Raw genomic sequence first — 144,179 nt, forward strand, 5'->3', positions numbered from 1 at the left:
TCCCCTCACCGACCTCCTTAGGAAAGATAATAACCATTTTGCCTGGAGCCCTGCCCACGAGGAGGCCATTTCTTAGCTGATTCACTTGCTCACCGCCCCACTATTTTGGTTCATTTCGACCCGTCGGCTACGATTGAAGTTTGTACAGCCGCATGCGGATATGGCATTGTCACTGTGCTCGCCCAGCGTCCCGAAGGTGAACGCCGTGTCATTGCATATGCCAGCCGCCTTCTTGCTACCGCCGAGCGCAATTGCTCAATTACAGAGCGGGAATCTCTAGCCCTTGTTTGGATCGTAGCTAAATTCCGACCCTACCTGTTTAGCCGCCGCTATTTCTCAGTTGTGACAGCCCACAACGCCGCGGTGGCTCAGTGGTTATGGCGCTCGGCTGCTGACCCGAAAGACGTGGGCTCGATCCCGGCCGCGGCGGTCGATTTTAGATGGAGGCGAAATTCTAGAGGACCGTGTACTGTGCGATGTCAGTGCACGCTAAAGATAACCCCAGGTGGTCGAAATTTCCGGAGCCCTTCACTACGGCGTCCTTCTTAGCCTGAGTCGCTTTGGGACGTTAAACCCTCAAACTAAACCAGCGTTTACGACAAAAGTCTGTTTACGACCGCCGACATCGGCCAGTACACTACCCACCCGGATCACTCGTCTTCGTTTGGTCTGCGCCCAGGAAGCGGTGGGTGATTCAACTCGGACCGCGACTTGTCCAGGTGCATTTCCCGTTACCGCTCCCGGTCAATACCACCTAGATAACTAGTCTAGGTGGTATTGTCCCGGTACAGAGCGGCCTCCAGGGACACGCCTCGGCCATACCACCCCGCCGACATCAAAGCCACGGAAGAAGCCAGACAGGTCTATGGCCCCGCCCTAAATTCACCTCCCAGGCGAGCTGGTCGCGGGTTGTATCCACCCCTTCTCAGTCACCAAGAACACCTGTAGCGCGCTTGGAAACTGAAAATAAACATCATAGAGCTCAGGTACACGCCCTCAACCAACGCCTCGTTGGCCTTGAGGCCCACATTACAAACACCCAAGTGCAAAAAAAAAAACACCCCTCCCAACACTACAACAAGCGCCTCCTTCCATATAGAACAGATGCTCCAACAAATTCAGCACAACAGCAGCAACAGCTCAATCACGCCTTGGAAGAACCCCAAGGAGCCCATACACGCCTCAAATATGGCACTTGCAAACGCCAAGTTGAAATCTTCAATTCCCGGAGCCCGGGACTTTCGCCCCATTCGCTTTGTAGGGGCAGGCGGAAATAGGAACCGAACCAGTCGTCTACCCCTCGCGCTCCCGTCGTCCAGAGATGGCTCTGCTACAAGCCTCAACCCCAAGTGAGGAGCATGGCGACGAGTGAGAGCAAGGTCCGGGTTCCAAATGCCGTGATGGCTGAGGAGAGACGAGCAGGGATTGAAGGAGAGGCGGCGTCGTTGAGAATGTAGGTGGGCTTCAGCCGCTCCAAGGATATAGCGTATCGGCATAACCGTGGATATCAACGGTGTATTATGCTGGGACGGCGGTCCAGGACACGAAACGACTAGAGGTAATGCAGCTGATAGGGGGTGCGGTGGGAGTCTTGCCGGACAAAAACGTGGGTAGAAGTCCTGAGGTCCGGGGAGATGTAAACTCGACGAGGTGGCCCAGGGCGCGGTGATTTAGGTCGATGGTTGCGGAAACATCGCGAAGGCGGTGTATATACTCGTTGGGGCTGGGAGGTAAGCTTGAAACCTCGAAGAAGGAAGGCGAAGTGAGGTGCTATAAATAAGCTCAGCCGTTGAAACGGAGATGTCTTATTTGCAGGCGCAGCTTATGCCTAATAAGGTCGGTAAGAGGCAGACGCTGAACCCACTCCGTTGGTATGACATGGGCGTTGAATGCGGTGCTGAGGTGGCGGTGGAAGCGTTCCACTAGGCCATTCGTCTGGGGGTGGTACGCGGCGGTGCGCAGGCGAGTCGTGCCGAGAAGGCGAAGAAGCCCAGCAAACAGAGCAGACTCTCACTGTCTGCCGCGGTCCGTGATGATTGTAGCCAAACATCTAAAACGGTCTACCCAGAAAGGAAGGGAAGTAGACGCGACAGTGGAGGCAGTAATATCGGGGAGTGGTGCTGCTTCTGGCCAACGGGTGTACCTGTCCACACAGGTCAGTAGGAACCGATGACCTTGGCAATGTAAAAGTGGTCCGACTAGGTCGAAGTGGACCGTATCAAAGCGGGTGTCAGGTGGAAGTAAAGAATTGGATGGCGGAATGGGGTGGCGGCGGAATTTCGCTCGTTAGCAAGAGACATATGCGCGCACCTAACCCCGTCCATTAGCATTCATGCGCGGCCACACATAGCGAGACGCCACGCGCTTTTGCGTCGCGCGGATTCCAGGATTGGCCAAGTGGTGCAGGGTGTCGTAGGTCCGCTTGCGAAAAAGTCAGGCACAAACGGTCTGGGAAAACGAGTGGAGCAATCGCATATGAAAGTGGTGCCGTGCATGTGGATTTCCTTGAGTTACAACAATGTGGTAGACGCTGTAGTGATTGGGCTTCTGTCCCACCGCTGCCAGCGAGTTGTGCGGTGGGTATTCCGGGTCGCTGCTGCTTGACGGAACCGCACACAAGTCGACACCCGTTCCCACCACCAGGACAGGAGTGCCGCCGAGTGAAAGAGTTGGGTGATGGGAGAAAGATTACGAGTGGGTTTATTTACATTAGTTTACATCGTCAAGAGCAAGCGGGAATAGTCTCTAGGCCACAATCACCGCCGAGATATATAGGCCTCTCATTCCCTAAAGTCCATAGGTTGAATACGGCCTCGCCCAGGAGGGAGTGGCCTGAACGTTCATTTTCGCGCACAATCTCACACCTTCTCTCACTAGTGGACACGCCCCTATCACATGTTTCACCTTGAGAGTGAGGAGGATGTCGACGAGGTTGCGCAGGCTGCGATAGGTCATCATGCGCTGTTCCATGGCCAGGCGGTGGTCGACACATGTTGTCGAGACCTGGGCTACATAACACCTGACCCGTGAGGCAGGCACGCAGGAGGGGAAACACCGGACTTTGTCTCCAGACATGGTCGCGACCATTGGAGAAGATAACGCCCGCTTGCTTACTGCGGTGGCTCTCGGCACGTAAGGCGACACCGGAAATTGGGTGTTTTTGTGTCCAAACTTCATCCCGTTGTTCCTTTGAGTCGAAGACGGCCGGACTCCGACGCAGCGAAGCACGTTGATTGGAGCTAGATGAGAACCGGACCCTCTCCTGATGGTCCATTACGCCAGGCCTGGGAGCCATCGTCGTCGAGTAGACAGGAGGTACCCGGAGCCATCAAGGAGAAACATGTGTGCCGGCTGCTTGCAATTGCGAGTCTTGCTGACGCCAATCTAAACAACGTGCGCAAACGCGTCAACTTGGAAGCTGGGAGGCAGCAAAGTCATGAAGGGGAATTGAGGGATGCACTGTGACGGCGCCCGCACGGCTGAGAGCGCCAGCAGGGGTGTTGGTGGTGTCGCTGACGTGTCGAATGTCGTGGTATATTCCGACACAAAGGCAAGCTGACGAACATCCCGCGGTGTGTAAGCGTTGTCGAGCGCATGCGCAAGAGGCTTGTGGTCGGTAAAGATGGCGAAGGGACGACCTTCAGCAAGACACATGGTGAGTAACTGCCCGCCAAACACGTTCTAACGCTTCTGAGTAGGAGTCATACACTAGGAGAATAATGCGAGAGCTGCCTGGCACCATCAGTGTTCTGTTTGAGGACAGCGCCGCCAGCAGTACTGGAAGCGTCCGTCATGAGTGCAAGAGGACTGTCCAGCATAGGGTGCCCGAGCAGGTTTACGTTGGCCAAGGCCTGCCAGCAGGACACAGCCCTTTCCCCAACCCCCGCCCCCCCCCCCTACCCGTGAGGACTGGGAGGCGGCCCTGCTCGACTGCTCTGACCTCCAGGCCCAGCGGATCTTGGTCCAGAGGGCCCGGACTAAGGACTCCACCTAGTATTAAGGAGGCTTCCAACTAGAGGAAGAGATATATGCGAGATACTGCGTCATTTACTTTCCTCAAAACCACTTTTCGTTTTTTACGATTTGGACCAAAATCAATGTCTAACCATAACTGACCGTGCCCGACACGATGGCACCTTCAAATTTGACCCGTCTTTTCCGAAAATTTGATCCGGGCTACACTCGAAAAGTTGCTCACAGCTTTGAGATTTGCGCCATCTAGTTGCTATGGTGTCGCAATTATGGCGTTAATCTTTACGTCACCGCGCTTTCACACGTCACACATTGGTTTAAGCGGAGTTAAACTCCGGCTTAAGTTTGGAGTGCACATGGTGCGCTTGACGGTGCCCAGAGGCCGCTGGTTTCACAGTGCCAAGCGGCGGAAAACGAAGTGAGTGAGTAATGACTTTATTGAGTGTCTGGCAGGGTTTAGCGCGAGCGGGCCTAGGTCTCCCACGCGGGGGCGTCGAGATCTTGTCTCGTCGCCGCCTCGAGGGCCTGCTGTTTGGCTGACTTGGTCGTTGAGGCTGGAGCCGCGCAGGGTGACGGACAGCCCCAACGAGAGGGTTTCGGGATTAAAGGCGCACAAAAGAGGAATCTCAACTCGTCTTTTTACCGCAGGAACCCTATCTACATGTTCCGGGCATTATTAGGAACTTCGAATTATTTTCCTGTGAGGCCGATTACCCAAATTAAATCGGATAAAACGTCCCGGCTCCCGTATTTTTTTTTAACTCAACGCGGTAGGTAGGCGGAGTCAGCCAACGTGTGAAGTGCCTTTCAGCCAGTCCAGTGGCGGCTTCGCTTTCGCTTTAATGTTGTTTTTTAGGTTTCTGTGAATAAACAGTTTCAGTCACAGTCAATACAGTCGTAAGTTAGGCCCACGGGAAAAAAAATACACATGGACTCTTTCATTTACGTGTCACTCCGCCGATAGCAGAGCGGCAAGCTGACGCGTTGGTTGACTCCTCCTACCTACCGCGTTGAGTTTAAAAAAATAAGGCGGGAGCCGGGACGTTTAATCCGATTTAAATTAAGGAAATCGGCCACACAGGACAATAATTCGAAGTTTCTAAGAATGCCCGGAACGTGTAGATAGAGTTCCCGCGATAAAAAGACGAGTTCAAAATCCTCTTTAGTGCACCTTTAACACCGGTTAGTTGTGCCTCACACTCCCAGAGTATATGTTTAAGTGTGGCTGTCTTGCAGACCTTGCACGTGTTATAAATTTCGGCGAAGGGCCTGTTGTACTGCAGCGAGTTCGGGTACCTGTTTGTAATTGCCTCGAGGCGACTGTCTGAGCTCTGTATAGTTCGTTGCTATAGGCAGAGGGAAGGTAGAAGGCTTTGGTTAAGTCACTGAAGCTCGTCACCCTGTCTCTCCCCCATGTCTTTCCCATGGCTCTCTCCGGCACAGTTTGCGAGACCTCGTGCGACGGAGTGAGCGACCTGGTTGAGATTCGTGAAAACGAAAACGTAAAACAATTTCCGTTGACCAGGAGGCAGCCATCAGTGCCTTCGGTCTGGCGTGCGCATTTTCCACACTCCTCCGCAATCATGCGAAGTGTGGCCCACGTGCTCGTGAGCTGTGCGGCAAAGCGGTCAGGTACTCGCGATTAGAGAGAAAGAGAGAGAGAGAGAGAGAAACTTTGTCAGGAAGAGGTGATCTTCTTGGGTTGCTTCAGCCGCTGCAGGTGGCCGGCAGTTTAAGCCTGTCGGCGACTTCCTGCGCTGTTGCCGTGGCCCGGGAGTGAATGTCCAGGTCCGGGCTGGCGAGAACAGCTTCCCATTTTTCAAGCGTGGGAGATGCGACTAGATCTGCCAGAGGCGGATCCTCCGTGTAGTCTCAGATTATGTGGTCTAAGGTGGCAGGCTCGCCGCACAGCTGACAATACGTATTTACCAGATCGGGAAAGATACTGGAATACGTTCACGGGTTTGGCTGCGACCGCGTTCGCAGCCGCCTCCACGTGATAGCCTGTTCGCGGCTGAGCGAAACGTGCGGAGGCAGGCTCGCTCTAAGCTCCCTGTAATAGTTAGTTATGGCCTGATATGTAATTAGCGTCTCGCCTCTGGGTACATCCGGATCCGAAACCCTCTCACCGTCTCGGCTGACAAAACCTCGAGCATACTGGTGAGCGGCCTCGTTCCCTGGAATAACACACGCGTAGGCCGGGACCCACACAAGATACACTTCCTATCTTTTAGCATCGTACGAATTTTGTATGCGGTGGCGGAGATACGTCCGCTCGCGAAGTTGCGAAGGACCGTTTTGGAATCACTGAGAATTGTGCTGGTGCCTTCCTGAACGATACCAAGTGCTATTGCAGCGTCTTCGGCCTCTTCCACTCAGTCCGTGACCACTGTAGCCGCTAACCTGCGGGAGATGCTTACAGCGAAAGCGTCTTTCCCTCTAATGTTGTAATGTGCCGCATCAACATACACGGCACTATCGTCCCCTTGATACTTTTTTGCTTAAAGTCTTCGCCCTGGCCCGCCTCCGGTTTTCGTGACGGTCTAGTTGCGATCGTGTCGACTGAGCCAGTTGAGATCCTGTGTCGACTGCGCCAGTTGAGTTTCCCCTTCCGGTGGCGATGAGAGGAAACTACTTGATGAAATCGGGGTTTCTTGATGACCCGGTGGTTCTACTCGCAAACATTCACATTACTCAAGGAAAGGAGAAGCTTAACTATTTATTTACAACATAGGTAAAAAAGCGAGAAGAAACAAAGCAAGGAGAAAACTATTTACATGACTAAATCGTGGATCAGACGAATTCAGCCCCCGCTCAACCCAGAGCGCTTGGTTTTAAACCCTCTGTCTCCGCCCTTAGCGGGCACAGCAACCAATAAGATAACAAACGACCCATCTCGCCAATCAGTGGTTAGGGAAAGGAAAACAAGGTCCGCCCACTGATCAGAGATTGGGGAAAAAGTACTGATTAAACATTTGGGAAAGGAGAGGTTGCAATCAAATAGACAAACAACACAAATGCGACTTCCGTTCCCCACGCCACCGACGGCACCACAGACGCTAGAAACATGTGCCGACGAGGCGATGACTCAGGTTGTTGACAGCAACAAAGAGAACACAGTCGTTATGGGAAGTAGACAGTCGTTACAGGAATAGTGGGTTTCCGGTCACTCGGCTAATACTCAGCCGTATCTCGTGCGCCCCCGAAACCTCGTCCACCCCTTAACAACAACATGTCGTCAGCTGTACTTGGTTCGCATTTTTCCCGGCGGGTCATCCCCGTGACGGCGCGGCGTAAACGAGGTCGTCCGCTGCACAAAGGGGAGGCAGGGACGGGACGGGCCCCTTTGTTGGGGACTTCCGACCCCGCTGGAGCGGCCTTCCTTGCGAACACAAGACCAACGAGTTCGCGGAACGGTCAGCGAACTCCACAGGTCTGCTTGCATATTCTTGGGGATAGGTTTGACCCGAATGCGTTCGCGCATCTCTGTAGGTATAATCACCTGGCCTGACGAGTCCTCGCCCTTTATGCCTAAGCTACGCGAAATGTAGAGTCCCGTATCTGTCTGCCTGAGCCGCTACTCTTGCGATGCAAGTTGTGCCTCAATGAGCTCGTAGACGCCCACGCCCATTGGGCAGGACTGGAATGCTCCCTACAAAAGTCGGAACTGCTGGTCATCCGTAATAACGGATTGTCCTGCAAAACGAAGCCGAAAAGGATGCAACTGAAAATCCAAGGCAACGAAATTCCGGAAGCAGACACGATAGGGGTGCTTGGAATGCTTATACAATCCAACAAATGCAACAAAGTAACGCTGGACATGCTGACCTCGGTCCAGCAGACTATACGGCTCATTAAGCGCAGGCGGCTCGACGACAGGGCATGAGAGAATGCGACACATGTCGGCTCGTTCAGGCTTTCGTCCTCAGTCGGCTCGTGTACGCCACCCCTTACCTGGATCTCAAGAGAGCAGAGAGTGAAAAGCTGAACTGCCTGATAAGGCAGGCGTACAAGGCGGCTCTCAGCCTCCCCAGAAACACGTCCACTGCGAGACTTCTGTCTCTTGTGGTCCACAACACCCTTGAAGAGCTCATTCAGGCACAACTTACTAGCCGCGATGAAATGGCCGCCGCAGCACTCTTTAATGGCGGTACCTATCGGCTTCAGCACTAAGTATTTCGAACATGTCTCTTCCTGTCCTCTACACTATTCCTCCAACACCCTAGAAATGAGAAAAAATAATAACTTTACAGTTTAACATGTTTCTCGACAGCAAATATTTGCACAACCCTAATCCTCTTGGGTGCGTCGTGACAATTTGCACAGGGAGCCACGGCAAAGCCTTCTTGAACCTGGCAAGAAATGGCAGCAACTGGCATATATGTGCTTTTCGCGAGCTCTGAAAAATATTAGCTGTGCCGCACTGCTAAAAAAAACGCCCAAATAGGAGTAAATGGCTTGTCCTATAGCGCGCACCCAAAATGTGGATTTATTTACTCCATATAAATGGAGTATTCTGTTTACTCCCTTATGCAAGGGAGGTATCTAGGAGTACAGGGGAGTTAATTTTATACTACCCACAGAAATGGAGACAGAAAATGGAGTCATGTTCATTTAACCTCATTGAGGTTCATTCTTACAGCAGTGCCAGCGGCGGAAACGGGCAGCAGCTGCGGAGGCCGCCAGCAACCAAACTTGTTAAACTGTGCTGCCCTAATGTGACCCCGCATTCTTTTCGCCGTCTGGAAACCCAGCGGTGGCGTAGGCGGCAGGAGTCGTCTGCTTTTGCTGTACGAGCTTATTTGGTTGGCTATGACCGTAGATAAAGCGATGTAACATAATAATAGTTGAAAACTGAGGAGTCTCAGAGTAGATTTCATTGTCATGCGCCACGCTACATTTGACTAAACACCAGAGCAGAATAAGCTGAAAATGAGAACACCACTGGAGGTGTTTTGGTATGGCTGTGCTTCCTTTCATTTTCACTTCTTTAAGGCTTGGCTTTTCAGAAAAATATGACTAAGGAAGTAGTCTCATCAGTTCAACCAAGAGCTCGGCATTGAAACTACGTTCTATCAGAGTTCCATGTTCATGCAACGCACCGCAAGAACCACGCTGGAAAAAAGCTGCGAGAATTAGCCATAATCGGTGGCTCTAACGGGGTAGCGACACTAACAAAGGAAGGTCAGGTATGGTTAGAGTGCTGGTGGCTTCACAAGAGCAGTTCAATTATGTAGCTTAGTATAGCAGAAAACGGTGACAAGCCGATATCTTGTACCGCGAGAAGCGGCCGTGAAGGAGCAGAAGTGAGCAGAGATGCAGCGACGAAGGTGACCAAGGGGTCGTCACTCACCGCCATTATCAGACTGACCAGAAGACGAGACGCTAGGTGGCGGGGCGGATGGCGCAAAATGGCGTTTTTTTACTCCATTGGGAACTTGGAGGCACTGAGACCAAGAAACTCCATTAAAAAATGTGAGCTGAGGAGGAGAATCCTTCTTTATGCCCAATTATTGAGTGCAGGGTGTAAAATAGGTAATTTACCACATTTTTAATCCATTTTGATGGAGTAAATGTTTCCACATATGTAGTTTAAAGGGCGACGCCAACCATTTAAACTCCTAATTTGGTCGATTTTTGTTTACAGTGCACGGTTTCATCGCGCTGCTGATTATTCGTTGCAGCACAGTATGAATGCGTGGCGTGACCCACTGGTGACCGATGCCGCAGTGAACGTGTTAACCACCAGACCATCGCATTAGCTAAGTGGAATTGACCGCGCTGAACTGAACTTGACCTTTTCCAGTGACGTCACATAACATCAATGGTGTTTTTGGGGCAAGAAATAAAGGAAACTGTTGAAAGTGCTATGCCCATAAAGCACCTTAAAACGCTCTGTTCTGCTTTTTGACATGGTCTGGAGGAACTTTCCTTTCTGGACACTAAAATAGACAACACCCGAACTAACTTTTCCCTTCAAGCTAATGCAGCTAGGCAAATGACCTTTCCAAAAACTGCTGAGGGCATTTAAGTGCTTACGCGCAGGAATACGAAAGCATGGAACTTTCTAGTATGTGGGTTTTTTCCACGACAACAGTAGCGTTTTTAAGTTTGTTTTTATTTTCAATTTTTATTTCCTATTTTTATTGTTTTATTTTTATTAACTTTATTATTTTTATGGTTTTGTCATTACTTTTATTCTAATTTATATTTAACGTTTTTAGCTTTTTATTCCATTTTTATGAGATCAGTTTAAATGACAGCTACAGTGTGATGCTTTTCTGTGAACATCCCCGCTGGTGAGTCATGAGCCTTTATTACGCCTTAAAATCGTAGCTAAGCCTGTCAAGTGACCGGCACTGATGTGCACGTGAACACTGTTTCGGGCGTATGAAGACTAGTTCGGCCAATTTAATAACACTTCCGGGCAACAGTAAGGGCTTGCCGGCGCAGATGCAAAGGATTGTCATTCAGCCTACTTGCCAATGTAGTAGTGAAGCAATTGCATCAAAAAACTAAGCTGTCTTATAATGTCCGTAGATACCAACAGCTCGGAACCAGATTTTTACTATGATGTGAATTAAGCTGTGTTCTAATTAATGCAAACAGGCAAAGCACTATATCTTTCGTGAATTTAATTTTAATCCGTACAACTACCTGCAATGTACTGACTAGTTCCATGCTGACGGAGCCCATGAGGGTGTGGCAACGCTCTTTCGTGCGACTGGTCCGACAGGATGCTCAAGTTTGCAGTGAAGCTCCGCCCACATTCAGGACCACCGAACAGAATTTGTCCACGACAGAAAGTAGACAATCATTAAAGCTTTCCTAGTTATCTAAACTAGAAGCTAATCATAAAACAAACTTATAAGCTCAAAATTTTGATGCCTCTGGCTTCTTTGCTACAGTCAAACATTAAAAACCTGATTTTTTCAGTTGCAACTGTCCAGCAGTCTAATATAGGATGCCACAGACGTGACCCACTGTTAGCAACTGCCAGTTTTTTTCCTTTAAATTGTATCCTACTATAGCTAGGGTACTTAGCTGGGAGCTGTGCTTCGCTTCCTCTGCCTCAATGCCTGCCAGCGTGACTATGAATTAAATGCAACTAGGCAGTACTAGTCTGTCATGACGGCTCTTTATGCCTAAATATCAATTATAAGTATATTCTGAACACTTAGCACATTATGAATGCCCACATTACGCTTTTGCCCTATTTTCAGGAACCTTGACACCAGAAAACAACAAAAAAGCAAAGCAGATGTGTGGTTATAATGAATTTGTTTCAGAATAGACTTTCTGTAACACCCCCGCACTCTAATGGAAAGGACCAATCAAGTGGAATGCGAAAAACTACAAAGTACCAAATAGAAGCTAAAGGCAAAAATTATGCACATTCAGAACTGTTTGTTAACGATCAAAGTAGACGGTCTGCTACCAGTCCGAGACTACAGAAGAAGAAATGGCGTGGTTAACATCACATCCACGGAAACCCGGAGACCACCATTCTAGTGCTTACAAAGTTCTTTGTTGATAAATTTTTTTTCTTTTAAACATATGCATTCAGCTTACACGTCTTCACAGAATGCACCACTCTATGCAGGATCGGCTAAAAAGACACCTTGGCTGAGTGGTGTGTCATAGGTGGGTAATCCAGCAATTTGCCCCTACAGCTTGGTGCCATCACCTGTAGAGTTGCAGCTGGAATACAAAGCATGCTTTGCTGTTCTCCAATCATGATAGAGGAAACAGGGTTTCAAGTACAAGCAAACCAACCGCACTTGCCAGCTTATGTATTAAGAGCCATTTAGTTTTTGCTAGGCAAGAGAAGGTTTGTATTGCCGCAGCATACTCCCTGCTATTATGGCTGCGACCTTCTCTTCAATGGCATGGTTATACAAAATTTTTATCATGAGCTTTTACTTTCTACACTCACCAATTCCAGCTTCTTTGTGGTCTTTTGCCATTCACAAAGTTTTGTTGTCTTAGATGCACTGTTTCTGTCTTCAACAGTGCACTTCATCACTAGCAACTTGAAATTTCAAGCATGAATGTTGAACTTCCCAGGTGGTTGAGCATAGATGTCAATGTCAAGCTGAATTTGCTACTCTAGATATAACAGGCAACCGGAAATCAGCTCCGCAAGGAAAGTGCTTTTGTATTTCACCATCACTAATATTACCAAGTGGTCTGAAAAAGGTGTAGAGTAGTTGATAAACCAGTACTTGTCCATGGCTGCCACCATTTAACACTAAGAACATTTAGCACATTTAGAACACTACAGTGTAATCCAATTATAACGATACCAGATACGACAATCAAGTTCTTTAGATTTATCAACTTTGCCATTGCCCCTACGTAAAAATAAACCATATATAACGATACAATTATCAGCAAAATAACAGATACGACAACCGGATTTTGGCTGCCCGGATTGTGTTTACCACCAAAATTTGTCTGAAAGTTTGATAAAAAAAAATACTTTGAAGCTAACGATGTAAAAACTCCGCGCACGGACCGGTGCAGTGAAATCCGTGAGGGAGTGTTGCCTACAGCCTTGGGAGCGAAGCGCCATCATTGTCACAGTCGCTGGAGGGAGGAGCAGCTTGGTCACTGCCGCGCAGCGCTGTCTCACACAAACGTAGTTTCTGCCCGAGATGATTGCGAATTTTACTTTAAGCATTCATTATTCTTGCACATCCCCCTTTTCACGCTGACCGCAGCGCAGTCCTTGACAGCGTGCCAAGATGCTGTGCACCAGTAACATCGCAGTTATTTATTTTTTGAAGGGAGCTCCGGAAGGGGTGGGGGTGGCTCGCTTGGCATACCTGGCAGAGAGCCAAGACGCTGTGCGCCTTTGACAGGAGCGTCGGTGGCAGTGACTACATGCATGAGGTAATACCTACATGCATGAAGGTTCTTTTTCTTTGTTGGTTCAAACACAACAATAATAGGTTATAACGATCGAATTTTTCGGTTTTCTCAATATTGTTAAAAGTGGACTGTACTGCATATACTTATTACCACAGTAAACTGTTATTATTACGGCCTAAAGTGCCATAAAACTACCAGGACTTTTATAGCACTGAAATGCTAGTGACACACTCCAGTAACGTCCCCTCTAAGTCATGCCATTGTATAAAATGCACTCCTAATAGTATAGGAAAAAAAAATGCAATTTATGCATGAAAGACATGGTATTGTGTCAAGCCAAAAGCCACGTAAGCAGCACATCTACTGATGCTCCTCTGCAATGCCAGCCACTTCTGCAAAGGGGTATAAATATTGATACACTGAATAAACTTATATTCATTCCTGTCTCCCACTCCCCTGCGTGCTGTGTTACTTTAGTGGTGACAAGGCTTTGAACCATTGGCCAGCCGTAGCCATGTCTTCTTGCAGTGGGCCTTCAGTCTTAGGCAAAGATAAAGAAAACTGGCCTGCTAATTAGGTACGCCAGAAATTGCCGTCGGATGCCCACTATGTTGTCGATTTAAAGAAATGCAATGTGCATTTAACTAGGGCACTGAATGTGAGGATCGCTGATCTGCTCGTAAAGCACTGCAACCTACAGAGGTTCACTGTCTAGCACACAGACGCGTTTGCAAGGCTTGCTGCACATTTTTTTTTCCAAAATAGAACGAAATGATGAAATCTTACAAATTCCTTACTAGAAACCCGCACGCTGTAGAGACAGCCAAAGATTTCATCCTGGAAATATGAAAGAGTGCCAGCAGATGCTACTTTGGCAATGCCCTTGAGAGAATCCTACTTGAAAAGGTTGAATACGGGCTTTGTGATGTGGATGTCCACAGAAATCTCACAATGCCATCATTCATGCTGGCAAAGGCTGAGGACATGAATAAATCGCAGCTGCCAATGTCGAAGAAATGAAAATAATGCAGTACATCTGAAGTAACATCACATACTGCAGGGGAAGCAGCAATAATGGGTATCCAGCTACAAGTATTGGCCGCACAGAGGAGTTGAGTAGGGAGTCTGCGCATGTTGCAGTAGCCAACGGCACCAGTCCACTAAATGCACATTTCGTGATGCAGAATGTTACTGTTGCCATCAGAAAGGACATTAGGAGAAAGAGATGTGTCAAAGGAGGCATCAAGAGATGGTGGCCCACTGCGAAGAGCATTTGTCGGACAGCGATATTAATGAACTCTGCCTCTCGCACCATGAACTTTGTTCAGCAGTATTTCATTCACTACACTGAAACGGTGTTCCAGTCAAGATGCAAATGGATGCAGGATCACTGCTGTCGATTATAACCTGGCCAACATACTGCAGGCAACATGAATGGCCTGCTGATCTAAACACAATGCTCCACACGGTGTGAACTATCCTCATGTAGAGACATGAGATGAATGCAGACAGCAGTACCGTACCAGACAACAGACTTTCTAAAGGCTTGATTACAAACTATGAAGCAAGCCTGCTTTATTAAGCATATCACAGAACTGCAACTGTGTCCTGCGCAGAACACTCTTTACAAAAGCAAAGTCTAAATGGGTGGTCCTGGCAAACTTTTTGCAGGCCTTATTTTTCTGACAACTGTCTCAACCACAAGAGTTTCCTGATGGTCAAGGTGTTTTTTCATTTCCCTGTAGGTTTTGGCACTATGTAGAAGACACACTGCCAGGTTTGTGGCACACACAGACACAGAGGAAAATGCTTAAACAATAATGTGAGCATCAGAACAGGGACGCATTACTTCAGGTTTGAAATACTTGTCTAGGAGCGCAAGCTATGTTTGTGAGGAAAATATGCCATCAAATTTTATTCATCACAAAAGGGCAGTTGCTGAATGTGCACCCATAGATATACAGATAATAACTTAATTCACCTATGCAGCGTATATCAAAACTAAAATGTAACATTATATTGTGCCATAGCATAATGCAAATTAGTCTCAATTTATATACGTACGGGCAAAAATAAAATGGATAAATATTAACTGCCCAGTGCTAGCATAAAGTATTCAATATCAAATTTTTTATATATATATATATGTATATTGCATACTAAGAAAACTTGCGCCGAAGACAAACAATGCTGCCTAACGAATTTGGTTTCTCCTCTTCCAAAAGTCAGCAGTGCCATGTGGCGCTTAAGCATTCTATTCAAAACAATAAATGAAAACTAAAATAATTTACCACGTCAGTACTGATCTCCCTGTCACGGCATTAATGCTTAAGGTTCACATGAGCAAGGCTTTATGCAAACGTGTAAGCTTCAGCAACAGCTGCAATGCTACTAACCACTGCCATGTTGTAAACATGTAGCACTTGAACAATGGAGACCAACAGCTCAATACAAACTGAGATGCATGAAGTGAAGGGAAAAAAAAACAGAGGGGTGCCAACCACTCTGAACACAGCACAACACCCACATACACTGTGTGGGAAACATCTGCTCTATAAGGCACACTTTCCAGCAGTGTCGACTTGACATGCCAGTGAGAGAGAGAAAAAAAAAAAACAGCCACACATAAAACAGACTTCTGTAGTAAGAGAAACGTTACATGAGGCACTGAGTACCTCAACAAGCCCCTGAGTGTACAGTGAATGCACACCAGCACAAACATGAGGCATCACAGATCAAAAACGAAAATAAAAAATTAAAGCAGCACATTGCAAGTCCTGTCGGCAGCTGCTCCAGCAATAGCTGCACCTGTACAGCTTTGTACACAGCAGGGTCGCTGCTGGTGCTAGGAATACATGCCGCGGCTGCGTTTGTAGTCAGCCTGCGACCTCTGGTTGTGATTGAAAGATGACTTGTGCCTCTCCTTGTATTGCCTGTCCCGAACCACGTCTTGAGACTGGCCCTGGCCCTTCGGTCCACCTGTGCAATCCAATGCAATGAGGAGGACACATGAAATTCAACTCTGCCTGTGAGAAAACAATGAATGCATTTCCAATCATTGTAGCAACCTTGAGGCAAAAGGCAGCTTTCTGCTTGATTGCAACTGAGTTGCTCAAGCTCACTGCAGACTGGTGTCACTTGTAACATTCTTCTGGTGCAGACCACTGCCAGCAGGGTGAAATGGTACCACACATGGAGCTACGCTATAATGAGCATGAGCATGAGCCCCTCAAATGGCTACAAACCATTGAAAAACCATAATTTCCAATAGCTTCCAAACATGTAAAAACATGTTAATGCATGTTACATGGTGCTGCATCTGCTGTGGTCACCCTCCAACCAGATTCAAGATGAACACCACTGTCAACAAGGGGAGATGTAAGAGAATGACATGGAGCGCTGATGCAACAGAAGCAAAGCATGCGGCACACACTCCCGCACCTCTGACATCCCTTCTGCGGGGCGCATGACCAGAGCGTTCCATCTTCTCCTGGTACCGCCTCTCCCTCTGTGCCCGCACCTCGGCTGGGTTTGCAACAAACTGGTCCCGTTGTGGAGCCTCATCTTTATCCTGCAGGCAATGCCGAAGAAAAGTGAGAAAAAAAAAAATAAGAGAATCTAGAGAGAGTGTAGTGAAGTCTTCACTTCAATTTACTTCACTTTATTACCTTAAAGACCCCCGGGATTGGGGCCACACCACACAGTGCACCTGTCTACAGGGACACACGAAGCCAAGCACCAGTTCAAGGAATTAGTTCATTATATTAAGTTCATTTGCTCATTATATCCCAAAATTCATAGTAAATGGAGCTAGGCATTACACATTAGTCTCTGGCTGCCTGGGCTGAAAGTCTACTGTTATGCCAAACGATCAAAGGCTACTCTTACATGTGACACAGGAGCCAGCTAAATGGTAATGCTTTAACAAACAAAATCACTTATTTTTGTGCCACTGGCACATTATGTTTGTCGGAATGACATGTGCTTAGTGGTGATCAGCAGCTGCCTTAGTGGCAAGCATGCTAATGAAACTTATGTATAGGGGCTGCACAATATCAAGGCGAGTCTTCAAGTGCAGAAAGCATTGTGTGCCAGGCCCAACTCAAGCCAAATTTTGAAAAAAAAAAAAGGGAAGAGGATACTTGGCAAGTTTCACACAAATGAAAATGCTTGTGAACCCACATGTTTGCCAACCTTCTAGGCTGCTCTTGTGGAGGGCAAACTCGCTGTAAAGCACATGGGGAAGCCATCCTTGTGCAATTGGCCGAAAGGCATGGTCAGATTTGGCAAACTAGGTGCCCCAATCTAGTTCAGCTGGGTAGCAGTTTCATATCGCTTCAGAGTTTTGAAGAAACTGTAAAGTGACTGGGTGTTCACCACAGGTAACTAGTGTGACTGACGAATGCACTCCACGCAGGATTCATGACCCACAATTAACCCTTTGAAGATTTTTTCCGTATATGTACGGCGGTGGTTTTCTGTCCCGCAAGGTCTTTGCCGTACAGGTACGGTTTCGATCCTCCGTTTTAAATTTTGCGCCAAAAGAACGATGCGTGCTCACTGGGAGGTGCTGCCACCTCTTAGGACTTACAAGAAGCATTTAAATTTTGTGCTGCCTTCTTACGGAGAAAAGCAGAACTGATTTCTAGCTTTAGCGCGTCGCGCCGCGGCGACTGCGGCAACACCCCTTAATAATAATAATAATTGGTTTTTTGGGGGAAAGGAAATGGCGCAGTATCTGTCTCATATATCCTTGGACACCTGAACGGCGCCGTAAGGGAAGGGATAAAGGAGGGAGTGAAAGAAAGGAAGAATGAGGTGCTGTAGTGGAGGGCTCCGGAATAATTTCGATCACCTGGGGATCTTTAACGTGCACTGACATCGCACAGCACATGGGCGCCTTAGCGTCTTTCCTCCATAAAAACGCAGCCGCCGCGGTCGGGTTCGAACTCGGGAACTCAGGATCAGTAGTCGTGCGCCCTAATCACTGAGCCACCGCGGCGGGGTAACACCTGTTTTGCAGTTCTGGTTTCGCCGCGTGAACGCAACGGAGTCGCGCGAAATTTGAGTTTTCTCTTTGTCCGCATTATCATGCAGGCGCGGCGGAAGTTGATTTCGATCTTTGTTGGCGCTGCTCTTAACTTGCTTATCACCGTATCTGGCGAAGTAATCTCGCTCTCTGCGGCAATGCTCTTACGCGGTTTCGGTTCCGCCGCGTGATCGCAACGGAGTCGCGCGAAACATAAGTTTTGAGGCGGCAGAGGTTGATTTCTAATTTTATTGGCGCTGCTCTTAGCTTGTTTATCATCGTCGCTCGCGCTCGCGAGGTATTCTCGCTCTCCGTGTTTACTGAGTTTCTGTCGAGTTCTTCAGATGCACGGCAAAGCGACGCTATGGCCGGACACCGACAGTAATGACTCTTCCGATTTTGCTCCATTCACCGAGTCTGAATCGGAAGACAGTTTTTCTTCAGAAGGGGACAGCTCATCTTCGGACAATGAACTGCATTCAGCCAGTTTGACCTCCGAACTCAGCGCAGCCGCAACATCTTGAAAGCGGGCAAGACGCGACGACACCCAGTGGGACACAGGTGAATTTTCGCCATCTCTTTTCGCCTTTGACGACTCGCACTCAGGGCAGGTCCGCTCCCGCCAGAAGCAAGTGAATTGGATTATTTCCAATTGTTTTTCGATGAAGAACTTGTGTCGGTCATCGTAACCGAAACAAACAAGTATGGAAGTGAAAAAGCAGGCACATGTCACTCCGGCGCATCGTGGCTCAAAGCCTGGGCTACCGTGGCCCTCCCGGAGCTTTACTGCTTTTTGGCAATAGTGCTCCTTATGGGCCTGGTGCGGAAGAACACCCTGCGGGACTATTGGTCAACAGACCCGATGCTGGTGACCCCTTTCTTTCGAGAGATTTTTTCTGTGAACCCCTTTGCTCTTCTGCTGTGCGTCCTGCACTTCAGTTCAATAACGAAGCAATCCGATTACCTAAAGGCCACCAGACCGGTTATGGAGGCCATTAAGGAAAAATTTTCCCGACTTTTTTTTTCCATACCAAGATTTATGCATAGATAAATCTCTGATGCCTTGGAGAGGCATCAGAGTGAAGATGTTCATGATGTGTGACGTGAAAACTGGGTATGTACTGAGGTTTCTAGTTTATACAGGAGCTACAGTTAGCCTTGCCAAAAGAAAGGAGCTTGGTTATGCGGGCGCTGCTGTTGCTGACCTTCTGGCGGACTTTCTTGAAAAAGGACACTCTTTTTGTGGCCAATTGGAACACAAGCCCAGTGCTCTTTGAATTTCTGCAGAGCAACAGAACAAATGCATGCGGAACTGTGCGTATCAACAGGAAGGGCCTACCCTCTTTCAAAAAGAAGTTGAAGAAGAGTGAAATACAAAGCTTCCACACAAACACTCTGCTTGCCTTGAAATGGTGCGACAAGCGCGAAGTCACTATGTTGACAACAATGCATGGACCGGAGATGCAAGATTCCGACAAGGTGGACAGAGCAACCGGAGAAAAAAAGAATAAACCTGCATGTGTACTTGAATACACGAAGCAAATGGGACTCGTCGACAGAGTAGACATGCAGCTGAGCTTCAGTGGAAGCATAAGGAAAACTCTGAAGTGGAACAAAAAGTTCTTTTTTCACCTGCTCAACTTGACACTGCTGAACGCATTTATTCTCTACCGCGAGAGAACTGGCACCCCGGTAAAGCTTGCTGTGTTACCCAAATGTTACCCAAAGTCGTTACCCAAATGTTGGAACTGTACCAAACCCAAATCCAACGACCAAGGCGCGGAAGACGAACCACAGACAACTCGCTGCGACTGAAAGCGCGCCATGCACTTCCCAGAGAGGGTGCCTCAGACCTCTGCCCAAGGCAGCCGCATGCAGAGAAGATTTCATGTGTGTGCCAACACAACTCTTCGCTCCAAGAGGAGAACAGACACTCGTTTTATGTGTGCAGTCTGTGATAAGGCGCTGTGCGTGGACCCGTGTTTCAAGGAGTACCACACTCTGAAATTCTATTGAACATTTTCCAGTTGTGAGTGATGCTGACACCTAAGTACTGTTCCTAATTTTTTGTTACTATTTATTCCTGACTTTACACATTTTGTACATTCAAGATCCGCAATAAAGTAATTTGACCACCTGGGAAAGTTTTTTTCAAGATAATTCGACCCTCAAAGGGTTAAAAAAATATGCAGAGCCCTTGGTCTCAAAGAAGAAGGGCCATGGAGGTATAGATGACCACCCAATTTAGATCAATTCCACTGCCTCCTTTCCTAGGTGTAGACTGTTTCTTCCAGGCAGGCAGGTTCAATAAAATTAAAGCATGAACAAGCAAAAGTGATGCCAGTCACAAGGCAGGCTTTTTCATTTTTGTCATTTCTTCCACACACTTGTGTAACTTTCTCTCCTTTACACTGACTTACATCCTGTTCAGGTGAAGGATGACAGCCCTCTGGATTTTGATGCCTCACACTTAAAATGCCCCGTAGCGTGACTCCACGCAAAAATTTGTCACGTAAGCACTCTCTTTGGAGCTGAGTGCTGCGCTCACAGGCCTTTGTCCTCTGCAATTAGACGTGCCCGCGCACTGCAACAGTTACTATGTTGGTGTCTTCGGCATTAAGCGTGTCCCTTTTCACTAAGGCTGTTTGTTACATGTGTGCTCAACTGCAGATCCACGACAAAAGGAGCCCAAATTTCCACCACTGTCAACCGCAGATGTCAGAACACTCAACACAGATTGCTAGGCACAATGCATTATCAGTGAGCAGTTTCAGAAGATGAGTACCAGTGTTTTCATTTACTCCATATGATACGTTGCTATCACAGTTCTCTCCTTTTCTTTTTTCTGGGGGGCTAGGAGTTCGGAAACTGCATTCCGCGAAACCCCTGGGGTCTTTGGAGTGCTTTTTAGGTTTCCCCAAGAGCCTAAATCTGTGCATTCCTAAACCCTCTACCTTTCCCTTACCCACTTCATTCTGGGACTAATCACAATGTATTTGCTCACAGAAGACTGTTTCACTACCAAGCTAGTCGTTATTATTGAATTTGGATATGTTCTGAAGGGCCGTCTATCTGCATGCTCTTTTTTTTACATGCATGTTAGGCAGAAAGGAACACAAGCCATGACACCTGGGGTTTCTCAGGGCCTTTTGAAAGCCGCTGGCCTTTTCCGAGGCTAAAAAGAGAAGAGAAGATCTGTCCTAAGTACCGTGAACTATGGCCGGATATGGTGGCTGCGACGAATGTGCTCCGCTGCCAATTACCAACCTTCGAGGCACAACAAAAGCTAATAATTTCGGCCCCTCCAGGTGAAAACAAAATGTCCAAAGTGTAGGAAAATAATAAACAACATTGCAATTAATTCCCACTGCATATCTTTTCTGCTAAATACGCTGCACTTGTTGCAAACTTTTTCTCCTTGTCTTGGCAACTGTGAAAATTTTTCGTACTTGAGATAAATGTCTAAAAGCATATGCTTGGTGGCAGCAATTAAGCAGAAGCCCGGCCACAGTGCATTGTTTCACAGTTTCCTCTTTCTTTGCACAGGATTTCCCGCTCCCAGATGCTTGAATGATCTGCACCTTATTTCTCAAATAAGTAGCCAATCAAGTATCACTGTAATTCTACTGTTCCACACACTGCACAACGGCTACTGAATTCACGCTAGACAGCTTGACATGTGCAAGTCTCTGCTAGCCTGGCCATGAGTCAATAGAGAAAAAGATAAGGTGACATGTGAAAAAAAAAAAAAAACATTTTGAGCATTTAAAAACACTGCTTTCATACACCAACTGGTGGTCATGGTGTTAGTGGTGGAATAAATTAGTGCTGGCTGCCAATGCATGCGCTTGCAGGGGCCATGCAGGCAATCCAAAATGACCAACTTCAAATTAGTGTGCTTTCGCTGTGTACAGGCTTGTTTCAATATTGTGCTCATTGAAAGCATCTATCAGAGCAGGACGAAGCGAAGCCATCAGCTCTGCTGGTATGTTTTGATTATTAATGAAAGATATAAAGTGACACAGGCAGGGATAGTAGCATTCACACAGATAGTACACAGCATCGTGTACTTTATCTGTTGGCACTCGGTTTCCTGATCTATTTCTCGTGCGCTAAAATCTACAGCCTTATTTCTTTAGCTGAACGTCTTCCAAAGCACTATCGATAATTCTACTACAGTCTAACCCCTCTACAACGAATTCACGGGGTGCGTGAAAAATTTCATTGAAGCGGAAATTTCGTTGAGGCAAAAACAGCCCAAAAACAGTCAGGTTGGACAGCATAGTCTCAAAACATCAGGATCGTTGACAGCGTGCTCTGTGAGATGCCGAAGTCCGCTGCAACATCTCCCGTTTTCCTGCCGCTAGATGCTGCGCTGATAATTCGTGCCTTCTCTTCAAGAGAAAGGAACTTCCGTTTCCTAGACAAATTCGCCATGCTCGTGTCGATTGCAGCGCACAAGCACGAGTGAAAAAAAGTAGGGCAAACGCGCTGCTGCTGTTGCCAGGCTGCTGCATCCTTTGGCGGCGGATTGGTTGCGGCTCTGGCTTGGAAGAAAACGGGAGCTTGCACCCGCACCTTCTCGCAAGGCAGCCAGCCCGACTGTCATCACCACCAAGCAATGGCGGTCTTCACGTGCATTTCAATGAGTGGATGAATTGGTTCCAGCGAAAGTTTAGTGCAACAAAGCAGCGTGGACCTACGGAAGTACACAGATGGGCGGCGATATGCTTGTTTTATTGTAAGAGTTTTAAAAACCCAGCTTCGCATAGCAAAAATTTCTTTGAGGCGGAAACGCGCCCCAAATATGGTTCGTTGTGATCAGAAATTTGTTCCATTCCTTCCTATGGCGCGCTGATGGGGAATTGGAAATATTTCGTTGAAGCGACGTTCGTTGTAGCGGGGTTCGACTGTATGTAGTAATCGAACGACAGTCAATGATGCCTGCATTGCCACAAAACCTAGCACTAAATTCTTCAGAACTTCACATGCAAAAACCAAGCAGTGCTGTAAAATCTGTCAACAGAAAAAAGATTGCTGGCAGGAGAAATTAAACATTCTTGAATCCATGTTTAGTTCTACTGCCGACTGCATTTCCTTGTTTGCACAACACAAATAAAGGAATGAAAAATAAAACTTCGCAAAGAAACAGGGCAGACCACAAAGACTATCCACAGGAAACACTCACGCTATCTGCGTCCTCTTCATATCTATTTTCGTGTTTTCGGCTCGACTTTGGTTCCAAGACTCTGGGAACGGTGAAAGGTCTGAGAAGAAAAAAAAAGTCACATAAATCCCACACTACACCCATATGCTGGCCTTTGTAGTTACACTGCCGCAGAGAAAGTACAACGAAACCTCGTTGTAGCAAACTGGGAAAAAATAGTATAATAGTTCGATATAGCCAAATTTCATAATATAAAATGTCGCCAAAAAACTCGCGACGGAGAAGCTAAATTTATTCAGCGAAAGAACGGCAACTTCCATAGTTTTAGCACCATTTCGAAGAGACTTGCGGTGATTGCGGAGGCCGCAAAAAACCTTGCGGCAAGCGCTAGTTAAGTTGGCTTTGCCGCACAGTACCGCAGCACGCGGTGGCATGTCGAACGTCAGCTAGGGTGTCTTCCTCACGTAACAGCGGCGTCGCGTAAAAAAGTGAACGCCAGGACGAAAGGTATCGCCATTTTCACCACCTCCGCCCCGGCTGCTGGAAAGCTACGACACCCGAGCATGTCGCTGGTTCCGGGGCACCATCGTTGGGTGCGAGATGCGCGAACGGGTGTCGAGTGCCAGTTTTTCTCGCCGCTATGCCGGCAAAGCGAGGTAAAGCGTGAACTGTGGCGCAAATGCTTGCCGCTCCACCCACCACCAGTCATCCGAGTAGTGAGGCAAAGCCTGTTGCCTGCCATCTAACCGGTCACAGATTGGCGCTTGGCAGTTCGATATATCCGCTTTATGGAAAATTGCATTCAATATATAGAGTAAGAAATGCATGTGTTTGTTGAAAATATTTAGGAACAGCTCGATATGGCCAATAATTCGTAATATCCGTGTTCGTTGTAACGATGTTTGACTGTACTGCATAGAGAGAAAGCAACCCATTCCATGAAAAAATTCATTTTCCTCCAACGGAAATTTATAATCTTCCATTAAGTATAAAAACTCACAAACCGGCCACAGGAACTTGTGGACGTTACAACTCAGTTTATGATTTATCAACAATATTCAGTGGGTTTCAGGTAACAGTGCTATGAACCCTATGATAGCCGTAAGCGCAGGTTTATAACCTAGTGTAATAATCTCTCCTAAGAAACTGTGCATTACTTTTAGGCGAGATGGGGGTTCTGGGCTTTGGCACTGCAAATGATTGCATGAACATGAAAAATTAACCAGATAATAATCAGGCAGGACCAATTTTGTCACTCCCATCTCAAAGATCAGTTTTTTTTTTTAAACATTGAAAAGCCAGATTTCATTTCCCATTCATTTAAAGCCATCTTCATTCCCTAAGACAGCTGTTGATGTGAGGAATATGAAACACTTCAACAATACCAGCTATTGGCAGCATTCAAGTTATGTCCACTGGAAGGCGAAGGCTCCAACCACCCTAACCCAGCTAGTAATTTGCTAACCGTGTTGCACCAGCTAACCCAATATCTCCTATGACAGCACTCTGTTTCTCTTGGTGCCCACTTTAACCTTTTCACTTCATCTTTACTGCTCAAACTAACATCTACATTCGTTTTCGCCCACTCAACAATGATACTCAGCTCTCTTGTAATGCTTGCAACACACTGTGGCAACCTACACAGCATTTCTTATTTCCAGATACGCAGAAGCTGTCCACTGTGCACTCACTAACGTGCCAGAGATTTGGCACCCATATTCATTCAGCGGTCTCGGACCACATGTGTACCATGAGTGCTGAGATGTTTATGCCATCTAGGCCTGGCAGCCCAGATGAGGCTGCCTAAGATGTGCTTGAGCTGCAGATGAGTAATGAACTCATACGGCTGGGATGTTTTAGCAATATGCTTTAGCAATAAGCTCCAATCTCCATCAGCAATATGCTACATCTCAGTTATGAGGTGCCGTCCTGGGTATCAGTAGCAGCCATAAGAAAGCATGGTTTTGTCATCTGAGCCATGTAAGTTGTATTTTATACTAAAATATGCCCTTCGAATTCTTTCTATTCACCTTTGCAGAATCTTCACCTTGTTCCCCACTCCTCTGGGTATGACACAAAAAAAACCTTGGCACAGTGTTTCATAACCAAGGTCATAATTCAGTCAGTGATAAATAGATCAAATTTGAACACTTATATGGTGATTATGCCCCTCTTGGTGCTGCAGTTACACTTTCGGGCAGCACACTTTAAAAAAAAAGAGCAGTCTGTAATAATTTGTTACTGAAAACAGAACAGAAGTCTCTTTGCAAACTAAGAATGCTTCTACATTTGGACCTGTTAATGAGACACAGAATCCTGCCTATGCAACTGCATGTGCAGAGCGCATTTTGTTCTCAAATGCACCAGAAGAAGCGTAGTCAGTTTCACAGATGCCCTATGCAGCAATAAGGCACTGCATCGGATCTTATACAACGCAAGAGTAGAAGTGTACCAAAAGTGAGTATTTCAGAATGCAGACCCTGGTCTAGCCGTTTGAAGACACGCAGACACAAAAGAGTGTAAGGAAGAGAGAGAGACAGAAGTGATTGCACTTCATCACCTGCGTTCAGACAACTCGCTTTCAGGAGCTGGCTCCTCGAGGCCGACGTCGTTGCTGTCATAAGTGTCATCATACTCATCCTCGTACAACCCCTCGCCGTCCACCACATCTTGCACTATGCTGTACTTCTCGTACATCACTTTGAGAACCTTGTCATGGCCTTTGTCATCCAACGAAGCAGGTGTCTTCTTCCTGCAGACAAAAGCGACATGAGATGTATCAGCAGCAGTGCAGTCACCTCCTGTTTGCTTCTGACACCAGGTAGCACCAATAGTACCCACACGAGAGGGCAGAAATAAGACAAGAACAAAAATTTTACAGAAGCAAGTCTGGGGACATTTTAAGCAGCACGGTTGAAAAAACAGGGGTGTCACACTCACTTCTTCCCAATGTGAATTCTCGACAAGTCCACATCGTTCCTCCTCAGGATGTCAAACTCATCATTGTCATAAATGCTTCTTGGTTCAAATTCGAGAGGCCTAGATGAAAACAAATGCAAACAAACATCTCTATTAGACAATGCTGAATCGTTCAAGGCTGTGTGAACAAGAAACCTTCAGAAATTAAGGCACAGAATGATCTTGATAACACCACTGATAATGAAAAGTGTGGCTACTTGGGCCAGCAGGTATGTGATTTCCCAAACAAGGAATGAATAAGGAACACATGCATGCATGCACAGGTGTGTCTCTTCTACTGTCCTGCTTTCTCGCACCATTCCTCATTTGTGAAAATAATAATGAATATACATAAATAACATGAATACCCAACAGAAGGGAAGCTGGCATTGTTTACAGTGCGTCAATTCAGTGATTACGTTGACTCATGTATAACCCAAGTACGGTAAAACGAAGTAAAGATTAGAAAAAATCTATAACATGCCCTGAGATCCAGGAATTCAACTACAGCTGTTTAAACTAAAAAAAAAAATTGAAGAGATGCTGCGTTGAGTTGAAAAGTAGTTTCTTTACTTAAGTACATGAGCACTATTTGTCAAAAAAAAGTGAGAGCGGTTTTACCACGGTTACACCCAAAGGTTGAGTGATGATAATTCTGGCCTGGCTAGACGCAGTTTTGCACGGTTAAACTCTTTACTGTACAAGATTACTAACGATGTAGTCACTGACTGCAAGCATACAATCAAAGTCAAAGCTCAAGGTCAAAGGTCATGCCACCAAGGTGAATCGTGGTGGCCACGGTATACTCCCCTGTTATGTGTAGTTTGACATAAAGCGATTGTGTTGCTGTGCTAGCTTATCAAGGTCAGTCAAAGTCAAGTATCTCAACACAGAAACGACTTTTGTATCTAGGAGAGATATCACTCCATAAGTTGTCACGCTGTATCACTACTGAGCAGCTCGAGTGTGGGGTGCAAAGGAATGCTGTGGTTGGTGCCACTGGCAGGTTTTGAGACTGGTCAAGAAGGAGTCTTAGCATTGCCCTTAAAGGGGCTCTGAAACATCTTACAAGGAGTGCACATGAATTTGCTCAATCCCTACATTTTGTTGTCATGAAAATCTGAGCCTAATAATACACTTCTACACGCAGCAGAGGACCCACAATCACGCGCGAAAGTTGGCGAGCCCTTCCCAGCGACTTTTTCACGCTCGCACCCTCCTCCGTCACTCGCACCTGCGTATACAAGTAGAGAGGCGGCTATTGGTTAGATTCTTTCAGACTTCAGGCAGCTACCATGGCCGCGGCCAGTAAGCCGCGTAGCTCCGATGGGTCAGGAAGCTCCGCTGCCGGAGGTGGGGTCGGCGAAGGAGCGCCGACCTTCCAGCGTGCAAAAAGTGACGTGAGGAGAGGGAAAGGCGCAAAGACGCTGAAATTCAAATTTTGACTACAGACAACTCAGCTTGTACAAAGCGCATTAAACAATCCTTGCTGGACAATATTCGTGAAGCGGCGCGCTTTAACATCCCACACATACCGTATCTTTATTAGAGCCCCTTTCAGAGCCCCTTAAGCTAGCAGCGCAAAAAGGTTAATGCAGCTGTTTTCTGAAGACATGCATGCACTCCTGCCATGGCTTGGCCGCACTGGTGTGAATTTTGCAGCACACAGTACATACAGAATGTGCACAGACCTGCTCACCAATATGGATGACATCTGCTGTGTCATCCACATTGATGTCATCCACTAAAGACAAAATGCATTTTTTTTCATGCCTCATGTGACCTATACGCTCCCAACACATCACAGCCATTGTTCTGTAGATGAAACCGAAACAGCACCAAGAAAAAGTTCAGTCATGAATTAGTTGGAGGCCATAGGCAAATACCACATGGTGAAACATGTACAGCAAAAGCTCGCTAATTTGAACCCTGCTAATTCGAAAATTCCGATACTAATTCAAACTGCCGGCGCGGCCCCGGGCAACGCCCATGTCTCAAGTCTATGCGGACGATATTTGTATCTGGGCATCAGGAGTTGCGCGACCACAAGTTCGAGCAAGGCTTCAAAAGGCGGCAAGCAATCTTACGGCCTACCTCTGCCTGCAAGGCCTGGAGATTTCTACTGAAAAATGTTCCCTTGTTGCCTTCACACGCAAGAGCATGTCCCATTACCCCGTACGCATAAATGGCTCAACAATACCCTACGAAAGAAGTCATCGCTTCCTTGGAGTAATCATCGATCGCGATCCAACATCCAGCCCACATGTCTCGTACATGAAAAGGCGAATTACATCGATCGTTCATGTTCTCTCCTTTCTCGGAGGGAAGTCGTGGGGAGCATCAGCGCAGTCGATGCTCCAGCTGTACACCGCACTATTCATGGGATTCCTTCGGTACAGTATCCCCACATTAGGAAACTTGAAAAAAAAGAACATTGGGTGTCTAAAAGGCGTTCAAGCTCAAGCTCTCTGGACATGCCTAGGACTGCCAAAATGCATGTCTACAGCCGCAACAGTACTCATCCCTCAGGAGAATCTAGTGACTGCCTATGTAACAATCGAAGCCTTGAGAGCGCATATTCGTCACCTCTCTTGGATTCCCGCACATCATCTTGCCAGACTTCCTGCTAACTGGCCGAGTACATTGTTTGCGAAAATTATTGATGCCCATGGTGACTTTCTACCAGCCCCATTTACACCAGCCTCTAGACCGTCTTCTCCATTATGGAGCCTGCACCAACCTCGTGTGTTTCTTTCCATACCGGGCCTCAAAAAGAAGGCTGATTTATCATCGACAGCTTTAGAACAGACCACTCTGGAATATTTGCATGAGAAACACGGACACCGACTGCACGTATTCACCGATGGCTCAGTGACCCCATCCAGTTCTTCGGCCTCCGTGGTCATCCCCGTAAGGACCATAGTTAAGAGAGTGAAAACATCACACCGGACTTCATCGACTGGTGCAGAACTTACTGCTATTCGTGTCACCATTGAACATATACGTGAAGAAACACCCCAGCAATGGTCTGTTTTCACGGATTCAAAGGCAGCCCTCCAAGCCTTACAATCTGCTCTTTGTCATGGGTCCCATGAACAAATGGTCGCGGAAATCTGAGAGCTCCACCACACTGCCATCAAAAAAAAAAAAGCACGATACTGTTTACCAATGGCTGCGAGGACACAGTGGCATCACAGGCAACCACCGTGCGGACGAGGCCGCGCGAACTGCTCGCCATGAGGACAACTGTGGGTCCATCCTCATATCCCCATCTCGAGAGCCGACGCAGCGGGTAGGCTTCGATCACTGGCGCGAGACATCACGCTTGCCGCGTGAAATTCAGGCCAATTTTCGAACTCACATTTGAAAACCTTGTACCCAGATCTGAACCCCCGGCTTCCATCCAGCCTACCCCAACATCAAGCAACTTTGCTGTGTCGCCTGTGGCTTGGTGTAGCTTTCATCAAGCATTACTCTTTTTTAATCGGCATGGCTGATAGCCCTGCAAGTGCCATCTGCGGACATGATGAAACTATAGCCCACATTCTTTGTGAATGCCCTGCCTACAGCGCCGAAAGGCCGTGCACTGAAGCGTCTAGATTCGCGCCCACTAACGGAAGTGAAGATTCTCGGCCATTGGCTGCGGCGATCGTTGGCGGTGAAGGCCTCCAAGGCACTGCTTCTTGAAGACTTCTGGCCTGCACGATAGGCTGTGCGTGCACAGAACGCTGTGACTTCACATAGTGACTTCCATTTTCGACTACTCTCTTTTCTCCTTAATCTTTTAATCCCCTCATCCCTTCCACCACCGTGCAGGGTAGCAAATCGGTTATTCTTCCGGTTAACCCCCCTGTCTTTCCTCCTCCTCGTCTTGCAAAGTTCAAAACCTCGCCAGTCACTGGCTTTGGAACCAATGACAGAGCAAGGCCCACTCATTTCGCACGAATGCAAACAACATGGTGAATGACTGCGGAACTACCAAAGAAAAGTGTGGCAGCAGCAAACTGGACCAAAGAAAAGTGTGGCAGCAGCAAATTGAAACACGTTACAGGTATTCGCACAGCTACATGAGCAGGCGACTTTCATGGTTACAGTAAGTGTGCCGCCATCATGTCGTGGCTGCAGCTAATGCCAGTGTCTGGTAGCCTGTCGTTCAACATGACATCACCAGTGCTGGTCAGATATGCACTCTAGAAAATATAGTTCCAAAAACCAACACTATGTGGTGATCAGTCGGCTCGCAAATTTTAAAATTAACTTTTTTTTAAAGTTAATAATAAACCACCACATCAGTTCCAAGGACTCATCCTTTGTGTGAATGCTCAAAAGCATTTGTTCTGTACATTGAACACATTTACAGGCAATCATCAAAACAGTTTCACAATCCCTTTAACTTTTTCTGTTATGAAACACACCACACTGTACAGACTGCCCGATGAAAGCTGTGGTGCATTTCCGCGCATTTAGATAAGAGATATAGGGGCAAAGCTATCCATTAAGAATAATGTCACATCTAGACGATAAGAAAAAAAAAAGCTGATTGCAACTTCCATGTGCACACCATCTGACTTACGAGGATTCTGATGTAGATGCAGCAGGTATGCTGAGGCTGGGTGGCAGGTTTTGATCAAGCAAGGCCACCACCGCTTCATTGTAGTTGTTGTTGTAGTACTTCACGCATTCCTTCAGAATGGGGGGAGGAGGAAGAAAGTAGAAACAGGTAAAAAATAAAAAGGAAAAATAAAGACCAGAAACAGTACAGGACTAAAGAGAACTGCTCTGTCCATAGATACTACAGTATCTAGCAATGCGACAGGTAAACACACTCGAGCATACCAGAACTGCCTATCAAAAAAACCAGACAAACCTCCCACATAATTATATTGCCCACGTTTCGAATTTTAAAAACTGAGGCGCTGGAGATCACAAAGAAAATAAAAGTCATGCAAATTTCCCCAAAAATGTAAGTCTCATGAAGTCATATAATATGACACAGTACACAAAATACAGCATGTGTCAACATACAAGACCTAACCGCAGAAGAAATACAGATTTCCTATGCAAAGATGAAAACAGTGGCTTCGTCTTGTGCCAGCAAGAGGATTGTACTTTTTATTTTGCAAGAAATTACTTCTCAATTGAATAGTAACATGGAAACTATCAGGTCAAGAAGCAGTATGGGACAAAAAAGGTTCAATTCCCTGAAGTCACCACGATATTTCCCTTCATACTCTAAAGCAAGTACAGTCTGCGTAACCCTCGCTAGAGCAGTCTGCACCATGCAGACAAAAGTGAAATTAGAAACCAGGGGCCAGTTACGCAACTGCCATTTAGGAAAATTGTCAAAAACTTATCAAAAAGGTGTCAATAAGCCTCGCTCCTATTGGTCGGTCGTGGCCGGCGGCCATTTTGCTTTTTTGCGTCATGGGTGGCTGCAGATTACGTCACAGAGGTGGCAGAAGTGGTGACGTTGCACATCTAATTATGCAGGCGCTAATTGACACTTTTTTGTGACAGTTTCGAGGCTGTCAATTTGACCGTTGCATTTTTGACAGAAAATGGCGGCGGTGACAGAAAAAATACGCGGTCATACATCTGAGGCGGCTGCGCTGGCGCGAGCAACGGTGAAGGACGGTGCACGAAGACGCGCTTGACTTGCCGGATGAGCTGTTTCGACGCCTTTTTCGACTGGAGAGGCAGACTGTGGAGTGGCTGTGCGACAAAGTCGCCGATGAACTGGGAGGTTCGCGTGCGAGCGTGCTGCCAGTGCAGCAGCAGGCGCTATGTGCACTGCGGTTCTTTGCTACCGGCGGCTTTCAAGCTGCCGTTGGTAATGAGGCGTATGTCTGCATCACACAACCGACGGTGAGCAAATGCGTACAGCAGGTGTTGGAGGCAATTTGTAAGCAGAAGGGGTGGGTTCCGTCGTCATCTCTGTGACACACAGCTACATATAAATAAGACACGCTTATGCTGGCAAAGCACTTTATTTTCCCAGCAAATGGTACTTCGTGGTCGTCTTCCGTTTCCCAAGGGGAAAGAAACAAAGAACCACTCGTCACATACTGCAACACCTCACCTTTTGGCATTTTTGTCATCGATTGAAAGAGCCGAACACCACAGACTTCAACAAGTTGTCTTTGTAGATTTCATACCAAGTGCTTCTTGCAAGTTCGCTCGGCAGGCACGTAGCCTTCACTGCATTCGTTCACATTTTTCTGTGCACTTAGGTCAATCGCACAAAAGCTTGATTTCTGGCGCCGTGTAAAAAAACTATAGCACAGCGTGGAATCGGCTGCTTTCGTGCAAAGCGGCTTGACGTTTTACCGCTGTCAGCACTTCCCCGTGGCAGTAAAAGTTACCCACTAGCAAATTTAATAGCACATTATCAAACTCTTCGTTTTGCTTGAAATTTCTGAACTTTAAACGCAATGTTTTGGCAAAATAAAATATTAGTTATTTTGATCGCTGCGTATTTCTTAAGCCTTTATACAAAAATTTAGCAGACGGCCCTTCGCCGTGCAAATAAATGCTCTCAAGGCGCCGCCCTACTGTAATTGGCTGATATTCCTCGTTGCGTCAAACGGTGACGTCTCTTCGTTTCGTCATTTTGAAGTCACTGTCAATAACTTTTGACAGAATTTGTGACAGTTGCGTAATCCAGCCCCAGACCATGGTTTGCGGACAAATTGCCTGTGCTCACATTGCTTGCAGGTTCATGTGGCTCTACTTCCATGCAAGTGTATCCTTTAAAAGCTAGAGGCTACGTTGAGGTGTCAAGTTCGAGACAGCATTGCTCGAGCGCTCCACACAAAGGTGACGCAGACTGTACACCACTGCATACCTGCCAGGTTCACAAAGAAGGCACTAGGGAGATCTGACTGGGGGAAGGGGGAAGCACAGAGAAAATTCCCGGATGAGCGTACGGAAGCGGCCTAGTCCTGCTAGAAGAAAAACCAGCACAAGTGCAGAACCAGACCCTAGCGCCACGCTTGAGCCGCGCGAGACAGCGGCGGCGCTGCATTTTCATAAACTGGAAAATCAAAGTGGTACTGCGCTCAGCCGACTATGCTCTTTAGACTTTTCACTGCTCACGATGTCAATTGGTGTCATGCAGTAGGGGCCTTCGAACCATGTGGCCAGACCTGAAAAAGGATTTGGCCAAAATTGGCCAAATATGGGTGCGTTTCCGGGAGATTTTTGTTTTTGTCGTACAGCCGTACAAAAGCACAGAAAATAAAAGTCTCCCGGATAATTCAGGAGACCTGGCAGGTATGCAACTGGTCGCTGACATGTGCTGTACCCAACAATATCTTTCCATTATAGTACCTGCACCATGGAGCTTCCTGTGTTCACCAGCCTTTTAAATAAAGCCTTGTGTATGTGATGATGCCTTGGAGAATACAGAAGGTTCTGTATTATCGAACTCAAAGGGGATGGTGAAATCGTTCAATACATAAAACATGGCAGTGGACAAGCTAATATGTAGAACAGAAGCAAGAATACAGTTCGCTAAATGCCAGTAGGCCTAGTATGCCTCACATGGATGCTGCAGCGGACCGTGGTTTGGAACCAGACACCACCTGTCATAAAACACCTAATTCTGTTACCAGAACGCTATAAGTAGAATAAACGCTCATTAATATTGAGGTACAGTTGGTTTCCATAAAGCCATTGGTCAGTTAGATTGGCTTCGCAGCATCAAAAGCGGTGTGCCGAATGCTGGCTTCCTTGTATGACAATGGTGTTGCGCAGAAAAATGGGTAGACACCCCACAATCTCATCATCATGTGATTTTAAAATGCAGGTGCTGCAGCATATGTCCAAAGCCGCGCAGCCTATAACTTGCACAAACATTGTAGGCAGCTGCAAGGTTGTCTTCAAATAGCAAGAAGAAATTCGCACTGCACAGACCCTAAAAGATGTTTAAGACAACTTTAGCATTCTGTATACTTTCTGAAAACGCCAATGTTCCAAAAATGGAACGTGGAAAAAAAAAAAACATGTTTAGTTAATGCAAATTTGGCTACATTTTTTTTTCACTGTTATTTTAGAAACCATATGTGAATTTTAAACAGGAACTTTTGCCCTTCAAACCTTATTTCATAGTGCAGCATTCAAAAGGTTAATCAGACACTGTGAGTTTGATTACTGTGCAACATCAGATTCACAGCATAAGGTTGATAACTCGGGTCAGAAAGTGCCCCTACATATTTAGGTATAACACCAACAACTATGTGACTCAAAATATATACACTGATCTTAACAAATACGGCAACCACAATGCCTACAATGTACTCTGACGGCGACGTATGAATTTATAGAAAGGAGAACACATTTCATTGGTCTAATCGGTGCCTGGACACCACCGACTGGTGGTGAATACATAAAAGAACACGTTAGCGAGAACACAAGTGTTGCGATGGCATGAAGAGAAAGGATTAGCAATAAGGAAAAAGAAGGCGTGCCCTTCGAACCTGCAAATAGCCTGGAGAGAGGTCTGGAAAGAGCTCTTTCAGGTTCTCGAACTCGGCCGAAACTGCTGCCGCTGAGGGCTCCGCACCACCGCAGGCTCCTTGCTCTGCTCCATCTGCACTGGCCCTGCTGCTGCTAGCCTCAGTATTAGCGATGCCATTCGTCAACTGGAAAGCAGGAACCTTGGGCGTACGCTTCGGGGCAGCAGCTGCATCCTAAGAGGAAAAAGCAGTCAACACTTGATGGTTACTGGCAGAGCAGACAACTCGGCACATCTGTGGCCCTGCTCAAGGAAATTGGTTTATGGTTTATGGAGGTTTAACGTCCCAAAGTGACTCAGGCTATGAGGGACGCCATAGTGAAGGGCTCCGGAAATTTCGACCACCTGGGGTTCTTCACCGTGCACTGACATCGTACAGTACATGGGCCTCTAGAATTTCGCCTCCATCAAAATTCGACAGCCTTGGCCAGAATTGAACCCGCGCCTTTCGGGTCAGCAGCCGAGCGCCATAACCACTGAGCCACTGCGGCGGGTTTGCTCAAGGAAATTAAACAAGCAACAGTATCCATATGAAATGTACAGCCTACATCAGCCTTGTGTAAAACCTTCCAAGCAATGCATTGCCCTCCAAACTGAGCGACACCTTGCCACAGCTGGTAGGTTCTGTAGGCAATGCTTGCACAGAAGTTGAGCAACATAGACTCACAAACCAGGTGAGAAACAGTACCTTATCTGAAAAACGTCGCTTACTGTCTAAATTCAATTTTTATTGAATGGCGCACATTACATGACCGCTCTATGCAATGCTGATGCAGACTGTACACATGCAGACTCTAAGTTCAGACCTGGTTACATAGGATGTTTCATTCTGTTCAAGACACTGTGACTGATTAGTTAGGTCACTAATTACAGCATGTTCGGTAACTATTCACTTCATATTCTCAAATACGCTTGAATGAGGTACTATTCGCTAGCCGGATAACCCAACCTCTAGCACCCAACCGCTGCATCTATTATGGAATTTAAAAAACAATCCGTGTCAAACACAATGAGACACCTTGCATACAATTAGGCATAATTTTCTGTCCCCCAAAGCCTGCAATGACTGTATAAATGTGACAAAAAAAGAACACGAAAAGTTATGCACAAGGTTAGCAAAAGAAGCAGACCTGCACAAATGGCCCGCTCCTCACTACAACCAAGCCATGCATCAACAGCTAAATTCACTGGTGAGCCTACTGACTAACAACTTCTATAAACACAAGCTTTCGTAACAATATTATCTAAACCAAAGTGAGTTCGACTAAAGTCAACAAATGATGTCAGTGTGGTATTTTTAAGTCGGGGCACATGCACCTAAAGCTTACTAATCACACACTACACCAGGCTCGTTTGGACTCGGGTTTCTTTGTACCCACTCACATGCACACAGATAAGACACATCAAGCCACATTTGAATTCAACCTCTCAGGTGTGTGGGTCAGCTGAGTGAGCAAAATTCAACGAAGGCCGAAGCAAGCCCAATTAAATCGCCGAGTAAGCGGGTTTCATCAAGGATGAGTCCAAACTAGAAAATTTCTCATATATGCGGGCACAAGTGAGTTTTGCTCATTTGTTCAAGCCATGGACGACTTACCTGAGCTTGAAGCAGGTTACTAGGAGGTGCACTGCCAAGCTCAATGTAGACAGTGCTGATGCTTTGAAGGATGTACAGGACACGTGTGTTATCTCTGAAGACCGAGTAATAGTCAAGGAAAAAGGATGTTTACATAAAAATCAACAGCAGAGTATGCACATAAACCCTCGAAACACCCAAGAGACTGAACAAACATGAGTAAGAGCGCTTCTCATACCACCAAGTAGCAATGCTGTAGCATATTTCGTAAATGTGCAAACTTTTGCAAAAGCACTTTCACCATTTCCGGCAATGACAATTTGCGCAGCAATAATAATAAAAAAAAACTAATGGCTTCTAAACATAGGTTTACACAAACTGCTACAACAAGGTCTTAATGTTTATGTTTGTTTACGTGTGTTTAGGTGGCACCAACACTTCTTCGCTTTTCATTACATTTGTATGACTTACACTGCCCTATTTTCAAATCCAACAATGCTGCTCACCAAAGCAACATCGTTAGGCATTCAGGCAAGGACTAGGTTGCACCAACCAGCACAAAGCACTAATCGTTAATATATGACACAATCAGCCAAGAAGGAATAGCTCCACTCAAAATGAAGGGCACGCAAAAGGATACACAAAGAAGTTGTACTGTTCAAACATGCCAATATCTTCTTCAACAGGGTATCGTTGCTGGTAGGAAAACACGAAACTGCATAGAAGCAAGAGGAAACTCAGCATGAGCACATCGAGTACAGCAGCAGTATTTTATTAACATCGAAGAAGTTTTTACTCTTTGATTTTATTTCAACTGTCAAATGTTTATCTCATTGTCTGTTAACCTACTAATGTATCTACAAAGACCAAGTTCAATTTTGACGGGACATGTAAGGAAAATGCCATAACTGGGCATAGAGTAGAACTGTTCAAGCAGAGCCAATTTGTATGCAATGATGGGGGTCTGACATGCAATATTACCTTTTGCAGAAGGAAGGTTGAAGTAGTAGCAGGTTACTGCTACTTTGTGTTCTGTAGGCCACCTGATTTCACCTACATAATTGCTTTTCTCAATAATGGTACTCCTCAGAGACAAAGAAAGCTTTAAAGGGACCCAGAAAGGGGCTCTCAATAAAGTTGCAATATGTCTGGGGTGTTAAACGAAGCCGCTTCATAATTATCCTCCCGCAAGATGTATTTTAATGCGTTTTGTGGAAGCTGAGTTATATGCAGACAAAATTTGAACTACCGCGTCTTCGCGCCGTTCCCTGTCCTCTCGCACGGCAAAACGGCGGCGCTCCTCCGTCGGCCCAATCTACTCAGCCCCTCCCCTACCTCTGCCGGCTGCGGCGCGCGCAGAGTGGCCACGGCCGCGGTAACGCGCGACGTCTGAAAGAATTTGGAGCTGTGGACCAATGATAACCCCCGGCTGCTGACGTCACTTGCACGACGTGACGTCGAATGCCAGGTTTTTGCGCGAAAGCCCGGCACCGCGCGTCACCGCGAGGTGCAAGAGCGGGAATTTTTAAAAATGTATTGTAAATTTCCCGCTCGCTTTTGTGGTATCGTACGCGGCATGGACACTCGGTGGCCTGTGCTCTACATAGTGCAAGCATTTTAAAGACAAGCTCAAACATTCCTTTCAGGGGCTCTTTAATGTGAGGAAGAGTGAATGTCAGAAATACGAGGACAGTATTCCCACCATCACTGCCCAGTGTCTTACCTGCTATTAAAATATGACAAAAAAAGAAATTCAGCATAACAAATTGTTTGAATTAATGAAGTACTTCACGCTTGATCGCTTTTTCCTCCACTGAACACACTTCATATTTCGCCTTGATATAAGAAGTGCAGCAACCGTGAAATATCAATGCATAAGCCACCCTTTGTTAAATAGTCCAAAGGGTATGCTTCTAGGCCATGCTGAATGGTTTGTTAATTTTTTATGCATCGCCAGCATTTGGTATTCATTGAAACAGGAGAATATCTTCCTTCAAGGAGTTAGGACTGCCATGGATACTAAGTGAGCACCACTCACTGCAATGGCAGTGTAATGAGTACGGGTTGGACTGTTAGGATTTTATTTCATGAAAATTTGGCACACTTTTTTCGGTTTTTATTTCAGGACACTGCTACTTTGCTATTTTTCAGCGAATATTATTTTCGATGTATAAAATAGTGACTTTATTGGTGACAATGTAGCAATTCTGTGTGGTTAAAAGTCTATCTCAGTATTTTTTTAGCCTGAACAATTTATTTACCAGTAATTAACATGCGAATTGTATGCCTTGAAGGAAAAAATTTCTACCCTCATTAAAAGAGCATTTCAAGTTAAATGAAGACAAAATGGAAGTGGAAGTTTACTTCTAAGAATTAGGTTGACATGTTATAGTTGGGTTGTCACGCTTCGTTGCGCGTGAAGGCGAGGCATCACGTGGTCTGTGTGATGATGGCAGTGATGAAACTGCTGCTCAATCGTCGTGACAGCCACATACTTTTTCGTGACGCCCATTGGCGTTTTTGTATGAATGTCCTATATTAATTTTATTAATCTAATTAACCAACTAACTGCTCTAATCAGGTGATGACAGTGAAGAAACAGCTTAGCTAGAAGACAGCTAAGAGATGATGCTCCCCGGTCTGCAGAGGCATCTAAGGTAGTGAAGTAATACCTCAAATCGCACAACTGTGCAATCGCAAAAGAAACGTTGCATCATGCCCCTGGCTTCCATACTTAGTTAATATTCAACTTAAACCGAGTGTAACTCGCATTCAGCTGCCAGCTAGCTATGCCTTGGAATCCAACAATACTGACCTTTTTTTCGGCAGCTTAAATTGAAAAGTCCAACCCCTAGTTATGAAAGGGTAATCTATCAGCATAGCGTAGTTTTCAGTCCATATAAATATGAAGAAAAAGCCCTAGCAATAAATGTCTTACTATCCTGATGCGCGTACATATAATAAAAATTCGCCATGTCTTACTATCCTGAAGCACATACAAGTAATAAAAATTCCCCTAGTGCATTCCAAAAAAACATTAAAATTCTGCACTACTTACAGAACTGGTCTTTCTAAACAACCAAGGCGATTTTTATGTATGTACACAGCTTAGCTTAGTATCACAAAGGGTGTGCATTACAAATCTGATATAAGAGCAATATAAAAAGCAAGCGATCGAAGAGAAACGGGTTTGCCCCAAAAATCACTCACTGCTTTTCTGTCAAGCAATTGCAGATAACTTCAAAGAAGGATTCAAGGTAAGGAATTTCTTGCCCAACTTGCTTCGCTTGCCTAACATGCAGGAAAAAAAAAACGACAAGAGTATAAGTGACATCACTGGCTGGTTCTACAACAACTCTGCTATTATTTGTCGCACAACATGGTTCCCCGGCCAATGACAAAAGACAAAAACAAATGGAATGGAACACAATCACAGTAGTAATACACACAGGCCCACTGGTTAAAGAGCATACTTTAACTGAGTTGATCAGGTCACTCTGGTTGGCTTAAAAGCCAACAGAAAATAAACTTCTGCGCACAATACACTGAAAGCTTTTTGGAAAACCTTAACCACAGATCATGATAAAGAAGGAGAATATCACCAGGACATGACATTTAGTACTTCATTTTCAATTTCCCTAATACATTTTCCTTGTATTTCTTGTAATTATGAAGCCCCAGACTTTGCTCATAGCAACAACAAAAATGTATACCTGTGCCAGTTACACGACGCATCATGACTTCAGTAGAAAGAGTCCCCCTGAAAACAAGCACTTACAATGCTTCTACAATCCGGAAAGTCATCCTGAAATTCGGGACCATGGCTGAAAGGGTGTTCAGCTGAATTCTAGAACATTTCGTTTCCTTATAGGAGTACAGACATGGAATTTTCTGTTGCATGTTTTCTCCTTTAAAATGTCACATCAGACATAACATGAATCACTTAGTGGAATTTGATCCAAGTAGTAAAAAATTTATAACTGAATTTCTTTTCTCGTCCTGTTTCGATTTTAGTTTCCATAGCTGAATGCTGGCTGTGATGCTAAAGTTGATTTCAGGTCACATGAGGTGTGAAGAACTTGCAATATAATCACGTTTCACTGTTTTATTTCGCTATACGCCTGCCCTAAGAGCTAGGTGACAATGAATAAACAAGCAGCTATAAGTTTTTTGTTATGCCTCATATGACCTATAACAGTAGAATCTCGGCTGATACAAATTCGCCAAATGCCCCGGCCAGAGTGCACTGTGTGCAATAGGCAGAAATTCGGATGTTACAAACTACCTTCTGCCCCACTGCAGTTGATATGAGCGCGCGAGCCACGACTGCCCTATTGAGCACTAAGCACTTGCTGCCCGTACATCGGTGACGTCGGGATCACCGGTCACTTGGTGCGCACCGCAAGCAGTGAGTGGTAGCAAGTGGCCCGTACATCACCGAAGCCCCACGGTGCACACCGTGAGCAGTGAGAGGTGGCACGCAGCTTGTGCATCGCTGATGCCACGATCGCCAGTCGTGCGGTACGCGCTGTGAGCTGCAGCACGTGACCAGCACAGCGCCAACATCGCGAGTCAGCAGCGGGGCACGGTAATAAGCAAAACTCATCAGCCGAAAACAGATGTGCGTCAATTCTGCATATGAATGGTGTTCGTTTTGGGTTCGTTTGGGGAATATTTTTCATGACCTTGTGAGGTTCGTATGGTTGAGATTCTACTGTACTAAACTTCGACATTATAGCCAAAATGCGGCTACTAAAAAAGAAATTGAAGAATAAATTATTTACCAGGCGTAAGTGAATTCCACGTGGCAACTGACATTTACTAAAGTCTTGCCCGTCGTTACGAACACAACTAAAATTTGACGTCTCTACCCTTTTATAGAATTCAGCCCCATGTCGAAAAAGAGCATCACGTCCCCGTTTATCTAGTGTGAAAAGCTGTTTCTTAGCAGAGGAACTCAATTAACAGTTTTGTATTTAAAGCTAGAGTGTAGGACGTCATGGGTGATGTCCCAAAGCCATGCACCATGATTGGCCTGGAGGTATGTGGAGACATCCATGCCAAATTTGCCTGCCGGTGGGAGCTGAACCCACAACCGGCACACGATGCATGCAGTGCTCATCAATTTAGCTGCTACCTCAGCTGTTCTCCCATCCGCCATGTTCAGTAAAGTGTAGCTTAACCTTAAAAGCTTTCATCAGTGCCATGCCCAACCAAATGGCTAATGTGGTACGTCCTATTTCATGCTGCAAGTGTCACATACCTTGTAGAAATGGTGCAGTAAATTTACTTGCTCCTCAAAAAGCCGGCATGACTTGTAGAACACAAAAAGTATCTTTTTTTTTTTTGCTCTCAACAGTACTCCTTTCAACAAAATTTCCGCATCTGACATCCTTGAAAGGTTATCTATTGAACTAGACTGCCTTAAAATCGCGGTCTGTAGTTTGTTAACAGCTTTGCTAAGCTAGAACTGGGAGTGAAGGTGCTGAGAAATATGCCATCAACTCTGCAGGGCCACTCACCCAAGCTCGATAAGCGGCTGCAAGCACGACTGCTGCAGCAAAGAACGGAAGACCTTCAGCACACAAGTCTTTGCATAGGAAAGCCGCTTCTTGACCATCGAAAAGACCCTGAAAGCATACCAAAAACATAGCGCAGCTTGTAATAGAAAGAGAGAGAGAGACAGAAAGGCAGGGAGGTCAACTAGGCAGCGCCCGGTATGCTACCCAACACGTGGGAAGGGGAACAGAGGGAGAGATAAAAAAGGGGAGAGAACAAAGGGATATGATCACTTTTCCACATGTCCGTTGGCCGTTACTTGCAGGGTACACAGGGCGCACACTGATAGTTCACAATCTCGCACTCAGTCCTGAATCCTCCAAGAACTTGAAAAGTGCCTTCAAAGCTGTCCTCTGCGATGAAGGCGTACCCCAAGGACCCAGAATCTTGGCTTCAGTAAAAGGCCGAGGATCTAAACGGCGGAGTGTTGCAGCCAGGAGTGCACGCTCACGCTAAAACCGAGGGCAGTTACAAAGAAGGTGTTCTATAGTCTCGTCGCGCCCACTGATCTCACACGCAGGAGAGTCTGCCATTGCGATTAAGAGGGAGTAGGCAAATTCCAATAAAACAAATGAGCAAAGCAGCTGCCATACCTGCCTGTTTACCTGGAGTAGATATACAGAGTGATTAAGTGCTCAGGCATGTCCCTGTTTCAAACGTACTGAAATTATCAATGTCTGTAATAAGGCCAAAACAATGCAGCAATCGCTTGCTTATTAAAACTTCCAATTTTAAGTTGGAAATTTCATAATGTTCTTAAAGGTCCCTTTTAAATAAAACGGGCCAACATGTACCACGAGTAGCTCTGTTCAATGCATTATTGAATTTGGCCATTTTTTTTTTTTAGGGGCTGGGTGTTGGCATGTCCTGCTTTGGTGAAGGGATGGAACCCAAGGCACGTAGCACCTCTTGAAAAGCAGTTGAAGTCCCGTATGCTAAAAAGATTGAGTACCCCTTGTTTTGCAATGATGTGTTCGACTCAGTTGATGCATGCATGATGTTCAATGGACTGTAACGCATGTTGTTTTTGAATGAGAAGTGCTTTCTGGCCAACAACAGTGGTGATGTTCAAAGCCTTCAGGATGAAACTGCAAAAATCTCAAAGCTACACTTAAAGCCCCCACTTAACAAATCACTGATGAAGCGATAAATGATGCAAATAACCTTTTTTTATTTTAATGAGCTAAAAACACCGCTCCTGAGTGATGGTGATGATTACTGTATAAACGCGTGTAAGGGCCGCACCCGTGTATGGGCCGCACCCCGTTTTCATTAAGGAAATATTACTGAAAAATAATACCCCTGTAAGGGCCACACCCAAACTTTCCACGACTCGCATGGGAATAGCCTTCGAAATGCACGTGCCGTGGCCTCCGCGATCAGCTCCGCTGCGAACAACAGCGCATTTGATCACGGAGGCAACGCATGTGCACAGGAGCTTTCAGGTGCCGCCCACGGATGGTGCCTGAGGCGGCGGCTTATCATCATCATCAACTTTTTTCTCTGTTGCGAGCTCCCACTATCCATATCGGCATCAGTATCACCAGCTCCACCCTTCTGCGGCTGTCAAAGGCACGGAAGTTAAGGCAGCGTGGTAGTTCGTCGTCGTTGTGGCTTTCATGCGCTGTTGCCGAGCGTTGCAGTTTTAGCACGATAAAGCAAGCACCTTAATAGCTACACAGCTGAGACTTTGCTGTCGAACACGGCAAGTGTGCGTGGCAAATTTGACATGGCCGAGAAGTGCGTCCGACGATGGTGCAACCAAAAGGATGCACTGAGGAACACAAGCTGTAAGAAGCGTGCCTTCCGAGGCAAGCCGTGCAAGTTTCCTGAACAGGAAGAAGAGCTGCTCTGCTAAGTGATGGAAGCACGGAACGGCTACGCGTTGACAGCGGAATTGCTGCGCCACTTGTTGTGGGATGAGTGTGCACCAGAGCACAGCACCAGCTCGGAGTCGGAATACTCCGCGAGTGACGACTGTACACAGAATAAATGCCGCTCATTTCCAGATTGTTGTGTTTTCACTTTTGATTTTTTTTTTCATACATCACGTGGATGGGCCGCACCCCGAAAATTGGCCCTCAAATTTGGAAAAAAAAAAGTGCGGCCCTTACACGTGTTTATACAGTATTACCAACATAACCATGTCCTCCGCAGGACAAAGGCTTCTCTCACTGATTTCCCATTGCCCCTGTCACTGGAAACTTCCTATTCTCATGTGCCCACCAGACTCTGCTAACTCCTACATTGTTTCCCTTCTGTTGGAATGCACTCCATAACCCTAAGGAAACATTGCTTATTTGTTCTCCACCTATGCGGCCACCTTGTTGCACTACGACTTCCCAAGCTCCGAAGTCAGAGAAATGAACAATCAGAGAGCTGGACAACGACACATTCTTGTCTATGAGAGTGCCTATATGCATACCCACAAACACAAAATCTGATTTCGCAGCCAAAATGCCACACACACACTAGCTGCAAACATGATGTTAACACAGTACTAGAAAAAAAAACAATTGCTTACGGCTCAAAAGACTTCACTGCATTGCGACGGACAAGCTCTTCCTTCAGGGCAGGAAAAGTAGCATCGAAAAACCTTGATAATCTGCACAAAAAACAACAAGAGGAAAGGAGTCAGCACCATGATGCCTATTTTACAAAGGCTAAGGCAAGACAGCAGGCAACAAGTGTATTCGCGAGTGTGCTCTTTGTTGGTTAATGAACATACTCTAGATTTTCAAAACAGAGACAAATATCAGCTAAAATAATAAAACAAGACACATACAAGCAATCACATTCTCATGTTTATTATTAGAGAAAATTATTGGGACACACTAACTGCCGCCTATGCAGTCACAGACTGTACTTAATAACAGGCACCATATTAACATGGCACGATCAACCAACATACAGCATAACAAGATGCAGTGTTCTCTAGTGAGGCTAGAAGTTCAGATGCGTTGGTTATTCATGTTCTATCAAAAAACCAGTGCAAACAAATACGCAGAACACCCGCCGCGGTGGCTCAGTGGTTATGGCGCTCGGCTGCTGACCTGAAAGACGCGGGTTCGACCCCGGCCGTGGCAGTTGAATTTCGATGGAGGCGAAATTCTAGAGGCCCGTGTACTGTGCGATGTCAGTGCATGTTAAAGAACCCCAGGTGGTCCAAATTATCCGCAAATTATCCGCAGCCCTTCACTACTGCGTCCCTCATAGCCTGAGAGGCTTTGGGACGTTAAACCCCATAAAACCAAACCAAAGACGCAGGACAAGAAAAAGGCGTGCACGCACGCGCATGCATGGACGCGTGCGCACGCACACACACACACACACCGTCGCCGGACTTACAACTGGATTTCTTGCTCATCCACATACTTATAGCCATTTTCCTGCGCAAGCGCATATGTAAGTGAAAAAAATGAAAAAAAAAAAAAATCAAGTCTGGTCATCATTCCATCTCCGATAAAACGCGCCACTCTTTCTGTGTGATAATGACAGATGAATCACTTATGCAAGACCGCTCATTCTTTCTTATTAAAAATGCTTCAAGTAGTTCCCACTCAAACTTGGATTTCCCCCGGCCAATAATGCTCATGCGCTGAAACACGGGTGAGCATTTGCTGCACTCCTTCACATGCAAAGCCAGGTTGCTCCCTGTGCCCGGTCGCTATGTGTTGCCGTGTTCTCTGAGGCGTTCATTCAGGCACTAACCCGTCTGCCCAATGTATACTTTCACACAGGACATGGGGATCAAACCCACAACTCTCAACACACACTTTCTGAACTTCTGTCTGGTGGTTGGGCTTGCAGGCTTGTTCTCTTTCACTGCTAAAGATGTGGGCGCAAAGAACAGAAAGATTACAGGGGGCTGAAAACGCCAAGTTGACACCAAATTTTTTAGACACTTTTTAAGCCCACGAGAAATTTTATGAAAGTATGCTCTGTCTTGCAGAGCGTACTTCCAGCTTAAAGTTACGTCCAGCTAAAAGGTTCCGATTTCCCATGCTCTTTGTTGTTGGCCATTGGTAAAACTGTGGAAAGAAATGTTGCAGCCAATTCCACCAGCCCAAGAGAAAGGCAAAAAACATTGAGATGACCCAATACTTCCATAAAATTTCCCACGAGCTGAAAAAAAGTGTCCTATAAATTTGGTGTTAACTTGGTGTTTTCAGCCCCCGGTAGGCTTTCTGGTCTTTGCAACTGCATCTCCAGTGGTGAAAGAGAACAAGCCTGCAAGACCAACCACCTAACGAAGTTCACAAAGTGTGAGATAGGGCTCAAGTATTCGATCCCCATGTCCTGTAGGAAAGTATACATCAGGCAGATGAGGCAATGCTTGAATGAATGCCTCAGGGAACACGCTGCAACCGGGCACAGGGAGCAACCTGGCTTTGCATGTGAAGCAGTGGTGCAAATCTTTGGCCCCATTTCAACGCATGAGCAGGGGGAAATCCAAGCATGAGCGAGAACTGCTTGAAGCATTTTTAATCAAAAAGAATGTGCGATCCAGCATAAGCGACCTGTTTGCCATTATCACAGAGAAAGAGTGGCGCTTTTTATCGGAGATGGAATGACGACCGGACGCAATTTTATTTTTCCTCATTATTAACGCGACAGCGTTAAGGAGCTCGTGTCGCAGAAAAGCCGGTGTCGTCGGCGTCAGCCGTAAGCGAAAAATCCCTCCTCCTCCTCGCAATGTACGCCACTGCCCCAACAGATGGCACACGACGGCAGCGCTTCCCGCTCGTCTCGTTCGGGTGCAGTGGGGCCGTGCGGGCACACAGGAATCACGCGGTGAGCGGGGAACAACGCAGCGCACATCCCAAGCGCGTTCACCACGAAGCTTGCGGCTTGCTGCCCGTTCGTTCGGTGCGGAAGCTATGCTGGCGTTCGTGGCATCGGGTCTGTCGAGAACGATGTGCCAACGAACTATGACTGCAATTTGAGTCCCGCGCGTTTCGGCAAGGCGCCTGGCAGCGCTTCTACGTGGTTTGCCGCTCCGCGCGTCCGTTTCATCGTACGAAGCAAAGCGATTTGTCTAACGGGCAAGGCTTCGCGTCGCGCCAAACGGGTGATGGCATTCCGTGGACTCCCTGGCAGTGCTGCAACACGCTGTCACGTTCCACTCTTAAAGGCAAAGCTTAAGTGTCCTCCAATTTTCTTTTCATTTGCATGTGAGCTTACGTAGGAAAATGGCTTTAAGTACATGGATGAGCAAGAAATAAATCAGTTGCAAGACCGGCGACAGTGAATGAGTGAGTAAGAGAGACTGTGTGTGTGTGCGTGTGCGTTCTGTTACAAAGTATCCTTTATCACAGTCCACTTCAGTGATGGCAATAGGTGTGTTAAACCACAGGCATGTCGCTGCCACTGTGTTCCAAATGCTGAAAATTGCTCACGCAGCACTATGTAACAAGCAAGGAAAAAAGCAGCTTGCACATCAAGAGATGCCCCGTCATTTTACCCTTATTAGCATATTCAATACATCAACTGTTGCAGTCAGTGAAGAACAGCAAAGCATCACTCAAGGCATAGTAGCCTGCTCAGATCAGCTGGAACATTTTATAAATTACATACAGTAATCCCTCGTTATAACGAAATCGCTTTATTCGAAATTTCTTCCGGTCCCGACCCAAATGCATGCATTTTAAGCCGCATTACTCGAAGTGCACAAAGAGCTTGACCCGCTTAGAGCGAAGTGGCGAGTGGAGGCATCGCCGCGGCGGCGGCGGCGACCCTTTTGCGCATGCAGTGACAAATTAGTACCGCCGACGAATTATTCTCAGGCAGGAACAGAACAGGCCACAAAAGTACCAACCCTCGACCGATGACCTGCCTGGTGACGGGTGCCAAGTGAGTGCCGAGTGCCCCCATAGCTGTTTACGGCGGATGCGAACGGAAGCGCGCCCGAATCGGTCGCAGTCGCATCGCTGGCGTCCCCCTTGATAGAATCCAAACGAAAATAAAATTTTCCTGACGCTTTGCGATGCCAAAAAACCGCCGTCTCTTGGATGCCAAAAAGTGGCCAAAGGACTGCGGGCACACTTGCGCCACAGCATTCCAAGGGGTGCGCTCGGTGAGCAAAATTTTACCACTCTAAAGAACATTTCTGGCGCTGAAACATGCCAAAAAGCACAAAAGAAGTGTCCCACCAATTATGAGCCCATTCACGCTTGCGAGTCGCGAGCGAGGTGAGCTTTTGGCAACGAACTGAGCTGCTCCTTGGCTGTCGTAGTCGTCGCTAAGCCTAACCGTTTCACATCGGCCAAAGCAGACAAAACTCTCGAAAACGCGCGCGAACAACGTCATTCACGAGAGATTTCGCTTCAAGCGAGAAGGCGACCTGCAGGTAGCGCTTGCAAGCATGACCAATGGTGTTGTCGAGTTGCAGCCTGGTCGCATGCCCTTTGCCGTGTTCAACGCAAGGAGCTACGTTAACAAATCGGGAAGACGACTTTGGGGAAGCCGGTGTATAAATTTGCTTGCCGCTCATCATAACCGGCTTGCATCACAATTAAACACCACCCCTAGCTTCGTTGCACTTTTGACGGTGCAAATCGACCGATAACTTGCCGAAAACATAAAAAATCCAAGCGTTGCCAGCGGCGAGCCAGGCTGTCAACATGGGGGGTCAACGCAACCACGGTGCTTCCCTGGCGATTTTGTCAAGCCGGTCATGCTTGATTCGCGCCATCCGACTAGACAAACGGTCTAAATGTGTGGTAGGGTCATCGAATTTTGTTCCTAGACATTTGTCAATGGTGCGGATGCGACGCTGTGCAAACACTGACACTCGAACCAAAGAATTAGCACAGTGTCGTCGACAACAGTACGCCGAAAAACTCGATTGCAAACTTCACAGCTGAACACCCCGGGAAAAAAATTGCCTGTAATCATGCGAAACCCCTACTGCAAAACCGTTCAGTTTTCACGATCGCGCTGCGTACCTACAATGAGTGGCTAATCGTTTTTTGAGCACAATTTTAACAAACACAACCTCAGACTCGAGCCACGGCATTTCCGTTAACGACCCCCCCCCCATCACGGCATGAAAGCGGCCACTGCCTTCGCGATTCAAAATACCCCGAAGGTTGAATGAATGCATGGGCAGCGAACGTGGCCTCGTGGAATGCTTGGTCAGATTAGAGCAGGGGTTGCCCGCGCCCAGTAAGAACTTGAAACAGCCAAAGCTCACTGCCTTTTTTGCACCTGAATAAAGTTTTGCTTCACTGAATACATTGTATTTTGACTTGCTCGTCGGTGCGGCGCAATTAAAGCTCGACTGCTTTAGATTTTCTCGGGTGGTCGCTTATATCGAATTATCACTTATAACGAATTTTTCTGCCATCCCACTGACTTCGTTATAACGAGGGATTACTGTACAAAACATTTCACTTCACAAAAATGCCAGCAAACGTTCAATTTTAGATACTTTTTAGCCCAAATGCTCCAATGGCACTCCCAGTACACAGAAGCAATTAACTTCCAGCACAGCTCAATTCATGTACAGGCAGCGCCAATATGAAAGAAAGTAGTCAGTCTGCACAAAAGGACGAACTGTGCTGCTACTTCTGCACTGAAATTGAGCATTTCCCATAGGCATTATCCGTCCAGAGGAAAACCATTTAGAACAAAAATGCATGCCTGTCACTCATATTACTTATGGAGAAATCGCTGCCTGAATGTGGGCAATGTGGACAAGTGGAGTGCCACGTTGGCATGACACCGCTGCCTTTGAAATCAGCAGCTCTGAGATGAATACTCACTACCAAAACTACACTGCCAAAATTAACTCATTCAAAGGTTGAACCATTTACAGATCTGAAAAATAGACATTTGAAACTTAAACCGAATTATCTGACTGCTCATTACTCCATTCAAATCCAAAATTAAGTGTTCACACCCCATTAATAACTTGTACACAGCAGTTGGCCATGAACCTCCAACACCTATGCTATACAATGTCACTTATGTTAATTCCCTATCAATCCGAGACCACAGTGAGTCCACTACACAAAAGCATTGCGTCCACTCTGTGGGTTCTCTGCTACTGCAAGTAGTTCCATGGTGATTGCAAACCTATTCTATGTTTTCGCCTGGATGGGAAAATGCTGTGCGATGATAGTGTGCATTAAAGATACCCAGGTGGTCCAAATTATTCCCGAGCCCTCAACTGAGCCCTCCACCAGGGCACCTGTTTCACTCTCTCTTCTTTCCCCCCACACCTTCTTCTCCTCCCTTACAAGGCCATTCCAGTGTCCACCTAGATGCGAGACAATTACTGCACCATTTCCTTTCCTCAAAAACCAATGCTCAATTTTTTCCATTATTCAAATTTACATACAGGTCAGACTTGAGACAGTTTCAAAAACATTTCTGCACAATAAGCAATCCTTCGGGAACCTGCATCCAAAACTGTGGATGTGACCTGCGCACTATCAAATCTGACATTTTATCGGAATATGCGGCCAATATTTCGGACTAAACTGAGTCCAGAAGTTCGATTTTTCAACCTACCAGATGTGAGCGAGCTTCACTACCACAACCAGCTGACCCATCCCCATTGTGGTAGGTGCCATCTTGGATTCAAACGGATGCAGTTGGACATATTGGCTTGGGTAGGCCTGGCAGTTTCTGAAGCTCACTGCTGCCACTTAAGCTAGTGGTCCGTTCTTTCTTTCCACTGAAAGAGTGCCTAAAGAACGCGTGAGCCTGGGTACTGGATGGCAGTGTCTGCTACAGCTAGGACGATGCCACTACTCAAGGTGCACGCAGGACGAGGGGGGAAGGTATGGGGAGGAGGGGGGAGAGGCCCCCATGGAGGCGCTTGCTCTCTCCTCCATGGGTGCAACCATCGTTGCCCACGGACACAAATGTTGTCCTCACCTCACGCGTCAAACGGCGGGGTGGCAAAGGGTGTGCATGGCAGCACAGAATTTGCTTGTGGTATGGTGTGTGGAATGACATGCAGCGGCTAGTGGTATCAGCCTGTTGTTTACTTAAGCGGCATGGGCCAGGATGCTTAAATTTTAATTGTTTTTAATAAGCCCCACCACACTACCAAAACAAATACGTTGCTATCAATGATGTGAGGTGTGGACTAGTGCAGCGCAGACAAATAAAAGCAAGACTCAGGCCAAAATACAAGCTAACAATATCGCTTACAAGCGGAACATGAAAAATGGTTAAAGTCACGAATTTTCAAGCAGGTCTTTCACAGCGAATTAATTTTTTTGTGGTTCCAAATATTACAGACTTTGATTAATTTGGATCATTTTTCGAGTGCTGCAGAGTCCTAAAAATTGGTCGAGGACTGTAGCATAAAATGTGTTGATATCTTGAAAGCCGCTTTTAGAAACATATCAAACTAGGCATGCAAACTGAATGTGGAATATCATTTTTAAAATGAATGCCTCCACATTTTACAGTAGCTGTGCCTTGGCTGCAGTGATTATGTGAATTTCTTTTGCTTTAAAGTGCCTAAAATGTGCTGGTATGTTAATATAACAGCTTAATATGATAGGAAGGACTCAAAAAAGTATTAATGAGACCTCCAAACCAGTGTTGCGGGGCTATGTGGACATATGAAAACCTAACAGAAAATGCACAATTATTCATGGGAGACAGTGGAAATCTTTTTTCTGTGCAACCTCGGCATGCTCTTACGCAAGTCCGAAGATGTAAAAATGCCTCCCACGGCAATGAATAATACATGAATGCCTGAAGGAGATATACAGTTAAACCTAGATGTAACGAACCTGCATATAGTGAATTCCTCGATGTAACGAAGTTTTTTAATTCCACAACACCGCTCCCATAGCAGCACGTGTATTTGAGACCTCCATGTAATGAACGCACAGCGGCGGTTGACCTTGATATAACGAACTCGCCAAGCCGACCACCTGTTAGCTTGCGCTGAGTTACGAAATTTGATGTGGGCAGCGGCACAAGACAGAGCTCCCATGCTAGGCCCACCAGCCATTTTTAAATCACTTCTTTACCACCACTTACATTGCCATGTCATTTGCCATGCCATCGCATAAGAATAAAAAAATCTTTCATGTTTTAAAAACAAAAAGCCTACCTTGGGCCCACAGTCTCAAGGGTGAAGATTGTGGCGGCCGTTGGGTAGACCTCGAGGAATGTTGCCAGTGTGGCAGCAATGTCCACTGTGTATGTGATGCGTTCCAGGAGCTTCCAGAAGGGCATGAGGCAAAGCTGTGACCCCTCTGAGGCCTTGCCCTCGTCCAGTCGCCGCGGAGGAGCATAAATGTCACTGTCATCCTCAGACTGGATGGACTGTTCTGCCCTTTCAAAAGCCTGTAATGAGCATGCCAGGGAGTCAATGGGTGGCAACAATAGTTGTAAAAAAAAATATGAACATGGGCATGGAACAAGACAGGCTGCTCTTTTCCGTTTTTTCGTTCACCCATGTAAACAAATCGCACAATTTATGTCATAAAACGATAGATGGTACGAGAGCGCATTGCCTAGCAAATGGTTCTACATCAATATGACATTACAAACTTCAGAGTAGCACTGCACAAAGCATGTTCATGTTCTATTCACTTTCATTCTGACCCAGTAACAATGAGACAGAGTGGGGACACAGCCCTTCCTGAACAAGCTTCTAGGCAGCATTTTGCCAGCCTTGCTTTCTCTCGATCTTAAAAAAAAATTCCAGCAGCTCCTCTTCTGTGAGCATTAAACCAAAACCACTAATCAGTGCTGCAGATTTACTAAAGCTTGGACAACTCATAAAGAATATATAAGTAGAAAAAATTCAGGGATACTTCATACAAGGCAGACTTTCGTCTTGACGCACTGCTTGAAGCTACTTCACCAAACTGGCATGCACGAAGCATGCTGAGAGTCATTTGTGATCTCTTAGGGCAGCTTTTCATTATAGTGCATCTTGACACATCTAAACTGTGACGGCTCATCACGTCATGAATAAAATCACCAAATTATGATCTAACCATTTCTGTGGCACAAGCCGTAATTCTCACTGAACTAAACGTCACAGGCTACTACAGTATTTCAGTCTCTGCCGCCTTGTCGCAGCACTGATAAGCTACTATGGTGGCAATCCCAAGGGTTATGTAAACCGACCTTAAAATTTCCACTACATACTCTTCATGGTTCAACAAACCTCTCCATAAAATCAAACATGCGTGAATTAGTAGTTTTTGTTTTTTTGAACTTGAATGTGTGGGTTAAAAGCCATAAAATGCAAACTGCATTTATGACTGATAAGTTCAGCTCTACCTACTGCACAGGGCATTGCAGTAAGCCTTGCACCTATCTGTAACTGGGTGCTTGGTAGCCAAATCAGTGATAATATGTGCACAGAGTATGATACTATTCAGTAACTCTGCAGTATACATGATGCCACAGCAACAGGCTGTGGACATTATAAGGACAAAGTGATTTTGCAAAAGTGGCTTTAGTTGGCCGCTGGGCTTTTGTTTATATGAAGTCAGACAATAAAGGTGTGTTTGCACCAGCATGTTATATAAAGTGAAATCTCGTTATAGCGAACAAGTAAAAAATCATAAAATAGTTTGCTACAGCCAAAGTCGGTAATTAAAAATTTCGTCAGAAACGCGCGCAACAGCGCCGCAATTCAGTCATTGAAGAGACAGCAGTTCTGGCGATCCTTACTAGATAAACGGGGATACCTTTTCCCTGGTTTTGGCGGTGTTTCGAAGACACTCGTGGCTATTCCGAAGGCTGCAAAAATCCGAGCGCCAGTTAGGTTGGCTTTCCCGCATAGCACCGCAAACGCCGGTTATGGTCGATTCACACGATGGACTGTTCGCCCGCGGCCCGCCCATCACGTGTTCGTGCGCCATCTAAAAACTGGCCTGTGATCCGGTGACGTCAAGCGGATGCGACGAACCAAAAGAGCAGACGACGCGCTGGGTGTACCACTGTTGCCAGATTATTTTAAATCATTTGGCAACGCTGGTCAAACTGGTTTTTCCTCCCGACCCATGTCTGCGATTAAATGGTGCAGGTGCGGCCCTTTGTCCAATTCCTCAATGGCCTGGGCCGTCTTGCGAGCCCAGTCGATCACTTTGTCATGGTAGCGAACGCAGTGCAGCTTGTCAAAACAGCGCGCCAGCTCAACGCCACTCAGCGAAATGCGGCAGCCGAAATACCGGCAAGAGCGGTGGTTGCCAGAGCTGGCGCCCGCATCTTCGCGGGCCGCCGCTAATTCCCGCAAGGGGAGAGGCACTTGAACTTCCTTGGTTGTCCAGTCCGCAGGCCGACAGCACGCCTCTCGATTTGGTGACGCACGAACACGTGATGCGCGGGCCGCGGGCAAACAGTCCGTCGTGTGAATCGGCCATTAAGCACCGGTTACGGTGGCTTCCCCGCATTACAACCATGTCGCGTGGAAAGCGGTACGTCAGAGCGAAAGCCATCGCTGTTTTCACCACTTCCGCTACAGCCGACGTGAGCGCAGGATTGCAAGCTTACAACTACCTGCGCTGCTGCTTCCATGGCGCTGTCGACGGATGTCAAGGGCGTGAACGTGTGCTGACTGCCGGACTGCAACCCTACACGCCGCTGTTGGCGAGCATGAGATAAATGTGCGAACCTTGGCACGAACGCTTGCAGCATCACCACTTGTGCAGTGCGGCAAAGCCTGCCCCCTGCCATCAGAACGGGCACAGTTCGATATATCCGTTTCATGGGCAACCGCATTCGATATATAAAATATAAATTGTATGCGTTTCTCAAAAACATATACGAAGAGTTCGATGTACCTAATAATTCGTAATATTCGTGTTCGTTATATCGATGTTCCGACTGTAGATCAAATGGTCAGCTTTGGTCAATACATTAAAGGGACACTGAGGAGAAATTGAAGTTGGCTTGTATCCATAGAATAGCAGCTCCTGATCACAAAAACGCCACTCTTCCTGAAAACAAAGCTCTTGTAGAAAATAGCAAGAACCAAAATACAGGTATCGCCGCCACAGGCCAATCTCGCAAGTACAAGCGTGATGACTTCCTAGGACAAGCGGCGCCACCTTGGAGGAATTTTCTTTACTTCATGGACGTCACGAATCTCTGAGGCTTGCAAAGGAAGGTTGCACACCGCACCGCTAGCCGGCAGAAATCACGGAGTCTGCGTTTACGTCACGATTCACGTCACTCCGTTCTGCGACGTCATAAGAGTTTCCTGAGTTTGAATCAGAGGGGCGGGAAAAACTTTTTCAACTTCGAATCCAAATTTCTTTGAAATAAATGCATCTTTCATGCCCGGACAAGCAGCAACAAAACCATGAAATGCCGAACTATCAGATTTTGCTAACAAAAAAAATTGATAGAGTTCTCCTCAGTGTCCCTTTAATGTCGCAGAGCCACAAACAAGTTGTGAGTGACTTATTCGGGGCAGTCCCTCACTGACCAATATTTGTGTGATGCGACGCATCACAAATTCATCAGTTAATCAGTGGTGCTGTGAGAAATGACACAGTGCCATGTTATGTTTCTTTGTATCTGGCTTCCTGTTACAGCAGTACACATGATCAGCAGCTCTGGAAGCCTATGGATGGTAAATGCGGAAACAAGACTGGTGTTTATGTTATATGTGTGTAAATGATAATTCAAAGAAAAATGCCGTTTAATGCAGCACATTTGGTGAGTCATACATGCGCTTCAGACATGGAACAAGCGCATGTCGTGCTGACCTCCACAGCCTATTCTAGTTTCTCAGCACATGACTGACAACAGAAGGTAGAAATCTTACGTAGCTTTGTACAAGATGTTCTCGACAGCTACCAGTAGCATTTGCTTGCAAGCATTCTTCTTTAGTCATGTAGCCATAAAACTAAACATCATGGCAGGCTGCCAAGCCCAAGCTGCTGAACCACGTCTGGTGCACCCTTGACTTGCTGGTCACTAAACACCAGTTCTCTTTCAGCACTGGATACAGACAGGTCACGCAACCCTCACGGCTTGACAGTGGAATGACAAGCTACATTTTGTAGGAGGGTCTCTTACTTTTACAAATGCATGATATTAAGCCCTTACAATGCATACAGAGTGTGGGACAGTTTTCAAAAAGCCTTGTTGTGCCTGTACAATAGAGCCATCAAAGATAGTAAGTGCGCAAGATTATCTTCATAAACAGAAATTTTCTTTCTGCCCAAGTTTAAACCTTTATTATATAATGAAGTCCTACATGACTGACATCTTAGCAAGGTGACATCCAGGTCATCAACCAAGACTTTACAGTGAATGAATAAAACAAAATTGAAGCAACACACAATCTGGAGTTTAAAACCAACTAAGAAATAAAAGATAATTGGATTAAGTAAATCCCCGTTAACTTTTTTTCTGCCTGTAACCTTGTCGCACTCATGCAAACTGGCCACTTTTGTATGTGTAGAGAGCCTTTTCCTGCACATCCAAAGTACCAAAGTACTCACCAAAAGCATGGTGTCCTCAATGTCCTTCAGGTCCGAGCTGTACTTTGGCTGGCAGCTCATGATGTGTTCGACCATGCGACACACCAGATCATGGTTTCCTCTCCCGAACATCACGCAAACATCGAAAATTTTGGGAATGTCAAAGATGAAGTTCTCATATATGAGGTCTGCAAACTTTTGCTTGTCAATGAAGTGCATCTGCTTGTCAGAAGAGATGACAGAAAAGGGAGGAAACAAGAATGAACAGTTAGCAACCCATTCATTCTGTATGAAAAAAAAGGCAAGTGTATCAATACTGAGAGAGACGATGCCTCTAGAACTGCGTGAACATGAGCCATGTCATGGGTTATACCCCTGTCACATGGGCAGTTTCAGTGCCCATCGAGACAATGGACATCGAACTCAATGGCGATCAGCCAGTGCCACATGGCGATCGTCAATGACCTTTGAACTCGATGGTCATTGACTCAATAGGGGCTCGCGAATGGTCATTGGGATCTCAAGAGCCACTGAGAACTACCTCCCGCTCACCATGCATTGAAAAGAAAGATGTAAAAACTCAAAATAAACAAAAATATCTCTAATTTAATGACAAAATTTTAAACTACATTAGCTAGTTCATAAACATTTTCATTCAGTAGTCAAAATGACAGCTCCACAGAATGACCAGTGGTCAGATCATGGGTCAGATGTAAACAAACTGCCACTGTTTTTATTGTGCGGCATTGTGGTGTTCCACTTTGTTTCTCCCATTTTTGTCTCTTAGCGCACTTTGCGACAACTAAGACCAAAAAGTGCCCATTATCTCTTTCGCAACCGTGGAAATATGGATGATTTGGAGTGTACTGAAAAAGGAATTTTTTTTTTTTTCACAAGTAACAAACCCAGCACATATTGCAACACATGAAATTGTATATTATTAGTTACACTTCTGAATGAAACAAACAGTAGAGTCGTGTGTGAAAAAGTACTTGGAACATTTATTAGTCAAATGTGGCTAAAACACAGAAAAAGTATACAGAAAAAACAAAACAAAAATTACTGGCTGCACTAAGCACGAACTTGATTAGAGGAAAACTGGAAAATACAAACTGGTTCACATGTTTATAGCTGTCATTCCTCCAAGTTTGAGCTCTGAGAAAAATTATTGCACTTTCCACAGCCGGTCAAGTCAGCGGTCATCACTGTGGTGCCACTGTGAAAAGCAATCACGCGAAGATGTGAATCAGAGGTAGACTTGACAGATGCTGCACATAACGTTTGATCATTGTTCATGTTTTGTTCTCCGATAGCAAAGCTTGCAGTTCCTTCTTTTTTCCATTTTTTTCTTCGGTTGGTGACAAATGGATTCTATGAGAGGATTGGGGGCGTGGACTTCTTCTACTTCATCTATACTCTAAGATTTGTTGAATGAGCTACTTCCTAAAAGCCAGCTGATCAAATTTGGTGTTTTGGGCAAGCTCTAGAACATCAGGATCGATGAACTTTCATTGTTATGGTTCAAAAGCCAGGACACTTTCAAGTCTTGCCAATAGATGCAGCTGCCACTGAATCCTTCGTGTCCGCTACATGCAGAAAAACAAGCAAAGCGAAAAACTGATTTTGGCAAATGTTATTTGATGGCTGCCAGAGTAGATGATTCCTGTATTCCAATAGAGATATACAGTTGAACCCCTCGCTACAATGAAACTGACGGGGTGCGCAAAAAATTTCGTTGAAGCGGAAATTTCGTTGTGGCGAAATCAGCCCAAAATCACTGTCAGGTTGGACGACATAGTCCCAAAACCTCATTTATTTCCAAAGAAGTTGGTCAGCTTCTTGTGCTTCTTATTTTTCCACGAGTGCCATGGCGCGACTTTCGCACTCGGTGAGCAGTTGCATCACGACGTCGTCATCGTGAGCACCAATAAATCTGCGAAGCACATCAAATGATTCCATCACTTAGTGCAGATGGTGGTGCTAAAACCTGTGCGTCGCTGTCATCATCCGATGATGCGTCGCCGTGGCGAACGCCCTCAATTATGGCTTCATCACTCAGCTCCTCGGAAGAAAGGAACGTCCGCTTCCTAGACAAAGTCGCGATGCTCGTGTCGATTGCAGCGCACAAGCACGAGTGAGAAAAACTAGGGCAAACGCGCTGCTGCTGTTGCCAGGGTGCTGCGACCTTTGGCGACGGATTGTTTGCGGCTCTGGCTTGGAAGAAAATGGGAGCTTGCACCCGCGACTTCTCGCAAGGCAGCCAGCCCAACTGTCATCACCACCAAACAATGGCGGTCTTCATGTGCATTTGAATGAGTGGATCAATTGGTTCCAGCGAAATTTTAGTGAAACAAAGCAGCGTGGACCTACGGAAGTACACAGATGGGCGGCGATATGCTTGTTTTGTTGTAAGATAGATTTTTAAACCCAGCTTCGCATAGCGAAAATTTCGTTGAAGCGGAAACGCGCCCCAGAAATGGTTCGTTGTCATGAGAAATTTGTTTTATTACTTTCTATGGCGAGCTGACGGGGAATTGGAAATGTTTCGTTCAAGCTAAAATTTCGTTGAAGTGACGTTCGTTGTAGTGGGGTTCGACTGTAGTCGCGGCGGGTCAACCATTCCCTTACTATGATGATTCCAATGAACTTGTCCAACGGATTCACCTGTTGTAATGCCGAGCGTATGTTTGCCTGTCTAAAAACTTCATCCAAGTATACTTATTAGTGCTTTCATACAGAGTCTTCATCATCTCCGCCGTGAAGAACATCAAGACGAAGCCGAGAGGTCGAGCGAATCTCCGAACGAGGCTCCGCAGCGATGCGCCAACATGAACACCTGGCCGTTGTCACGTCTGAAAAAACGCGACGCAACCTTGAGCATTTGGAGAACTGTCTTGGCCATATGTTGTGAAGGCCCTGAAGCACAAAACTAAACCACTCTCATCAGTTACAAACCGCATGCACTGCAGAAAACACAGAGCGAACGTAAACAAAACTTGCGTGCGAACACACACTGACGTTCCAGGCCCCTGAGGCGAAGTCTCACTGTCGGAACCAAAATCCAACTTTTGTACATCGCTGTCTGACTTATCACCACTGCTTTCATCGCAAAAACCGGAACCGACACAAGCCGAAGCGCTCGGTGTCAGATTTCGATTTCAAGGAGCGGGCAGCGACCCGAACGCCATGTTCGCCGACTGACGCTGCTGCGGCCATTCGAAGTTTGGTTTGGTTTATGGTTTACAGGGGTTTAACGCCCCAAAGCGACTCAGGCTATGAGCGACGCCATAGTGAAGGGCTCCGAAAATTTCGACTACCTGGGGTTCTTTAATGTGCACTGACATCGCACAGTACATGCGTCTCTAGAATGAATTTCGCCTCCATCGAAATTCGACCGCTGCGGCCGGGATCGAACCCGCGTCTTTCGGGCCAGCTGCTGAGTGCCGTAACCACTCAGCCACTGCGGCCGGCTCTTCAAAGTTTCATTTTTCCTGGCGCCCCCTCACGTTCTAAACTAAAAACAAAAGCTGCAATTATGAACTTGGGTCCATAGAAACAACCTAAATGGTGCAGCGTGTCCACAAGCGCAGAAATGAATTTTCGGCGGCTTTTTAACAACGTCGGTCGTATATGCCCGGTCACCTAAGCGAAAGAGTTAAATGTTTGCAACACCGATAGTAGCTATGAACATGACAAACACGGTCACCGGGGTAGCTTCGCTGGCGAAAAGTGAATGCTTCTGAAACAAAGTTCACAGATCGCATGACACATTGCGCCATCATGCAAAAAGGGGGGGGGGGGCGGGGGCTAGGCCTGCCAAACCGCTGTTTCTCCCAGAAACGAACTCACTGCTCACAATTCTGGGTCTATCTGATGTCACTGCTCCCATCGCACATTTGCTGTTGGCACCAGAATCACACCAGAAACCGATCACCGGTGATGGGCACGCACTGCTCGTCCTATGCCTTCCCTGCTATGTCTTGTTGCCTTGAGCTGCTTTTGGACACAAACTGTTGTAGTATTACTAGATTTGACGTTACAAAGGAGACTGCTGCAGCAACTGCTGCGTTTGCGATGGAAAGGCACCAATCACAGAAGAGCACGGCTCGTGTTTTATTGTCATGAAGCTTTTGCATGGTTCAGCCCAATCTCAAGTAACATAGTTAATGAACAGTCAGCGTAGCGAGTTCATTATATCAAGGTCAACAGTCGCAACATCTTCGTAGCATGGAGTTCACAAATACACACACTTCAATGGGGGCAGCGCTGGGGGGATTGAGAAACTTAGTCATGTCAAGGAATTCGTTGCATAGAGGTTGAGAGGTTCAATGCATCCAGGTTTAACAGTATTTGGTTTGACCCTTCTTGTTAGGTTCTTAATAGGAGTGAGCGAATAGCACTTTTTGAAAACCTAATAAAATACGAGTAGTGTAGCACTGCTTCCAAACTTCTAACTGAATATTTGCTACTTAAAAATTCTTACTTATACACCTGTTCACATAAAATGGCTAGTAGCTGTGTGAAACAGCAAGGAGCCAAAGGTGGCGCTGCGATACGGTGCTATAATTGGGAAGTTATGGCTATACAGTCGACGACCGATTTTTTGGACTCTCTAGGGACCACGAAAACAACCGAAAAATTGAGCAGTTCGGAAAATCAAATTTCACCAAAAAAAAAATCAAGAACTTATTGCCAGTATGCCAGAGCAAGGGGTCAATTGTGTTGCACACAGTCTGAAGCACCTCATGACTAAATTTCGCCGCGTGTAATGTGCACAGATGACGAGCGGCGACTGCTTTCACGGCCATGGCCTGGCTGTGCTGCCCTTGGCATGTCGCCAATGAACGCACGGGTTGGGACAAAGTCGAGACGGGAAAGCGAACACGCCACTGCGGAAACTGCGCTGCGCCCGCAATACTATGGGCCCAGAACGAGAACGCGAAGATGGAGAAACAATAAGAACCGCGAAACGGCCGAAGCAAGCGGTCAGTCGGCATAGGTCTTCGTCATTAGGCCTAGTTATTAAGAGCCAAAATTGGCATCATATCTGGCGAGATGCACTCTGCAGTGACTTGCGTGTAATGAGAGCCATCTTGCCTGTCATCGAAACAGCAGCTGTTTATGGTTTTATAATAGAAAAGTTGGAGTTGCGGGGCGTTTAAGGCGGGTACACTGACCTCGCTTTGATGCAGTACCACTCGTCTAAGTGAAGCTGTACGCCTCACACGCACTTCGCTGCTACCTCCCGTATTCGCTGCTACCTCCCGTCCCATATCCGGGACGAAAGACTAGGCACAGATGAGTTCAGCGAACTCTGACTACTCTTCCAGTTCGTGTAACGGAAGACGTTCAAGAACAGTATGAATTCGAAACACGCGGGCACAATATGCTGACTGCGCAGAATTTCAGCATAGGAGGCTCCCTTTAAGCTCGACCACTCCTGCAGTCTAATGAGGTTCCACAGTACACATCATTTGACGGCAAGTGCGAACAGGGTCTGAAAAATCAAGCAGTCAGTTGCGGTGCATCCGAAATTTCAGGCACTCTTATACATTGGCTCTATGGGCCATATCGTGGCGCTGCGAAAAAGTCCGAAAAATCAGGCGTCCGAATTTTCTATCGTCCACTGTAGCTATCAAAAGACGCAACAATGATCTCTGTTAGGGAGTGTGACGTTCCTTGTGTGTGCTACGAGCGTCCGCGTTCGACGGCACGGCGTAGACGGAGCCCCCAGTGGCGGCGAAAGCACAACCGGACCCCCTTTCCATAGTATCGGCACGAGACGAACGCCGCCGCCGCAGCCGCCGCGGGGAGACGGGCGTTATCTTCCCCAATTGCCGTGGCCGTTCCAGGGCGGCCTCGTTTCGGCGGGCCTGGCCCCGTGGCAAGACGGCGGGCATCATCAATCAACCCTCCCGAGCACATCCCAGGACAAGGGACCACTTTCCCGGCCTTTTAGTGACCTCGCGTTCCGGCCTTGAGGGGCGAGTGTCATTTGATGGAGAACAAAGGCCGGTGACCCGCGGGAACCGACAGCGGGCAAGAGCGCGCCTTACCACAGCCGACGCTATGCGCTACCTCGAAGACAACCTTCTTTCCCTCGGACTCAACACGTGAGGGGGGCGAGACCGTAAGTGCGGTGGTGTGTTTGTGCGCCCAACTGAAAGCCCTAGGCCCCCCCCCCCCTCCGGCGTGGGCGTCCTCACCCTAGGGAGTGTGGGGATAAGAGGATATAAAAATCGACAAGGAGTACCGAAGAAGGCACGCCCAGGACGAAATCGTTCGCCAAGGGGGGCCTTCAGCGCCGAAGCCCGACGGCATGCAGCTTCTGCCAGCAACCGTGCGAGCTCAACTCCGGAGCCCCTCCATCGTCCCCATGAAGTCGTCGGCACGTAAGCTCGGACGCCCCAGCCTCTGATGTATAATCTTAATCATGTGTAATTATTGAATATATCTGTTCGTTTAAACTGAGCCAGAGGTTCCGTGACGCCGGACAGATGGTAGGGGAGGACGTGCGAACGTTTGCGTCGCGGCTTCAGCGCCTAGCACGCGATACGTTAAGCAGGAAGGAGGAAGGGGACCAGCTAAGGAAGAAATACGCGGAGGATCTACTTAAAGAGGAAATGACCGCTTTGTTCGTGGCTGGTCTGCAAGACCCCGTGCGCCGGTTCGTGCTCTCGCGCAAGCTGAGCAATTTCGACCAAGCCGTGGCGGCCGCATTGGATGAGGAACGAAATGAGGCGTTAACGACAGCCGCAGCGAGAGTACGCGTCATAGAGAGAGCGGTGCTCAACCCTGAGGTTGCTCTCTTGACAGAGCGGTTAGATCGCTTAGAACAGCTGCTATCTCAGCAGGTGGAACGCCAGGTTGAAGCGCGCGCTCAACAGCGCCCATTCGCGGGAAACCGGAGACCGCCACAAAGCTACAGGCGCGGTATGCGAGATTTTGAAGAAATCGTATGCTTCGCTTGCCAGGGTCGCGGACACATCTCCAGGTTCTGCCAAAACGTGCGCCGTGGGGAGCCACAAAGAGAAGCAGGCGAGACACGCCCTAAGCAAGCCTACAGCGGGGCTCCAGATACCGAGACAAAAAACTAGATAGTCCTCCCCATCCTGAGGAGCATGGGGAGGGAGCAGTGGATGATGAGGTGGTGGTGGTTTGTGTGGCCGACGAGGCATGCCCTGTTGTGCGTTGCAAGTTAAATGGTTGCTGCATGGAATTGTTGATAGATACGGGGTCAAAGGTGACATTGCTTAAGGAGAGCAGTTTAAACACGCTTCGAAGGAAGGGGGACCGCGAGGTGTTGGAAGCGTCTGGTGGTATGGCAACCAAATTTGTAGGCATAACGGGGGATCCTCTTGGCATAAGTGGACTCTACCGGTTACACTTCTCTCTCGGCGGAATTGCATTGGAGCACCCCTGCTACGTATGACCGGTCACGGTGTCTCTGCCAAACGGAGTGTCAGGTATATTAGGGCAGGATTTTTTGAGAAAAGGGAAGGTAGTAGTCTCATTCTCTGAGGAAGAGGTTAATGCGGGCGGCTCAAAAGTTCCGTTTTTGAACAGGAGAGGGGCTGAGATTCGCATTACCAATATTGACACCCGTCAAACAGTGGGATCATTGGAGAAGGTGTATTCGCGGGTTGCCGTCAGGCTGGTCGACGAGGCAGTCGTCCTTCCTTGGTCGGAGCACATTTTGTACGCGTTTGTGCCTTCAGATGTAGAGAGCGGCGCCGTGGGAGTGCTTGAGCCGGTCGACTCTCTCAGCAATGGCCTGAAGGCAGTGCCTCGTGACAGTTAATGACGCCCACAGAGTGCCCCTACGGGTGGTTAACTGTAGCCAGCAGCCACTGAGCCTTCCCAAGAACAAAACATTGGCTTTCTTCACCTCTGCGATAGAGAAACGTGAGCCCACCGATACGGTACTCGCAACTGTAGAGCATGCTAGTCCTTCGGCTGCTCCAAAGGTGTCGTTCGATCTTTCTCACATAAAATCCAGGGAGAGGGAGGCTCTGGCTGGTTTGCTGAACGACTACTCGGAGGTATTCGCCGCGTCCAACCTGGATTTGGGCTGCTGTGGCGTTATAAAGCACAGGATAGAAACCGGCACTTCATCGCCCGTTTACCAGCGTGCGTACAGGATTCCTTACTCCCAACGTGAGGAGATGGAGCGGCAGGTGCAGGACCTGATTGACCGCGGCATTGTCGAACACTCAAAGTCACCCTGGGGAGCACCAGCACTATTGGTGGAAAAGCCAGATGGCTCGTATCGATTGGTAGTGGACTACCGCAAACTAAATGCCGTAACTCGCATCGATCCATACCCCATCCCCAATATACAGGAGACGCTTTCTCAGCTGGGCTCTGCCAGGTACTTCACGGTAGTGGACATGGCGGCGGGATTCTGGCAGATAGCAATGGATCCGGCAGATGCCGAGAAAACGGCATTCAACACGCCCTCAGGGCACTATGAATGGAAAAGAATGCCGATGGGTCTGGCCAACAGCCCTGCTGTCTGGCAGAGAACCGCTGATGTTATCCTGGCAGGTCTTCTGGGGAGGCTGTGCTTCTTGTATATGGATGACATAATCATATACAGTGACAGTTTTGAGAACCATTTGCGCGATATTGAGCAAGTTTTGGTGCGACTAAGAGGAGCGGGTCTCAAGCTGAAGCCCTCTAAGTGCCAATTCCTCAAAAACGAGGTGAAATACCTCGGGCATGTTGTTTCAGCTGACGGCGTGCGACCGGACCCTGAGAAACTAAGGTGTGTCTCGGATTTTCCATCCCTGACTAGCGTCCGCCAGGTCCGGCAGTTTCTCGGCCTGATCGGTTACTACCGAAGGCACATAGAGGAGTTCGCCAAGCTCGCTAAGCCGCTCACCGCCTTAACAGCCAAAAATGTCGCCTTTCGCTGGGACGAAAACGCGGAGGATGCTTTTGGGGCCCTGAAAAGGAAGCTAATGAGTGCACCGCTGTTGCGCCACCCGGATTTTAATTTGCCCTTCGTTATGGCCACAGATGCGTCAAAGTTCGCAGTTGGTGCCGTGCTATCTCAGGTTATCGAGGGCAAAGAACATCCCGTTGCTTTTGCTAGCCGACAGCTGAGCCCCACAGGGCAAAAGTACGGAGCTACGGAAAGGGAGTGCCTCGCCGTTGTCTGGGCAGTAAAGCACTTCAGATGCTACCTTTACGGCCGCAAATTCAAGCTAGTCACAGACTGCCATCCTCTGAAATGGGTGATGAGTGTCAGGGACCCTAGCACGCGACTCGCTAGATGGAATCTACATTTGCAGGAATACTGCTTTGAAGTTGAGCACAAGTCAGGAAAGACACATCTGAATGCTGATGCACTCAGCCGCACAGCTGCCGTAGCAGCTATAGATGAGTTTGTCCCCGTAGTCGACCCCGCCGAATTACGCACAGAGCAGTGCAAAGATCCTGACCTGAAGCGAATAATCGAAAGCTTAGAGGGCGCACCGCACCGTCTCACCCCGAACAGCTAGGTTATTTCATTGGCAAAGACGGCACCCTGTGTCGGCGCACGAGGCCAACCAGGAAAGGGAGACCAGAGAAAACCGCTTGGGAGAGAGTCGTCATACCTCGGTCGTGGACAGAAAGGGTTCTTCGCGCGTTTCACGATGCGCCATGCGCCGGTCATTTTGGCGTAGCGAAGACACGCAGGCGTGTGGAGCGTTTGTACTTTTGGAGTGGCATGCGACAGGATGTTAGAGACTACTGTGCGAAGTGTCATTCCTGTCTCGAAAGAAAAACACCCAAGGGACGAAGACCAGCTCCAATTCAGCCGTTCCCTGAGGTTTCGGCTCCCTTCGAGCGGACAGGTATGGACATAATGGGCCCATTGCCCACGACCACTTCCGGAAACAAGTACATTTTAGTATTTGTCGATCACCTTTCAAAATACGCGGAAGCGGTAGCACTCCCAGATCAGAAGGCAGACACGGTTGCAAGAGCATTTGTCGAACAGATCGTGCTCCGACATGGACCCCCGAGGCAACTCTTGACAGATCGGGGAACGAACTTCGTGTCGCAGCTAATGAGGAGAGTTTGCGAGCTGCTTAAGATAGCTAAGAAGCAGACAACACCATACCATCCGGTTTGCAACGGCGCGGTGGAGCGACTGAACCAAACCGTGGCCGGGTTCCTGTCGCATTTTGTTTCGCGCGACCAGCGGGACTGGGACTTGTGGCTCCCGTATGCAATGTTTGCCGACAATTCCGCAGCACACGAGAGCACGGGCGAATCGCCATTCTTTCGTCTCTACGGCCGAGACCCGGACCAGCCTAGTGAAGTGCCGGAGGGCCCCCGTCGTGTCCCATACGCTTCACTGGACGACTATAAGGTTGAGCTAGAATCGCGCTTGCAAGTGGCGAGGGACATCGCAAAGGAGGCCTTAAAGAAAGCAGCGAAGCGCAGGAAGGAGGTGCACGATCGCAGTGCTAGAGACGCGCCGTTTGATGTGGGGGACAGCGTGTACATTGAAAACTGCCAAAGGCAGATTGGGCTAGCTCGTAAGTTCCAGACGAAGTGGAGAGGACCGTGCGAGGTTGTCGAGAAGCTTTCCCCGGTAAACTTCAGAGTCCGAGACGTGAACCGGCGCTTGATAAGGATACACACAAATCGCCTCAAGTCGGCACCGGTTCAGTATTCACGAAATGAGGAAAGGGAAAGCGCGGATTTTGATGGGGACAGAAGTGAAGCGGAGCGCGCAGATAGTTCGCAAGAAACGCCCTCTCCTGCATTTGTTCGGCAGGCGCCAGAGGTGACGGCCGGAATGCCACCGGATTTACTTCATGCATTGCTAGAAGAAGAAGAAGCGCGCGAGGTTGCCGCGCAGATAACGCCAGGAGAGGCTCCTGCCACGAGCCCTCGCGAGTCCCAAAGCAGACAAAGGGTCACAGACTTACTTAGTATGACTCATGAAGGCCGATATCCGCTGCGAAATCGGAAAGCTAAGTCGGACTAATGGCGTAAACAGAGCGGAGTTGTGAACTGGTTAGAATTGTGTAATGCCGCAGCTCATAACATTGCTATGTGCTTATGTGTTAAGTTATCGGAGTTGGTAGTTAAACCTTTCTGTCATTAAGCAACACCTTCACAGAAGAGCATGCGGAGCGCAGGCAGAACCTGCCCTACTTCCTTTCGTTATCTATATTTTTGTCTGTGCAGTGATCGTGCTAGAAGTGGGAGCTCCTTTGTAACTGTGGTAAATTTATTTCGTCCAGTTTGGACTAGAAAGGAGAGGCTTGGGTGCTGAGTTTCATGTTTATTTGTAAAAGAAGATCAGTGCTGCCCCTGGAGACGCCAGTTATGACAGCGGAGGCATATGGTGTTGTGCAGTGGTGTTGAGTGCAGCGAAAAGTGTTTTGTCGGACGCACTGTGCGAGGCGATTCAGAAAGACAAGGGGAGCTGCATAGACTCAAATGTTCGGAGAACATTCTTCTGGAGGGTGAGCGAGTGTGACGTTCCTTGTGTGTGCTACGAGCGTCCGCGTTCGACGGCGCGGCGTAGACGGAGCCCCCAGTGGCGGCGAAAGCACAACCGGACCCCCTTTCCATAGTATCGGCACGAGACGAACACCGCCGCCGCCGCCGCCGCGGGGAGATGGGCGTTATCTTCCCCAATTGCCGTGGCCGTTCCAGGGCGGCCTCGTTTCGGTGGGCCTGGCCCCGTGGCAAGACGGCGGGCATCATCAATCAACCCTCCCGAGCACATCCCAGGACAAGGGACCACTTTCCCGGCCTTTTAGTGACCTCGCGTTCCGGCCTTGAGGGGCAAGTGTCATTTGATGGAGAACGGAGGCCGGTGACCTGCGGGAACCGACAGCGGGCCAGAGCGCGCCTTACCACAGCCGACGCTATGTGCTACCTCGAAGACAACCTTCTTTCCCTCGGATTCAACACGAGAGGGGGGCGAGACCATAAGTGCGGTGGGGTGTTTGTGCGCCCAAGTGAAAGCCCTAGCCCCCCCCCCCCCCCCCCCACTCCAGCGTGGGCGTCCTCACCCTAATGAGTGTGGGGATAAGAGGATATAAAAATCGACAAGTAGTACCGAAGAAGGCACGCTCAGGACGACATCGTTCGCCAAGGGGGGCCTTCAGCGCCGAAGCCCGACGGCGTGCAGCTTCTGCCAGCAACCGTGCGAGCTCAACTCCGGAGCCCCTCCATCGTCCCCATGAAGTCGTCGGCACGTAAGCTCGGACGCCCCAGCCTCTGATGTATAATCTTAATCATGTGTAATTATTGAATATATCTGTTTGTTTAAACTGAGCCATACGGTGTCTCTTTGCCTCTCCGTCCCATGTGGACCTGCGCATTATGGGCGGTCGTCACAGGAGGTATGCTAGTCGGTATACCGGGTGTCCCAGCTAACTAGAACCAAGGGTTAAAAAATGAATTATTAGAGACAGCCGAGTGAAACCAGTTGTTTATTAGTGACAGCCATCTTGCGCACCACAGGCAATTTTTTGTATTGCAATTAATTAATAGTTTAATTAAGTTTAATTATCAAAATTAATAAATATTGACTTTAGGCAACAAATTGTATTTGCAAAGTTGTAGAGCCCCTTCAAAAACCCCCATTCCATCATTTACGATAAGGACAGCCTCAAGCCTGTCTTTTTTTTCCGGCTGCAAAGAGAGCCCGCGAAATACAAAATAAACCACGTGACTAGTGCACTTGCGCGCCAAGATCGTGCTGCTCTCAAGCGTGGTTTGAGCAAACGAAATCACCTGCAGCCTTGACTTGACGACCTCGCACCAGCGGCAGGCCGATATGTTGGCGGTGGTTTCTCGTCTGCGTCAGCCAGTGACAGATATGACGGTGCGAATTGCCACCGCCAACTTATCGGCCTGCCGCTGCTGCGGGGCCGTCGAGCTTGAGAGCAACACAATCGTGGCGCGCAAGTGCGTTAGTCACGTGGTTTATTTTGTATTTCGCGGGCTTTCATTGGAGCTAGGAAGAAAAGACGCACGTGAGGATTTCCTTATCGTAAATGGTGGAATGGGGGTTTCTGAAGGCGCTCGACAACTCTTCGAATGCAACTTGTTGTCTAAAGTCAATATTTATTCATTTAGATAATTAAGCTTAATTAAATTATTAATTAGTTGTGAAACAGAAAAAATGTCTGTGGTGCGCAAGATGGCTGTCACCAATATGCAACTGGTTTCACTCGCCTGCCTCTAATGATTTATTTTTTAAACCTTGGCTCTAGTTAGCTGGGACACCCGGTATAAACTCTATGACTGTCATGTTATACGTACAGGAAAATTGCCTTTTGCTAATGATGACAACTGGAAGTAATTACACCTCATCTCAGTGGATGAGAGGGGTGAGAAATGCATATGGGCCATGGCCTCCAAGACCCGGCATCAGAGCAGGGCCTGCTTAGCATGCCAGAGCCCTGACGAGTTGCCTATATTCAAGGCCCTGTATGAGCAATATGAATGCTATGACTGGAATGCATGGCATTATGATACTGAACCCTTCATTCCACGGAGGCCGACCACAGCAGCATGCTGTGCAGCATCAAGGTGGGCGCCGTGGCATGCCTTATACGAACTTCATTCCAATTATTCAAAATGTACTTGAAAACTTGAGCACATGTTCGGTTTAATGCAAATAATTTTAAACATACATTTTTTACTCATGTGGTGAATCAAATAAGAGAATACTCGATTTGCTATTTGAAAATTTAAAACATTCGGACACCTTTAGTTCTTAAGCTTGCATGAATTAGCACAAGACAGGACAAAAAGAAGGGAAGCAAAGGAACACAGATTCACGGTATACTGATTCGCGATGTAATGAAAGTTGTGCTAAGGAGAGAAAACTGTTTTCTTCAGGAAAATAAACAACCTCTACACATAAAGCCATAGTTTTTCGCATCACATTTCAGTGATCAGCTCCAGACGTGGGCACAGGACAACCGACAACATGGTAGGCCTCCCTCCAGACTTTGTTGGCAGAATAAACATTCCTACTCTTTGTGCCACTGCTCTGTATGCCAGAGCAATAAACACGATTCACATGTTCCCCGTATTTAACAACTTCACTTGAACCAAGCATGGTAATGACCCATTGCACTGCGGGTTGGGGGCCTGTGTTGTATACAAGATGTGCCTGTGTGTCACTGGAACGAAGCTTGCTAACTGGCCTAGAAGCACACAAAGCCACCCTGTAAGGTGTGAACATCTGGTACAATACCGAAGATGAGAAATCAAAACTATGCCCAACGGCTAGGCACTTTGTAGTACAGCAGATTCTTGTTAAGATGAACTCATTCAACACAAACTGCCCGATAAGATGCAGTGTGAGACGATTTGGTTGGTTCCCCATAGGATACAATGTAAGAAAAAAATCCACTAAAGACGAACTGTTTCATGCGTGATACAGCTTTTTCAAAGCGACCACAAGCCCCAGTGACCCCATGCATCGGCACTCACGGGGTGTCTGTGCATAACTGTGAAGCAAAGGAAAAGATATATAAAATGCTTTCACGCAAGGAAGCCCACCCCAACAGACAGCTCCTGCACAGCTTCGTGCCATTGTGCGGAGAAGCTGCCTTGCGGGGAAGCTCTCTTCCTGATGTGGAAAAAGAAGGCACTTTTGCTACTGCCTGGGTGTGTCAAAGATGTGCAAGATCTGCGCGCGTCACCTGCAACGTGTTGACACCTGCGGACTAAAAGAAGCACTGGCACTGAGCACACCCACTCATTAACTTAGGGTTTAACAGTTGGGAGTCTAATTTTTTAATGACACAGCAGTGGAACACCCATTGTCGCAGTGTATACTAGATGCTCAGATATCGGCACAGCCTCGGCAATGCCTGCTGCGGACGGAAAGGCAAATGGTGCACCTGCTCGTAGAGTTGATAACAGCTATACTGTAGGAGGAGCGAGATGAGAGAAATGCACAGCTGCCCAGCTGGGCACCTTCAGAGCACTCGGAGGCTCAAATATCAAATTAGGAACAAGACAAAATACAAACAAATAACAGCCGCTGCCGAAGAGAGAGCGAAGAGAGATGGTGAAAAGAAGGAAGCTAGACCCATGCGGTTTTCAAGTAGGATTACGAAGCTTTGTTTCACGCCCTTATTGCTCAGCTCATTTCAAGCATAATGTCATATACATACACTATGTTCAATTTGCAATTACCCTCTCACTGCAAGATCATTTTATTCACTGTTTTCATGTAACATATATCTGAACACATGTAGCATGCTCACACGTTTTTAGGGGCCTTTATGTTAAGATAATCTTTTGATAAAACTAACAAATTCTCTGGACCCTTCAAGTCCGCCTTAAAGAATCTACTGTACCTCAGATAGCACTATGTTATGTACCACATATAATCAAGTAACGGCTGCACTTTTTTCCGCGGTTTTGACGGAGTGAAGCCCTTACAAGGGACCGGCATTTCTCTGCAAGAGCGAAGTACCGATTACATGTCCCTCTTTTTATGCTGCGACACGCATTGTTATGACGAATAAACGTAGTCCTGGAAAAGCTTTCCAATACATATGCATTGAAAGTATGGATGACACGGCATGTGCCTGACGACGGGCATGAATTAACCGCATAAAGTAGAACAGGTTGCTAGATCAGTTTACGGGCTAACGTCAAGTGATTTTAAGTTAAGATAAAGACCCTTCAAAGATCTGGCGCTCGAATGACCGATGGTTCGGAGCAGCGCGCCACGCATGCGACCCACAGTTGTCAGTGTGAAGTGGCACTCGCCTTACCTCCTTTTCAGCGTGCTTCAAAGTTAAAGGCAATGTGGAAATCATTTATATGTTCAATTGTAAACCATTACTAGATTCAAAGCACTTCCATTGTGGCTTCGAAGCGAAGCATGCTAGGCTTAGCAACAACGACCGAACTGCGGACTGCTACGGCACCTGAGCCTGGCGGGCGGTGCATCGCTGCAAAGAAACGCACTGCAACTATGGGTGCCCCCCATTCTAGTTTTTTAGTGCGCTAGCACTTATAGTGGCCATTCCCCACATTTAGCCGTTGTGTGTTTGTCTGTCTGTCTGAAGCCGGTTTTGTGGCAGGCTGTTCACCTGCCCACTGTTGGAATTCAGGTTGCAGCATCCCACCGCTGCCACCAGTTGTTGGGATTCAGGTAGCGTGACTGGGCCGGAGAAGAGACGAGGACGATCGGAGGAAGAAAACTTGGAAAAATTTATACAAGGACTATTTACGTAATGTACAAGTAGGGCAATTGAGAGTGCTTCTCAGTAAAGAGAGCTTCTTAGAAGTCTGGAGTCTCTGGTATCTCGCAAGAAGGGGGCTCTCTTCTGGTACCAAGCCAGCAGCTCCTTAAATACTCTTCGTATTCCCCAGATCCCTAGCTGGGGAATATAGTTCGAAGAATGATGTCCAATCACACGATGGCACTGATGGTACTACCCACGGCAGGGCGGTCCTGATGTTCTCTCGCAGCTCAGTCGAGGGAAAGGGAACAGGACCCGGTCACGTTGTCGTCCATTCGGCCTCCAGGTGGGCGCGCACACGTGTCCGGACCGCGCCCATGTTAACCCGGAAGGCACCTGCATGACACAGGAATGCAGGCTGTCCCCAGCAGGGGTTGAAAGATCTTGTACTGATGACCGTAATGCGGAACCTCTGTCGAAGATGCGGCACTGGGGCAATTGTTCAACCCCAGCGTGACCGAAGGGGACCACACTGATCCCGCACTTCGTCGTCTGAGGACCGGAACGAATACGTGGGGACGCTATGGTCGTCGCTGCTTCCGGCATTCCTGAACGAATACGTGGGGACGCTATGGTCGTCGCTGCTTCCAGCATTCCTGCAGCCACGTCTCCCCCGGAAGGCTAACCCACCCTCGCGGTGGTCTTCAGGGAATCCTCCTCATGCCCAACTTCGCTGAACTCCACAGCAGGAAGGAAGCGCGAGCACAACAGCACCCCCGCCGCCAGATATTGCGCCCGGAAGATGAACTGCTCGCACGCACCTCGGCTGACTGGGCGTGCCAGGAACCAGATGCTCTCTGGGAGTCTTCGGATGACCTTCAGTGCCGAAGCTCGGCACCGCTTCCCCTCGTCAGATGGCCGTTTTGGGAAATTCTCTGCAATGCTAGCCAAAAGGGATCACAGACGCCAAACCACCCCTGACAAAAGCAAGTGCCCTCAGAACCCACTCATCCCGCCAGACCAAAACTCAGGACCAAAACTGCTCTTGAAAAGATCAAATGTTTTGATGCAGATTGCTGGTCACTGGCCAAAGTCAAAAGATGAAAAGACGTTTCGGGAGCACTACGGCTCCCTTGTTCACTATGAAGCAATCGGCGCACGGATTCGTCCTTTTGTAGCACCCAGTAGCGTTTTTAATGATTTAGCATAGATAGGATGTAGAGTTCCGTCGTTCCTGTTTAATGTGTTAGACGATGTCTGTATGATAAGGGACTCAAGATTCTGCCGTGCTGATGTGTTCTTTTCTGTTGTCAATATCTTTACTTGATCCCAGTTAATCTCGTGGCCGGATTCTTGCACATGCTCGGCGATGGCGTTAGATGTTTTGCCTGAATGAACACATGGTGTCTCCCGACAAGTAGTTTTGACAGGGCACCTGTCCAAGGCGTGTGCTCCCGCTCGAGGCGCACTTGGATAGGGAAAAAAATTCGCTAAACGAAATCAGGTTGGTGCTTAGAGGGCACGCGGTACGGGAATAGGTGACTGGATTTGGTCGACATGGCGTTCCAATTTTTCCCGCCCCAACACCCAGAGCCAAGTTACGTTACACCACTTGCTCTTACTTATCCTTGGCCGAAATAAGGAAAACATACTCCAAGGCATGTTACCTGATTATGAACAACATTACTGCAAAGAAAGTGGGAGATATACGCTCTCCATTAGGAAGAGAATATGAAATAAACCTCCAAAACTAAAATTTTGGGGGACATCCCCCTTTGGTAAAATCTTTACCAGCTAAAAGGCTCGGCTTAGCCTGTCGGCATTTGTGTGGAGCTTGCCTTTCTTGTAGCAAACCTCGAAGCTGTGGTGCTGGAGTGCCAGGCTCCACCTCAGTAGACGACCATTTTTGGGCGACATATTGTGCAGCCAAGTCAAAGGGCAATGGTCCGTTTCTACTGTGAAACGGGACGCGGAGACGTAGCATGCCAGTTTGTCAATAGCCCAAACGAGGCATGCGCATTCTTTTTCAGACGTGCTATACGCCTCTTCCCGCGTGCTGAGCTTGCGGCTCACGTAAAGGACAGGCCGTGTGTGCCTGCCATCGCTTTCCTGGCAAAGAATAGCGCCTAACCCGCGGTCACTGGCATCACATCGTATGATAAAGGGTTTCGAGAAATCTGGTGCTGCCAGTATTGGGCGCTCACTTAGGGCCGTTTTCAGACTCTGAAATGCCTTCTCTTTCTTTTGGTCCCAAGAAAGATAGGTAGGCTCACTTTTTCTCAGCGCGTCGGTCAGGGGGCTGGCTAAATCAGAGTAGCCCTTTACATAATGCTGATAATAGCCAGCTAGGCCAAGAAAAGCCCCGAGTTCCGATTTTGTGGTTGGGCATTGGTACTCCACCACGACAGCCACTTTAAGTTCTGCAGGTCTACGTTGGCCTCGTCCAACCACGTGCCCAAGATAGTTCACTTCGGCGCACCCCAGGTGGCATTTTCCCGCCCTTACCATTAAACCAGCCTCAAGCAGTCGGTTCAACACAATACGCAGGTGTTCAATGTGCTCCTCCCAGTTTTGTGAGAAAACGGCCACGTCGTCAACGTAGAGGAGAGTGAAATCTGCAAGCCCCCGCAGCACTTGGTCCATTAACTTTGAAAAAGAGTACGGGACATTTTTCATGCCGAAGCTCAACATTACAGAGCAAAACGTGCCCACGGGGGACACGAATGCTGCGTACGTGCTGGCGCACTCAGTGAGTGGCACCTGCCAGTAACCACAAACTAAACCCAGTGTGGATATATATTCTGATTTAGCGACTGTTTCAACCCTCTCTTCGATGTTCAGAATGGGGTAGGTATGGTCCACTGTGATTGCATTCAGTCTCCGGTAGTCCACGCAAGGTCTCGGATCCTTGCTTGGAACCTCTACAATAATGATCGGTGACGTATAGTCACTTTCGCAGGGCACTATGACGCCAAGTTCGCACATATGGCGGACCTCCGTCTCAATGATTTCCTTTTGTCTTGGAGAGACACGGTACGGTTTGCTCCTGATCGGCTGTTCGCTGGACAGCTGAATGTCGTGTTCGATGAGGATTGTTTTTCCTGGCTTGTTTTAAAACACCGCCTCACAGTTGCAGACAACGTTTTTCATGTCTCCTCGTTGACTTTCCGTCAAGCGTGGCTCTCTGTCGATTGATTTTAGCAGCTCATTTGCTGCTTGCTCGTCCTCATGTGGGACATAAGATATGTCTGAGATCTCTTCATCTGGGATGTTCAGCGCCATGTTAACCATGGCCTGACGCTGCACATAAGGCTTCATCAAATTACTGTGGATTATCCGATTGTGTTTGTTCTTAAATTTTACCTCATAGTTGGTGTCCGAAAGCTTAGACACCACCTTAGCTGGCCGTTCCCATTGCACCTCAAGCTTGTTCCTTTTTGACGGACGCAGCAACATCACCTGGTCGCCAGGTTGAAAGGTGCGCTTGCGTGCCTATTTGTCGTAGTACACTTTAGACAGTGACTGCGCTGCTCTGACATTTGCTTCCACGAGGTCTCTGGTTTTCGCAAGTCTTTCCAGTAGCTTCAGGACGTATTCCACAACACAGGGATCCTCTCCGTAACACTCCCATGACTCCCTCAGCGTGCGCAACGGGGTCCTCAAATCACACCCGTAGACTAGTTCAGCGGGGCTGAATCCTGTGCTTTCGTGGGGGACGGATCTCATTGCAAAGAGTGCTGCTGGAATGCAGCCTTCCCAATCTCCCTTATGTTCAAAACACAGAGACCTAAGTATCCGCTTTAGCAATGAGTGCATACGCTCGACTGGATTTGACTGAGGGTGGTGAATGGAACTGCGGATTATTTTAATCCTACACCGTTCAAAGAACGTTGTTGTCAAGCAGCTTGTGAACATGCTCCCGTTATCGCTTTGTATTTCTGCAGGGAACCCCACGCGAGAGAAAATTGACACAAGGGCGTCAACAACACATCCGGAACTTAGCTCCTTCAAGGGAATGGCCTCGGGAAATTTGGTTGCCACGCACAGTGAGGTCAGAATGTAGCGACAACCAGAGTTCGACGCTGGCAGTGGGCCGACAGTATCTATTACATGATGCCGAAAGGGCTCTGTAATGATGGGAACTAGTGTCATGGGCGCTTTCCATTTATCCGTCGACTTGCCGACCCGCTGGTAGGTGTCACAAGATCTAACAAGCTGTTCCACATCCTTTCAGCAGGGAGGGCAGTAATATTCGAGGGCTAATCTAGCTTTTGTTTTCTTTATGCCCAGGTGGCCCGCCCATGCATTTCCGTGTGCGAGCTCTAGAAGCTGCCGCCGGTACTTCTCAGGCACTAGGAGTTGCTCATATGTGCGTCCCTTTGAGTTGCAGTATTTCCGGTACTGGAAGCCTGATTTCTCATGAAAGCTGATGTTCTTTCTGGCGACTCCCTCTCTCACCTTATTGCTTAGAGCTCTTAACGATGGGTCACTTTTCTGCTCTGCAATGAGTGCTTTCCTATCAACCTTAGTCAACTCCTCCCAGCAAGTCGAAGCAGGTGTTAATGTCAAACCCTTCGCGTTGGTTCCTGTTGCCCCATTCTCTATGGAATCGGCAGTTCCTTGGATTTCATGAGCTACCGCTTGTTCGGGAACACCTTCATGGTCATGCTCATGCGGTTTAGACGAATCAGTTTTCCTGCAAGAATCCCCCGGCTGGTCGGGAGAATGGTTCAGTGCCTGCTCATTTATCGCAGCGCAGTTGAGTTTCTTTGCGAGCTCTCGCACTCGAGAACGTGTTAGCGCCATGCAAGCCAAGCCCGAGGTGAAAGAGAGACCTTTCTCTTTCAGCAGCTGCTCGGATTTGTTCGAAAACGGGTAGGGCACGTGTGTCGGGAAGTTTGCGCTAACTGCTGCTTATGTGTCTAGCCTGCCAAAAGTCCCCTCTAGAGTCACCTTCGCTATAGGCAAGCATGCACTCTGTTCTTCGGCCACCTGCTTAATCAAGGCACATTCGCCGGTGTAGTCCATGGAGGAAACACAGGACGGGTGAGCAACATCCATGGTAGCCGCTGAATCCCGCAGTGCTCTGAATTTCTTGCCATTTATCACCACGTCCCGCATGTATGGCTCCAGCAATTTAAGGTTTTCCTCCGACTCTCGCATGCACGCAAACGCCATCTTTTGCTGTTCGCAGTTCACTGAGATGTGACCCTCCATGTTGCAATTATAGCAGACAATGGGCATTCGCGCTTCAAACGCGCGAGCTCCAGGTGCCTGCTGTTTCGGCGAGTCGGCAGATTTGGGTGACAATCTTTTTTTCGCTACCTCCTCCTTTTGATCCCGCATCCTCTGCTCGGTGATACCGGCGTGCTGGTGGCACCCTTCGGTCTGGGATTCTCTTTAAATAGGTTTCTCCCTTTCCTAACCTGTTATCGTACCCTGCCTTGCTTTGGAGGTTTCGGCGAACGTAATACTCGTCTGCGAGCTGTACCGCTTTGCCTAGGTATATATCTGTTAGCCTATCTTGCAGCCATATCCTCAGATCTTCTGGAATCGCGCTATAGCACTGTTCTAGTGCGATGCACTCCAGTACCTTGTCATGACTTCCGTGCACCTCAGCGGTCTTAAACCACTCGTTTAAGTTGACTTAAAGCCGGTACGCGAAGTCAGTATGCGACTCTCCGCCTTTCTTTGCCTGCCTGAATCGCTGCCTAAAGGCTTCAGCAGAAAGCCGGTACTTTCTAAACAGTGTGCTCTTTACCTTCTCGTAGTCATCACACTCTTCCTGTGAGAGGCGAGCCACCACTTCGGCCGCCTCGCACGGAAGGAGAGGAAGTAACTTCTCCGACCAAGCGCTCTTGTCGACGTGCACCTTCCCGCATGCACGTTCGAAATTTACCAAAAAGAGTGCAATATCGCCTCCCACGCGGTATGGTGAGACGAGATCCTGCAATCTCTGCCTCCCTTGCTCCTCTACCAAAGCTACAGGCCTAAGACACGCCATATTCCCTCCGTTCGATGCGATTTCGAGCTCCTTCATTTTTCAAGCATGTTCTCTCGCTTTTTCCTCTTCCTCACGGACCTCCCGTCTCTCTTGAGCCAACCGAAGCTCTTCTTTTTCTTTCTGCTCTTCTTTGTGCCCAAAAATCGTTTCCCAAGCCTCGTTGACCTCTTCAGTAGTCACATCCTCCTGCCGCATAACCTCGAGAATTTCTTTTTTTCTTTTCGCAGAACGTAGCGAAATCCCCAGCTCCTGGCAAATTTCGAGCAGGTCCTGCACTTTTAACTTCTCCATCGTGAGTTCCACCATGCGTTAGCAAGCCCACTAAAACAAAAGCCCTAGCTTGAAGTGGACAAAGCAGTTTCCCTAAATCTATTTCCCAGACAACAGGAATCCGCACCTAGTATCTGCCTGTGCTAGTACGGTCTGGCGAAATGAACGGAAAACATTGGGCACTCACCCTGCCAAGGTATAGCTGACGCCTGTCAGTCCCGTAGCTGCCGAGGTCCGTTGGAGCCGGCAACTTCACGTGGACGTCCCACAGCTGCCATCCAGTTGTTGGAATTCAGGTAGCAGCATCCCACCGCTGCCACCAGTTGTTGGGATTCAGGTAGCGTGACTGGGCCGGAGAAGAGACGAGGACGATCGGAGGAAGAAAACTTGGAAAACTTTATACAAGGACTATTTACATAATGTACGAGTAGGGCAATTGAGAGTGCTTCTCAGTAAAGAGAGCTTCTTAGTAGTCTGGAGTCTCTGGTATCTCTCAAGAAGGGGGCTCTCTTCTGGTACCAAACCAGCAGTTCCTTAAATACTCTTCGTATTCCCCAGATCCCTAGCTGGGGAATATAGTTCGAAGAATGATGTCCAATCACACGATGGCACTGATGGTACCACCCACGGCATGGCAGTCCTGATGTTCTCTCGCAGCTCGGTTGAGGGAAAGGAAACAGGACCCGATCACGTTGTCGTCCACGTGGCCTCCAGGTGGGCGCGCACGTGTGTCCGGACCGCGCCCATGTTGACCCGGAAGGCGCCTGCATGACACAGGAATGCAGGCTGTCTCCCAGCAGGGGTTGAAAGATCTTGTACTGATGACAGGAACGCGGAACCTCTGTCGAAGGCGCGGCACTGGGGCAATTGTTCAACCCCAGCATGACCGAAGGGGACCACACTGATCCCACACTTCGTCGCCCGAGGACCGGAACGAATACGTGGGGACGCTATGGTCGTCGCTGCTTCCGGCATTCCTGCAGCCACGTCTCCCCCAGAGGGCTCACCCACCCTCGCCGTGGTCCTCAGGGAATCCTCCCCATGCCCAACTTCGCCGAACTCCACAGTAGGAAGGAAGCGCGAGCACAACACCACCGAGTCAGGCTGCAGCTCAATCGTTGAGAGGCTGCTCGCGAAGAGCAACCTGCATCGCAACCCAACCTAAGCAACCAAAGTTCCATCGATGGCAGCACCTGCCATAGAGAGGCAGTGGCGCATGACTTGACCGCTGCACCACTGCACCAGGAGTGGTAGGAAGACTCCCAGGGAACTATGAATGTAGAGAACGACCAATTCCGCATGTATGGTTGGACATTAACCCATTATCGCTATCCGAACAACTGCCACCCGTGAGCACTGAATCTGAACACCGGAACTGAAGTGAAAACCAAACTGCTACCGCACGTAGTTTGCATTTGGCCTAATTATGCAAATCGACCATCATTTTTTTTTTTGCACAGTATAATGTTTTGTCCTTTCTGGTGCGAACGTCGAGCACACAAGACGTGTTAGCAGCGCTACGGCATGTTCATGGTTCCAGGTGGAGTCCGGCACGTGAGACGACGCGTGCGTAGTCGCACAGAGTTTCTCATGCAGCTACTGTCTGTCAACTCCCAGTGTAATGTATCACACGGGCAAAATTATGCACACGTGAAGCAATTCTTTTGGCTGGCTTTTTTTTATTTTCCCTAACTAGAAGCTGCTAAGTTGGGGCTGCAGCCCTTACATGAGTATATCCTCACCATTTGAGTTTTACGACATTTGTGTTTTGCTGAATTTTTAAAACACTCATTACTCCTGCAGCTTAAGTGCCATTAGAATTCAGAAAGTACTCACTTTTCTCCTATGTAGTAAGCTTTTTAACAAGTGTGAAATGATAGGGGGCACACTGAGCTACCTCCCAAGTTCGTTGATTTGTCAAAACCAGATTCCTGCTCCCAGCGGCCAACCATCTCCCAAGTCTCTCGTGCTTTTCCATGAGATATCTTGTAATATCTATTTAAATACACATTCTCTCGTGAATGTATTTAGCTAAATATACACCATAAAGTGTTGCTGCCCATTTATGTGGGCCCACAAGCCCATAGCAGACAGCATAGAGAAAACTCATAAGGGAAGAACTGCTGGGCCTTTAGGCTGCCAGATTTTGTGTGTACATTCACGGGACCACCGAGGCTTGAGATATGTATTTAGGTTAACGCTGACAGGCCAAACTTTTGCTCAGGTCTGACGAAGATATATGGTAACTGCTCGAAACCATTTATGGAAACTAAATGCAATGGTGAAAAAAAATTGGTATCTGTGCACACACAAAAAAAGGAAAGAAGCTAGAAAAATTCTAACCAGCCACAAAGCTGTCCAACTTGGTTACGTAAGGCAGCAAGTGGCCTTAAGCCACCTCTATAGTCTTTCACTGCTGCCAGGAAGGCGTGCAAAAATAACACCACGAAGAAACACTAAACCTAAAAAATGTGATTATTTAACGTGACAGAGTTTTGACAGCACTGCTAGACAGCAAGTGGCCTTAAGCCACCTCTACAGTCTGTCACTGCTGCCAGGAAGGCGTGCAAAAATAACACCACGAAGAAACACTAAACCTGAAAAATGTGATTATTTAATGTGACAGAGTTTTGACAGCCCTGCTAGGCCAGCTCATTCGCCACTGAGAAGTCACCCGCAGGGGTGCGTGCAGTGTGCTGGCATACGGTGAGTTTCGACACCGTGGTGGCAAGCCCAGCATAGGACCTATGCCCTGCATGTGCCCAATAACTGCACAAGTACATTCAAGTCCCAGCCGAGAGGCGTGGTCTAAGGCATCCACTGGGCTTATCTTGTCCCTCGGTCTGCCCGGCCATAGTTGCTTAAGGTAAAAAAAGTAGACCCTGCCCTCGCTCCAAGCTGGCAGCAGAGATAGTGCACATTGACATCAACTATCAGTGCTATAACAGCATGAAGTACAAAGTGGAAATGAACACTGGCAAGCGGCATGCATTGCGGCATCACAGCACAGACCTGCTCAGTGATTCACGTCATGACCCGAGGACAATGTAATGTGGGGAATGCGCTTACAGTGGCCATTCCCCCCATTTAGACATTGTTTGTTTGTTTGTCTGAAGCCTGCTTTGTGGCAGGCTGCCCACCTGCCCATTTGTTTGTGACTAACCTGCCAGGTGTGTATATGTAAATACACCTTGCACCACTTGCCACTGCCCACTGGGTTGTGGGCAGACTGGCCCGGTGGGTTGAGGGCAAACTTCCCACCGTGGCAGGTGGCAGTTCTGTTGATGATTGGTCGTGAGAGGTTGTTCAGGAAGAGCAACCTGGGTCACACAAGCACCTGCCATTGCAGGGCAGTGGCGCATCGAGTAACTGCCGCACATTGCTCCAGGAGTGGTACGAGGACTACAACGGATCTATGAATGTAGAGAATGGCCAATTCCACATATACGAGCATTTACTCACTATTGCTATCCGAACAACTTCCATCCGTGAACGATGGATCCAAACGCTGGAACCAAAGTGAAAACCGTAACGCCAGCGCACCTATTTCACACTTGGCCTAACTACGCACATCAAAAGTCATTTTTTTCATCTGTTCATGTTCACATCAAGAAAAAAAAAAAAGAAACCTAGCGCAGTACTGTGCACTACCCTCTTCTAAAAAAAAAAAATGCATTTTTTGCACGGGAAGCTATTTTCATGCACATCAGCAACACTCACTTTTGACTCTTTGTTCGTGGAAAGACGAAGGAATGCCCGGAACACCAATTTGTATATCCTGTCCTCGGCCAGATCCATTTCTTTTGTAACAGTGCAGCGATGCAACCCAGTGTACCTAAGGAAAATGACAAAATAAAAACAGTCAATTAAATTATCACAGCAAATGGAACATAATATGCAGCCAAGTGACTGTGCTAACAGTAGTGCACATAACTAGCTCAAAGTGTGCAATCACATAAAAAGTGTGGATAGCACTACTAAGCTACCCACAGCAAGGAGTTCAACATCCAACAATACAGATGGGTTAAAGCACACATTACAAAATCTTACTCAATGTTTAAAAATACTAACAGTGTGACAAAATTTAGTAAATTTTAAGTGGACCATTACAAAGCGGCAACAGACAAATAATCGAATGAAGACTGTTCAAACATTTGATAATTCTAGCTGCTAAGTGATGACACTTCTGTTAGGATGTGTTATGTTGTGTTGAGTTTTAAGGCACATAGGCAAGTAAGGCCATCATGCGCCAAGTTCAAGATAAAGGAAGTTTTCTGCAGTATTTCATAGAAATGTGAAAAATCATCAGTGGTGTAGGAGGCCTAAAACGTTAGTTAGTACGACCTAGTGATGACAAAGGAAAAAAAATTTAGTGATAGCTACTGGTAAAAGCTTTAAAGAGGGTCAGGTAACCTCAGAGGCCATTTTTGGCTACGCAAAGATCTCAAGGCTCCCAACGAATCAAATAAGGACCTCAGCCTTATTCACAGGAATGAGAAAGTGGCTGAGGTGTATCAAAAGTCAAGCAAAACAGTGGGTCAGAATTTAGAGTTTCTTGAGAAAACCTGCTTCTCTTAAAAAGCTAAAAACACAAGACATGTCAACAACTGCATTATATCAAATAAGAGCAGTGTTGGATGAAAACGAATGCATTCGTAGTAAAACTGAGTAAAGTAGTGCTTTCTTAGTTTTTCCAGTTTTGCGCAAAGAATAAAATGTTATTAACTGTAAGTTCATCTCCACATTCTTCACAAACAGGTTTGTCTTGTTTTGTTAGCAAGAACTTGTGTGTAACGTGTGTGTGGCCAATTTGGAGACAGCAGAGAATCACTTCCTTGAAACATTCCTGGTGCACACAAGACTTCCATTCACCAGAACCAGCTCTACCAAGTGAAATAATGGCTCTTGCTGGAATAGGCAGAAACATTACCAAGGGTTCATGCAGAACAGACGCACTTATTCTAAACAGAAAGGCTGCCACTTCTGCCATGCACTCTTCCTCTCATGCTATTCGCAGCACTCTCCTCCTCCTTTACTTCGCGCATCACTAACAGGTTTTCCATAAAAGAAAAGATGAAGCCCTGTATGTGAGTAATGCAAACATACACCTCATCTGCTCGGTTCTGGTGACATTGGCTGTCACCGAAAAAATAATTTTAAAAATAAACAAACCTTACTAAAGTGAACTTCATTTGTGACAAAATGATGGATACAAGTACCTATAGCACTAAGGCCTTTACAAACTCAACACGTCTGGACAACTTCCATTATCTCAAACGTGATCACAAACAAAACGAAACTTGATTAAAAAATGCATAATAAAGTGTTTTGCATTCAATCCATGAATGTTCTGTTGTAACAGCCTTGTATAGTAGCACTATCTTCATCCTAAATGAAAATCAAATGCTTATTGTTGCAATGTTTGTTGCAAGTTTGTCATATAGACTATGAGGTGACCACAGTGGCAGTGTGCTAAAGAGAATTAGAACAATGAAACACTTTTACTATGCTTTCTGTAAACTGAAAGCAACATGCAAACAAAAATTGAAATGAAAGAAGGGAGGCACAAAAATTCCCCAGACAGAATACATAAGCATACCTTGGTGCAAGTCGCAGGTAGGACTCAAGCAGTTGGTGGAACCCATCATCATACAGGGCATGAGACCAGAACCTGGGCACAGCATGTTGTACATAATGGATGATCACAGCTGACACGCCATGGCTAATCCCTCAGCCAAGATTGGTAATTTTGAGTTGTCTTGCCAGTGGACTCACCGATTATGCGGGATCCGCAGCATCTTCGTCAGGTCTTCCTCAATATAGGCCATGCGCACCAGCCATTCGTCAATTTCTGAAGAATACTTTTCAGCCAGGCTGTGCGGCTCATTGGCATAGATGGTCATCAACTCCTCAAAGGTAAAGATGATTCGAGCAGGTCTATACTTGAGCCAGTAAATTGGTTCTACAAAACCCTTGTTCTGCAGATGATGAGGAACAAGGCATGGCCACGTAGTCAAATGAGCCAGCATATCAGTTTAGGTAGTGTTTCGCAGCATCCTACAGGTATCTCCAAGCAAAGTAAAAAGCTGCTCAGTGCATGCAAATCAAGCAATGAACGAGGGCTGATACACTCCAACATATTACCAGCCTAGCAGTCAGCTAATGAATGAATAAAGCTCAGAATGCATGTAAGCTAAAAATATTTTGTTTTACCGCAAAATCCTTTTAGAGCCACACAAAATCATTCCTCCAAGTAAATGCCATCACATAAAGTAATTCCAAGAATATGCATGACTACTTTGCAAAAGACTTATGCCTCAAGTGCCCGGAACAGGATTGGCAAATTCAAATGAACAAGATGAAATACACAATATGTGCTCATTTATCATCCTGGAAAACATTAATGCTCTGAGCTTTGTGGGGAACCTCCAAGTGAAACAAAAAACTATGCACATCCAATAGTGACAGAAATGATTCCCTGAACCAGTGCAGTCAACACTATACACTGCGCCATGGCATCACCGTTGAAATACAATGCCAACGGTGCGTGAGATATTAGTGATATCACCACACACAAGGAATATAAAGCTGCACAAGACCGATACAGAAAATTAGTGAGAAGCAAGAACTGAAAATTTTCACACTTGCTGCCTCCCCAGAGAATGTAGCGAGAAAATGCAGCACACCGAGGCCCACCTAGGTTATATGGCCAAGCAGGGCACGTTCTCAAGAGAGCCCAGTTGAATAGCATTCTTGTGGGCCACCAGGCGGGTATGGGAATTTCCGGTTATGATGTAACATGACAGCGATCCCGACGCCAATTTCCCCAGAGAAACTACCCCAACACGACTGCTTCTCTAGAATGAAAGGAACACCATTTGTGTGTGGCCCTCCCAAACGCTTACGTGACCCCAAAGGAATGTAGAGGCACAGCCGCTAGATGCAAAGCGAGGTGCTGACAATGGGCAAGAGCGTCCCGGCAGAGTTTACAGTTGCAACCGCTGTTCTTGGTGAGGGCGCCACTGTTCGGGGACAAGTCGCCTGGTTTCCCGGGAGTGGACTCCTGAAGCGTGCATTGCTTAGTGTCCGAGTGCGTTTGCCTCGTGTAAAACCACTTTCGCCTCCTGTTCCTCGCGTCTGCAGTGCTTGCTTTAGACTTTTTGTGTGCATGTGAGTGAGAGCATTTGCCTCGTGACTTCCGTGAACGCTTTGGGCTTTTTGTGCACGTGTGTGTGGCAGCCAGTGACATGTATGAGGCATGATGCTGTGTAACTGCTGTGCGTCACTCTGTGCCACAAATGCTAGAAAGGACCCCACCGTGAGGTATTACGAGTTCCCCTGCGAACTACGGCGTCGAGAAGCATGGCTGAAATTTTACGCTCCCTGCAAAAACTTGGGAAAAAAGTAGATGTTGATGTGTTTTCTGTGCCTGATTGTCTACATGGCTTGTGCCAAGCTGCGTATGAAAAAAAGGGCAAGGTGGCTAACTGCACAACGAAGCACCAGCAGCGCTTCGTCTCTTGTGATAAGGCGGGGGGTTTATAAGATTCCTCTGCCCTGCAGCGGGCAGTACGTAGGGCAAACTGGACGCTGTATAAATGAAAGACTAAAAGAACACTGCTATAAAGTTTCAAAAGTATTTTCTGGACACCCCAGAATTCACTGCTGGGATTGTGAATGGGCAAAAAAGAAAAAAGTTTTTTTTTTTTGTTTATGGGCGTTTAACGTCCAAAAGCGACTCAAGCTATAGGGCCCTGGAAATTACAACCACCTGGGGTTCTTTAACGTGCACTGACATTGCACAGTACGCGGGCCTCTAGAATTTCGCCTCCATCGAAATTTGAGCGCCGCGGCTGGGATCGAACCTGCATCTTTCGGCCGAAGACAGCAGCCGAGTGCCATAACCACTGAGTCACCGCGGCGGCTAGAAAAAACTGTGTGCTGCTGTATCGTGAAACAACAGTGATCAGAAAAAAAAACGGGGCAAAACTGCAAGGGAAATAGTCGAGGCATACAAGGTAATGAAGCAGAGGAATTCATGTGCCAGCACCTCTTCGCTAGCACTGCTGCTGAAAGAGCAGTCACTTATGGGGGACTGATAACCTCCGTTGATCTCCCGAGTGTTTCTGTAACTGTTATCCAGTTTTTTTTTTTTGCACGTTGTGCGTCGTACTGTACCTGTGTCATTTATGTATTTATACTTAGTGCCACGAAAATAAACCTTAATCTGATAGTCAGCGCTGTATTCATCTGTTTCCTTGTCTCTTTTACTTGTCTGTGTTCGCGCTGTTCGACGCTGAATGTTTTCTTTCTTTTTCTAAATTACAATAACTTACTACATATATATAGATATATATAAAGATCCAAGATTCGACATGACGCGAAGTGGAAATCTACTGAAGATTATCGGAAATAATCAGTTCTTGTGATCCCAGCTAAGTTAGTTGCATAACTGGGAAACTCAATACGAGTTCTTCACGTAAAGATTTTAAACCAGAGAACATACATGGGCTGAAATGGTAGGCAAAACAGCGCTGACGAACGGGACGGAAGAAGGCGAGACAGACACATGCGCTGAACTAACAACCAAATGGTTTATTGCGAAAGAGGGGGCAATATAAAGCATAGAAGGGAAGAAATGCGGTGCCAAACATGATATAACATACATTCGGGATATCATCACTGATTAAGAAAAGCGATCTCCTGTGGGAATAGAGCCACCGATGGTTGGCTTACACATGAGTTGCCTAATGCATGAATGTGAAAGGCCTCCGATATCAGGCGCGAGGTATGATCGTTATGTTTGGCGATGATAGTTGTTTGGTTCAAAAACGCCTCACATTCTTCGCAATCTGCGAAATGAATGACCATATTATTTCGGCGTGACTTGTTTACAATGTCTTTCGCGTGTTCGCGTAGCCGATCGTTGACGCACCGTCCGCATGTGTCTGTCTCGCCTTCTTCCGTCCCGTCCGTCAGCGCTGTTTTGCCTACCATTTCAACATGAACCAACCAGCCCGACTCAGCCCTCTCCTTGAATACATGGGCTGTGTGTACCGCTATGTGTGTCCACCTCGTTCACCGTCCTTTTATCCGCTATAATTGGGAACCATACATGGGTTTGCGAGAAGTGAATAAAAGTAGATTAAAAGCTTCAGGCGGATTTACACGGCATCTTGAGGCACAGCCGCTCGCCCGGCCGTGCATCGCGTAAGCAGCTGTCATGGATAGCATTCAGGCGTACACTAGAAGTGAGGATTTCTACTTGCTGCAGTGATTTGTGACATAATCGGCAGTTTCAATGGTATCTTAAAAATTCAGTCTTTAATGAGGAACTTATTATAGAGCGCACTATTTACACCAGCACCGGGCGTACTGACGCAGTTGTCGAGGCATATCCCTCCAATCAGTTGTCCCCGAGCAATGGCGCTGCGGCAGGCGCACGGAGAACTAGGCCCAAGATGCCATTTCTGTGCAACGTAATGGGCCGCACCTCGTGCGCTGCTTATCAAATGGCCGTGGTAAAAGCTGTGTGTGCAGCCCGGGAGTTGAGTGTCACGGGTACAAACGTTTAAAAAATTCAAGCAAGGCAACCCTGTTAAGTCAGTACCTTAAGCTGGCACCTAGAAAGTCTTAAGATAAAAACAGAACTTAAAGACCCTGCCAAGTCAATCGCACTTCCATCTATTAACTTGTTCTTAACATAATAGCTGCTTAGGGAACTTTTTTTGAGGCATATAGGTGAGCCAAAGAGTGAGCACTCTTGAAAATGGGCCTTCTGTAGTGACATGACCTACAGTGGTCCTAAGAGTGGGGACAGGAGAACTATCAACATCCCAATTTTGCCACTATGGAGCATGAATGCAAATTCTGGGAGCTTTCTACACAGTTTGCTACCTACAGACCACTTTTTCTGCCATAAAATGGATGTGAAGGCATACCAAAGCTGCAACTTGAATTGGTTGACCATGTTTATCCACAACATTCATCACAATGTCATGTAGAGGTAGAGATGTGGTATCCTGAAATAAGATAATTAATATAAAGGCAACAACCATGACAGACCAGACAGAGCTCCGAGCCTTATACAGGCTTCGCTCTTAACAGAAACAAGTGCTGAGTTGTGAATATTAGCCTTGGCTCAGTAAACATGTGAAGAAGAAACAAAATGAGCAGTCAATCACAAGACTGTCTGTATTCTAGACAGTTGTGCCAGGGCTTCATTTTTTTTTTCCTGCTCAATGCATGTTGCCCAAGGACAACTTGGCAAATGACGTTTCACAAAAATGAGAGTTTGGTTTAATGGCTATAAAACCATTTCCCACAATGCCACTTCAATACACTCAATGCTAGTAATGGAAATTTACGAACAAAAGAAGTGCCCAATATTTCTGGACCACATATGAATTTTTTTCTTTTAATAGACATGAGGTACCTTTTGAAATTGGAACTGGCATTGATATATACTGCACAAGCAATATATAATCATTCATTCCAAATTTGCCAAACAGGAAGAGCTAAACAAATGGGGACACTTAACTGCAAGCATATGATGACTTGCACATGCCAAAGGCATGATGGTCACCTGACTAAACTCAAACACATACACAAAAAAAGGCAGAGAGGCATTAATAGCCCATCATCTCAGTTATAGCGATGAACCATATGCACCAAAATTCAGAGGTTGCTGCGAGCACCATCACCAGTTGAGAGAAAATAGTGCGATGAGGACTCATGATGCCCCTTGTGGTCTGTTGCACTGCATAGTATAGTGAGCTTAGAGGACTTCCTACAATGCAACTGCATGCACCCCATTGCCCCACATCCCAAGCTCACTGGTCCAGAATTTGGTTCATGGCAGTAGCTGAGCAATGGTCACTTCTTAATGGGCCAAATATAAATCTACACAAACTTTTTTCCACCTTCTGTCCATGCACAAGCTGCAAATGGAATGCGAATTTCACAAGCAACACTTATGATCTGCCCCGACTATAGCAATGGCTGCTAAATGCGTCCTTAAAGCAGCTCAATTATTAATGGCCTGGTTGCGACAAGGTGACTCATGCAGTGGCCTGGAGACACTTGACATGGCAATGTACTGAATGCCAAGGGCCAAGCATGAAATTATCCAGTTTCAAAGCATCACAAGCCTTTGAAAAGTTGAGGGTTGTTGCACTGTCAGGTCAAGAAGCGGTGTATACCACACTACTTAGCAAGGATTCCAAACACAGTTTTTGACGTTTTCGATAAGAACAGGCACGACCAATTGAAACAAGAAAACTGCCATGGCTGTAGATAAAACACTCTGCTCTACAGCTGCGCAGCTGTGAGGTGGCTGTACAATGCAGTTTAGACAAAGCTTACGTGATATACACCACTTTTGTTTATGATAGTACGTCAACTGCAAGCAACTAAACAGTAACATGTTTTTTTGAGGCACAATTTAACAGCCGGTTATGCTCCATGCCCTTTAGCTTGTCCTCTACAAATTTTTGTGTTTCGTAAACAAGTGAGTAAATGAACAAATTACAGCTGAACTGAAGCGTTTACATATCCTACAGAGCTAGCCTTCAGTTGTCCAGAAAACATGCGTGAAAATGCGTTTAATGTAAACTTCTGCGGAACGCTAACGTATTTTAAAAATGAGAACACAAATCTCAACACTCAGTTCACAAAGCAAAGTTCGCCTGAAAAAGCAAGTCACTGCTAACATGTCGCTACTTGATGCAGTGCGAAATAAAGTTTTCTGTCTGTCTCAGGTGACATACACGGCAGATCATACGTGGCGGCAGCAAGGCAGGCGAGCACAATTACCAGGCGACATTGAAGATTTGGTGTCACTTCGAACGTTTTCCGCCGCCGATAAAACATAAGGACTCTACTCGGGACAAGCCGAAAATTATTGCCAAGGTGCCACATCCGCTACCAGCACTTTCAAGCAGTAACTTCACTGTCCACACCATTCAGTCTTTCAGCACTATTTTAACACGACCTTCCTCTCGGTAAATTAAGCTTACCTATGCATACGCAGTTACTGTTCACAGAGTAATATCATTGCGTCCAACTTAAGATTTAGCGTGCTTCAGTTACCTACGTAAGAATTGAAACCCGCGTAATGGCCTTTTCTCTACGGCAAAACGAACGCAGTTACTGTGCGTGGTACATATTTTGGACACAAGTTGTTTGGTCAAACGTCCAACAGGCCGTCGTTCAAAGAAACAGCGCCCAACGGACGGCTTCGACGCCGGCTTTCGCTGACAAGTCCAATAAGAGATCTTCCATGCAAACATGTTTAAACGAATGTACGACGACGCACATACATCGGAGTAAGGGTTCCTTATTATTGTTGTTTGCACAAAGCCATACAAGGCTGCTGACAGGAGTTGTTAGCATACGGCACGCATGTGACAGCACCGAAAGCAAATCAATTGAATGAAGGAGTCTGGTAAAAAACACTGACAGACATTGAAACTTGCAGTTTGCTTTAAGGAACATATCAAACACGAAATTACTGTTACTTTATGAGCATAAAAAAACGCACATTATTCAATCAAGCGTAAAAATAGCGATTTGCAAACTACCTGCGTCCCTTTATGACTGTCGGCCGCCATCCTTACGTGTGTGACTGTGTTATGATGATGATAATGTTAAAAGTAACAGACACCAAAAGTAAATTTAAACAATGTCTCCTAAAATTTAGTATTTTTGTAGAAAAATATTGCAACCATCCGGTTATAAGCAGCATAATTTTACTATTTGATATAAAATTACTTCAGAGGAACCGAAACCGAAAAAAGTTTGTGGATTACCAAGCGGCAACAAGTGGCGTTCTCTGAAAAGAGCGAAACTTGAAATGCCCGCCAGCGCCTTCTTGTAAAAGGTGCAACGCAATAACAATTTTACCAGCGTCTTCTGCTGCAGGACTGCAGTCAGTACCAGTCAATGTAGTACACTTGCTGACTCCACTATTTCCCGAGCCAAATGTCAAGGCCAGCGCAGACGTGGCCGATAGTTTCTGGCCCCAAAAGCCTTCCCCTCAACGTGCCTTATTCCGTGGTAATGGCTAACTTTGAAAGCCCGACGAAGTTCTGGCTGCGACTCGCCGACAGCAAACTTCCGTATATAAAGGACTTCGTGAACGGTGTCAACAGACACCTGTACACTGTCCAACTAGGCCAGTATTGCGTGGCCGACACGAGAACGTTGGCTGGCCTAGCCCGCGCGTGCGTGACCGATGTACACCGAAACGCGGCGGGGTGGGACGTTTCGGCCAAGGTGTACTGTTTGGACCACGGCCTGACGCTCGTTCTGAGCCTTGACAGGCTGTACTCGCTGTTAGCAAAGGACGCCAGGACTCCGTGCGTCGCCATCCCGTGCTGCCTGCACGGCGTGGCGACGTGCACTCGACCCCCGCCTCCGTGGCGGCCGAGCGAAAATGCCGAATTGGAGGCCGTCTTTGTTGGAGTCTCGGGCACCGGTGTGTTCCAGACAAAACTCTTCGTGCTCCGATACAAGGAGGGCACAGTTGCGAAGTGTGACGCAGCCGAAGACTTCACCCTAGCTAAGGAAGCTGCGGCCAAAATACGATACCTGCAGTCAAGGTAGAAATTTCATGGCGCGCTGTCAAGGTGCTGGCTGTGTTTATGTGCTATTCACTGGCTGCTGCTGTAGGGAGGCACGCATTTGCCAAGTTGTGACAGTTGTTGCCTTCGAATGTTTGTTTATTTGAGTTTGATATTTATCTGAAATTAATAAGTCGTAGGAAAGGGAATGGGCATTTGCAACTGCATATATCCAACCGTGTCGAGGTAGCTTTAGACGTTGTAACCATACGATTTGAGGTCCATGGCTGTGATGTTAGTGTATATATAGACTCTGCGTAGGCGTGAAATGTAACATGTTGTTGCAAGTACGTGTGATGGCAGGACATTTATGTTGTTCTTGTTAGCCTATCAAAAGGTGGCACATTACCCACACTGGGGGATGGGCCAAGAATGGGGTGGCTGTTCACCTGAACGCAGTTAATAAAAATCAAAAGCACGTGGGAGCGCAACACCGGTGAATTCTTCGTCATGAACAGAAAAGGGATGAGAGTTTTGATTCCAGGACATTTATTTCTGTGTATCGTTTTGTCCAGATCCCTCTTCTTCTTTTCTGCATTCTTTCAACCAAACATGCTGTAATCTTTGTTTCAGTTTCTTCAACTTGCTCAGAATAATTCATTGGACTGTAGTCAATCAAGCATGACAAGCTCTAGGACATGTGAAACACAAAAGACAAAAGTCGGGAGAGACTGGTGCGATGAGTAGTCATTCCAATAGCTGGTAAAAGGTTCCACTGTCTAATTCTGTTTGTTGAATTCTCTTATCGATACGAGCATGAAATCAACATAAGCACCTGTGGCAAGAAAAAGTTTGCTGGCTTGTCAACATTAATTTACACCAATGGGTTTCTCTCCCCAATCCCAGCTAGAAGGCATGCTGAAAAAATAAATCATTTGTTGCATTTTAAAAAGCAGAATAAATTGGAATTGATCAAAGAGGAAAAATTTCATTATTCCGTACACGTGTCGGATGTCTCGCAAAGTTCAAGAGGCATGCTGATGGGCTAGAGGAGACGTCTTTGCAATGCCTTGCTGATAAGTCAGTCTGCGGAAACTGGCAGTGCTGGTGGTAACATTTACGTTTACGGTTAACTGCATGTATTTTTTTCTATAAGACACATACCATGTCTGTCACCATGCCAGGCTTGTATTGTACTTTGAGAGCTTCATATTTAGCTTTTTTTGGTATCAAGCAACACTATGCATGTGCAGTTATTGACATGTGCCCTGCGATTTAATTGTGCTTATGTATTCATGTTTCCAATTTTAGCTTTCTTTCTTGGACAAGATTGTCACCATGCTCAGAGATATCAGTTGTCAGTGCTTGCGTAGTCACCTCAACTGCTTCACATTCATTTTGTTCTGCTTGCTGAAAACCATATGTGCTTATCAATTGATAACTTTTCAAATTATAAAATGTGCTGTGGGCAGGAATAACATGTTGATACTGTGAAAATTAAAATATCTGCACACTTGGCATGGTTCTTGCTGTCTGCATGCTGTGTTCAAAATGCTGCTCTCTCAAACCTACACATCCCCTGTAGTTGTTCAGTTGTTTACTCAGGCCTGGCATTTATTACCAATGTCTTTTCGGGCAGAAATGGGCCGGATGACCTCCCTGATGACTCATCAGTCGGCTGGGAAATGCATAAGAGAGATTTGTTCCCGCAGGAGAAGAGTTCACCTAGGCAGTCACTGTACTTTTTGTTGTTTCTATAGGTTTCATAGCACTTACCCACAAGTGGGATCAGCCAGGCATATGCATAGAAGCACTCAAGGACGTCATTTGAACTTGCGCCAATTTTTGTTGTCAATATAAAGAGAGACCTGAAAGGTGTCACCAGTTCAGTCCCTTAGCAGTGCTTGCCATGGTGTCTTCCAGACATGCTCAGTCAGGATATATATTTGCTGCCTAAAATACTTATTATTACCAAACTAATGGCACTCACAATATGTGCCCGAAAGCAAACGAATGAAATGTCCAACCAGTGTGATGTGACCTGCAGCTCTGGCCATAGCAGGAACAAGGTCAGTTGAGCAGAAATGTCATATTATTGGTGCTATTGGTCCTGCCCATTGCTACACACCTAGCGCTCAGAGGATATTTTCACGTTTCAAGTTTATTTTAGCATGGGACTAGATGCATAAAGTGTGATAGAAGATGAAATCAACTATTTAATTATAGTGGATATGATTGTGCACTGTTCTGATGTAATTCAAAAACTTTCTGTATTGTTTTCTTTAGCAGGGATGCAGCGCTGGTACAACATTGTGTTGTTGATAACATTGAAGCCCACGTGTGTTTCCTACGTGGCAGAAATGGACATGTGCAGCGCTGGCTACATTGTTTTCATGTTCTCTATTCAATTGCGGCCTGTAGAACTCGCCGCTCTCTTGACGGCCATCTTTAATAGCAGCCGATGCTTTCAACTACCATGTGGAGGCGAAAGTTCCTAGCACCTAAACAAAAGTTCCCCTAAACATTCGACCAACATCTCAGTCACGTGTAGTCTTCATGGCTGTGCTGTGCATTGCTCGGTGGGAGCAAACAGTGTAGGGGCTGCGTTCAATCCAGCCATTAAAATGAGCAAGACATCCTTTATTAATTTATTCATACCCTCAAAGCATACTACACTGTTTTCGAGGGAGGGTTGCAGAGGGTTATTTTTGGCGTAGAGTGATGAAAGTCTGCACACTTATTGGGAAGCACACTAAATGAAGAAATACAAATTTTCGCTAGTTTTCACATAAATTTTTATGTGGTTTATTGCTATGCCAAAATTTAAGAAAGCTTGGCTTGAAAACAAAACATAGTAGGAGCCTAGAGTCGTGCTTCAATTTTAGCCAAAAGAATGGTTCATCATTCTCAAAATGTTGCTATCAACCTGAGGTTTTTCTACACTGAACATTATTACATGCTTACATAATGCGCTCATTACCGTCATGTCAAATTAGTCACAGTGTCAAAAAGTATAAGTAATTCAGAAACAGAAATGACAAACAACTTATTAAGGAACAAAATTAAGACAACAAACTGCATGAAAATCTAAGAAGCCGTTGTCATCTCTAAGCAGGGCTGTCGGGTCAAAAAACAGTTTTGAGAAAACTGCTGTATTTTCACGGACGTCTGTGCCAGTTTCTTGCTACCTACAATCACACACACAAAAAAAACTGTTTTTAAGGTCACTTCTGGGCTGTTTTCAGGAAAAATGTTTGGAATTAGAAACACATTATAGATAAACCTGGTGTTTTCTAGATTTTCGTGATTTGAAAGCTGTCCCCCCCCCTTAATCCGTTCACACCCAAAGACGGCGATTCACCATCCTCATCTCAAAATACTTGCTTTAAATATCAACAGTGTGCACCCCCATTTTTGCTGCTTATTTTTGGATAGTATTTTTCATGCCACATGACACTAGTTGCTCACTAGTTTCGAAATTCATACATGGAAAAATTACTTTTTAAATGTAATTAAATTGCATTACACAAGACATTACTGCTCACAAAACCTAATGACATTACGTTACAATTACTTTCCCAAGTAATTTCAATTACTTTTTAATTACAGACATACAAAAATTACACTGCATGCAGCTCTTAGAACTGTTGCAGACTTCTCAGTTTACTGCATTGCAGGAACAGTGAGTTTCAAGGTTGGCATTGAAATGGTTGCCCTGCTTTGAAAATAAGATGCTCTTTGCCAAGCTGAATAGACGTTCTACTGATTGAAGAATTTAGGGCAACCTTGTTTTTTGCACGATTAAAGACTTTTGCAGCTTTGGGTAAAACTAAAAAATCGTACAATAGTATGTCGTTATGTCTCTGTTTGTATGAAGCACCTGTAGCTACATAGTTTTCCCTTGTCCCAGTTCCAAGGGAGCTAAGGCCATGCGCACATCACCACACTCTCACATGTGCAACTTCACTGCTTTGCTGGCCTAGACCTTTCTCGCGTTGCTCCTGCTTTTGAGGTTTATAATGAACTGCACATCTCCAACCAAAAAGTTTAACTTTAACCCAACGTTTCGAAGCCGAGGGGAGGGGTCAAAGGAGCGACAGCTGTGACGCGAAAGGCGTGGGGGAGGGGGAGGGGGTTTAGGCTGTTAAGTCACGCTGGCGCACTGCAGGGAGGTGTTGAATGGTGACTTTTGTTCGTTGAGTTGAAGAGCGAAGTCCCTGGGCATATACTGCGGGCAGGTTTCCTTTTGTGCGGTTGATATTGTTCGGGGTGGTTTGGATATGCCAGGATTCCAGAAAGAGTCTTTTGTGGTAATTTGTTTCAGTTCCAAGAATGGGGGTTTCTTCGAAGTTGATTCTATGGTCGGAGTCCTCGGAATGTTTGGCTACTGGATTGCGCTCTCTTGTGAATTTGCGGACGTCATTTTTATGTTGCCGAATTCTTTCTTTGAAATTTTTGGTTTCGCCGATGTAGCTTGCGTCACAGTCGGCGCATAGAATTTTGTAGACAATGCCTTGGGCTCTGTCTCTCGGTGGCCAGTCTTTGGGAACAGGTAGGCAAAGTGCAACAGTGTTTGTGGGCTTGTGCGCAACCTGGAGACCCAATTTTTTCAGGATTCGGGCGATAGTTTCGCTGACATCTCCGACATAAGGTAAAGTGACGTATTTTGGTGGTGGCGTTGGTCTTTGTGCGTTGATTTCTTGACGAATGTTGTGTTCATGGTGAGTTCTTTGAATACCGTGCGTTGTCCTTTTTTTCTGTCAAGTTCTGTGCTGCAGTGTGTCTCAACTCTTCTGAACAGCGTCTTCACCACTGATGCTTTATGGACTGTTGGGTGGTTCGAAGAGAAGTGGAGATACCGACCTGAGTGAGTTGGTTTGCGGTATACGGAGAATTGAAGGGTATTGTGGTTTCGGGACACGAGGACGTCCAAAAACAGCAGGGAGTTTTCTTGTTCCACCTCTAGCGTGAACTGAATGTCAGGTTCTACGGAGTTTAAATGAGGAAGGAAATTTTGAGTCTCAGATCTTTTAATGACTGCGAAGCAGTCGTCGACATACCTGAGGAAAATCTTTGGTTTTGGGTGGAATGAGTTGAGGGCTCGTTCGATGTGTTCTATGGTTAAATTGGCCATGACGACAGAGATGGATGCTCCAATTGGTGTTCCTTTCACTTGCCGGTAAAATTCCCCGTTTGACGAGAAGTATGTGTTTGATACGCACAACTCCAGGAGGCAGCACAAATCATTTACACTCAGCGGGGTTCGTGCGCTGAGTGTGTCGTCGCGTTGTAGGGCGTCTCGGGTAGCGGTCACCCCAAGCTTCACGGGGATGATTGTGAAAAGGGACACCACATCGAAGGAGACAAGGCATTCGTCGGCCTCAAGGGTGGCTTGGGACACCAGTTCGATGAAGTGAGTGGAATGACGGATATGGGTTGCGGTTTTTCCTGCGATTGGGGATATGAGTTTGTGAAGGTGTTCTGACAACGAGCGAAGAGGGGAACACCGGAAGTCGACAATCGGGCGCACAGGGATCCCCGGTTTGTGGGCTTTGGGCAGGCCGTAGAACGCTGGAGCCGATCCGTTGGTGCTCAATAACTGAAGGTAGAGGCTTCGAAAAGTGGGGTGTTTTTGGAATACTTCTTTCAATGTTTTGTTTAGCCTTGCTTGGGTAATGGTTGTGGGGTCCTTCAATTTTTCATATTCTTGACTGCTGAGTAAGGTGGATATTTTCTCTTCGTAGTCCCGTCTGTCCAGAACGACTCTTGTGTTGCCCTTGTCCGCTGGGAGGATCACTATGTTGGTGTCTGTCTTGAGGTCTTGCAGGACTTGCCTTCCATCCGGTGTTAGGTTTGATTCTTTTCGGTGTGCTTGCACTGAATTAAGTACACATATTGTTTTGAGCGTGACCTCTTCTCGTACACCAGGTTCCAGTTGCCGGATACCGACATCAAGCAGAGATACGATTGCTAGAAGGGGGGGGGGTCTCTTCACCTGGAGGTGCCGGACACAAATGAGGGATCAAACATTTGCCGACACAAAGAGCAGTAATACATTGCCAACAAATGTATTTAAGACGCAATTACTTTTCCTCTATAATAACTATTCAATGCAATTAATTGCATTAATAAATTACTACAAGAGAAAAATAATTATATTTCAAGTTACTACCATGTCTCTTGAAAATATATTTCAGGAGAAGAAATTATTTTCTCGCACTTCTTTTGAATGCGACCATAGTATCGTGGGAAGACTGAAATTTCAGGGGCTCTGAATTTCATGCGCTGCTTTTTGACAGTGAGGGTATGCAGACTGCAAATAGCCTAACCTTTACATGATATTGAAATTAGTGAGCATGACTTGACCAGCAAGGTGAGGATTAGGACTCAGACTTTGAGCCTCGCACTTCAGGTGTAGCTTGAGCACTGGCTTGAAAATCTGAAAGCTTGCAAGAAAATTCGTCAGTGTGATGTATTTTGCTGTTTACAACAGCTACATATTTTACCAAAACTGACTGAAAAAGAATGTTGTACACAGAGAGGAAAGTTTATCTTGTCGAAAATATTCATGTGATTGTGTTAGCCTGGCACATGAGCCCTAGAAAGCAGCTGCACCTCCATCCCAAATGCGTCTAGGGTCTTGCCGAGGGCACGATTTTGATCACCAAATACCTCCCAAGCATGGCATAGCAAAAGGTATAACCAAAGTATTTATTGCCCAAAGCACAGGAAAAAAAAATGAAAGCTGTCGGCGGTGCGATAGATGCCACTTTGCACTTCATGCACCTGACTGCGAAAAGATTTTTTATTAACAAGAAATTTTAGTTGCTACAGATTTGCTATTGTCCTGACATCCGAATAAAATTAAAAGTTTTCCCATATGATCTTTTCAGTGCAAGTTGTTGCAAATTCACTCCAGCAACCCATGTCGTTCTTTCTGTGCCATCAGGAATGGACCATGGAAGTGATTGGTTGAAGAAAAAAATTTTAATAAATGTATGACTGAAAAGGCAGAATACTAAAGCTTTGCTTGCGATTCTAGTGGCCATAAGTCATACGGTCATCCTTAGCATCACCTAGAGTATGGAGCATGCATTATGCAGGATGAAAAATTACCATATTCTTGATAGCATAAAATCAAACTGACAATGGTGGCCCTTTGAGTATCTAAACGCATTTGCAACTTGGACATGTCTCTGCTGGTCTACTATTTGCATATTAGCATGGGTTGCGGTCTAGTGCAGGCCAACAGACTATGCCAAATGCTCTGTGCCTATCTGCTTCCTGAGCTAAATTTTACAGGAAAGAGCAAAAATAAAATCATTGCTGCAATTTTAGATGAATAGAAACCTTTGCCAATGAGAGAAATGCCCAACATCAAGCTGTAAATTGTCCACAGGAGACTGAGTTTTATATTTATTTATAAATACGTAGAATAAATATCTTGTTTTTTGTTTTAATTGAAAATAAGATACAAAAGTGTCATGGAAAGTGTTTTGTGGTCTGGATTCTTGTTACTTTTTAAATTTCAAATTCCTTCTTTTTTTTTACCACGAGCATTTGTTTGCTGTGGGGGCATGGATTGCTTAATTTTGCAAACAACTGACATACAAAGGTGAGTTGCACCAAGAAAAATTCATGCCGCTCATGTTTCTCCCCGTTTCCTTTTTTTCCCATTGGGTGCAGTTTTCCGTCATTTGCACCTCATAACTGCAGCCATAATATATCTGTGTCTTCGCTAGACTTGCAATACTCTGCACACACATTAACTGCAGAAACATTCCTTCAGCATTACAGCTGCAATTAGGAATGCTCAAAAGGATTAGTCCACTGTTTGCTAATATGGGGCACCATGGTATTCTGCGTCAGCAGGCATTGGGCCAGTATACCTGTGTTGAGCTCTTGCAGTAATGGTGACACATATGCTCAGCTGGAAATGTACAACACACGCATGGAGGGGGCAAAAAGAAGGTAGACATACCAGGCCTCACTTCTGAGAGGTACTCATCTTGCAATTAATCGCACCTTCAGCAAGAAGGTGTTACAAGGGCATTAAATCACCAACAATGAACTTAAGTGCATTTTGAGATAGGCTTAGGAAAACTTGCTTTTTCTCTGCTGACAAATAAGGTTAGGAGAGTCGTTGAGGCAGAAATCCGAAAATCAAGACCCCACCCCCCCCCACACACACACTTTCACATCTTAATACATCCGCTGCTGATGCATGTTTGGTGTGTGTATCTTTTTGCTGATAGAGAAAGATGTCCCATTCATTTTTATTACATTATACAGTTCATTAAAATTTTTAACCACTTACTAGCTTTGGGCATACTGAAGAAAAATGTGCAGCATGAACAGGACGATGACAGAAGGAGTGTACACATGCATAGTGCTAATTTCCAATAAATTTTTACAGAAGACCAGTTTTGATTTTATACCAACGCCGTGTTGTGGCTGAGTTCCTGTTGAAGATGTATCTCCGTGACATTTCAGGCTATCGGTTTCGTCCTTTCATGTCATGGCAGGATTGCTGGTAACGTGGCTGGTATAAGAATCAAATCACGTTTGCGGTAGAACCTTGTTGAAAGTTATCATTGTGTGCGAGCATGTCCATGCAAAAATTGAAAAATTCCCATTTGTGTATTTCGAACTGGCTGAAATGTTCAATTGGAATGTCTGCCTCAGTAAAATGCCATAGGTTTCCATATGGATTTTCCAATTCCAAAAATTTTTGCTTCTGTATTCATAACCAATTAGAAGCTCCACTATATATAGATCACGGCATTCCACTTGGACACTCCAATTAGCTGCCAATTTGAATATTGATGAGATTAACTGTTGGCTCCCAATTTAAATGAAATGGTAGAAAACTGATGTGATCAACATATAGCCAATGAACAAAATTTTTTTTTACCGTACTCTTTCCCGGAGCCATTAATTGGCACGTGTCTGTTCTGCAAAGCTACTTCATTTGATAATGACTGCAGTGATGGTGGAAATGCCGAAAACAATTCAGCAGGTGACGCTGCTATATATCTTTTTACAAGAACCTGATTAGATTGCTGTTCTCTATTTACAGAGGAATATGCAGATCCTAGCCAAGGAATTCATTGGCTGCCAATACTGGGCTTTCCAACTGAAAAAATTCCAGTTAGCTCCAAATTGACATGTCGATCTTCGCGGTATACGTATTTTATGTTCAGTGTGTACCAGCAGTCCCAATTAAGTATCTGCTCTTGCAGCCTTTGCAGTGGGAGTTACCACATATTGTATAATTCGTGCTCGCAACATATGCGCAGGATTTACACGATAAAAGTGTCAAGTTTAATGACTTAACCGGTACTGCTTTTTAACCGTTAGTCATTATCATGTGTGCCGCTAAAGTGGAACAGCTCAAGTAAATACGTTTGGGTTTGGCCCACACTCGTCCAAGGCAATGTCGCGCGGCTGAACCCCTTGGGGAATCCATTCTTGCGCATTCTGTTAATTTCTCTGCCCATGGTTTCTTACCACTTCTCTGACCCCGTTGCCTGATTGTCGTGTCGTCCTTTTCACTCATGCGCAGATATCTTGGGGTGTGGATAAATAACAGTGTTGAGTATCTGACAGAGCATGAAAAATATGTAATGAATAAAGCTAGTAGGAATGCAGCTGTCATGAAAAATAGGGCACTGTGGAATTACAATAGGTATGAGGTGGTAAGAGGGATCTGGAAAGGGGTGATGGTCCCTAGCCTGACCTTCGGTAATGCGGCCCTGTGTATGAAGCCAGATGGTCAAGCAAGGCTGGAAATTAGGCAACGGGGAGTAGGGAGGTTAGCTTTGGGAGCACATGGCAATACACCAAATCAGGGGGTATGGGCGTCTTTCGAGAGCAGAGAGGCTAGCAGTAAGATAGCATTTGAGGAACGATTGAGAAAGATGGAGGAAAAGCGGTGGGCTAGGAAAGTTTTCAGATACCTGTATATAAAGAATGTTGACACGAAATGGAGAAAGCGAACTAGAAAATTGACAAGCAAATATCTGGACAGCAGTAAGGGGGCAAATCAGCAATTATCGGTTAAGAAAAAGGTTAAAGAAACAGAGAGAGCTTTGTGGAAAACAGGAATGCTGACAAAATCGGCACTGGAAACATACCGGACCTTTAAACAGGAAATTGTCAAAGAAAATATCTATGATAATTGTAGGGGAAGTTCTTTGTTGTTTGAGGCCAGGACTGGAGTTTTGCGGACTAAGACGTACAGAGTCAGGTACCAGGAGATAGACACTTTGTGCATTGCGTGCGGAGAGGAGGAGGAAACGGCTGAACACTTGATACTCTCCTTAAAGGGCTTCACCCTACAGTGGAAGGCAGCGGGGCTGACTTACCCAAGGCATTGGGGTTTAGGGATAGTGAAGGGAAAGTGGATTTTAAGAGGTTAGAAGTAACCAAGCGAAGGTTATCTGATTGGTGGCTAAAAGCAAGACAGGAGTAAAATTTCACAAGACATGGCTAGGTGGCTTGAGCCACCGCCCGATGTAAAGGGTTCAGCCGTATCCATCCATCCATCCATCCATCCATCCAGATTTGCTAGCGTCGTCTGCTAGCGCGCTTTGCACGACACTGGATGACTGTCCAGCGTCAGACGAATGCCATAAAATGCCATAAAAAATCGTGTCACGACCGCTGACGGCACGAGCTTCGCACCACCGTGCTAAGCCATTTGGCATGCATTTCAAGAGGCTCAAGCCACCCCCAAAAGGTGCGCATTTCGTACGAGCACGAGACAGGAGTGACGGACAATGTTGTGGCTGATTTGATTTATGGGTGTTTAACGTCCCAAAGCGACTCAGGCTATGAGGGACGCCGTAGTGAAGGGCTCCAGAAATTTCGACCACCCGGGGTTCTTTAACGTGCATTGACATCGCACAGTACACGGGCCTCTAGAATTTCGCCTCCATCGAAATTCGACCGCCGCGGCCGGGACAAGGCGGATTGGCCGGGATCGAACCCGCGTCTTCCGGGCCAGCAGCCGAGCGGCATAACCATCGCCGCCACCGCGGCAGCGGCAACGTTGTGACGGGAGCCTCGTTAGCCTCATCCACGAACGGCTTTATTGGCCTCATCCCATGGATAGCCTCATCGAGCCTCATACTCACAATGTCCTTACGGAATTACAGCAGTCAAAGCCGAAGCCAGGTGGTGTTCTCTGTGTCTGAAATAGTTCGAGACGCTGGTGCCGCGGGGCTCACAGTTCATACAAATCGGAGCGCTTTCAAACGGGGTTTTCGGCAGTCTCCGCTCATTTTTCCTTTATTATCGCTCAGTCGTGTCGTGCCGTGATCTCTCTCTTGCTGTGCGGAATCATAGCTGTGGCATAAGGCGTCTGCAGAAAATCCACGATGGCTCCGGAGAAGTGTGTTGAGACCGCGGTGGTTGTGACGCATTCAATACCGCGGCCGCGTGATGTGCCTTTTGAAGTTTGCGTCCCAGTTCGTGTGACTTACTACGATGGACCAGCCAAAGTCTTCCTGCGTTACAACCCGCCTGGCTTTCCTGAATACGCATACGAGAACTTCTGCGTTGCCCACTGGAGACGCCACGTACACGAAGTCTTTGTTGGAATGTATTGCCTGGTGTGCCACAACGGCCGAATGGAAGAGGGTCTTCGTGCGCAGATAAAAGACGTGCACAAAAATCCGAACGGCTTACAAGCACTGGCCAGAATCCTCTACGTCGACACCGGCCGCGAGGATGTTGTCGAGCTGGACTGTGTGTACCCCATCGACGCGCAAGCGACAGCCGAACCGCGCGGGACCGTGGAATGTTGCCTGCATAGGTTACGGCCAACATTGCGCAGCACGCGCTCGGACTTGATGCATTTGTTGCCCGACGCCTGCGAACCTTCATACGAGGCCATATTCCACAGCGTCACGGACACGGGCGTCTACGAGGTTGATCTGTTCGTTATGTGCTCCACAAAGAGAATGGGACTGGTTAGACTAAATGTTGGTGAGAATCTTGTCTATAATGGCTATGCCGAATTCCTGAGTTACCTTTATGATATCCCGGCTACGGACGGAAACCCGGCCCAAACCACAAGCAGGCTTGCATTGCCCCCATGTGAAGAAGGCCGCTCCAAGACTCCTGAAACATCACTATCTACTCTTTCAGACCGCGGTGACACTCCCAGCGAGGGGTCGGCGTCTTGCTATGAATTAGCGGCGGCGGAAGAACCAAGGGGATATTCCTGGGAGATTACCGTCTCATATATTTGCACACCTGATCACTGGTATGGACAGCTGACTTCCAGGTCGAAGGACCTTTTGGAAGTGTGCAGCATTATAAGCTCCTCGTCCAGCGAGAGCGCATGCTCTGAACCTGAAGTTAAAAAAGGCTCATACTTGATCTATCGTGATTTTCCACATGCGACGGGAGCCAGGGTAAGAGTTGAAGAGATTCTGGACTGTGATAGATGTCGCATATTTTTATTGGACTATGGCAATAGGAAGGTAGTGAGTTCTTCATGCCTGTTTAGGTTGGACAGAAGACTTCGTTCCATAAGCCCTCTTGCACTGAGGTTCCATCTTACTGGTATTCGACCATGGACAGAGTGGACAGAGGCAGCTGTCACGAGTTTTGAAGCACTCACTCAAGCTGACACCAAGCTTACAGTGGAAGTTCTAGAGACACAGAGCTGTGGTGACGAATTTGGTGACAAAGTCCACCTGGTAAAATTGTTTAGCAAGACTCATGGCAATGTGGCTGAGTGCATGATCAGAGATGGCTATGCAACGATGCCAATTGAAAGAAAGGCAACACCTGTACAAAGTACAAATCTTGGGGACATGCAGTTTGATCCTATGCAGGATGACTACAACGATGTGCTTAATAGCTACGGTGTGAACACAGACGACCCAGGTGTGGCAACCTCGAAGTTTGCTGTCAAAAAGAGTCACCGCATCTGCAAATTTTTCAGCGCACAGGGCACTTGTAAGCAGGGACAGTATTGCGTTTACAGCCATGTTGCTGAAGAAGCAAACTCAGCGCTACTGCACGTAAATGAGCCAGTTCTGAGCCTTCCAAGAAATATGCGACCACCTGTTTTGGGAAGCTGGGTGTTTGGACAGGTGTCTGCATGCAAGAGCCCAAGTTTCTTCTTCCTGATATTCCCATATGGGAAAAGTCCGTTTGAGCAGCTGATTGTCGAAGACATGGCTTCCAGGTCAAAGCTGTCTTTGGAAAACCTCATGGAAGACATGCAACGTGAGTGCAATCTCAGGAAATTCAGCGAGGACAGATTGTTCACAAAGGCCGAAGGAGAGCTTGTGGCTGCGAGGAGCAGTCGCGACGCTCGTTGGTACAGAGGACAAGTTGTCTCAGTTGGCCACGGTGATGTTCTCCAGGTGTTCTTTGTGGACTTCGGGTTTTGTGAGTGGGTACCAGTGAAGGAGGTGAAGGCCCTCGATGAGCGCTTCGCACACCTGCCATTGCAGGCACATCCGGCTTGCATTGTGGCAGATGGATTCAGCTGCCCCGGTGAAAAGACAGGATGGGACGCGGAAATGCGTGAGGTATTTCTGAACTGCGTCACTCGCAAGGACCTCCTTGTAGAAATTGTCCGAATTTTCGACGGACTTCTGCATGTCAGGCTATACTTTTTGAAGGATGATATGCTCTTTAATGTAACTGACTGTATGACAGCTTGCAAGAGACGCTCGATCAAAGAAGAATGCCGTATGCGCTCCATCTCTACAAAAACTCGTACGGTGCCTCTTTAGGTGTGCGTGATATTTTGTTTTTGATGTTTATGCAAACAAGTGTGGCGTTTTCTTAGGTGTGGATGGTCATTTGTTTTTGATTGAGTTTACGTGTATTGTAAGTAGATGAATTTACCATTGACAGAAATTAATGATTTTGTACCAAAATTAGTGTGCACTCCATCTTTACAAAAGCCCTTAAGGGACCTTCTTAGGTGTGCATGATCTTTTGTGTTTGACATTGCATGCATTGTTATATCATTTATATGCATTTACCCTTGACAAACCTAATGACGCTGTCCCAAAATTTAGTTATAAGTGTGAGATTTGTGCTTTTTTTACAGCAGCAACTTGCACTATGCATTCAGTGACCAATAAATTTTTTGTGCGTGAGGTACATGCTCAGAAAAATGACTTCTCATTTAATGAAAGGTATAGTACAAGGAATGAAAGTCTTACTGACTGCACAAAAACGTTTGCAAAAACTACACATAGGATTGGAGCTGAAGAAAAAATTTCATTCTCTTTGATAATGTGCTTTGCTTTTATAGAAAACTCGCTGGAAAATGTGAGTGCATTCAGCACTGGCTCAGCCTTTTGAGGCAAGGCTGGAAAAGCAAGCGAGGTTCAGTGGCCCATAATGTGAAATTTATGGCAAGAGTTGTACAAAAGAGTGAAGTTTTATGATAAATGGATGTGCAACATTGTGTCAGGCTTGATGTTTGAAGCTGATGGTCTTCTCCTTTCTATGTGCTCTCCTTCTATCTCTTCATCATCTGCACCACTCAAAGTGTGCAGAAATTGAGATTAGATGATACAAAAAGAAAGAATAATGCTTTCAGTGGCACTGGGTACTTTTGGGGACAAAGCTTCTAGGGGCTGTCTTCTGTAATAATCCATTACACTTGGTCATGATGTCAATGTTGCGAAAGGAACATCAGGTAGGAAAGCGAATGCCTAAATCCCAGACATAGCCAATGTGGTCACAGCACCGCCACTAGCCAGCATCTTGCTGCCACATCCAGTCCGGCCGAGTCACATGGACGACGCTGAGCCAATTTGTCTCAGATGCTCTTTGTTGAGAGTGAATTAGTGGTGATAAAGCTCTTCAGGCATGTCAAAGATGTCGTTCTCCGGTGTCTGTGCCCGCCAGCCATTGCGACAGGGGCTCGAGATGTTTTATTGCAAGCAGGTGGCATCGTGAGCATGTTTCTGTCATAACCAGCGTAACACCTGCTCTAATGTTCTGCTGCAATGGGAGCAGCAACCAATGGCAAAGGACCAAATGGAATAGCAAGGAGATGGATTGTTACAAAATACGGCGTCAGGACACGCAAAAAGTGGTCCAAGCACATAGCTGCCATGTCTATAAAGGATCACTTCCATTGGACTACCACAGATTAGAGGATTCTAGTCCACATGTTGGGCTCGAGCCGCTGTGTAACACCAGAGCTATTGGCTTTGATAGCCACACAAGTCTAATCAGACTCAGTTCCCGGTAATACATGTAAAATATTACTCAGCACAGAACTGACAAGCATTAAGCCTGTTTCAGGATAATCCAAAGACAGAATGGCATACAGGGTGCAAAGATAGGATGGCAGTCTCCGGGATTCTTGTAATTGCGGGCATAGAGCCCGCAATAAAAACATGAAGTTAAGCAAATGAGCCAGGCTTCTAAGTATTTTGCTGTAAACGGCCTCTGAGCACAATGGCAAAATTTTACCTTGCCAGTATGCACACAAGTTGGCCCCCTCACAGGTGTCTCATTGTGGTCTTATGCTGTAAAGGGGTATTCTTGCACTGATGTCGTGACAGTGCAGTTTTGTTTAAAATTGCACAGCACAGGCATCTACAGGACCACTGGAAAAGCTGAACGGTCCGCCGTACAGTGGTTTTAGGGTGTTTGTGAACTGGATTCTGAGCAAAAGTGATCTCTTTTTTGGGCAAGAAGAAGCTCATGGTACAGTAAGGTACTACCTGCGATACATTAGTGGTGCAGGCAAGGTTTTCTTTTATCGATCTCAACCTATAGTCTCTACGGCACTACAAGCTATTGCACCGTAATAATCTCAGGATACCAGTGTTCTTCAAAGCTGCTTTGCCTCTCGAGCAAACTACGCATTAATGCAAGCCTTATTTTTTGAATATTACTGTGCACGGGAAATTGTGTTTGTAACAGAAGTAAGGTGTCAGAGGGGAACTGTGTGTCAGACATGTTGGATGCAGAACTGAAGCGACCTTTTGGGAAAGGAGGTTTAAGGCACTTATTTGCCATCGTAACCTGATCTTCACTATTGCTTTCGTTTATAACAAGCACTGAGGATGTAGTATTGGCATTTTCCTTCTTGCACAGTGTCCTACACATTAAATTTTTTTTGCTTTGAGCATATGTGCGTGTCTTTTTCCTCTTTCCGTGTTCTTTTGAGCAAACGATCGCTGTCTACAGTTGGTTTTCTGCATGATGAGCAAGCTCTGCGGTGGCTCTTTATTTTATTTTACCTTCCGTCACATTTTATCCTGTGAAATGGTGCAGTGATGATGTACTGGCTGCAACAGTACTGGTGGATGATGCTTTCAGAGTTAGCACGGCTAAAGTTATCAGCTGGGTTTGGTAGAGGGGAAACGCAAAAGGCACCTATGTGCTGTGCGATGTCATCACAGCACACGTGAAAGAGAAAGATTCCCAGGTGGTCGAAATTTTTCCAGAGCCCTCCACTGTGGCACATCCTGCTTCCCCCCACCCCCTTCTTTCACGCCCTCCTTCATCCCATCCCTCACAGTGTGGTTGAGGTGAATGCTCCACAACGCACATACATCACAGTAAGGGTTCCTTATTTCTGTTGTTTGCAAAAAGGCATACAAGGCTCCTGACAGGAGTTTTTAGCATACGGCACGCCTGTGACAGCACCGAAAGCAAATGAATGAAGGACTGATAAAAAACACTGTCAGACATTGTAACTTGCAATTTGCTTTAAGGAACATGTGAAACACAAATATACTGTTACTTTATGCACCTAAAAAAGTGCACATTATTTAAGGAACCGTAAAAATAGCGATTTTCAAACAAACTCTGTCCATTTTAAACCAGCCAGAAGACGCGACACAAAGGAAGAAGCAAACAAGACGAGGCTGGACTAACAACTGAAGTTTTATTGAAAGGAAGAAAACAACGAAGACTCGCACTGAGATGCGCGCGCACATAAACCGTATCAGTGAAAGGGTACACAAAAAAATTTTTCAATGTCAGGGTCTTACTAACAAGTTATCTAAAAAGGCAAATTCCTTAGCGTGAAGGTTTATTGACGGCTTAGCCACACACGTGTCCTTAGCCTTAGCAATGTAGAAGGCTTCAACTATCTCGCGACAGATTTGTTTTTCATTTCTATAAACTACAGTAGTGTCGCTGAAGTCAGGCGTGCAAAGAGACAGATCATCGTCCGATTTGCATTCTCGAGATTGCACGTGCAATGCCAGAGTAGAGTTCGCCTTCCCACCCAGAGAGTTAGAATGCTCCGTCAGGCGCACATTTAGACATCTGCCCGTCTGCCCGTAGTAGCATCGACCACAAGGCAGCGGAACGCGATACACCACATTCTTTCTGCAAGGGGTGAGCCGTGTCTTATGTGACACTGTGCATCGGGAACGATCACTTGATGTTTTATCAAGCCTCCTTTTTACGCTGGCGCACAAGCCTCCTATCTTGTTTTTAGCTGTGAAGACAACGCCAACGTCATACTTCGCCGCAAGTTTTTTGAGTCGGTGTGAAACACCATGGAGGTAGGGAAAGGCGGCCACCTTTTTTCGCCGCACCTTCACGTCAGCATCTTCCGGCCCCGTGTTGCTCTTTCTCAAGCGAGTCAAAACACGTTCAGACAAGCGGGCAAGGTGGGCAGTTGGAAACCCAGCTGCCATTAACTTTGAAACCTGCTGCGAGAATGAGTCCTCAACGCGGTGATGGCAGGACTTACGTAAAGCGGACTTGATGCATGCGACTGCCAAGCCATCCTTTACCAACCTCGAGTGGTCAGACTGATAGCTAAGCAGAGGCTTCCCTGACCTGGGGCTGTATCCCCAACATACGTGATCGTCCCCAAAGCACAGGTCTAAATCAAGAAACTGCAAATGGTTATCTTTAGGAAATTCAGACGTAAAAGACAGGCCCTGACCGCCCTCCTTGAACATTCCTAGAACATCTTGTGCCAACCTATCAGAGTCATCCTTGCCTAAGAAAATCAAGTAGTCATCAACGTAGCGAAACGCTACTATGCCGATGGCTTCCAAACCAGGCTGTAAAGCAGTGTCAACTTTGGAAAGAAAAATGTCGCTGAGCAAAGGTGCGACCTGTGACCCTATGCAAATGCCTGACCTCTGGACTTACATGCTGTCTTGCCAACAGACAAACGTGGAGTTGAGGTAAAAAGACAACAGCTCCATGAAGCTAGCCACCGATACTCCGCACGCATCAATGAAATCCTGTTCATCATTATCCACCGTGATGCAATCTTGCACACACCTTAGAAGTCTGTCCTGTGGCAATGAATAGTAAAGGTCCTCCACATCGATGCTCATTGCTGAGCACGTGCCCGGGTTCTTGTCCATAAGAAACTGGATCACAGTAGAAGAACTTAGAATCAAAAACGGATCCTGAACTTTCAGCGTCTTCAGGTGCCTCTGCAGGAACCCGGAAATCTCGTACTGCCAGGTGCGACGTTCTGAAACAATAGTCCTGAACGGAATGTCCACCTTGTGCGTGTTCGCCGTGACGAAAACGTCCAAATGGGCTTCTGAGGCCGCCTTCACCCTTGAACTCAATGACCTCAGATTGTGATCATCAAGCCATGCAATAGCCTTCTTCCTGTAAGATGATGGCTTTGCTTTAACCTTCTTAAAACTCTTGGCAATCGCAGCCGAGGCCTTTTCAGAAAAGATGCCGTTGGGCACAACGACAAAGAAGCCTTCCTTGTTAGACACCAGCAGACGCGATTGGTTGTCAACCAGGTAGTCACACACGGGTTTCAGTCTATGCTGTGGCCTCTGCTCACGTTTCCGTGCCGCTATTACGTCCGTGGCTTCAGTCAAAAACCGACTCTTCTCATCTTCCGGAACGTGACAAGCAATGTTTCGAGACATCGCCAAAAGATCAACTGGACTTACGTCAGGTTGCAGACAGAACTTCGGCCCACGCTCCAAGATGCGCTTGTGCCGTGCATCTATTTCCTCGTCTCCCAGGATTAGCAGTTTGCCCTGAGCAACTGTGCGCCTCTTCTGAGCAGGCAGCGTGAGGCGTACAGTCTTCCACATGAACTCTGTTATTCCGTCGGCCGTCTTGCTTCCAGTCTGCCAGTTGTCCTCTCCGTTGAGTACCACCGTTGCTAACACAGTGCGCGCGTAACAGTTCCCTGTAAAGACGGGCTTGCCTCCACCACTCCGAAGCCAAGATGCGGCTTATTCTACTCGAATGGCCCGGGGAAGGCTGCAACCAACCACACAGGGACTGGACATCAGGAGGGCAAATTTGGTGCTTGGCATACCATGACGCCGTCCGGGCTCTACAGATGCAGAGCGCTATCATAGCCACCAACACTGACGGGTTATGTACGTTGAAAGTGACACATGGAAAAGAGCCCAAAGAACTAGAAATGAAATTCAACAAGGTTGAGGACGGGGCGAGTTGGTAAGTATTCATTTTAAACCAGCCAGAAGACGCGACACAAAGGAAGAAGCAAACAAGACGAGGCTGGACTAACAACTGAAGTTTTATTGAAAGGAAGAAAACAACGAAGACTCGCACTGAGATGCGCGCGCACATAAGCCGTATCAGTGAAAGGGCACACAAAAATATTTTTCAATGTCAGGGTCTTACTAACAAGTTATCTAAAAAGGCAAATTCCTTAGCGTGAAGGTTTACCGACGGCTTAGCCACACACGTGTCCTTAGCCTTAGCAATGTAGAAGGCTTCAACTATCTCGCGACAGATTTGTTTTTCATTTCTATAAACTACAGTAGTGTCGCTGAAGTCAGGCGTGCAAAGAGACAGATCATCGTCCGATTTGCATTCTCGAGATTGCACGTGCAATGCCAGATTAGAGTTCGCCTTCCCACCCACAGAGTTAGAATGCTCCGTCAGGCGCACATTTAGACATCTGCCCGTCTGCCCGTAGTAGCATCGACCACAAGGCAGCGGAACGCGATACACCACATTCTTTCTGCAAGGGGTGAGCCGTGTCTTATGTGACACTGTGCATCGGGAACGATCACTTGATGTTTTATCAAGCCTCCTTTTTACGCTGGCGCACAAGCCTCCTATCTTGTTTTTAGCTGTGAAGACAACGCCAACGTCATACTTCGCCGCAAGTTTTTTGAGTCGGTGTGAAACACCATGGAGGTAGGGAAAGGCGGCCACCTTTTTTCGCCGCACCTCCACGTCAGCATCTTCCGGCCCCGTGTTGCTCTTTCTCAAGCGAGTCAAAACACGTTCAGACAAGCGGGCAAGGTGGGCAGTTGGAAACCCAGCTGCCATTAACTTTGAAACCTGCTGCGAGAATGAGTCCTCAACGCGGTGATGGCAAGACTTACGTAAAGCGGACTTGATGCATGCGACTGCCAAGCCATCCTTTACCAACCTCGAGTGGTCAGACTGATAGCTAAGCAGAGGCTTCCCTGACCTGGGGCTGTATCCCCAACATACGTGATCGTCCCCAAAGCACAGGTCTAAATCAAGAAACTGCAAATGGTTATCTTTAGGAAATTCAGACGTAAAAGACAGGCCCTGACCGCCCTCCTTGAACATTCCTAGAACATTTTGTGCCAACCTATCAGAGTCATCCTTGCCTAAGAAAATCAAGTAGTCATCAACGTAGCGAAACGCTACTACGCCGATGGCTTCCAAACCAGGCTGTAAAGCAGTGTCAACTTTGGAAAGAAAAATGTCGCTGAGCAAAGGTGCGACCTGTGACCCTATGCAAACGCCTGACCTCTGGACGTACATGCTGTCTTGCCAACCGACAAACGTGGAGTTGAGGTAAAAAGACAACAGCTCCATGAAGCTAGCCACCGATACTCCGCACGCATCAATGAAATCCTGTTCATCATTATCCACCGTGATGCAATCTTGCACACACCTTAGAAGTCTGTCCTGTGGCAATGAATAGTAAAGGTCCTCCACATCGATGCTCATTGCTGAGCACGTGCCCGGGTTCTTGTCCATAAGAAACTGGATCACAGTAGAAGAACTTGGAATCAAAAACGGATCCTGAACTTTCAGCGTCTTCAGGTGCCTCTGCAGGAACCCGGAAATCTCGTACTGCCAGGTGCGACGTTCTGAAACAATAGTCCTGAACGGAATGTCCACCTTGTGCGTCTTCGCCGTGAAGAAAACGTCCAAATGGTCTTCTGAGGCCGCCTTCACCCTTGAACTCAATGACCTCAGATTGTGATCATCAAGCCATGCAATAGCCTTCTTCCTGTAAGATGACGGCTTTGCTTTAACCTTCTTAAAACTCTTGGCAATCGCAGCCGAGGCCTTTTCAGAAAAGATGCCGTTGGGCACAACGACAAAGAAGCCTTCCTTGTCAGACACCAGCAGACGCAATTGGTTGTCAACCAGGTAGTCACACACGGGTTTCAGTCTATACTGTGGCCTCTGCTCACGTTTCCGTGCCGCTATTACGTCTGTGGCTTCAGTCAAAAACCGACTCTTCTCATCTTCCGGAACGTGACGAGCAATGTTTCGAGACATCGCCAAAAGATCAACTGGACTTACGTCAGGTTGCAGACAGAACTTCGGCCCACGCTCCAAGATGCGCTTGTGCCGTGCATCTATTTCCTCATCTCCCAGGATTAGCAGTTTGCCCTGAGCAACTGTGCGCCTCTTCTGAGCAGGCAGCGTGAGGCGTACAGTCTTCCACATGAACTCCGTTATTCCGTCGGCCGTCTTGCTCCAGTCTGCCAGTTGTCCTCTCCGTCGAGTACCACCGTTGCTAACACAGTGCGCGCGTAACAGTTCCCTGTAAAGACGGGCTTGCCTCCACCACTCCGAAGCCAAGATGCGGCTTATTCTACTCGAATGACCCGGGGAAGGCTGCAACCAACCACACAGGGACTGGACATCAGGAGGGCAAATTTGGTGCTTGGCATACCATGACGCCGTCCGGGCTCTACAGATGCAGAGCGCTATCATAGCCACCAACACTGACGGGTTATGTACGTTGAAAGTGACACATGGAAAAGAGCCCAAAGAACTAGAAATGAAATTCAACACGGTTGAGGACTGGGCGAGTTGGTAAGTATTCATTTTAAACCAGCCAGAAGACGCGACACAAAGGAAGAAGCAAACAAGACGAGGCTGGACTAAAAACTGAAATTTTATTGAAAGGAAGAAAACAACGAAGACTCGCACTGAGATGCGCGCGCACATAAGCCGTATCAGTGAGAGGGCACACAAAAAAAATTTTTCAATGTCGGGGTCTTACTAACAAGTTATCTAAAAAGGCAAATTCGTTAGCGTGAAGGTTTATTGACGGCTTAGCCACACACGTGTCCTTAGCCTTAGCAAAGTAGAAGGCTTCAACTATCTCGCGACAGATTTGTTTTTCATTTCTATAAACTACAGTAGTGTCGCTGAAGTCAGGCGTGCAAAGAGACAGATCATCGTCCGATTTGCATTCTCGAGGTTGCACGTGCAATGCCAGAGTAGAGTTCGCCTTCCCACCCAGAGAGTTAGAATGCTCCGTCAGGCGCACATTTAGACATCTGCCCGTCTGCCCGTAGTAGCATTGACCACAAGGCAGCGGAACGCGATACACCACATTCTTTCTGCAAGGGGTGAGCCGTGTATTATGTGACACTGTACATCGGGAACAATCACTTGATGTTTTATCAAGCCTCCTTTTTACGCTGGCGCACAAGCCTCCTATCTTGTTTTTAGCTGTGAAGACAACGCCAACGTCATACTTCGCCGCAAGTTTCTTGAGTCGGTGTGAAACACCATGGAGGTAGGGAAAGGCGGCCACCTTTTTTCGCCGCACCTCCACGTCAGCATCTTCCAGCCCCCTGTTGCTCTTTCTCAAGCGAGTCAAAACACGTTCAGACAAGCGGGCAAGGTGGGCAGTTGGAAACCCAGCTGCCATTAACTTTGAAACCTGCTGCGAGAATGAGTCCTCAACGCGGTGATGGCAAGACTTACGTAAAGCGGACTTGATGCATGCGACTGCCAAGCCATCCTTTACCAACCTCAAGTGGTCAGACTGATAGCTAAGCAGAGGCTTCCCTGACCTGGGGCTGTAGCCCCAACATACGTGATCGTCCCCAAAGCACAGGTCTAAATCAAGAAACTGCAAATGGTTATCTTTAGGAAATTCAGACGTAAAAGACAGGCCCTGACCGCCCTCCTTGAACAATCCTAGAACATCTTGTGCCAACCTATCAGAGTCATCCTTGCCTAAGAAAATCAAGTAGTCATCAACGTAGCGAAACGCTACTACGCCGATGGCTTCCAAACCAGGCTGTAAAGCAGTGTCAACTTTGGAAAGAAAAATGTCGCTGAGCAAAGGTGTGACCTGTGACCCTATGCAAACGCCTGACCTCTGGACGTACATGCTGTCTTGCCAACAGACAAACGTGGAGTTGAGGTAAAAAGACAACAGCTCCATGAAGCTAGCCACCGATACTCCGCACGCATCAATGAAATCCTGTTCATCAATATCCACCCAACAATATCTGTTGGCAAGACAGCATGTACGTCCAGAGGTCAGGCGTTTGCATAGGGTCACAGGTCGCACCTTTGCTCAGCGACATTTTTCTTTCCAAAGTTGACACTGCTTTAGAGCCTGGTTTGGAAGCCATCGGCATAGTAGCGTTTCGCTACGTTGATGACTACTTGATTTTCTTAGGCAAGGATGACTCTGATAGGTTGGCACAAGATGTTCTAGGATTGTTCAAGGAGGGCGGTCAGGGCCTGTCTTTTACGTCTGAATTTCCTAAAGATAACCATTTGCAGTTTCTTGATTTAGACCTGTGCTTTGGGGACGATCACGTATGTTGGGGCTACAGCCCCAGGTCAGGGAAGCCTCTGCTTAGCTATCAGTCTGACCACTCGAGGTTGGTAAAGGATGGCTTGGCAGTCGCATGCATCAAGTCCGCTTTACGTAAGTCTTGCCATCACCGCGTTGAGGACTCATTCTCGCAGCAGGTTTCAAAGTTAATGGCAGCTGGGTTTCCAACTGCCCACCTTGCCCGCTTGTCTGAACGTGTTTTGACTCGCTTGAGAAAGAGCAACACGGGGCCGGAAGATGCTGACGTGGAGGTGCGGCGAAAAAAGGTGGCCGCCTTTCCCTACCTCCATGGTGTTTCACACCGACTCAAGAAACTTGCGGCGAAGTATGACGTTGGCGTTGTCTTCACAGCTAAAAACAAGATAGGAGGCTTGTGCGCTAGCGTAATAAGGAGGCTTGATAAAACATCAAGTGATCGTTCCCGATGCACAGTGTCACATAAGACACGGCTCACCCCTTGCAGAAAGAATATGGTGTATCGCGTTCCGCTGCCTTGTGGTCGATGCTACTACGGGCAGACGGGCAGATGTCTAAATGTGCGCCTGACGGAGCATTCTAACTCTGTGGGTGGGAAGGCGAACTCTAATCTGGCATTGCACGTGCAATCTCGAGAATGCAAATCGGACGATGATCTGTCTCTTTGCACGCCTGACTTCAGCGACACTACTGTAGTTTATAGAAATGAAAAACAAATCTGGCGCGAGATAGTTGAAGCCTTCTACATTGCTAAGGCTAAGGACACGTGTGTGGCTAAGCCGTCAATAAACCTTCACGCTAACGAATTTGCCTTTTTAGATAACTTGTTAGTAAGACCCTGACATTGAAAATTTTTTTTTGTGTGCCCTTTCACTGATACGGCTTATGTGCGCGCGCATCTCAGTGCGAGTCTTCGTTGTTTTCTTCCTTTCAATAAAACTTCAGTTGTTGGTCCAGCCTCGTCTTGTTTGCTTCTTCCTTTGTGTCGCGTCTTCTGGCTGGTTTAAAATGAATACTTACCAACTCGCCCAGTCCTCAACCTTGTTAACTCTGTCCCTCTAAAAAAGCTCACATTATTTAAGGAAGCGTACAAAGAGCGATTTGCAAACTAACTCCATCCCTTTATGACTGTCGGCCGCCATCTTTACGTGTGTTTGACTGTGTTATGATGATGATAATGTTAAAAATAATAGAAAAGAAAACGAACTTTAAACTAGGTCTCCTAAAAAAAAGTTTTGTACAAAAATATTGCCACAATCAGGATAGAAATAGAATGATTTTATTATTTGATATAAAAATACTTCAGGTGAATTGAAACCAAAAAAAGTATGTGGATTAGAAAGCGGCAACAAGTGGTGTTCTCTGAAACGAGCGAAACTTGAAATGCCTGCCAGCGCCTTCTTATGAAAGGTGACACGCAGTTACAATTTTAACCGTGTCTTCTGCTGCAGGACTGCAGTCAGTACCAGTCAATGTAGTACACTTGCTGACTGCACTATTTCCCGAGCTCAATGACCAGGCCAGCGCAGACCTGGCCGATATTTCCTGGCCCCAAAAGCCTTCCCCTCAACGTGCCTTATTCCGTGACAATGGCTAACTTTGAAAGGCCAACGAAGTTCTGGCTTCGACTCGCCAAAAGCAAACTTCCGTATATAACGGACTTCGTGAACGGTGTCAACAGACACCTGTACGGTGTGCAACTAGGCCAGTACTGCGTGGCCGACACGAGAGTGTTGGCTGGCCCAGCCCGCGCATGCGTGACGGATGTACACCGAAACGCGGCGGGGTGGGACGTTTCGGCCAAGGTGTACTGTTTGGACCACGGCCTACGCTTGTCCTGAGCCTTGACAGGCTGTATTCGCTGTTAGCAAAGGACGCCAGGACTCCGTGCGTCGCCATACCGTGCTGCCTGCATGGCGTGGCGACGTGCACTCGACCCCCGCCTCCGTGGCGATAGACAGGAAATGCCGAATTGGAGGCCGTCTTTGTTGGAGTCTCGGGCACCGGTGTGTTCCAGACAAAACTCTTCGTGCTCCGATACAAGGAGGGTACGGTTGCGAAGTGTGACGGAGCCGAAGACTTCACCCTAGCTAAGGAAGCTGCGGCCAAAATACGATACCTGCAGTCAAGGTAGAAATTTCATGGCGCGCTGTCAAGGTGCTGGCTGTGTTTATGTGCTATTCACTGGCTGCTGCTGTAGGGAGGCACGCATTTGCCAAGTTGTGACAGTTGTTGCCTTCGAATGTTTGTTTATTTGAGTTTGATATTTATCTGAAATTAATAAGTCATAGGAAAGGAAATGGGCATTTGCAACTGCATATATCCAACCATGTCGAGGTAGCTTTAGACGTTGTAACCATACGATTTGATCTCCATGGCTGTGATGTTAGTCAATATATAGACTCTGCCTAGGCGTGAAATGTAACATGTTGTTGCAAGTACGTATGATGGCAGGACATTTATTTCTGTGTATCGTTTTGTCCAGATCCCTCTTCTTCTTTTCTGCATTCTTTCAACCAAACATGCTGTAATCTTTGTTTCAGTTTCTTCAATTTGCTCAGAATAATTCGTTGGACTGTAGTCAATCAAGCATGACAAGCTCTAGGACATGTGAAAGAAAAAAGTCGGGAGAGACTGGTGCGATGAGTAGTCATTCCAATAGCTGGTAAAAGGTTCCACTGTCTAATTATGTTTGTTGAATTCTCTTAGCGATACGAGCATGAAATCAACATAAGCACGAGTGGTAAGGAAAAGTTTGCTGGCTTGTCAACATTGATTTACACCAATGGGTTTCTCTCCCCAATCCCAGCTAGAAGGCATGCTGAAAAATAAATCAGTTTGGTGCATTTTAAAAAGCAGAATAAACTGGAATTGATCAAAGAGGAAAAATTTCATTATTCCATACATCTGTCAGATGTCTCACAAAGTTCAAGAAGCATGCTGATGGGCTAGAAGAGACGTCTTTGCAATGCCTTGCTGATAAGTCAGTCTGCAGAAACTGGCAGTGATGGTGGTAACATTTACATATACGGTTAACTGCATGTATTTTTTATATAAGACACATACCATGTCTGTTACCATGCCAGACTTGTATTATACTTTGAAGCTTCATTTTTAGCTTTTTATTGACATCAAGCAACATTATGCATGTGCAGTTTTTGACATGTGCCCTGCGATTTCATTGTGCTTATGTATTCATGTTTCCAATTTTAGCTTTCTTTCTTGGACAAGATTGTCACCATGCTCAGAGATTTAAGTTGTCAATGCTTGTGTGGTCATCTCAACTACTTCACATTCATTTTGTTCTGCTTGCTGGCAACCATACGTGCATATCAATTGATAACTTTTCAAATTATAAAATGTGCTGATACTGTGGAAATTAAAATATCTGCACACTTTGCATGGTTCTTGCTGTCTGCATGCTGTGTGCAAAATGCTGCTGTCTCCAACCTATACATCCCCTGTACTTTTTCAGTTGTTTACTCAGGCCTGGCATTTATTACCAATGTCTTTTCGGGCAGAAATGGGCCCGATAACCTCCCTGATGACTCATCAGTCGGCTGGGAAATGCATAAGAGAGACTTGTTCCCGCAGGAGAAGAGTTCACCTAGGCAGTCACTGTACTTTTTGTTGTTTCTGTAGGTTTCATAGCACTTACCCACAGGTGGGATCAGCCAGGCATATGCATAGAAGCACTCAAGGGCGTCATTTGAAGTCGCGCCAATTTTTGTTATCAATATAAAAAGAGACCTGAAAGGTGTCACCAGTTCAGTCCCTTAGCAGTGCTTGCCAGTGTCTTCCAAACATGCTCAGTCAGTGTATATATTTGCTGCCTAAAATACTTATTATTACCTAACTAATGGCACTCACAATATGTGCCCGAAAGCAAAGGAATGAAATGTGCAACCAGTGTGATGTGACCTGCAGCTCTGGCCATAGCAGGAACAAGGTCAGTTGAGCAGAAATGTCATATTATTGGTGCTATTGGTCCTGCCCATTGCTACACACCTAGCGCTCAGAGGATAGTTTCACGTTTCAAGTTTATTTTAGCATGGGACTAGATGCATAAAGTGTGATAGAAGATGAAAGCAACTATTTAATTATAGTGGATTTAATTGCGCATTGTTCAGATTTACTTCAAAAACTTTCTGTATTGTTTTCCTTAGCAGGGATGCAGCGCTTGTGTAATATTGTGTTGTTGGTAACATTGAAGCCCACGTGTGTTTCCTACGTGGCAGAAATGGACATGTGCAGCGCTGGCTACATTGTTTTCATGTTCTCTATTCAATTGCGGCCTGTAGAACTCGCCGCTCTCTTGACGGTCATCTTTAATAGCAGCCGATGCTTTCAACTACCATGTGGAGGTGAAAGTTCCTAGCACCTAAACAAAAGTTCCCCTAAACATTCGACCAACATCTCAGTCACGTGTACTCTTCATGGCTGTGCTGTGCATTGCTCGGTGGGAGCAAACAGTGTAGGGGCTGCGTTTAATCCAGCCATTAAAATGAGCAAGACATCCTTTATTAATTTATTCATACCCTCAAAGCATACTACACTGTTTTCGAGGGAGGGTTGCAGAGGGTTATTTTTGGCGTAGAGTGATGAAAGTCTGCATACTTATTGGGAAGCACACTAAATGAAGAAATACAAATTTTCACTAGCTTTCACATAAATTTTTATGTGCATTATTGCTATACCAAAATTTCAGAAAGCTTGGCTTGAAAACAAAACATAGTAGGAGCCTAGAGTCGCTCTTAAATTTTAGCTAAAGGAATGGTTCATCATTCTCAAAATATTGTTATCAACCTGAGGTTCACCGAACATTATAATCATGCTCACATAATGCGCTCATTACCGTCTTGTCAAATTAGTCACAGTGTCAAAAAGTAAAAGTAATTCAGAAACAGAAATTACATAAACAACTCATTAAGGAACAGAAGGCAACAAACTGCATGAAAATCTAAGAAGCCGTTGTCATCTCTAAGCTGGGCTGTCGGCTTAAACAGCACTTTTGAAAAAACTGCTGTATTTTCACGGACATCTGTGTTAGTTTCTTGCTACCTATGATCACACACACAAAAAAAAACTGTTTTTAAGGTCACTTCTGGGCTGTTTTCAGGAAAAATGTTTGGAATTAGAAAGACATTATAGATAAACCTGGTGTTTTCTAGAAGTAAAATTTTTTCGAGATTTTCGTGATTTGAAAGCTGTGTCCGCACTTAATCCGTTCATACCCAAGGACTGTGATTCACCATCCTCATCTCAAAATAGTTGCTTTAAATATCAACAGAGTGCACCCCCATTTTTGCTGCTTATTTTTGGATAGTATTTTTCATGCCACATGACACTAGGTGCTCACTAGTTTCAAAAATCATACATGGCAAAATTACTTTTGAAATGTAATTAAATTGCTTTACACAAAACATTACTGCTCACAAAACCTAATGACATTACATTACAATTACTTTCCCAAGTAATTTCAATTACTTTTTAATTATAGACATACAAAAAGTACAGCAGCTCTTACAACTGTTCCAGACTTCTCAGTTTACTGCATTGCAGGAACAGTGAGTTTCAAGGTTGGCATTGAAATGGTTGCCCTGCTTTGAAAATAAGATGCTCTTTGCCAAGCTGAATAGACGTTCTACTGATTGAAGAATTTAGGGCAACCTTGTTTTTTGCACGATTAAAGACTTTTGCAGCTTTGGGTAAAACTAAAAAATCGTACAATAGTATGTCGTTATGTCTCTGTTTGTATGAAGCACCTGTAGCTACATAGTTTTCCCTTGTCCCAGTTCCAAGGGAGCTAAGGCCATGCGCACATCACCACACTCTCACATGTGCAACTTCACTGCTTTGCTGGCCTAGACTTTTCTCACGTTGCTCCTGCTTTTGAGGTGCCCGACACAAATGAGGGATCAAACATTTGCTGACACAAAGAGCAGTAATACATTGCCAACAAATGTATTCTTGATGCAATTAAATACTTTTCCTCGATAATAACTATTCAATGCAATTAATTGCATTAATAAATTGCTACCAGAGAAAAATAATTATATTAGAAGTTACTGCCATGTCTCTTGAAAATATATTGCAGGAGAAGAAATTATTTTCTCGCACTTTTGCATGCGACCATAGTATCATGGGAAGACTGAAGTTTCAGGGGCTCTGAATTTCATGCGCTGCTTCTTGACAGTGAGGATATGCAGACTGCAAATAGCCTAACCTTTAGATGATATTGAAAATAGTGAGCGTGACTTGACCAGCAATGTGAGGATTAGGACTCAGACTTTGAGCCTCGCACTTCAGGTGTAGCTTGAGCACTGGCTTGAAAATCCGAAAGCTTGCAAGAAAATTCGTCAGTGTGATGTATTTTGCTGTTTACTACAGCTACATATCCTACCAAAACTGACAGAAAAAGAATGTTGTACACAGAGAGGAAAGTTTATCTTGTCGAAAATATTCATGTGATTGTGTTAGCCTGGCACAAGAGCCCTAGAAAGCAGCTGCAGATCCATCCCAAATGCGTCTAAGGTCTTGTCGAGGGCACCATTTTGATCACCAAATACCTCCCAAGCATGGCATAGCAGAAGGTATAACCAACATATTTATTGCCCAAAGCTCAGGGAAAAACAACGAAAGCTGTCGGCACTGCGATAGATGCCACTTTTCACTTCACGCACCTGACTGCGAAAAAATTTTTTACTAACAAGAAATTTTAGTTGCTACAGATTTGCTATTTTCCTGACAACCGAATAAAATAAAAAATTTTTCCATATGATCTTTTCAGTGTAAGCTGTTGCAAATTCTCTCCAGCAACCCAGGTGGTTCTTTCTGTGCCATCAGGAATGGACCATGGAAGTGATTGGTTGAAAAAAAAGAAATTTAATAAATGTATGACTGAAAAGGCAGAATACTAAGGCTCTGCTCGTGATTGTAGTGGCCATAAGTCATACGGTCATCCTTAGCATCACCTAGAGTATGGAGCATGCATTATGCAGGATAAAAAATTACCACACTCTTGATAGCATAAAATCAAACTGATAATGGTGGTCTTTTGAGTATCTAAATGCATTTGCAACTTGGACATGTCTCTGCTGGTCTACTATTTGCGTATTATCATAGGTTGTGGTCTAGTGCAGGCCAACAGACTATGCCAAATGCTCTGCGCCTATTTGCTTCATAAGCTAAATTGTACACGAAAGAAACACTAACATTACAAAAATAAAATCATTGCCGCAATTTCAAATGCATAAAAACCTATGCCAATCAAAGGAAGGCCCAACATCAAGCTGCAAATTATACACAGGAGACTTTATGAGTTTTATATTTATAATTACGTAGAATAAAAAACTTGTTTTTTGTGGTAATTGAAAATAAGATACAAAAGTGTTATGGAAAGTGTTTTGTGGTTTGGATTCTTTTTTTTTTATTTCAATTTTTTTTTTACCATGAGCATTTCTTTGCTGTGGGGCATGGAATGCTTAATTTTGCAAACAACTGACATACAAAGGTGAGTTGCAGCAAGAAAAATTCATGCGGCTCATGTTTCTCCCCGTTTCTTTTTTTCCCATTGGGTGCAGTTTTCCGTCACTTGCATCTAATTCATGCAACCATATATAATATATCTGTATCTTTGCTAGACCTGCAAGACTCTGCACACACATTAACTGCAGAAACATTCCTTCAGCATTACAGCTGCAATTAGGAATGCTCAAAATGATTGGTCCACTGTTTGCTAATATGGGGCACCATGATATTCTGCGTCAGCAGGCATTGGGCCAGTATACCTGTGTTGCAGCTCTTGCAGTAATGGTGACACATATGCTCAACTGGCAATGTAGAACACATACATGGGGGGGGCAAAAAACAGGTAGACATACCAGGTCTCACTTATGAGAGGTACTCATCTTGCAATTAATCGTACCTTGAGCAAGAAGGTGTTACAATGGCATTAAGCCACCAATAATTAACTGAAGTGCGTTCTGAGATAGGCTTAGGAAAACTTGCTTTTTCTCTGCTGACAAATAAGGTTAGGAGAGTCGTTGAGGCAGAAATCCGAAAATCAAGACCCCACTCCCACACACACACACTTTCACATCTTAATACATCCGCTGCTGATGCATGTTCGGTGTGTGTATCTTTTTGCTGATAGAGAAAGATGTCCCATTCATTTTTATTACATTACAGTTCATTAAATATTTTAACCACTTTCTAGCCTTGGGCATACTGAAGAAAAATGTGCAGCATGAACAGGACGATGACAAAAGGAGTGTACACATGCATAGTGCTAATTTCCAATGAATTTTTACAGAAGACCAGTTTTGATTTTATACCAACGCCGTGTTGTGGCTGAGTTCCTGTTGAAGATGTATCTCCATGACATTTCAGGCTATCGGTTTCGTCCTTGCATGTCATGGCAGGATTGCTGGTAACGTGGCTGGTATAAGAATCAAATCACGTTTGCGGTAAAACCTTGTTGAAAGTTATCATTGTGTGCGAGCATGTCCATGCAAAAATTGAAAAATTCCCATTTGTGTATTTCGAACTGGCTGAAATGTTCAATTGGAATGTCTGCCTCAGTAAAATGCCATAGGTTTCCATATGGATTGTCCAATTCCAAAAATTTTTGCTTCTGTATTCATAACCAATTAGAAGCTCCACTATATATAGATCACGGCATTCCACTTGGACACTCCAATTAGCTGCCAATTTGAATATCGATGAGAAGATTAACTGTTAGCTCCCAATTTTAATAAAATGTTAAAACTGAAGTGATCAACATATAGCCAATTAACAAAATTTTCTTTTTACCGTACTCCTTCCCAGACCCATTAATTGGCACGTGTCTGTTCTGCAAAGCTACTCCATTTGATAATGACTGCAGTGATGGTGGAAATGCTGAAAACAATTCAGTAGCTAAAGCTGCTATATCTTTTTACAAGAACCTGATTAGATTGCTGTTCTCTATTTACAGCGGAATATGCAGATCCTAGCCAAAGAATTCATTGGCTGCGAACATTGGGCTTTCAAACTGAAAAATTTCCAGTTAGCTCCAAATTGACACGTCGATCTTCGCGGTATACGTATTTTATGTTCAGTGTGTACTAACAGTCCCAATTGAGTATCTGCTCTTACAGCCTTTGCTGTGGGAGTTACCATATATTGTTGTGTAATTCGTGCGCGCAACATATGCGCAGTATTTACACGATAAAAGACCTAAGTTTAATGACTTAAGCGGTAGTGTTTTTGAACCGTTAGCCACTATCATGTGTGCCGCTGAAGTGGAACAGCTCAAGTAATTACGTTTGGGTTGACGCACAGTCGTCCAACGCAATGTCGCGCGGCTGGACCCCTTGGGGAATCCATTCTTGTGCATTCTGTTATTTTCTCTGCCCAATTTCTTACTACTTCTCTGACCCCGTTGCCTGATTGTCGTGTCGTCCTTGTCGCTGCGCAGATTTGCTAGCGTCGTCTGCTAGCGCGCTTTGAACGACACTGGATGAATGTCGGGCTTCAGACGAAGGCCACAAAATGCCATAAAAATTCGTGTCACGACCGCTGACGCCACGAGCTTTGCACCACCGTGCTAAGCCATTTGGCACGCATTTCAAGAGGCTCAAGCCACCCCCAAAAGGTGCGCATTTTGTACGAGCACGAGACTGGAGTGACGAGCAATGTTGTGGCTGATTTGATTTATGGGTGTTTAACGTCCCAAAGCGACTCAGGCAATGAGGGACGCCGTAGTGAAGGGCTCCAGAAATTTCGACCACTCGGGGTTCTTTAACGTGCACTGACATCGCACTGTACACGGGCCTCTAGAATTTCGGCTCCATCGAAATTCGACCGCCGCGGCCGGGATCGAACCCGCGTCTTCCGGGCCAGCAGCCGAGCGCCATAACCACTCAGCCACCGCGGCGGCGGCAACGTTGTGACGGGAGCTTCATCCACGACCGGCTTTATTGGCCTCATCCCATGGATTGCCTCATCGAGCCTGATCCTCACAATGCCCTTACGGAATTACAGCAGTCAAAGCCGAAGCCAGGTGGTGTTCTCTGTGTCCGAAATAGTTCGAGACGCTGGTGCCGCGGGGCTCACAGTTCATACAAATCGGAGCGCTTTCGGACGGGGTTTTCGGCAGTCTCCGTTAATTTTTCCTTGATTATCGCTTAGTCGTGTCGTGCCGCGATCTCTCTCTTGCTGTGCGGAATCATCGCTGTGGCATAAGGCATCTGCAGAAAATCCACGATGGCTCCGGAGAAGTGTGTTGAGACCGCAGTGGTTGCGACGCATTCAATACCGCGGCCGCGTGATGTGCCTCTTGAAGTTTGCGTCCCAGTTCGTGTGACTTACTACGATGGACCAGCCAAAGTCTTCCTGCGTTACAACCCGCCTGGCTTTCCTGAATACGCATACGAGAACTTCTGCGTTGCCCACTGGAGACGCCACGTACACGAAGTCTTTGTTGGAATGTATTGCCTGGTGTGCCACAACGGCAGAATGGAAGAGGGTCTTCGTGCGCAGATAAGAGACGTGCACAAAAATCCGAACGGCTTACAAGCATTGGCCAGAATCCTCTACGTCGACACCGGCCGCGAGGATGTTGTCGAGCTGGACTGTGTGTACCCCATCGACGCGGAAGCGACAGCCGAACCGCGCGGGACCGTGGAATGTTGCCTGCATAGGTTACGGCCAACATTGCGCAGCACGCGCTCGGACTTGATGCATTTGTTGCCCGACGCCTGCGAACCTTCATACGAGGCCATATTCCACAGCGTCACGGACACGGGCGTCTACGAGGTTGATCTGTTCGTTATGTGCTCCACAAAGAGAATGGGACTGGTTAGACTAAATGTTGGCGAGAATCTTGTCTATAATGGCTATGCCGAATTCCTGAGTTACCTTTATGACATCCCGGCTATGGACGGAAACCCGGCCCAAACCACAAGCAGGCTTGCATTGCCCCCATGTGAAGAAGGCCGCTCCAAGACCCCTGAAACATCACCATCGACTTTTTCAGACCGCGGTGACACTCCCAGCGAGGGGTCGGCGCCTTGCTATGAATTAGCGGCGGCGGAAGAGCCAAGGGGATATTCCTGGGAGATTACTGTCACATATATTTGCACACCTGATCTCTGGTATGGACAGCTGACTTCCAGGTCGAAGGACCTTTTGGAAGTGTGCAGCATTATAAGCTCCTCCTCCAGCGAGAGCGGATGCTCTGAAACTGAAGTTAAAAAAGGCTCATACTTGATCTATCGTGATTTTCCACATGCGACGGGAGCCAGGGTAAGAGTTGAAGAGATTTTGGACTGTGATAGATGTCGCATATTTTTATTGGACTATGGCAATAGGAAGGTAGTGAGTTCTTCATGCCTGTTTAGGTTGGACAGAAGACTTCGTTCCATAAGCCCTCTTGCACTGAGGTTCCATCTTACTGGTATTCGACCATGGACAGAGTGGACAGAGGCAGCTGTCACGAGATTTGAAGCACTCACTCAAGCTGACACCAAGCTTACAGTGGAAGTTCTGGAGACACAGAGCTGTGGTGACGAATTTGGTGACAAAGTCCACCTGGTAAAATTGTTTAGCAAGACTCATGGCAATGTGGCTGAGTGCATGATCAGAGATGGCTATGCAAGGATGCCAATTGAAAGAAAGGCAACACCTGTACAAAGTACAAATCTTGAAGACATGCAGTTTGATCCTATGCAGGATGACTACAACGATGTGCTTAATAGCTACGGTGTGAACACCGACGACCCAGGTGTGGCAACCTCGAAGTTTGCTGTCAAAAAGAGTCACCGCATCTGCAAATTTTTCAGCGCACAGGGCACTTGTAAGCAGGGACAGTATTGCGTTTACAGCCATGTTGCTGAAGAAGCAAATTCAGCGCTACTGCACGTAAATGAGCCAGTTCTGAGCCTTCCAAGAAATATGCGACCACCTGTTTTGGGAAGCTGGGTGTTTGGACAGGTGTCTGCATGCAAGAGCCCAAGTTTCTTCTTCCTGATATTCCCATATGGGAAAAGTCCGTTTGAGCAGCTGATTGTCGAAGACATGGCTTCCAGGTCAAAGCTGTCTTTGGAAAACCTCATGGAAGACATGCAACGTGAGTGCAATCTCAGGAAATTCAGCGAGGACAGATTGTTCACAAAGGCCGAAGGAGAGCTTGTGGCTGCGAGGAGCAGTCGCGACGCTCGTTGGTACAGAGGACAAGTTGTCTCAGTTGGCCACGGTGATGTTCTCCAGGTGTTCTTTGTGGACTTCGGGTTTTGTGAGTGGGTACCAGTGAAGGAGGTGAAGGCCCTCGATGAGCGCTTCGCACACTTGCCATTGCAGGCACATCCGGCTTGCATTGTGGCAGATGGATTCAGCTGCCCCAGTGACAAGACAGGATGGGACGCGGAAATGCGTGAGGTATTTCTGAACTGCGTCACTCGCAAGGACCTCCTTGTAGAAATTGTCCGAATTTTTGATGGACTTCTGCATGTCAGGCTGTACTTTTTGAAGGATGATATGCTCTTTAATGTAACTGACTGTATGACAGCTTGCAAGAGACGCTCGATCAAAGAAGAATGCCGTATGCGCTCCATCTCTACAAAAACTCGTATGGTGCCTCTTTAGGTGTGCATGATATTTTGTTTTTGATGTTTATGCAAACAAGTGTGGCATTTTCTTAGGTGTGGATGGTCATTTGTTTTTGATTGAGCTTACGTGTATTGTTAAGTAGATGAATTTACCATTGACAGAAATTGATGATTGTGTACCAAAATTAGTGTGCACTCCATCTTTACAAAAGCCCTTAATGGGCCTTCTTAGGTGTGCATGATCTTTTGTGTTTGACATTGCATGCATTGTTTTATCATTTATATGCATTTACCCTTGACAAACCTAATGACTCTGTCCCAAAATTGAGTTATAAGTGTGAGATTTGTGCTTTTTTTACAGCAGCAACTTGCACTATGCATTCAGTGACCAATAAAATTTTTGTGCATGAGGTACACGCTGAGAAAAATGACTTCTCATTTAATGAAAGGTATAGTACAAGGAATGAAAGTCTTACTGACTGCACAAAATTGTTTGCAAAAACTACACATAGGATTCAAGCTGAATAAAAAATTTCATTCTCTTTGATAATGTGCTTTGCTTTTATAGAAAACTTGCTGGAAAATTTGAGTGCATTCAGCACTGGCTCAGCCTTTTGAGGCAAGGCTGGAAAAGCAAACGAGGTTAAGTGGGCCATAATGTGAAATTTATGGCAAGAGTTGTACAAAAGAGTGAAGTTTTATGATAAATGGATGTGCAACATTTTGTCAGGCTTGATGTTTGAAGCTGATGGTCTTCTCCTTTCTATGTGCTCTCCTTCTATCTCTTCATCATCTGCACCACTCAAAGTGTGCAGAAATTGAGATTAGATTATACAAAAAGAAAGAATTAATGTTTCAGTGGCACTGGGTACTATAGGGGACAAAGCTTCCAGGGGCTGTATTCTGTAATAATCCATTACACTTGGTCATGATGTCAATGTTGCAAAAGGAACAGCAGGTAGGAAAGTGAATGCCTAAATCCCAGACATAGCCAATGTGGTCACAGCACCGCCACTAGCCAGCATCTTGCTGCCACATCCAGTCCGACCGAGTCACATGGACCACGCTGTGCCAATTTGTCTCAGATGCTCTTTGTTGAGAGTGAATTAGTGGTGATAAAACTCTTCAGGCATGTCAAAGATGTCGTTCTCCGGTGTCTGTGCCCGCCAGCCATTGCGACAGGGGCTCGAGGTGTGTTATTGCAAGCAGGTGGCATCGTGAGCATGTTTCTGTCATAACCAGCGTAACACCTGCTCTAATGTTCTGCTGCAATGGGAGCAGCAACCAATGGCAAAGGACCAAATGAAATAGCAAGGAGATGGATTGTTACAAAATACGGCGTCAGGACACGCAAAAAGTGGTCCAAGCACATAGCTGTCATGTCTATAAAGGATCACTTCCATTGGACTACCATAGTTTACAAGATTCTAGTCCACAAGTTGGGCTCGAGCCGCTGTGTAACACCAGAGCTATTGGCTTTGATAGCCACAGAAGTCTAATCAGACTTTGTTCCCGGTTATGCATGTAAACTATTACTCAGCACAAAAGTAACAAGCATTAAGCCTGTTTCGTGATAAACCAGAGCCAGAATGGCATGCAGGGTGCAAAGATAGGGTGGCAGTCTCCGGGATTCTTGTAATTGCGGGCATAGAGCCCGCAATAAAAAAAGGAAGTATAAGCAAATGAGCCATGCTTCTAAGTATTTTGCTGTAAACGGCCTCTGAGCACAATGGCAAAATTTTACCTTGCCAGTATGCACACAAGTTGGCCCCCTCACAGGTATCTCATTGTGGTCTTATGCTGTAAAGGGGTACTCTTGCACTGATGTCGTGACAGTGCAGTTTTATTTAAAATTGCACAGCACAGGCATCTACAGGACCACTGGAAAAGCTGAACGGTCCGCCGTACAGTGGTTTTAGGGTGTTTGTGAACTGGATTCTGAGCAAAAGTGATCTCTTTTTTGGGCAAGAAGAAGCTCATGGTACAGTAAGGTACTACCTGCGATACATTAGTGGTGCAGGCAAGGTTTTCTTTTATCCATCTCAACCTATAGTCACTACGGCACTACAACCTATTGCACCGTAATAATCTCAGGATACCAGTGTTCTTCAAAGATGCTTTGCCTCTAGAGCAAACTACGCATTAATGCAAGCCTTATTTTTTGAATATTACTGTGCACGGGAAATTGTGTTTGTAACAGAAGTAAGGTGTCAGAGGGGAACTGTGTGTCAGACATGTTGGATGCAGAACTGAAGCGACCTTTTGGGAAAGGAGGTTTAAGGCACTTATTTGCCATCGTAACCTGATCTTCACTATTGCTTTCGTTTATAACAAGCACTGAGGATGTAGTATTGGCATTTTCCTTCTTGCACAGTGTCCTACACATTAAATTTTTTTTGCTTTGAGCATATGTGCGTGTCTTTTTCCTCTCTCCGTGTTCTTTTGAGCAAACGATCGCTGTCTACAGTTGGTTTTCTGCATGATGAGCAAGCTCTGCGGTGGCTCTTTATTTTATTTTACCTTCCATCACATTTTATCCTGTGAAATGGTGCAGTGATGTTGTACTGGCTGGAACAATACTGGTGGATGATGCTTTCAGAGTTAGCACGGCTAAAGTTATCAGCTGGGTTTGGTAGAGGGGAAACGCAAAAGGCACCTATGTGCTGTGCGATGTCATCACAGCACACGTGAAAGAGAAAGATTCCCAGGTGGTCGAAATTTTTCCAGAGCCCTCCACTGTGGCACATCCTGCTTCCCCCAACCCCCTTCTTTCACGCCCTCCTTCATCCCATCCCTCACAGTGTGGTTGAGGTGAATGCTCCACAACGCACATACGTCACAGTAAGGGTTCCTTATTTCTGTTGTTTGCAAAAAGGCATACAATGCTCCTGACAGGAGTTTTTAGCATACGGCACGCCTGTGACAGCACCGAAAGCAAATGAATTGAATGAAGGACTGATTAAAAACACTGTCAGACATTGTAACTTGCAATTTGCTTTAAGGAACATGTGAAACACAAATATACTGTTACTTTATGCACCTAAAAAAGCGCACATTATTTAAGGAACCGTAAAAATAGTGATTTCCAAACTAAATCTGTATCTCTAAAAAAGCGCACATTATTTAAGGAAGCGTACAAAGAGCGATTTGCAAACTAACTCCATCCCTTTATGACTGTCGGCCGCCATCTTTACGTGTGTGTGACTGTGTTATGATGATGATAATGTAAAAAGTAATAGAAAAGAAAACTAACTTTAAACTACGTCTCCTAAAAAAAAAGTTTTGTACAAAAATATTGCCACAATCAGGATAGAAATAGAATGATTTTATTATTTGATATAAAAATACTTCAGGTGAATTGAAACCGAAAAAAGTATGTGGATTAGAAAGCGGCAACAAGTGGTGTTCTCTGAAACGAGCGAAACTTGAAATGCCTGCCAGCGCCTTCTTATGAAAGGTGACACGCAGTTACAATTTTAACCGTGTCTTCTGCTGCAGGACTGCAGTCAGTACCAGTCAATGTAGTACACTTGCTGACTGCACTATTTCCCGAGCTCAATGACCAGGCCAGCGCAGACCTGGCCGATATTTCCTGGCCCCAAAAGCCTTCCCCTCAACGTGCCTTATTCCGTGACAATGGCTAACTTTGAAAGCCCAACGAAGTTCTGGCTTCGACTCGCCAAAAGCAAACTTCCGTATATAACGGACTTCGTGAAGGGTGTCAACAGACACCTGTACAGTGTGCAACTAGGCCAGTACTGCGTGGCCGACACGAGAGCGTTGGCTGGCCCAGCCCGCGCATGCGTGACGGATGTACACCGAAACGCGGCGGGGTGGGACGTTTCGGCCAAGGTGTACTGTTTGGACCACGGCCTGACGCTCGTTCTGAGCCTTGACAGGCTGTACTCGCTGTTAGCAAAGGACGCCAGGACTCCGTGCGTCGCCATCCCGTGCTGCCTGCACGGCGTGGCGACGTGCACTCGACCTCCGCCTCCGTGGCGATAGACAGGAAATGCCGAATTGGAGGCCGTCTTTGTTGGAGTCTCGGGCACCGGTGTGTTCCAGACAAAACTCTTCGTGCTCCGATACAAGGAGGGCACAGTTGCGAAGTGTGACGCAGCCGAAGACTTCACCCTAGCTAAGGAAGCTGCGGCCAAAATACGATACCTGCAGTCAAGGTAGAAATTTCATGGCGCGCTGTCAAGGTGCTGGCTGTGTTTATGTGCTATTCACTGGCTGCTGCTGTAGGGAGGCACGCATTTGCCAAGTTGTGACAGTTGTTGCCTTCGAATGTTTGTTTATTTGAGTTTGATATTTATCTGAAATTAATAAGTCATAGGAAAGGAAATGGGCATTTGCAACTGCATATATCCAACCATGTCGAGGTAGCTTTAGACGTTGTAACCATACGATTTGATCTCCATGGCTGTGATGTTAGTCAATATATAGACTCTGCCTAGGCGTGAAATGTAACATGTTGTTGCAAGTACGTATGATGGGAGGACATTTATTTCTGTGTATCGTTTTGTCCAGATCCCTCTTCTTCTTTTCTGCATTCTTTCAACCAAACATTCTGTAATCTTTGTTTCAGTTTCTTCAATTTGCTCAGAATAATTCGTTGGACTGTAGTCAATCAAGCATGACAAGCTCTAGGACATGTGAAAGACAAAAGTCGGGAGAGACTGGTGCGATGAGTAGTCATTCCAATAGCTGGTAAAAGGTTCCACTGTCTAATTATGTTTGTTGAATTCTCTTAGCGATACGAGCATGAAATCAACATAAGCACGAGTGGTAAGGAAAAGTTTGCTGGCTTGTCAACATTGATTTACACCAATGGGTTTCTCTCCCCAATCCCAGCTAGAAGGCATGCTGAAAAATAAATCAGTTTGGTGCATTTTAAAAAGCAGAATAAACTGGAATTGATCAAAGAGGAAAAATTTCATTATTCTATGCATCTGTCAGATGTCTCACAAAGTTCAAGAAGCATGCTGATGGGCTAGAAGAGACGTCTTTGCAATGCCTTGCTGATAAGTCAGTCTGCAGAAACTGGCAGTGATGGTGGTAACATTTACATATACGGTTAACTGCATGTATTTTTTATATAAGACATATACCATGTCTGTTACCATGCCAGACTTATATTATACTTTGAGAGCTTCATTTTTAGCTTTTTATTGACATCAAGCAACATTATGCATGTGCAATTATTGACATGTGCCCTGCGATTTCATTGTGCTTATGTATTCATGTTTCCAATTTTAGCTTTCTTTCTTGGACAAGATTGTCACCATGCTCAGAGATTTAAGTTGTCAGTGCTTGTGTGGTCATCTCAACTACTTCACATTCATTTTGTTCTGCTTGCTGGCAGCCATACGTGCATATCAATTGATAACTTTTCAAATTATAAAATGTGCTGATACTGTGGAAATTAAAATATCTGCACACTTTGCATGGTTCTTGCTGTCTGCATGCTGTGTGCAAAATGCTGCTGTCTCCAACCTATACATCCCCTGTACTTTTTCAGGTGTTTACTCAGGCCTGGCATTTATTACCAATGTCATTTCGGGCAGAAATGGGCCGGATGACCTCCCTGATGACTCATCAGTCGGCTGGGAAATGCATAAGAGAGACTTGTTCCCGCAGGAGAGGAGTTCACCTAGGCAGTCACTGTACTTTTTGCCGTTTCTATAGGTTTAACAGCACTTACCCACAGGTGGGATCAGCCAGGCATATGCATAGAAGCACTCAAGGGCATCATTTGAACTCGCGCCAATTTTTGTTATCAATATAAAAAGAGACCTGAAAGGTGTCACCAGTTCAGTCCCTTAGCAGTGCTTGCCAGTGTCTTCCAAACATGCTTAGTCAGTGTATATATTTGCTGCCTAAAATACTTATTATTACCAAACTAATGGCACTCACAATATGTGCCCAAAAGCAAAGGAATGAAATGTGCAACCAGTGTGATGTGACCTGCAGCTCTGGCCATAGCAGGAACAAGGTCAGTTGAGCAGAAATGTCATGTTATTGGTGCTATTGGTCCTGCCCATTGCTACACACCTAGCGCTCAGAGGATAGTTTCACGTTTCAAGTTTATTTTAGCATGGGACTAGATGCATAAAGTGTGATAGAAGATGAAAGCAACTATTTACTTATAGTGGATTTGATTGCGCATTGTTCTGATTTATTTCAAAAACTTTCTGTATTGTTTTCCTTAGCAGGGATGCAGCGCTTGTGTAATATTGTGTTGTTGGTAACATTGAAGCCCACGTGTGTTTCCTACGTGGCAGAAATGGACATGTGCAGCGCTGGCTACATTGTTTTCATGTTCTCTATTCAATTGCGGCCTGTAGAACTCGCCGCTCTCTTGACGGTCATCTTTAATAGCAGCCGATGCTTTCAACTACCTTGTGGAGGTGAAAGTTCCTAGCACCTAAACAAAAGTTCCCCTAAACATTCGACCAACATCTCAGTCACGTGTACTCTTCATTGTTGTGCTGTGCATTGCTCGCTGGGAGCAAACAGTGTAGGGGCTGCGTTTAATCCAGCCATTAAAATGAGCAAGGCATCCTTTATTAATTTATTCATACCCTCAAAGCATACTACACTTTTTTCGAGGGAGGGTTGCAGAGGGTTATTTTTGGCGTAGAGTGATGAAAGTCTGCATAGTTATTGGGAAGCACACTAAATGAAGAAATACAAATTTTCACTAGTTTTCACATAAATTTTTATGTGCATTTTTGCTATACCAAAATTTCAGAAAGCTTGGCTTGAAAACAAAACATAGTAGGAGCCTAGAGTCGCTCTTAAATTTTAGCTAGAGGAATGGTTCACCATTCTCAAAATATTGTTATCAACCTGAGGTTTTTCTACACCGAACATTATAATCATGCTCACCTAATGCGCTCATTACCGTCTTGTCAAATTAGTCACAGTGTCAAAAAGTAACAGTAATTCAGAAACAGAAATTACATAAACAACTTATTAAGGAACAGAAGGCAACAAACTGCATGAAAATCTAAGAAGCCGTTGTCATCTCTAAGCAGGGCTGTCGGGTCAAAAAACAGTTTTGAGAAAACTGCTGTATTTTCACGGACATCTGTGTTAGTTTCTTGCTACCTATGATCACACACACAAAAAAAACTGTTTTTAAGGTCACTTCTTGGCTGTTTTCAGGGAAAATGTTTGGAATTAGAAAGACATTATAGATAAACCTGGTGTTTTCTAGAAGTAAAATTTTTTCGAGATTTTCGTGATTTGAAAGCTGAGTCCGCACTTAATCCGTTCATACCCAAGGACTGTGATTCACCATCCTCATCTCAAAATAGTTGCTTTAAATATCAACAGAGTGCAACCCCATTTTTGCTGCTTATTTTTGGATAGTATTCTTCATGCCACATGACACTAGGTGCTCACTAGTTTCAAAAATCATACATGGCAAAATTACTTTTGAAATGTAATTAAATTGAATTACACAAAACATTACTGCTCACAAAACCTAATGACATTACATTACAATTACTTTCCCAAGAAATTTCAATTACTTTTTAATTATAGACATACAAAAAGTACACTGCATGGAGCTCTTACAACTGTTCCACACTTCTCAGTTTACTGCATTGCAGGAACAGTGAGTTTCAAGGTTGGCATTGAAATGGTTGCCCTGCTTTGAAAATAAGATGCTCTTTGCCAAGCTGAATAGACGTTCTACTGATTGAAGAATTTAGGGCAACCTTGTTTTTTGCACGATTAAAGACTTTTGCAGCTTTGGGTAAAACTAAGAAATCGTACAATAGTGTGTCGTTATGTCTCTGTTTGTATGAAGCACCTGTAGCTACATAGTTTTCCCTTGTCCCAGTTCCAAGGGAGCTAAGGCCATGCGCACATCACCACACTCTCACATGTGCAACTTCACTGCTTTGCTGGCCTAGACCTTTCTCACGTTGCTCCTGCTTTTGAGGTGCCCGACACAAATGAGGGATCAAACATTTGCCGACACAAAGAGCAGTAATACATTGCCAACAAATGTATTCTTGATGCAATTAAATACTTTTCCTCGATAATAACTGTTCAATGCAATTAATTGCATTAATAAATTGCTACAAGAGAAAAATAATTATATTAGAAGTTACTGCCATGTCTCTTGAAAATATATTTCAGGAGAAGAAATTATTTTCTCGCACTTTTGCATGCGACCATAGTATCGTGGGAAGACTGAAGTTTCAGGGGCTCTGAATTTCATGCGCTGCTTTTTGACAGTGAGGGTATGCAGACTGCAAATAGCCTAACCTTTAGATGATATTGAAAATAGTGAGCGTGACTTGACCAGCAAGGTGAGGATTAGGACTCGGACTTTGAGCCTCGCACTTCAGGTGTAGCTTGAGCACTGGCTTGGAAATCTGAAAGCTTGCAAGAAAATTCGTCAGTGTGATGTATTTTGCTGTTTACGACAGCCACATATTCTACCAAAAGTGACTGAGAAATAATGTTGTACACAGAGAGGAAAGTTTATCTTGTCGAAAATATTCATTCGACTGTGTTCGCCTGGCACAAGAGCCCTAGAAAGCAGCTGCAGCTCCATCCCAAATGCGTCTAAGGTCTTGTCGAGGGCACCATTTTGATCACCAAATACCTCCCAAGCATGGCATAGCAGAAGGTATAACCAACATATTTATTGCCCAAAGCTCAGGGAAAAATAACGAAAGCTGTCGGCACTGCGATAGATGCCACTTTTCACTTCATGCACCTGACTGCGAAAAAATGTTTTACTAACAAGAAATTTTAGTTGCTACAGATTTGCTATTTTCCTGACAACCGAATAAAATAAAAAGTTTTCCCATATGATCTTTTCAGTGCAAGTTGTTCCAAATTCTCTCCAGCAACCCAGGTGGTTCTTTCTGTGCCATCAGGAATGGACCATGGAAGTGATTGGTTGAAAAAAAAGAAATTTAATAAATGTATGACTGAAAAGGCAGAATACTAAGGCTCTGCTTGTGATTGTAGTGGCCATAAGTCATACGGTCATCCTTAGCATCACCTAGAGTATGGAGCATGCATTATGCAGGATGAAAAATTACCACACTCTTGATAGCATAAAATCAAACTGATAATGGTGGCCTTTTGAGTATCTAAATGCATTGGCAACTTGGACATGTCTCTGCTGGTCTGCTATTTGCGTATTATCATAGGTTGCGGTCTAGTGCAGGCCAACAGACTATGCCAAATGCTCTGCGCCTATCTGCTTCATAAGCTAAATTGTACACGAAAGAAACACTAACATTACAAAAATAAAATCATTGCCGCAATTTCAAATGCATAAAAACCTATGCCAATCAAAGGAAGGCCCAACATCAAGCTGTAAATTATACACAGGAGACTTTATGAGTTTTATATTTATAAATACGTAGAATAAAAATCTTGTTTTTTTGTTTTTATTGAAAATAAGATACAAAAGTGTCATGGAAAGTGTTTTGTGGTTTGGATTCATTTTTTTTTAATTTCAATTTTTTTTTACCATGAGTGTTTGCTGTGGGGCATGGAATGCTTAATTTTGCAAACAACTGACATACAACGGTGAGTTGCAGCAAGAAAAATTCATGCGGCTCATGTTTCTCCCCGTTTCCTTTTTTTCCCATTGGGTGCAGTTTTCCGTCACTTGCATTTAATTCCTGCAACCATATATAATATATCTGTATCTTTGCTACACCTGCAAGTCTCTGCACACACATTAACTGCAGACACATTCCTTCACCATTACAGCTGCAATTAGGAATGCTCAAAATGATTGGTCCACTGTTTGCTAATATGGGGCACCATGATATTATGCATCAGCAGGCATTGGGCCAGTATACCTGTGTTGCAGCTCTTGCAGTAATGCTGACACATATGCTCAACTGGCAATGTAGAACACATACATGAAGGGGGGCGCAAAAAACAGGTAGACATAGCAGGTCTCACTTCTGAGAGGTACTCATCTTGCAATTAATCGTACCTTGAGCAAGAAGGTGTTACAATGGCATTAAGCCACCAATAATGAACTGAAGTGCGTTCTGAGATAGGCTTAGGAAAATTTGAATTTTCTCTGCTGACAAATAAGGTTAGGAGAGTCGTTGAGGCAGAAATCCGAAAATCAAGACCCCACTCCCACACACACAGACTTTCACATCTTAATACATCCGCTGCTGATGCATGTTTGGTGTGTGTATTTTTTTGCTGATAGAGAAAGATGTCCCATTCATTTTTATTACATTACAGTTCATTAAATATTTTAACCACTTACTAGCCTTGGGCATACTGAAGAAAAATGTGCAGCATGAACAGGACGATGACAGAAGGAGTGTACACATGCATAGTGCTAATTTCCAATGAATTTTTACAGAAGACCAGTTTTGATTTTATACCAATGCCGTGTTGTGGCTGAGTTCCTGTTGAAGATGTATCTCCATGACATTTCGGGCTATCGGTTTCGTCCTTGCATGTCATGGCAGGATTGCTGGTAACGTGGCTGGTATAAGAATCAAATCACGTTTGCGGTAAAACCTTGTTGAAAGTTATCATTGTGTGCGAGCATGTCCATGCACAAATTGAAAAATTCCCATTTGTGTATTTCGAACTGGCTGAAATGTTCAATTGGAATGTCTGCCTCAGTAAAATGCCATAGGTTTCCATATGGATTTTCCAATTCCAAAAATTTTTGCTTCTGTATTCATAACCAATTAGAAGCTCCACTATATATAGATCACGGCATTCCACTTGGACACTCCAATTAGCTGCCAATTTGAATATTGATGAGAAGATTAACTGTTAGCTCCCAATTTTAATAAAATGGTAAAACTGAAGTGATCAACATATAGCCAATGAACAAAATTTTCTTTTTACCGTACTCCTTCCCAGAGCCATTAATTGGCACGTGTCTGTTCTGCAAAGCTACTCCATTTGATAATGACTGCAGTGATGGTGGAAATGCTGAAAACGATTCAGTAGGTGGAGCTGCTATATCTTTTTACAAGAACCTGATTAGATTGCTGTTCTCTATTTACAGAGGAATATGCAGATCCTAGCCAAGGAATTCATTGGCTGCCAATACTGGGCTTTCCAACTGAAAAAATTCCAGTTAGCTCCAAATTGACATGTCGATCTTCGCGGTATACGTATTTTATGTTCAGTGTGTACCAACAGTCCCAATTGAGTATCTGCTCTTACAGCCTTTGCTGTGGGAGTTACCATATATTGTTGTATAATTCGTGCGCGCAACATATGCGCAGTATTTACACGATAAAAGACCTAAGTTTAATGACTTAAGCGGTAGTGTTTTTGAACCGTTAGCCACTATCATGTGTGCCGCTGAAGTGGAACAGCTCAAGTAATTACGTTTGGGTTTGACCCACACTCGTCCAACGCAATGTCGCGCGGCTGGACCCCTTGGGGAATCCATTCTTGTGCATTCTGTTATTTTCTCTGCCCAATTTCTAACTACTTCTCTGACCCCGTTGCCTGATTGTCGTGTCGTCCTTGTCGCTGCGCAGATTTGCTAGCGTCGTCTGCTAGCGCGCTTTGAACGACACTGGATGAATGTCGGGCTTCAGACGAAGGCCACAAAATGCCATAAAAATTCGTGTCACGACCGCTGACGCCACGAGCTTCGCACCACCGTGCTAAGCCATTTGGCACGCATTTCAAGAGGCTCAAGCCACCCCCAAAAGGTGCGCATTTCGTACGAGCACGAGACTGGAGTGACGAGCAATGTTGTGGCTGATTTGATTTATGGGTGTTTAACGTCCCAAAGCGACTCAGGCTATGAGGGACGCCGTAGTGAAGGGCTCCGCAAACTTCGACCACCCGGGGTTCTTTAACGTGCACTGACATCGCACTGTACACGGGCCTCTAGAATTTCGCCTCCATCGAAATTCGACCGCCGCGGCCGGGATCGAACCCGCGTCTTCCGGGCCAGCAGCCGAGCGCCAAAACCACTCAGCCACCGCGGCGGCGGCAACGTTGTGACGGGAGCTTCATCCACGACCGGCTTTATTGGCCTCATCCCATGGATTGCCGCATCGAGCCTCATTCTCACAATGCCCTTACGGAATTACAGCAGTCAAAGCCGAAGCCAGGTGGTGTTCTCTGTGTCCGAAATAGTTCGAGACGCTGGTGACGCGGGGCTCACAGTTCATGCAAATCGGAGCGCTTTCGGACGGGGTTTTCGGCAGTCTCCGTTAATTTTTCCTTGATTATCGCTTAGTCGTGTCGTGCTGCGATCACTCTCTCGCTGTGCGGAATCATCGCTGTGGCATAAGGCGTCTGCAGAAAATCCACGATGGCTCCGGAGAAGTGTGTTGAGACCGCAGTGGTTGCGACGCATTCAATACCGCGGCCGCGTGATGTGCCTTTTGAAGTTTGCGTCCCAGTTCGTGTGACTTACTACGATGGACCAGCCAAAGTCTTCCTGCGTTACAACCCGCCTGGCTTTCCTGAATACGCATACGAGAACTTCTGCGTTGCCCACTGGAAACGCCACGTGCACGAAGTCTTTGTTGGAATGTATTGCCTAGTGTGCCACAACGGCAGAATGGAAGAGGGTCTTCGTGCGCAGATAAGAGACGTGCACAAAAATCCGAACGGCTTACAAGCACTGGCCAGAATCCTCTACGTCGACACCGGCCGCGAGGATGTTGTCGAGCTGGACTGTGTGTACCCCATCGACGCGGAAGCGACAGCCGAACCGCGCGGGACCGTGGAATGTTGCCTGCATAGGTTACGGCCAACATTGCGCAGCACGCGCTCGGACTTGATGCATTTGTTGCCCGACGCCTGCGAACCTTCATACGAGGCCATATTCCACAGCGTCACGGACACGGGCGTCTACGAGGTTGATCTGTTCGTTATGTGCTCCACAAAGAGAATGGGACTGGTTAGACTAAATGTTGGCGAGAATCTTGTCTATAATGGCTATGCCGAATTCCTGAGTTACCTTTATGACATCCCGGCTATGGACGGAAATGCGGCCCAAACCTCAAGCAGGCTTGCATTGCCCCCATGTGAAGAAGGCCGCTCCAAGACTCCTGAAACATCACCATCGACTTTTTCAGACCGCGGTGACACTCCCAGCGAGGGGTCGGCGCCTTGCTATGAATTAGCGGCGGCGGAAGAGCCAAGGGGATATTCCTGGGAGATTACTGTCACATATATTTGCACACCTGATCTCTGGTATGGACAGCTGACTTCCAGGTCGAAGGACCTTTTGGAAGTGTGCAGCATTATAAGCTCCTCCTCCAGCGAGAGCGGATGCTCTGAAACTGAAGTTAAAAAAGGCTCATACTTGATCTATCGTGATTTTCCACATGCGACGGGAGCCAGGGTAAGAGTTGAAGAGATTTTGGACTGTGATAGATGTCGCATATTTTTATTAGATTATGGCAATAGGAAGGTAGTGAGTTCTTCATGCCTGTTTAGGTTGGACAGAAGACTTCGTTCCATAAGCCCTCTTGCACTGAGGTTCCATCTTACTGGTATTCGACCATGGACAGAGTGGACAGAGGCAGCTGTCACGAGATTTGAAGCACTCACTCAAGCTGACACCAAGCTTACAGTGGAAGTTCTGGAGACACAGAGCTGTGGTGACGAATTTGGTGACAAAGTCCACCTGGTAAAATTGTTTAGCAAGACTCATGGCAATGTGGCTGAGTGCATGATCAGAGATGGCTATGCAAGGATGCCAATTGAAAGAAAGGCAACACCTGGACAAAGTACAAATCTTGAAGACATGCAGTTTGATCCTATGCAGGATGACTACAACGATGTGCTTAATAGCTACGGTGTGAACACCGATGACCCAGGTGTGGCAACCTCGAAGTTTTCTGTCAAAAAGAGTCACCGCATCTGCAAATTTTTCAGCGCACAGGGCACTTGTAAGCAGGGACAATATTGCGTTTACAGCCATGTTGCTGAAGAAGCAAATTCAGCGCTACTGCACGTAAATGAGCCAGTTCTGAGCCTTCCAAGAAATATGCGACCACCTGTTTTGGGAAGCTGGGTGTTTGGACAGGTGTCTGCATGCAGGAGCCCAAGTTTCTTCTTCCTGATATTCCCATATGGGAAAAGTCCTTTTGAGCAGCTGATTGTCGAAGACATGGCTGCAAGGTCAAAGCTGTCTTTGGAAAACCTCATGGAAGACATGCAACGTGAGTGCAATCTCAGGAAATTCAGCGAGGACAGATTGTTCACAAAGGCTGAAGGAGAGCTTGTGGCTGCAAGGAGCAGTCACGACGCGCGTTGGTACAGAGGACAAGTTGTCTCAGTTGGCCACGGTGATGTTCTCCAGGTGTTCTTTGTGGACTTCGGGTTTTGTGAGTGGGTACCAGTGAAGGAGGTGAAGGCCCTCGATGAGCGCTTCGCACACTTGCCATTGCAGGCACATCCGGCTTGCATTGTGGCAGATGGATTCAGCTGCCCCAGTGACAAGACAGGATGGGACGCGGAAATGCGTGAGGTATTTCTGAACTGCGTCACTCGCAAGGACCTCCTTGTAGAAATTGTCCGAATTTTTGATGGACTTCTGCATGTCAGGCTATACTTTTTGAAGGATGATATGCTCTTTAATGTAACTGACTGTATGACAGCTTGCAAGAGACGCTCGATCAAAGAAGAATGCCGTATGCGCTCCATCTCTACAAAAACTCGTATGGTGCCTCTTTAGGTGTGCATGATATTTTGTTTTTGATGTTTATGCAAACAAGTGTGGCATTTTCTTAGGTGTGGATGGTCATTTGTTTTTGATTGAGCTTACGTGTATTGTTAAGTAGATGAATTTACCATTGACAGAAATTGATGATTGTGTACCAAAATTAGTGTGCACTCCATCTTTACAAAAGCCCTTAATGGGCCTTCTTAGGTGTGCATGATCTTTTGTGTTTGACATTGCATGCATTGTTTTATCATTTATATGCATTTACCCTTGACAAACCTAATGACTCTGTCCCAAAATTGAGTTATAAGTGTGAGATTTGTGCTTTTTTTACAGCAGCAACTTGCACTATGCATTCAGTGACCAATAAAATTTTTGTGCATGAGGTACACGCTGAGAAAAATGACTTCTCATTTAATGAAAGGTATAGTACAAGGAATGAAAGTCTTACTGACTGCACAAAATTGTTTGCAAAAACTACACATAGGATTCAAGCTGAATAAAAAATTTCATTCTCTTTGATAATGTGCTTTGCTTTTATAGAAAACTTGCTGGAAAATTTGAGTGCATTCAGCACTGGCTCAGCCTTTTGAGGCAAGGCTGGAAAAGCAAACGAGGTTAAGTGGGCCATAATGTGAAATTTATGGCAAGAGTTGTACAAAAGAGTGAAGTTTTATGATAAATGGATGTGCAACATTTTGTCAGGCTTGATGTTTGAAGCTGATGGTCTTCTCCTTTCTATGTGCTCTCCTTCTATCTCTTCATCATCTGCACCACTCAAAGTGTGCAGAAATTGAGATTAGATTATACAAAAAGAAAGAATTAATGTTTCAGTGGCACTGGGTACTATAGGGGACAAAGCTTCCAGGGGCTGTATTCTGTAATAATCCATTACACTTGGTCATGATGTCAATGTTGCAAAAGGAACAGCAGGTAGGAAAGTGAATGCCTAAGTCCCAGACATAGCCAATGTGGTCACAGCACCGCCACTAGCCAGCATCTTGCTGCCACATCCAGTCCGACCGAGTCACATGGACCACGCTGTGCCAATT

General features: G+C 46.1%; 3 protein-coding genes across 4 annotated transcripts; 2 read left to right on the forward strand and 1 right to left on the reverse strand.

Moving 5' to 3' along the window:
* Nucleotides 1-14,396: 14,396 nt before the first annotated feature.
* LOC144124915 (activating signal cointegrator 1 complex subunit 2) lies at nt 14,397-91,151 on the reverse strand. 2 transcript variants are annotated; one of them, XM_077657862.1, is made up of 19 exons: nt 91,110-91,151; nt 88,470-88,550; nt 84,304-84,506; nt 84,128-84,199; nt 82,249-82,363; nt 56,098-56,295; nt 51,735-51,970; nt 44,175-44,255; nt 41,614-41,721; nt 39,302-39,382; nt 36,732-36,806; nt 36,113-36,206; nt 34,478-34,690; nt 30,574-30,683; nt 25,983-26,081; nt 25,603-25,794; nt 23,064-23,142; nt 16,288-16,417; nt 14,397-15,825 (listed from the first exon to the last, which is right to left on the reverse strand). In XM_077657862.1, the coding sequence occupies exons 1-19, from the start codon at nt 91,137-91,139 to the stop codon at nt 15,692-15,694; spliced, it is 2,331 nt and encodes a 776-aa protein (XP_077513988.1). In that variant the 5' UTR covers nt 91,140-91,151; the 3' UTR covers nt 14,397-15,691. The 2 variants fall into 2 exon arrangements, with proteins under 2 accessions (XP_077513988.1, XP_077513989.1); XM_077657863.1 differs by having other exon boundaries at nt 90,240-91,147.
* A 242-nt stretch (nt 91,152-91,393) lies between these two features.
* On the forward strand, nt 91,394-93,892 carry LOC144124916 (uncharacterized). Its single transcript, XM_077657864.1, has one exon. It carries the CDS (start codon nt 91,510-91,512, stop codon nt 92,131-92,133), a length of 624 nt encoding a protein of 207 aa, XP_077513990.1. The 5' UTR covers nt 91,394-91,509; the 3' UTR covers nt 92,134-93,892.
* A 31,489-nt stretch (nt 93,893-125,381) lies between these two features.
* LOC144124917 (tudor domain-containing protein 1-like) lies at nt 125,382-130,859 on the forward strand. The gene has a single exon (XM_077657865.1). The coding sequence runs from the start codon at nt 126,109-126,111 to the stop codon at nt 128,485-128,487; it is 2,379 nt and encodes a 792-aa protein (XP_077513991.1). The 5' UTR covers nt 125,382-126,108; the 3' UTR covers nt 128,488-130,859.
* The last annotated feature ends 13,320 nt before the right edge of the window (nt 130,860-144,179 follow it).

This window comes from Amblyomma americanum, chromosome 3 (assembly GCF_052857255.1).
Source record: "Amblyomma americanum isolate KBUSLIRL-KWMA chromosome 3, ASM5285725v1, whole genome shotgun sequence".
NCBI lineage: Eukaryota > Metazoa > Arthropoda > Arachnida > Ixodida > Ixodidae > Amblyomma > Amblyomma americanum.

Coding starts and splice junctions, on each gene's coding strand:
- LOC144124916 (XM_077657864.1), top strand. CDS start 91,510: ATGTCAAGGCCAGCGCAGACGTGGCCGATAGTTTCTGGCCCCAAAAGC.
- LOC144124917 (XM_077657865.1), top strand. CDS start 126,109: ATGGCTCCGGAGAAGTGTGTTGAGACCGCAGTGGTTGCGACGCATTCA.
- LOC144124915 (XM_077657862.1), bottom strand. CDS start 91,139: ATGGCGGCCGACAGTCATAAAGGGACGCAG. Junction 88,551..91,109: donor ACAGTCATAAAGGGACGCAG/GTAGTTTGCAAA, acceptor ATCTTATTTCAG/GATACCACATCTCTACCTCT. Junction 36,807..39,301: donor AATTGCTTGACAGAAAAGCA/GTGAGTGATTTT, acceptor GCTTCTATGCAG/TTTCGTGTTTTCCTACCAGC.